The sequence below is a fragment of the Delphinapterus leucas genome, chromosome 1, assembly GCF_059928025.1.
Source record: "Delphinapterus leucas isolate spDelLeu-1000000601 "Yukka" chromosome 1, BTC_Dleu_Yukka2, whole genome shotgun sequence".
Lineage (NCBI taxonomy): Eukaryota > Metazoa > Chordata > Mammalia > Artiodactyla > Monodontidae > Delphinapterus > Delphinapterus leucas.
In genome coordinates, this window is record NC_143129.1 from 93,227,883 (window position 1) to 93,372,061 (window position 144,179).

Genomic DNA, 144,179 nt, shown 5'->3' on the forward strand with positions numbered 1-144,179 from the left:
AAATGTGTATTGTACTACTGTTGGATGGAATGTTAAGTGTCTGATATGACCATCTGATCTAATGTGTAGTGAAAATTGAATATTTCTGTATGGATTTTCTGTCAGGATGATCTATCCATTATTGAATTGTGGTATTTAAGTTCTCTACTATTATTGTATTGCTGTCAATTTCTCTCTTCAGATCTGTTAATATTTTCTTTATATATTTATGTGCTTCTATATTTGGTTCAGAAATATTTACTACTTTTATATACACTTTGGTGAATTGATCCCTTTTTCATTATAGAAAAACCTTCTGTGTCTCTTGTAACAGTCATTAGCTTAAAGTGTATTTTGTCTGATATAAGTATAGCTACCCCTGATTTCTTTTGATTTCTATTTGCATTGAATATCTTTGTTCCATCCCTTCACTTTCAGTTATGTGTGTCCTTAAAGCTGAGGTACATCTCTGGTACACAGCATATAGTTTGGTCTTGGTTTTTGTTTTCTGAGTTTTTTGAATCCATGTAGTCACTCTGTGTGTTTTGATTGGAAAATTTAGTCCATTTACATTTAAAGTAATTATTGATAGACGTGGACTTACTATTGCCATTTTTTTGTAGTGATATTGTTTGATTCCTTTCTCTTTATCTTTATCCTTATCTTTCTCTTTATCTTTATCTTTCTCTTTATCTTCTGTGTATCTACTATAAGTTTTAACTTTGTGGTTATTTTGAGACATATAAAATATATTTATAGCAGTCTCTTTTAAGCTGATCACTTGTCTTTGAATGCATACAAATGCTCTACATTTTTACACTCCCTCTCTCCACATTTGGTTTTGATATCACTAATTTATATCTTTTTACAATGTGTATCCATTAACAAATTGATGTAATTATAGCTGTTTTTTAATACTGTTGTTTTATACTTTCATATATTTTTCTGTTATTAATTAGAGCCCTTTTGTTTCAACTTGGAGATGTTCTTTAACATTTCTTGTTAGGTTATTCTATTGGTAATTAATTTCATAAGCTTTTGCTTGTCTGGAAAACTCTTTATCCTTCCTTCAGTTCTAAAGGCACACCTTGCCAGGTAGTGTATTCTTGGTTGGCAGATTTTTGTTCAACACTTTGAATACATCTTCCTGTCTGCAAAGTTTCTGCTTAAATATCTGCTGAAAGTTTATGGGAGTTCCCTTGTAAATTATAAGTTGCTTTCCTCTGGCTATTTAAGATTTTCTCCTTGTTTTTAACTTTTGGCAAGTTAATTATAATGTGTCTTGGTATGGTTCTTTGGGTTTATTTATTTGGGTCCCTCTCTGGGATTCCTGAACCTGGATATCTTTATCTTTCTCCAGATTAGGGCAGTTTTCAACCATTATTTTTTAAAAATAAGCTTTCTGCCCCCTTTCTCTCTCTTGTCTCCTTGTGGGACCTCTATAATGCATATATTGCTTGGCTTGATGATGTCTTCTATCATCATCAGGCTATATTCACTTTTTTCATTCTTTTTTATTTACTCATCTGATTGGATGAACTCCACTGCCTTGGAATTCTTTCTTCTACTTGGTCTAGTCTGCTATTGAACGCTTCTAGTGAAATTTTCAGTTTAGTTATATTTTTCATCTCTATGATTTCTTTTTGGTACTGTTTAATATTTTCTATCTCTTCATTAAAATTCTCCCTTTGTTCTTGCATTACCCTTCTGATATCAGTGAGCATCTTTATGACTATTATTTTGAACTCTCTATCAGGAAAGTCACTTATCTCCAATTCATTAAGATCTGTTTCTGGAGATTTATCTTGCTTTTTTGTTTGGTACTTACTCCTCTGTTTCTTCATCTTCTTTGACTGTGTTTGTTTCTGTGCATTAGATAAAACAGCCACCTCTGCCCATCTTGATAGAGTGGTCTTTTATAGGAGATTGAACCTCATTGATGGTTTGGCCTGAGCTCCTAGCTGTCTTTCAATCTTCTGTGACTGTCCAAGCCTCCTTCTTCATTTTCAGTGGCTCCCAGTAGTTTAGGGTATGTCAAGACATCTCAGTGTCCCAAAAGGGAAGATTTCAATCAGCACCTAGATGCAGGTTGATTAGAACCTGGATCCTCAGGTAGCAGCTGGGAAAGTATGCATTTAACCTCCTCCAAGGGAGAAACTGGGAGATGGCCATTTTCCCTGTTCCATCTGTACTGATCCTTGATGTACAGCCACAGAGAAGGGGATGCCCCTACACCTGTTAAGATAGTGTTTCTATATTTGTTACAGTCCTGTGGGACTCACGAATGCAAGCAACACTGGCTATAGAGCCAAGTGATCCCGAGACCCATCCCTCATATGGGACCTGCAAATCCTGGGGCACTATATGTGTGTACAAGCTCCTTTCAGGAAGACACTGTCAGCTTAATCTTGTTATTGGATCAGGGTGTACATAAGCTTTCTTGGCCTCTGGGGAAGATGGCAGCCAGTCCCTAGTGCCTGCTAAATTAGAAGTCTGACCTTCAGACAATAGCTTTTAAAGTATGCAAATAAACCTCTTTCAGGGAAAGATTTGGAGATGTATGATTTTGCCTGCTCCCTTTGCACTAAGCCTTGGAGGATAGCCTGTTAAGAATTGTTTCTTTATATGCTGTATGAGTCCTGTGGGACTTCTGAAGGAAGTCTCTTTGGTTATCAGAGCCACGCAATCTGGGGACATTCCCCTTTTGTGGAAGCTCTAAAAACTGGGTTGCACACATGTGTACAATCTCCTTCCAGTCAGATATTAATAATTTGGAACGGGCTGAAGGGAGAAGGTGGAATGGGTGTCTGCCATCTTCCCTGGTCTTTGGGGAGAATTGAAGCCAGTCCCTAGTACCTGCAAAACTGGAAGGCTGGCCCTCAGATAGTAGAGTTCAAAGTATTCTGATAAGCTTCTTTCAAGGAAATACTAGGAGATGCGTGATTTTACCTGCTTCATCTGTGCTGAGCCCTGGAGGGAGAGGCATGGTGAGTTCTCATGTGCCCATTAGGAATTGCTTTTTTGTGTTTTCCATTGTATTGTGGGTCTCTTGGACACAAGCCCCACTGGGTTTCAGAGCTAGGTGTTTTGGAAACCTGTCCCTCTGATGGGGTCTCAAAAGTTGGGGTCCAACCTTTTGTGGGGTCCAAACTCTTCACTTTTTGAGAAGAATCTGGGAGTTGGGTGTTCCCTCCCAACTGTATTGTACTGTGCTAAAGGTGGGGTTTATGGTGTAAGAGAGTGTCTCAGTCTTTCCTACCCATTTCAGTGTCAGTATTTTCTCATTAGTCTGTTGTGAGAAATCACTCAGCTAGTTTCTGGATCTCTTTCAGAGGGAATTTCTGTGTGTGTAACTGTACATTCATTGCATCCGTGGGAGGAGGGAAACTCAGGATCCTCCTATGTCACCATCTTGTTGACTCCCAATCTAGAATTTCTTTTAATGAGGTTTTTCTGGTGATAATTGCCTGTATTATTTTGGCCTCAAATTGTCTTTGCTTCACTTTCATTTTTTAGATCGCAAACTTTATTTTTTAGAGCAGTTTTAGATTCACAGAAAAATTTAGCAGAAAGTACAGAGTTTCCATATACCTCATGTCCCCATACATGCACATCCTCCCCCCACTGTTGGCATCCTTCTCCACAGTTGTACATTTGTTAAACTTGATGCACCTACATTGACAAATCATGATCATCCAAAGCCCATAATTTACATAAGTGTTCACTTTGGTGAACATTCTATGGGTTTTGGCAAATGTATAATGACATGTATCAACCATTATAGTATCGTACATAATGGTTTCACTGCCCTAAAAATACTATTTGCTCTGCCTATTCATCCTCCTTCCCCCCAAGCCCTGGTGATCACTAATCATTTTTACTGTCTCCATAGATTTTCCTTCTCCAGAATGTCATATAGTTGGAATCATACAATATGTAGCTTTCAGATTGGCTTCTTTCACTTTGTAATATGCATTTAAGATTCCCCCATGTCTTTTCATGACTTGATAGCTAATTTCTTTTTAGCACTGAATAATATTCTATTGCCTGGATGTACCACAGTGTGTTTATCCATTCACCTACTGAAGGACATCTTGCTTGCTTCCAAGCTTTTGCAATTATGAATAAAATTGCTATAAACCTGTGCACAGGTTTTTTTGTGGGCATAAATTTCAACTCCATTAGCTAGGGTGTCTGAGTGACTTCAGTGAGAAGTGGCCCTCTCCCAATAATAAATATGTAACACAAGCAAGAAATAAATCTGTGTTGTTTTCTGCTACTGTAGAATTATCTATCTTATTCTAATAGATGGTGCTCTTATTATCTATTTAATGTCATTGCAGCATCTGTAATGATGTCCCCTTTTCCATTCCTGTTATTTGCCTTTTCTCTCTGGCTTTCTCTCTCTCTCTCCCCATTTCTTTCTCCTTTCTCCCCACCCCACCCTAAGTCTCACCACCAGAAGTTTGTCTTTTCAAAGAGCATACTTTGGACTTTGTTTATGCTTGTTTTTTAACTCCTGTTAAAAACTTCTGTTCCTTTGTTTAATTTTCTTCCTTCTGCTTTAAAAAAATGTTTACGTTTAATTATTTTGCTTCTCTTTTTCTAATTTCTTGAGATGTTAGCTCATTAATTCTCTTTTCTTTTTTTCTAATATATGCATTTAAGGCTGTAAATTCTCTCCAAATTGCAGTGCCTTCCCATAGATCATGATATATAGTATTAGTGTTATCATTCAGTTCAAAATATATTCTAATTTATATTTTAAAATTTATATGTAATTTATATTTCTTCTCTGTTCCATGGGTTTCTAGGAAGTGTACTTCTTAAATTCTAAATGAATGGAAGTGCTTTTTTGTCTTTCTTTAGTAGATTTCCAGTCTAAATGGATTATGAGCAAAGGACATATCCTATATATTTTCATTCCTCTGAAATTTTAGATATTTCTCTTGTAAACAATATATAGTTTAACGTTAAAAGAATTCAGTATGATAATTTGTCCTTTGACTAGTTAATATTGTTCATTTACATTCAATTTAATTACTTATAAATTAGAGTTTCTTTCTACCCTCTTATTTTGTTCTTTACATTTATCATATATGTTCACTCTTTTTTTTTCTTGACTTTGCTTTAATTGACTAAATATTATTTTATCATTATTATATTCTCTTGGAAGTTTTAAAATGTTATTTCTCCTCTTATGGTGCCTACCCTAGAAATTATAACATGTACACTTTACTTTTCAAAGTCTGAATTTAAAAAATATTTATCTACCTCCTAGATATACAATGAACATTTTAACCCCATTTATCCTCTTCTTGACTTCTTGTTGTCTAGTGTTTTAAATCTACCTCTTTTTCCACTGCAACAATACATTATTATAATTATTTTATATAGAATCAATAGTCATTTACATTTACCCACATATTTACTACTACTTTTTTCTCCTTGATTCTATTTGTATTTCAGACCTTCCATCTAGGATCACTTTCTTTATGCCTGAAATTTATCCTTTATAATTTTCTTTAATGAACACCTGCTGATGACAAATTCTCTTGACTTATTTCTCTAAGAATATTCTTATTTCAAACTCAGCACTTTGAAGTCCACTGTCTTTGGAGAGATTTACTACTGATCAATGGTCAATCTGTCATTTCTTCAGAAATAATCTTTCTTTGGCTTCTGTCAAGATTTTTCTGTCTTTGGTTTTCTTCAGTTTTCATATGATAGTCATGACTGTGGATTTATTTTTACTTATCCTTGAAATTAAATGGACCTTTTCAATCTATACATTGGAGCCTTTCATCAATTCTTAGATATATTCTCTTCAAATATTTCCTTTGGCTCATTTCTCTCTATTCCTTCCAGGACTAAAATCAAATGAACTCAAACTGTATTTTATGTATCTCTTGTCCTCTGTACATTTTCTATATTTATGCTGCATTCTCAATATATTTTTCTCTTCTATCTTCCTGGTCACATATGTTGTCTTTTGTTTGTATTCAATCTGTTACCACATACATCTGTTGAGGTTTTTAATTTCAGTTATTGCTTTTTTCATTTCTAGATGTTATTTGGTTCTTTTTAAAGTCTGTTTTTTTTATAGTTTCCTATTTCTGGTAGAAATTTTGATATTTGTGACTTACTTTTATAACATGGTAAACACAATTGATTTAAAACATGTGTCTGAAAAGTTCAACATCTGAACTCTGTCCCTGCTGACTCTGGTTTATGTTGGTTCTTGCTCATGTTATATTGTTGCTTTCTTTTTTGGCTCAGAAACTTTGATTACTTGCTAGCCATTGTCCTTGAAAAATTATTTTGGGACACTTCCTGAGGCATAAGATGGATTTTCCCTCCTCAATATAGGTTTTTGATTTACCTCTCTTAGGTCTCTGAGCATGTTTATTTGGGACAACTTCAAACCAAATTTAAGTTCTATGAGTCATTAGTCCACCTAGACCTTGCTTACCTAGTGTGCAACAACATGGGAGACTTGGTCTGCTGTTATAACCACACAAGTATGTTTCTTTTTGCTTTTCCTGTTCTTTTTCCTTTCCTACTTGGTTCAAAACCACAGCAGTCCATTCCACAATTAATCAGAGTTTGAAGGAAATATAGTGGGTCAACCTCTCTTTTGTTATGACTGAGGGTGTGGTTCAATATAAAGGTCTCCCACAAGACTTTTTCCCCACCCCCAAAATATCAAAATGCAAGTACTTGTAGCATTAGTTCATGCCTTTGGGCATAGGCAACTTTGGTGTTCTAATATTATACTTCTGTTTGCCCATTACTAGAACCACAACTTCTATGGTTGTTTTAAAATTCTTTATTTTTACTGGGCGTCATCATGCTATGTCTAGGCGTGAGTTTCTGTTTTCCCTAATGAAAATAATTCATTGGACTTCTTATTTATTAATTGTATTTTCATCATTTCTGGAATACTCTCAGCTGTTATCACTTCAAGTATTGTGTCTACCATGCTTTGTATCTCCTCTCTCTGGAACTCCAGTTACATTTACATTAGACTCTCTAATTCAGTCCTCATCATTTCTTAACTTCACTTTAATATTTTTCACTCTTTCTGTGTGATACTGTGTTCATTTGCTAGAGCTGCTGGAACAAATTACCGTAAATTTGGTGCCTTCAAACCACAGAAATTTATTCTCTCATGGTTCTGAAGGCTAGAAGTCCAAAATCAAGGTGTCTTCAGGGTTTGCTCCTTCTGGATGCTCTGGGGAAGAATCTGTTCCATGTCACTCTCTTACTTCTTGTGGTTGTTGGCAATTCTTGGTGTTCCTTGGCTTGTAGACCCATCACTCCATTCCCTGCCTCTGACTTTACATGGTCTTTCCTTATGGGTCTTCTCATCTGTATCTGTGTTTCAAATCTTCCTCTCCTTTCTCTTATAGAGACAACAGACATTAGATTTAGAGCCCACCCTAAATTTAGGATGAACTCATCTCAAGATTATTAACTTAATCACATCTGCAAAAACCCTATTTCTCAATAAGTTCATATTCATAGGTGCCAAGGGTTTTTTAAAAGATTTATTTATTATTTATTTATTAATTTATTTATTTTTGGCTGCATTGGGTCTTAGTTGCAGTGCATGGGATCTTCACTGAGGCATGCAGGATCTTTCATTGCAGCACATTGGCTTCTCTCTAGTTGTGGCGTGTGGGTTTTCTCTTCTCTAGTTGTGGTGCGCAGGCTCCAGGGTGCGTTGGCTCTGTAGTGGTGCACGGGTTCCAGAGCATGCGGGCTCTGTAGTTTGTGGCACACAGGCTCTCTAGTTGAGGTGTGCAAGCTCAGAGGTCGTGGCACGTGGGCTTAGTTGCCTCATGGAATGTGCGATCTTAGTTCCCTGACCAGGGATTGAACCCATGTCCCCTGCATTTTAAGGCATATTCTTTACCACTGAGCCACCAGGGAAGTCCCAGTGCCAAGGATTTGAACATATCTTTTTTGGGGACACAATTTAACACACTGCAGCTACATTCTGATTAATCTACTTGTATAAATCTTCCTGTTTATTAATCTATCTTTAGTTGAATCAAATCTGCTGTTAAATGTATTCATTTATCTTTTTAAATTTTCAATTATTAAATTTTCATTATTCAAAATGCTTAGTCTTTTAGATTCTTCTCTGCACATTTTGAAAACCAGTCCTTAATTTTTGTAAATATATGAAAACATGACTATCTATATTTTGTGTCAAGTTACTGCAATATCTGGAGTTTCATGCATCCTTTCCTATTTTGTTGTTTCTCTTGGTTAAGAGTGCCTTGTTTTCTCATATGTTTAGTGAATTTTGTCTGAGTAGTTCAATTTCATTGAAAATTTGCTTTTAAAAGTTCATGGAGACCTGGTATTATGTGGGTTCCTTCAGAAAGTGTGTGCATTTTGTTTCTGCCAGAGCTAAGGATAACATTTTATTTGGAACTACATTAAAATTTTAGTTTGAGAGTTTAAGAATGATTCAGACACTATAAATTTGCACCTTAAGTGCACATTTAATCTCACACCTTAAGCCAGATTATGAATTCAGTTTTTTAAGGCTGTTGCTTTCCTCTGCTAAACTGCCAAGTTTCAGACAGATTTTCATGTAATCTTTGGTGAAAGTGAGCAGTATTTCTAGTTCTCTCTTACACTAAGGTGAAACACTTTGGGGTCTTTGACTTAAAGGGGGAAAAATCTCTTCTTATACTCCCCATTTTGAGCAGATCACAAAATTTTCCTCCTGTACTCCATGTGCCATGAGACTACGAAAACTGATACCCAAGTTTACCTAGTTTAGCAAAGGCCCTCAAATTCCTTTTACCTATCTGGTTCACACCATCACTATATCCCTGGATTGAGAATTTCTTACTTTCTTTGCTGCTCAAAAGTGCTTTTTTTTTTTTTTTTAATATGGAATGCTTCACAAATTTGTGTATTATCCTTGTGCAGGGGCCAGGCTAATCTTCTCTGTATCATTCCAATTTTAGCATGTGTGCTGCCAAAGCAAGCATTCAACAGTGCTCTTAATAAAACATTTTAAAGTTTTTATCTAGCATCTTAGTTATTTAAAATAAGAAGTTTAGTCTAGTAATATTGTCTGTTGTCTTATCAGAAACAGAAATCCTCTTTTTCTTTTTTAATCAATTTGGATGATTTCTATTATTTTGGAAAATTATCTCCACCACCTACATTTAAAAAATTGATTGGCCTAATTTTTTTTTACCATATTCTCTCAAGGGCTGTAAAATTTTAACTATATCTGTGGTTATGGACCAATTTTTATTTATAGTTAATTTTTACATTTCCCCTCTCTTTTTCTAATGTGATCAGGTCAATATAATTAATATAGACAAATAGTTGATAAAAAAATGTGATAAGAACTATGGAATTTCTATGAGTGTGTTATGGAGGTAAACACAAGAGACATTTTGTCAAGATTTAAATAGGAATATGTATGTAAAGTTCTTAGCACACTGTCTCATACTTGATAAAACCTCAATAGATATTGATGCTGAAAGCTCAGCCTCTGTGCACCAGTGCCAAATCGAATCTTGGAGACAGAGTTTTGGTTGAAGTAGAAAAGAATAGCTTTATTGCTTTGCCAGGCAAAAGTGGACACAGTGAGCTCCTGCCCCAACAAATATGTGTTCCAACAGGGGAGGATTTGATGAGGAGTTTTATAGCAATGGTTCAAGGGTGAGGTTGCTGATAAGATTAGTGTGTATGCAGGGCCTCTACTCCTCTAATCTGATCTCAGGTAATCTTCTTGATGAGTTTCTCTGGTTCCTTTAATGTAGCCTCAGGAGGTCTTTCTCTGGTATGAAGAATAATGGCATGTTAAAGAGCTTAAAGACATTGTTATGTGCATCCCTTGAGGTGGAACCAGGACCATGCCTTAAGGCTGCACTATTGTTCCCTGGCTGCCCCTCCCTTGTCTTTGCATCCCTTCCTTTCCCAGGTTAGCAACTGTTGGAATCTGCCCTTTGGAACTCACGGAAGGTCATGGAGGCAGAGTCAAGAAACAGGAGACAGAAAGGCTTTTGTGCCCAGGAACCCCTCAGGGTTCTGCTCAATTTCAATATTAAACTTTACAGTATTAAGGAAAGCTTTTTTAGAGAAAGCAGAGGGTAAGAATTGTCCAGACAAATGGTATCAGTGGATGAGTGGGAAAAGTTTAGTACTGATAAAGCTTAGAGCAACTAAATAAATTTTAACACAACTAAAGCATAGAATAAAAGAGTGGTAATGGCAGAGGTTGAGGTTGAAGACCTAAGAGTAAAGCATATCATGTACAGCCTGGTAGGCATAATAAGGAATCTGGACTTTATTCTAAGAGAAACATAGTTATTGAAGGGTTTCAAGCAGGAAAGTCTCCTGATTTTTTTTAAGTATTTTTTTAATTGTGGTAAAAGTCACATAATATAAAACACATGATTTTAACCATATTTAACTGTACTGTTCAGTGACACTAAGTACATTCACATTGTTGTGCAAATCTCACCATCATTCATCTCCAGAATTTTTCAACTTCCTAAACTGAAACTTTGTCCTCATTAAACACTAAATCCCCATTCCCCCTCCCCAACCCACCTCTCACCCCTTGGCCCCTGACATCTTTCAATGTACTTTCTGACTCTATGAATTTGACTATTATAGGTACCTCGTATAAGTGGAATCAAACAGTATTTGTCTACACCTAGTGTATATTAGAATGCATTTTTAAGGTTACCTTAAAATATGTCTAACAAACAGATTGTATCTTCTTTTTCTTTTCCCCTGTGCTATATGGGAGGTTCTCATTAGTTATCTATTTTATACATAGTAGTGTATACATATCAATCCCAATCTCCAAATTTATCCCACCCCCCCCCACCCTTTCCTCCCTTGGTGTCCATAGGTTTGTTCTTTATGTCTCTGTCTCTATTTCTGCTTTGCAAATAGGTTCATCTTTACTATTTTTCTAAATTCCACATATATGTGTTAATACGATATTTGTTTTTCTCTTGCTGACTTACTTCACCCTGTATGACAGTATCTAGGTCCATCCATGTCTCTGCATATGGCACAATTTTATTCCTTTTTATGGCTGAAAAATATTCCATTGTATATATGTACCACAACTTCTTTATCCATTCCACTGTTGATGGATATTTAGGTTGCTTCCATGTCCTGGCAATTGTAAATAGAGCTGCAATGAATATTGGGGTGCATGCATCTTTTGGAATTATGGTTTTCTCTGGGTATACACCCAGGAGTGGGATTGCTGGGTCATATGGCAGTTCTATTTTTAGATTTTTAAGGAACCTCCATACTGTTCTCCATAGTGGCTGTATCAGTTTGCATTCCCACCAACAGTGTAAGAGGCTTCCCTTTCTCCACACCCTCTCCAGCACTTATTGTTTGTAGAATTTTTGATGATGGCCATTTTGACCGGTGTGAGGTGATACTTCATTGTAGTTGTGATTTGCATTTCTCTAATAATTAGTGATGTTGAGAATCTTTTCATGTGCCTCTTGGCCATCTGTATGTCTTCTTTGGAGAAATGTCTGTTTAGCACTTCCACACAATTTTTGATTGGGTTGTTTGTTTATTTGATATTGAGCTGCATGTGTTATTTGTATATTTTGGACATTAATCCCTTCACAGCTGCTTCGTTTGCATATACTTTCTCTCATTCTGAGGGTTGTTTTTTCATCTCATTTATGGTTTCCTTTGCTGTGCAAAAGATTTTAAGTTTCATTAGGTCCCATTTGTTTATTATTGTTTTTATTTTCATTATTCTAGGAGGTGGTCAAAAAGATCTTGTAATTTATGTCAAAGAATGTTCTGCCTATGTTTTCCTCTAAGAGTTCTGTAGTGTCTGGTCTTACCTTTATGTCTTTAATCCATTTTGGGTTTATTTTTGTGTATGGTGTTAGAGAGTGTCCTAATTTCATTCTTTTACATGTAGCTGTCCAGTTTTCCCAGCACCACTTATTGTAGAGGCTGTCTTTTCTCCACTGTATATTCCTGCCTCCTTTGTCAAAGATAAGGTAACCATATGTGCGTTGGTTTCTCTCTGGGCTTTCTATCCTGTTCCATTGATCTATATTTCTGTTTTTGTGCCAGTACCATACTGTCTTGATTACTGTAGCTTTGTATTATTGTCTTAAGTCGAGGAGTCTGATTCCTTCACCGCCATGTTTGTTTGTTTGTTTTGTTCTGTTTTGTGTTTTTCTCAAGATTGCTTTGGCTATTTGGGGTCTTTTGTGTTTCCATACAAATTGTAAAATTTTTTGTTCTGGTTCTGTGAAAAATACCATTGGTAATTTGATAGGGATTGCATTGAATCTGTAGACTGCTTTGGGTAATATAATCATTTTGACAAACTTGTTTCTTCCAATCTAAGAACATCGTATATCTCTCCATCTGTTTGTGTCATTTTTGATTTCTTTCAGCAGTATCTTATAGTTTTCTGCATACAGGTCTTTTGCCTCCTTAGGTAATTTTATTCCTAGCTATTTTACTCTTTTTGTTGCAATGGTAAATGGGATTGTTTCCTTGATTTATATTTCTGCTAATTCATTGCTAGTGTATAGGAATGCAAGAGATTTCTGTGCATTAATTTTGTATCCTGCAACTTAACCAAATTCATTGACTAGCATCAGTAGTTTTCGGTGGCATCATTAGGATTTTCTATGTATAGTATCATGTCATCTGCAAACAGTGACATTTTACTTCTTTTCCAATTTGTATTCCTTTTATTTCTTTTTCTTCTCTGTTTGCCATGGCTAGGGTTTCCAAAACTATGTTGAATAACAGTGTCAAGAGTGGACATACTTGTCTTGTTCCTGACCTTAGAGGAAATGCTTTCAATTTTTCACCATTGAGAATGATGTTTGCTGTGGGTTTGTTGTATATGGCCTTTATTATGTTGAGGTAGGTTCCCACTATGCCCACTTTCTGGTGAGTTTTTATCATAAATGGGTGTTGAATTTTGTCAAAAGTTTTTCTGCATCTATTGAGATTATCATATGGTTTTTATCCTTCAATTTGTTAATATGGTGTATACATTGTTTGATTTGCATATAGTGAAGAATCCTTGCATTCCTGGGATAAACCCTACTTGATCATGGTGTATGATCCTTTTAATGTGCTGCTGGATTCTGTTTGCTAGTATTTTGTTGAGGATTTTTGCATCTATATTCATCAGTGATATTGGTCTGTAATTTTCTTTTTTTGTAGTATCTTTGTCTGGTTTTGGTATCAGGGTGACGGTGGCCTCATAGTTTGAGTTTGGGAGTGTTCCTCCCTCTGCTATATTTTGGAAGAGTTTGAGAAGGATAGGTGCTAGGTCTTCTCTAAATGTTTGATAGAATTCTCCTGTGAAGCCATCTGTTCCTGGGCTTTTGTTTGCTGGAAGATTTTTAATCACAGTCTCAATTTCAGTGCTTGTGATTGGTCTGTTTATATTTTCTATTTCTTCCTGGTTCAGTCTTGGAAGTTTGTGTTTTTCTGTGAATTTTTCCATTTCTTCCAGGTTGTCCATTTTATTGGCATATAGTTGCTTGTAGTAATCTCTCATGAGCCTTTGTATTTCTGCAGTGTCAATTGTTACTTCTTTTTCATTTCTAATTCTATTTTTCTGAGTCTTCTCCCTTTTTTTTCTTGATGAGTCTTGTTAAAGGTTTATAAATTTTGTTTATCTTCTCAAAGAACCAGCTTTTAGTTTCATTGATCTTTGCTATTGCTTCCTTTGTTTCTATTTCATTTATTGCTGTTGCGGCCTCTCCCGTTGCGGAGCACAGGCTCCGGACGCGCAGGCTCAGCGGCCATGGCTCACGGGCCCAGCCGCTCCGCGGCATGTGGGATCTTCCCGGACCGGGGCACGAACCCGCGTCCCCTGCATCGGCAGGTGGACTCTCAACCACTGCGCCACCAGGGAAGCCCCTCTCTCCTAATTTTTATGATTTCTTTCCTTCTACTAACTTTGGGTTTTGTTTTTTCTTCTTTCTCTAGTTCCTTTAGGTGTAAGGTTAGATTGTTTATTTGAGATTTTTCTCATATCTTGAGGTAGCATTGTATTGCTATAGACTTCCCTCTTAGGACTGCTTTTGCTGCATCCCAGAGGTTTTGGATGGTTGTGGTTTTTTTGTCATTTGTCTCTAGGTATTTTTTGTTTCCTCTTTGATTTCTTCAGTGATCTCTTGGTTAGTTAGTAACGTATTGTTTAGCCTCCAAGTGTTTGTGTTTTTTAAGCATTTTTTCCTCCCTGTAATTGATTTCTAATCTCATAGCATTGTGGTCAGTAAAGATGCTTGATAAGATTTCAATTTTCTTAAATTTACTGAGGCTGGATTTGTGACCCAAGGTGTGATCTATCCTGGAGAATGGTCTGTGTGCACTTGAGAAGAAAGTGTAATCTGCTGTTTTTGGATGGAATGGCCCATAAATATCAATTAAATCTATCTGGTCTATTGTGTCATTTAAAGCTTGTGTTTCCTTATTCATATTCTGTTCAGATGATCTGTCCATTGGTGTAAGTGAGGTGTTAAAGTCCCCCACTATTATTGTGTTACTGTCAATCTCCTCTTTTATAGCTGCTAGCAGTTGCCTTATGTATTGAGGTGCTCCTATGTTGGGAGCATATATATTTAAAATTGCTATATTTTCTTCTTGGATTGATCCCTTGATCATTATGTAGTGTCCTTCTTTGTCTCTTGTAATAGTCTTTATTTTAAAGCCTCTTTTGCCTGATATGAGTATTGTTACTCCAGCTTTCTTTTGATTTCTATTTGCATGGAATATCTTTTTCCATCCCTTCACTTTCAGTCTGTATGTGTCCTTAGGTCTGAAGTGGGACTCTTGTACACAGCATATATACAGGTCCTGTGTTTGTATCCATTCAGGGAGTCTGTGTCTTTTGGTTGGAGCATTTAATCCATTCACATTTAAGGTAATTATCAATATGTATGTTCCTAGTACAATTTTCCTAATTGTTTTGGGTTTGTTTTTGTAAGTCCTTTTCTTCTCTTGTGTTTCCCACTTAGAGAAGATCCTTTAGCATTTGTTGTATAGCTAGTTTTGTGGTGCTGAATTCTCTTAGCTTTTGCTTGTCTATAAAGCTTTTTATTTCTCTGTCGAATCTGAATGAGATCCTTGCTGGGTAGAGTAATCTTGGTTGTAGTTTCTTCCCTTTCATCACTTTAAATACATCCTGCCACTCTATTCTGGACTGAAGAATTTCTGCTGAAAAATCAGTTGATAACCTTATGGGGTTTCTCTTGTCTGTTATTTGTTGCTTTTCCCTTGCTGCTTTTAATATTTCTTTGAATTTAATTTTTGTTAGTTTGATTAATCGGTGTCTCGACATGTTTCTCCCTGGATTTATCCTGTGTGGGATTCTCTACCCTTCCTGGACTTGGGTGGCTATTTCCTTTCCTATGTTAAGGAAGTTTTCGAATATAATCTCTTCAAGTATTTTCTCAGGTCTTTTCTCTCTTTCTTCTTCTTCTGGGACCCCTATAATTTGAATGTTGGTGCATTTAATGTTGTTGCAGAAGTCTCTGTGACTGTCCTCATTTCTTTTCATTCTTTTTTCTTTTTTCTGCTCCTAGACAGTTATTTCCACCATTCTGTCTTCCAGCTCACTCATTCATTCTTCTCTCTCAATTATTCTGCTATTCATTCCCTCTAGTGTATTTTTCATTTCAATTATTGTGTTGTTCATCACTGATTGTTTGTTCTTTAGTTCTTCTAGGTCCTTGTTAAACATTTCTTGTATTTTCTAGACCCATGCCTCCATTCTATATCTGAGATTTTGGATCATGTTTACTATCATTACTCTGAATTCTTTTTCAAGTAAATTGCCTATTTCCTCTTCATTTATTTGGTCTTGCAGGCTTTTGCCTTGCTCCTCTATCTGTAACATATTTCTCTGTCATCTCATTTTTATTGTTGGGTGGGGTTATGTTCCTGTCTTGCTGCTTGTTTGGCTTGTGGCATCCAACACTGGAGTTTGCAGGCAGTTGGGTGGAGCTGGGTCTTGGTGCCAAGGTGAGGATCTCTGTGAGAGCTCACAGAGATTAATGTTCCCTGGTGTCTGAAGTTCTCTGTTAGTTCAATGCTGCCACCACAGGGGCTCAGGCTCAACCTCCAGCCTGGAAACTAAGATCCCACAAGCCATGAGGTGCAGCAAAAAGAAACAAAAAAAGACAACAAGCAAAAAAGAGCAGAACAATAACAAAGAATAAAAAATAAAATAAAATTAGAAAAATAAAAAATATATTAGGAAAAATAAAAATAAAAATGAAACAACAAAACACAGCAGCCAAAAAATTTTTTTTAACTTTAGGGTGATGGTGGTGGTGGTGGCGGTGGCAGCAGCAGTGGAGGCTGCGGGCGGTTGGGACTCTGGGCTGGAGCGGTGGCACCATCTTGTGCCCGGGGCTGGTGGGGAGGCCAGGGAGGGGGTCCCGGGGGGCACAGGGTACTACGGGAACGGCTTGAAGTCTGAGGAACTGGAGCCTGAGGATCTGCTGCTGGAGCCTGAGCCAGAGCCCAAGCCCGAAGAGGAGCCGCCCTGGCCCCATGCCCCCCTGGGAGCTCCGGGCCCTGGGCCTGGCTCGGGAGCCCCCAGCAGCCAGGAGGAGGAGAAGCCGGGACTGGTCGAGGGTGACTTGAGGGATGGCGCCATTGAGGACCCAGAGCTGGAAGTGATCAAGGCTTGAGTCAGGGAGATGGAGGAAGAAACTGAGAAGCTAAAGGAGCTACAGAACGAGGTAGAGAAGCAGATGAATATGAGTCTACCTGCAGACAATGCTGGCCCAGTGATCATGTCCACTGAGGAGAAGATGGAGGCTGATTCCCGTTCCATCTATGTTGGCAATGTGGACTATGGTGCAACAGCAGAAGAGCTGGAAGCACACTTTCATGGCTGTGGTTCAGTCAACTGTGTTACTATACTATGTGACAAATTTAGTGGCCATCCCAAAGGGTTTGCATATATAGAGTTCTCAGACAAAGAGTCAGTGAGGACTTCCTTGGCCTTAGATGAGTCCCTATTTAGAGGAAGACAAATCAAGGTGATCCCAAAACAAACCAACAGACCAGGCATCAGCACAACAGACCGGGGTTTCCCACGAGCCTGATACCGTGCCCGGACCACCAACTACAGCAGTTCCCGCTCTCGATTCTGCAGTGGTTTTAACAGCAGGCCCTGGGGTCATGTCTACAGGGGCAGGGCTAGAGTGACATCATGGTATTCCCCTTACTAAAAAAAGTGTGTATTAGGAGGAGAGAGAGGAAAAAAAGAGAAAAGAAGGGAAAAAAAAGAATTAAGAAAAAAAAGAAAAGCAGAAGATGACCTTGATAGAAAAAAAAATAAAAAAAAAAAAGATGGGGCTTCCCTGGTGGCACAGTGGTTGAGAGTCTGCCTGCTGATGCAGGGGACACAGGTTCGTGCCCTGGTCCGGGAGGATCCCACATGCCGTGGAGCGGCTGGGCCCGTGAGCCATGGCCGCTGAGCCTGCGCATCCGGAGCCTGTGCTCCACAATAGGAGAGGCCACAACAGTGAGAGGCCTGCGTACCGCAAAAAAAAAAAAAAAAATACTGTGGAAGGGGGGAGAATCCCATAACTCTAACTGCTGAGGAGGGACCTGCTTTGGGGAGTAAGGGAAGGCCCAGGGAGTGGGGCAGGGGGCTGCTCATTCACTCTGGGGATTCGCCATGGACACGTCTCAACCACACAAGCTGCTCCCCCTGTTTCCCTGTCCCCCTTTGCCCCCTTGCGGGCTGCTCAAGGGTAGGTGGGCATGGGTGGTAGGAGGTGTTTTTTTTACCCAGGGCTCTGGAAGGACACCAAACTCTTCTGCTTGTTACCTTCCCTCCATCTTCCCCCTAGCTTTCATAGTCCCCTCCTGCCTGTTCCTGTCCTGCCAGGTCTACCACCCACCTCACCCCTCTTTTCTGGCTCCCTGCCCCTCCAGATTGCCTGGTGATCTATTTTGTTTCCTTTTGTGTTTCTTTTTCTGTTTTGAGTGTCTGTCTTTCTTTGCAGGATTCTGTAGCCAGAGGATCTCCTATCCGCTCCCAGCGGCTCCAGTGTAATTTCCCCTTTCCCCTGGGGAAATGCACTACCTTGTTTTGGGGGGTTTTGGGGGTTTTTTTGTTTTGCTGTGTTTTCCTTTGCCTTTTTTTCCCTTTTGTTTGGAGGGAATGGGAGGAAGTGGGGACATGGAGGTGGGAGGTGGATTTTGGCTTTTTTTTAGCTCATTTCCAGGGGGTGGGAGTTTTTTTTAGTATGTGTCATGAATAAAGTTGGTTTTGAAAAAAAAGTTTTTTTTAATTAAAAAATTAAAATTCCCTGGTGCGTCTGCTATCAGTTTCATTGCCCCCACAGTGAGCTACATCCAACCCCCCTCCAACACCTTTAGGTAGCTATCTGTACCCTCTGTGTCAGCCCCACCTCTGCATGTGTTTCTTTCACCAGTGTCTGCTCCTGAAGCTGACCCAGAGCACATGTGCTCATGCAAGCCAGCTTGGGGGCAGGTTTCCATGGGTGTGTCCACAGGGGCCATCATGGCTTGAGGAGGCTTTGGAGAATGGTGGTGCTCGACCTGCCTGGACCCTCACAGCCCTAGGAGGGGCTTTGTCGGGGGCGGCACGTGGGCCACCAGGACCTGCGCAGCCTTTGTAGGCTTTGTGGGGGACAGTCCTCAGGTCCACCAGGACCCAAGAAGCCCCCAGAAGTCCTGGGGGGTGTTGTACTTGGGTCCATTGGGACCTGAGAAGCCAGAGGAGGCCTCAGCAGGGGCAGGGCTCAGGCATGGGACCTATATGGCCTGAAGAGATCTCCATGAGGTTAGGGCTCAGGCCCAGCACCCTAGCAGGCTTGCTGGGGCCTCAGTGGTGGGGGGAAACCCTGGTTTGAGGGGTGGTTGAGTCTGCTTAGGTGTGTGCCCCTGCCACTGCCCAAGGAGACCAGGCTGGTGGGCAGAGAAGTGTGTTGCAATGGTGGCCTTGCCCTCTGTGCATCACTCAACAATTGCGCTCCACTTTCCTGGTGGCCTGGGCCTCCTCCACCAACCTTCCTGGCTGTGGAACACTTCCCCCCTGCCACCCCAGGTCATCTCCCCACCTCCCACAGTGGTCCCCTCCCTGGGTCCACCCTCCAAACCCCACTGTCCAGCACCCAGCCCTTCTCCCCACCAGGGGACACACAACCCAGGCTGGGGTGTGTAGGGGCCTGGCACAGACCACACACACAGGCACCACCCCGTCCCTACCCCCACAGACCTTTGCAGGGCAGCCCTATGACCCCCCGCCCCTTGAAGGTCCCCCCTGTCCCTGCTGATCCCCCTGCCACTAGTGTGTCCCCCTGAGTGCTGAAACCTCTCTTCTCCCCCAGCCCCTCCCCTTAGGGGTGCCAGCCCTCTCCCGTCTCCATCACTCTTCCCTCCCTCCTTCCCTCTCTCCTTCCCTCCCATGTCCCACCCAGCTGCACAGGGACCCCCCCCCCATCCCCCAGGTGTCCAAGGTTCCCCATCAATGCCTAGAAGGTGCTCGGAGAGAACTGTTCTGATGCATCCCTGCTGTACCTGTGAGGAGATGCAAACTCCACTTTCTCCTACTCTGCCATCTTGACCCAGGGTTCGAAAGTCTCCTGATTATATTTATGTTTTAGAAATATTATTTTGGCTACTGTATGGAGAATAGCTTAGATGGGGTCAATAGTGGGTACTAGGAGAACAGATAGTAGACAACTGAAGGAATATAGGTAAGAAATGAAATGGGGAGAGTGGATGAATTAGGTATTTTGTAGCTGAATCCTTAGACCTTTATGACTGACTGGATGTTGGGAGTGAAGGGCAGGCTAGAGTTAGGACAAAGCCCAGGTTTCTGGCTATGGCAACCAGAAGGTGGTCTTATCACTCACTGATATGGGGGAACAAAGAAGAGAAACAGGCTTGGAAGATACAATAAGTTTTATTTTGTGCATGTTGAATGTGAGACATGTTTGATACTTGTGATAATCATGAGAATGTCTCCTCTGCTCCTTTGCCTCAGGAAAGTGCAAAAGATATACATTTCCCTATAAACTACTATGAATTTGACCAATTTTCCTAAAAGAAAGTTGGAGATCCTACACAAATCTTTGAGAATAGAAAGCAATTCTGTCACCCCTTTCTTTAACTTCTCTACATTTGACTCTGTATTAGATGTGCTCTGATCTTTTGCTTTCAAAGTATGGTTAACATATAGACAATTAAATTTAGCTTCTCCTGACCCAACAAACATTGTGTAGTTGACCACCTCTAAGATGGCCCCCAGTGATCTCCACCCCATAGTATCTACACACTTGTGTAATTTCCTCCCCTTGAGTGTGATCTTTTCAACTTACTTCTAAGGAATAGTATACAGCAGGACTGATGTGATGGCACTTCTGAGTTAGGTTATAAAAGGAGTGTATGGCTTGTTTTGGGTGCTGTATTTCATGCTGTCTCTTGAATACCTTGCTATGGGGAGAATCAGCTTCCATGTCATAAGGCAGTGCTATGGAAAGGTGCATGTGGCAAAGAATTGATGCCTATCAGGAGCCATATGAGAACTTGGAAGTGTATCCTCTTCTATTTGAGACTTGAGATGACTGCAGCTGACATCTTGATTGTAGTCATGTGAGCGATCACGAGCCATAATCACCCAATAAAGCCGCTCCCAGATTCATGATCAACAAAAACTGTCAGATAATAAATGTTCATTGTTCTCAGCAACAAGTTTTGGAGTAATTCATTATGCAGCAGTAGATAACTAATATCCCTAACTTGCTGGCAGGGCAATTAGGTTGAGTCATGGAAATTATATTTGAGACAAAGGAATGAGAATGTAGTGATTGACAGAGCATAAGCTATTTTATTTATTGAAGAATTAAAATAGTACATCAACAAAACCTTATCTGAAAGAGAAATAACACCAGAACTCTTTTGAATGTAATTATTACCTAAACAACCAGAAATACCTATCCTGCTGAATTCCTTCATAGTTATGTAAATCAAAGGCTAAGAGATTGTCTGAAATCAGGGTGTGAGTCATTGGATAGTTTATTTTGGAAAGACTTAGATGAATCAATAAGACCCTTTAATAAAGAAATTGAAATGAAACCTAACATTTGGAGAAAGGGTACTCTGTCATTCCTGTAGCCAAGGCCCCCAGTCAAAAGGAAACAGGATTGTGACAATGATCCAGTGAATCTGGACCCAGAGCTCCCTTAAGCTTATTTCTTGGTTGACTTTGGAGAGTGGACTGGGCATGATTTAGAGACCAGAGACTTGTTTGACAATGGGAAGATGCAAAAACTCAAGCTGCAGACCCATCCTTTGATCTTGAGCCATTAGTACCACAGGTTCTCTTGGACTTTCATGTCTGACAAATGCTCAGTTATTAATGAGTGACAAGGCTGCTGCCATGAATGATAAAGGATTGTCTTGCTATCTGAGATGGGAAGTGCCTGACCAACACCCTCTTCTCTGGTTGTATGAGACAGGGACTCAACAGGGAAGAGGTGGGAGGGGGACACAGACACCAGTTCAGGAGGTGGTCATTTAGAGCTTCATGTTACAAGTGGTTTTGGATTTCCAGTGATGAAACAAGTCTTTCCCACACAAGGCAGCCACAGGTCATAATCCTAGGACCTGGCTGGTTTTGTCAATCTGGCAGTTCAACGTCAGTGCAAAGGACATCCCCAATACCTGAGGAAACAGTTGGGAAAGTGTGAGGTCTTTACAGGTGGAAACATCTCACCCACAGTCCCTGGGATCAGTCTCAGAGAAAAAGAAATTGTCCATCACACTGAGACTACCCTTCCTACTCTCACTTCTAATTCTTTCTCAGGAGTTTTCTCCTTTAGCTTTAGAATGGCAGTGGGGAGACAAGTGGGGGTAATGATGGCAAGACAGTAGAGTATAAAGTGTTGGGACATCTTTTGTCTCCTTAATAAATCACAGAAGTCCTGCTGCCGGTATAATCAAGCTCTGCACAGGTCAATACTTTGTGCAGTGAGTGATCTCTACCCTTGCCTTAGGCCTCCTTGGTTTTCAAGTAGAGAAAAATCATTTCTCTCTGAGATTCCTGATTAGGTCTTAGCTAATCTGTGATATACTCAAGAAACTTGGGTATAAAAATGGTAGAAATATCACATAATAAAAAAACCCAAAAAACTATCACCCATTCACCCCTGACTTGTCAAACTAAGCAGAGAAGCAATGAGGAAATTGACTACAGTTTTCATCACCAACTCCTGCTTAGCACACAAGGCCGATTTTTCAAGCGGAATGCTTTATTCATCACAGGCTTTTCCAGACCAGCTCTGTGAGGGACCAAAGTAAGGTTCTGCTTGGTGGCTTTTAATTTGACAATGAAACACTCATTTCTCTTAGGGATAAATTGACCAGATAGATCTTACAGCATATTTTCTGTATGCCTTAAACTGGTAATAACATCATTTTCTACTTTACTGGGGGAGCTCATATTTTTGTACCTGGTACCATTCTAAAAATTACATGACATCTCATTTAATCCTCAAAGTAATCCTCTGGTTAAGCTCTTACCTGGATCACACATACACAGATAGTGATGATTCCGATATACAGGAAATTGGAGTGAAACCACAGTTTTGCTTTTACATAGCAACCCTAGAAAAAATTACAAGTACAAATGACGCTACTATATTACTCAACTTTATCAGGAGGCTTATTTGGGAAGATAGTTTGTATTTTGCCTTATGCCAAGAGACTTAGGCCAGGCATTATATTTTTATTATTTTTATATGGATGAAGAAATGGGCATAAAATAGAAAATATTAAACTAGAGACTTTTCTGGTATTATTATCATTACAGTGTCATCTAAAGTAGAAGTCTTAGATCTTTACACACTGAGTTAAACTAGATCCTAAGAGGCAGGTCAACAACATATGTCTTTGTGTTTTTTGAATATTCATTAGTGTCTTGGGATTGACAAATGGGAATATAGGCTATGCAATCCTAGGACTGGTTGCATTTCAGCTTCTGCTTCAAAAGCCAGTAAACATAATAGGCCTGCCAAGCTGCAGGGCAGTTGCTGGTTGGTAGGTGTCCCAGTCTTTCTTCACAGACCCTCCCAAATTCCAGAGATTTCCAAACAACCTCAAGTGAGTAACAGGACCTTAGGGACTTAGTCTATTTGAAAGTTGATTTGGGCTTCTTCTCTGGGTCTAGTCAGAAGTTCTGTCAACTCTCTCTTCCCCAACTCCTCACTCCTTCACTTATGATGCATTCTGCTAAAGGGTTGGATGCTGCCATCTCCAAGGAAGGAGACCAGGGAAACAGGTAGAGAGAAGCTTTTCTGCTTCAACCTTACAATTTCACCTTCAACCATAAGAAGACCTAATTCTTGCTCAAGAAAAATCTAGACATAGTCTTCTGCCACTATCACATAAATTTTCCCCTCTAATGTAATACTTTAGAGTAGCAAGATTCTTCATGGCATCTCTAATCTAGATGAACTTATTCTTTTTCTTGTTTGTTTTTCTTATTTGTCTAGTTATATGAGTTGTTTCCCTGGTCTCTCTTTTGTTTAAGGTTTCCTGTTTCTGGCTGGGAGGACTAGGTCCTGTATGACTGGAGTTTCTAAGGTAATTAAAAATTTAACCACAGTGGCCAATAGCAGAAAAGTTTCTAAAAATAAATTACCTTAACTTGTGGGTCTGAGGGGCAAGATGCTGGTGCGCTGCCCATCCAATCACTCGTGCCATTTACACCACAACATTGCAGCTGAAAGCCAAACCCCAAACAAGTGATGGTTAGTAATATAACAGAAAGAAAACCATGGGCCTTGGAGAAATGGTAGGCTCTTCAGATCTGACTCTGTAGCAGAAAATCCAGAATTGGCCTGACTACTATGGCTCCTTAGAACTAAGTACTTTCAAACCTGTGATACCATTTCCTTCACACAAAACTTCTTGAAGTAGAGAGGGCATATTTAATTTATTCACATTTTACAAATAAAAAATTAGGCACACAGGAGACTTTATAATGGAGGGATCAGGCTGACCACACCTAGACCCACTGTATGGCTGTTAGCATAGCTGATGCTATTTTGGGCCCTTACAGTTTCTCCTGTCATACCGCTGACCCTACCCAGGGTACGGTAAATCACTTCTACGTCATAAAGAGCTTTGTAATTAATAGATATTGTGGCCTCTATGCTCTGTTAGTCCCCAAACAATGATGATAACATTTGCTGATGTACTCCCAGTGCCCACAAGGCTAGTTACCATTCATTCTGACTTAGGAATGTATGTCCTGTTTCCAAGCATCTACCTCCATACCCTAAGTTAACTATAAAATTGTCCCAATGGCTCCTTGGCAGTGTGGAGTGTAGCTGCGAATGCTTCCTGATCGTTGTCCTCCAGATCCTAATACTACCCTGTGAGTAAGTTACCCTATAATAAACTGACCCAGTGATTATATGGAGCTGCCTGCCTTGTTTTTTGGTCTCAAGATGCCTACTCAGTTCACTGGGCACTTTTCGTTCCCTCCATCCTTGGACAATTGGCAAGCCAGGCAGGAGACTGAAAATAATACAGGAATGGGTGAAGGGGCCAAACAGGGAAAACTTGTTGTCTGTGGGGGAAATCCCAGGCTGGCCAGCCATTTCCATGTGGGGTGATCTGGCTATATTTATGGAACACTTCAGGTTGGTGCAAGAGTAGAGGGATACCCTGAAAACACCAAAGGGCATACTAGATGTATTAACTGAAGAGGTAGCAAAGCGAAAGTGGGGTGAAAAAAAAGTGAGCAAGCTATTGCAGCTGTTGCATGGCCTCTGTTATGTACTCTAAATATTAGCACAGAAAAGGAATTACAGTTCACCTGGGAACTAGAGAAGACTAAAGAGGCGCTGGCACTAGAGGGGACTGTCTGGATGGCATCTTCTGCAACTTAGGACGTTATGTCAAAGAAAATACAACAAGAGGAAGAACATATTGAAGTGATGGAACGTAAGATGGTTAATCTTGACTTAGGGATGCACGTCCTGTTTCCAAGTATCTACCCCCATACCCTAGGTTACCTATAAGACCATCCCAATGGCCCCTTGGCAGTGTGAAATGCATCTGCAAATGCCTCCAAATTATCTGCCCACTCCCAATCCCACTCTGTAAGTTACCCTGTAATAAGCTGATCCATTGATTATATGGAGCTGCATGCCTCGCTTTTTGGTCTCAAGATGCCTTCTCAGTTTGTTGGGCAGTTTTTGTTCCCTCTGTCCTCTGACACTCACCAACAAGTCTTAAGATCACAAAAAGTAGGACAATCAGATATTCTGTGCCTGCTTGTGTGATGCTGTAGGAAATATCTATGTTAGTCTCACCACAAATGGAACCTTTATCAAGCCTCCAGATTCACAAGTATGGGAGACAGAGACTCCCTGATGCTAAAATCCTTTGAGAAGCAAATAGCCAAATCCAGAAATTGGGGAATTCTATAGGAAAAACAACCTAATTTCTTTCCACAAGTAAATAGCATGAACACAGAGAGATACTGTCATAAATTAAAAGAGATTTAGAGACATATTATCCAAATATAATATGTGGACCTTGTTTGGATCTTGGTTGGAAGAAACCAATTAAAAATAATATTTTTTGATAAATGATTATAGACATTTATTAATGATATTAAAGAATTATTGTAAAATTTTAGGTGTATTAAATAGACCTTATTTTACAAGAAGATTAAGCAACACACTTCTAAATAACACACGATCAGAGAAGAAATCTCAAGAGAAATTTAAAAATATTGGAAAATGTATACAAAAATGAAAACACACGTGAAAACACAACTTATAAAAATATATGGGATGCAGCAAAAGCAGTGCTTAGAGGGAAATTGATACACTGAATAAAAATATTAGAAAAGAAGAAAGATCAAAAAATCAATAATCTCAGTGTATATCTTAGAAAACTAGAAAAAGAGCAAATTAAGTTCAAAGTAAGAAGAAAAATAAATGAGAATTAAAGCAGAAATCAATGAAATTGAAAATAAGAAATCAATAGAGAAAATCATCAAAATTAAAAGGTGGCCTGGAGAGATTGATCAAGATGGTGGAGTATGAGGACGTGAAGCTCACCTCCCCCTATGAACACATCAAAAATACATCTACATGTGGAAAAATTCTCACTGAGGGCTTCCCTGGTGGCGCAGTGGTTGAGAGTTCACCTGCTGATGCAGGGGACACGGGTTCGTGCCCCGGTCCGGGAAGATCCCACATGCCACAGAGTGGCTGGCCCGTGAGCCATGGCTGCTGAGCCTGCGTGTCCGGAGCCTGTGCTCCACAACGGGAGAGGCCACAACAGTGAGAGGCATGCGTACCGCAAAAAAAAAAAAAAAAATCTCACTGAAAACTAACTAAAAACTGGCTGAAGGAATCCTGTACAACCAAGGCTGAAAAAAAATACACATATAATTGGGTAGGAAGGGGAAAAAAGTGATTAGGTCAGGACCTGTGCCCCTGGGAGGGAACTCAGAGTAAAAGGGAGAATGCATGGGTGGGATACCGACGCTGGGGAGTGAGTGGTGAGAATCCCAAATTTGGAGCCCCAGTCGTGGGTTCCTATGCTTGGGAGAAAAGGTACCTTGTCTGACTGGAGTACTGGTTGGATCAACAGGAGGGCCGTGGAAGCCTGGACTCCACTTGTGAGGAGCGCATGCATGCTGGCTTGCCTCCAAGACAGGGTGGAGAGATGTTTGCTTTAACAGCTGCCAGATTTCTTGCAACCACCTACTCACATGCCCTAACCCAAGCCAAGCAAATGCTCTGGCCCCATGTCACAGTGCAGCACTTGATCTGGGGTGACCATGACCAAGGAGAAGATGGAAACCATGGAACACAGAGGTGACCCAGTATCGGGGCGGAGCCTGGGTGGAGCAGCAGCTGCCATTGTTGGTGTTTACTCAAGCAGTGCATCAGAAACATCCTAGATCTCTGATGGAGGCTGTTCCACCACCTTCCCCCCGCCCGCCATACACTGAGAGTTCATGCGGACCCCACCTGCCCTGAGGTGTGGCTCCACAACAGGGCAGGGGAAGCAGAGGCTGGGGGCAGTGATTGGCTGTGAGGGACAAGGGGATTTGCACCCAAGGCTGCTTCTGAGCAGAATGAGGGAAACAATTGCAGGTGTCTGTGAAGCAGCACATCAAAGACAGCTCAGATGTCTGTCTTCAGCTGACATGAGCCAAGAGCCCACAGGGGTCCCACTTGCTTCAGCACTTCCTCTTTCTGGGTCAAGGGCTCCAGTGCAGGCAGAGGGGAAAACACACACTTAAAGGGAACAGAGCCAGTTCAGGTCTGACTCTCAGGGCTTTGGCTCCAGCAACTTGGATTAGACCCTGCCACTGATAGGGCAGTGATGATCACTGAGCAGAGGGGAAGTTCCACCTTACATCTGGGTCTAGATCTAGTCCTTCCATCTCTAGCCCCACTCACCACCAAGGTGATAGCTGTCAGCACACACTAAGGAAAGATGTGACTTGCATCCACATCAAATCCAGCTCTCCCACCAAAGGCTTTGGGCATGCATAGTCTATACAGGGACACTCCCACATAACAACACCCCTTCAAGACTGCAATAGGTAACTCTTTCACCTAGATTAATAGAGGCAGAGAAAGTTAAGCAAAATGAAAAGGCAGAGGACCTGCTCTCAATTGAAAGAGCAAAAGAAAACCTCTGAATAAATAAATAATGCAATAGAAATAATTTACAGATAAAGGATTCAAAATATTGGTAATAAAAATGTTAACTGAATTAGGGAAAATAAGAGATGTACACAGTGAAAACTTTAGAGGGGAACACAAAAATATAAAAAAGAAAGAAAGAAAGAGTATACAGAGTGGGAAGGAAGACATAAAACTGTTTTTGTTCACAGGTGATATGATCATCTATGAAGAGAATCTGAAAGAATTGACATAAAAAAATCCTGGGACTAACAAGCAATTATAACAAGGTTGCAGAATATAAAGTTAATATACAAAAGTCAATTGATTTCCTATATTACAACAATGAATAAGTGGAATTTGAAATTAAAAACACAATACCATTTACACTAGCATCCCCCAAAATGAAATACTTAGGTATTCAATATAAATCTAACAAAATATGTACAAGATCTGTATGAGGAAAAAACTCATAAAACCCTGATGAACAAAATCGAAGAAGAACCAAGTAAATGGGGAGATATGCCATGTTCGTGGATAGGAAGACTCAATGTTAAGGTATCAGTTCTTCCCAACTTGATCTATAGATTCAGTGCTACCCCAATCAAAATCCCAGCCAGTTATTTTATGAATATGAACCAACTGATTCTAAAGTTTATATAGAGAGGCAAAAGACTGAGAATAGTCAATACAATATTGAAGAACATGAACAAAGTTGGAGGACTGATGCTACCCAGCTTCAAGGCTTACTATAAAGCTACAGTAATCAAGACAGTACGGTATTGGTGAAAGAATAGACAAATAGATTTAGAGAGCCCAGAAACAGGCCTGCAAAAATATAGTCAAATGATCTTTGACAAAAGAGCAAAGGTGATACAATGGAAAAAAGATAGTCTGTTTAACAAATGGTGCTGGAACAACTGGATATTCACATGCAAAAAAAAAAAAAAAAAAGAAAGAAAGAAAGAAAGAAAGAAAATATCTAGACTGAGACCTTACACCCTTCACAAAAATTAACTCCAAATAGATCATAGACCTAAAAGTAAAACACAAAACTATAAAAATCTTAGAAGATAATACAGGAGAAAACCTACATGACCTTGATTATGAAGATATATTTTTAGAAGAAACACCAAAGGTATGACCCATGAAAGAAATAATTGATAAGCTGGACTCAGTTAAAATTAAAAACTTATATTCTGCAAAAGACAATATCAGGAGAATAAGAAGACAAGCCACAGACTGGGAGAAAATATTTGCAAAAGACACATCTGATAAAGGATTTTTGCCTAAATATTTTAAAAAAAAAACCTCTTAAAACTCAACAATAAGAAAACAACCAACCTGATTAAAAAATGAACCAATGACCTTAACAGACACCTCACCACAGAAGATATACAGATGGCAAATAAACATATGAAAATCCGCATTATACGTCATCAAGGAAATGAAAATTAAAACAATGAGCTACCAGTACACACCTATGAAGGTGGTCAAAATCTGGAACACTGACACTAAATACTCATGAGATGTGGAGCAACAGGAACACCCATACATTGCTGGTGGGAATGAGAAATGGTACAGATGCTTTGGAAGACAATTTGGAGGCTTTATACAAATTATACATACTTTCACCAAATGAACCAGCAATCATGTTCCTCAGTATTTATCCAAAGGAGTTGAAAAGTTATGTCCACAGAAAAAAAACTGCTCATGGATGATTATAGCAGCTTTATTCATAATTGCCAAAACTTGGAAGCAACCAAGATGTCCTTCAATAGGTGAATAAATAAGTAAACTGTGGTATATCCAGAAAATGGAATATTAACATTAAAAGCAAATGAGCTATCAAGCCATGAAAAGACATGGAGGGATCTTAAAAGTATATTAGTAAGTGGAAGAAGCCAGCTTGAAATGATTATATACAGTATGACTTCAACTATACGACATTCTGGAAAAGGCAAAACTATGGAGACAATAAAAAGATCAGTGGTTGCCAAGGATGAGGGTAGGAGGAGGTATAAATAGGCAGAGCACAGAGGATTTTTAGGGCAGGGAAACTACTCTGTACGATATTATAATGATGCACATATGTCATTATAAGTTTGTTCAAATGCATAGAATGTGCAACACCAAGAGTGAACCCTAATGTTAACTATGGACTTTGGATGATAATTATGTGTCAATGTAGGCTCATCCTTCATCTAAAAAAATGTACCATTCTAGTGAGTGATGTTGATAATGGGGGAGGCTATGCATTTGTGGGAGTATATGAGAAATCTCTGTACCTCCCTCTCAGTTCTGTTGTAAACCTAAGACTGCTCTAAAAATATAAAGTGTTTGGGGCTCCCCTGGTGGATCGGTGGTTGAGAATCCGCCTGCCGATGCAGGGGACGCGGGTTCGTGTCCCAGTCCAGGAATATCCCACATGCCGCAGAGCGGCTGGGCCCGTGAGCCATGGCCGCTGAGTCTGCGCGTCCGGAGCCTGTGCTCCGCAGTGGGAGAGGCCGCAGCGGTGAGAGGCCCACGTACCACACACAAAAATAATAATAATAAACAAATAAATAAAGTGTTTGTTAAAAAGGAAGTTATTATCTTTATATTTAATTTTAAATGATATAATATCTATTATTTGCTTTAATAAATACTAGCAAAAAAAGTATAGAGGGTTAGCTAAAACAATATTGGCAAAATGTTGACTATTGAAGCTGGGTGATATGTACCCAGAGATACATTTTTCTATTATTCTCTTTTCTTTTGTATAAGTTTAGAAATTCTATAATAAGAAGGCTTCTAAACAGGATTTAAAAAAAAAAAAAAAAGAAAGAAAAAGAAAGAATTGGGGATCCAGAAAGGTTAAGTGACTTTTCCAAGACTACCCAATCCTGGTCTCTGGGCTTTAATTCCTGTGCTATTTCTTTTTCTTTTTTTTTTGCGGCACGCGGGCCTCTCACTGTTTTGGCCTCTCCCGTTGCGGAGCACAGGCTCCGGACGCGCAGGCTCAGCGGCCATGGCTCACGGGCCCAGCCGCTCTGCAACATGTGGGATCTTTCCAGACCGGGGCACGAACCCGTGTCCCCTGCATCGGCAGGCGGACTCTCAACCACTGCGCCACCAGGGAAGCCCTGTGCTATTTCTTTTACTCCACACTAAGCAGGCATAGCAGGGCCACAGGTGGCTCCATGTGGTCATAATGGTATTGTCTGAGACACAAGCTGTGCCAGTGTCATGCTGGCCCCTGACCCCAACCCACCAAGGCAGGAGTTAATATGTATGTTTGTTGGTGGGTTAGGGTATGAGGAATGGGGTGCTGGTGAGCTAGATAACAAGAATGATTTGGGCTACTCAGGACTTCAAAAGAGATTTCTTGCATTAAACAATTTCTGTTTTCAGAAAAATTTTGGAAAATACATAAACGAATCCAGTATAACATGTCTGGGTCTTTCTTACATCTTAGTAGGGCTTAAAAAATGAGCCCGAGTGGATGAAGGGTAAAAGAGAATGTAGACAACTTTGTACCAATCAAGCTGATTCCTGTGCTCTCCTGTTTGTGATAGCCAAACATTATTCTTAACCTAGGAGCTGTGGACCTTAGATTCTGAAACTTTCATGAAAGGAAGACCCGTCTAGTCCCCAGGGACTGAGGTTGGAAAATTATGTCTGGGCTGAGCTGAGGAGAATTCCACTTGTACTCACAAATGACTGGATGGAGTCCCATGCCGCCTTGGTGCTGTTGTCTGAGTAATATTGCTGGATGCTGTCAGTCAGACCCTCAGCCACATAGTCATTCAGCTGGGTGGGGCACATTCCAGCAGAGAAGACATTGTAAAAAGCAAGTGAGTTCAAGGAACAAGGAATTTCTAATGTAGGCTAATAAAATGGTTCCATCTGCTCCTCCCTTCCAAATGGTCTCCTCAGAACTAGGAAGTGAGGGGAGGGAGCTTATATATAGGAAGAAATGCTAAGGATGAGATGGCATTGAAGGAAGAAGTACACAGTGGTCTCTTGTCCTTCCAGAACTCTGGTTTTACAAAGGAGGAAAACGGACAATCAAAGCATGAGTTCTCTTAGGCACTGAGACAGATATTCTGTACTGCCAAACACATGGAGAAAAGTAAATAGGTAAATAGGAGGAAGATAAACTTGCTTTTTTACCGTTCTTCCTATTCATCCTTCAAAACACCACTCAAATGCAATCTCCTTCATGATTTTTTTTCTCTCCCCAATTGCAATTAATCCCTCTTTCCTTCGTCCTTCTACTTTGATTCTAACTCTATTATAGGACTTATTTTGTGCCAATTTCTTCTCCACTGCACACTACCCACTCTTAGCAATACAACAATGAGTCTGATTCTCTATAACTTACCTTCTGTTCATACACGAAGAGCAGGATGGCCAAGGTCACCTCAGCAAGGAGGATAATCAGCAGCAGGACAAAGAACTGGGGCAAAGAAGAGAGATGCTCACAGCACTGATCCTCATTCCTCCCCCACTTCTACTCCACCCTGGGAGCATCCAGGCATGTCTCTGCACATGTGCAGGAGGTTCTGCTCCTGCCTGTTTGAGCCTTCATAAGCTTTCTCTTGTTTTGTGAGGAATATTTGTTCTTTTCCTACAACTATATTCTAAGACTCTAGAGGGCAGATCAGCTGTCTTCTAACTTTGTTCTCTTCTTCCCATTGTGCTTCTACCCATTGTGCCCACTGAGCTCCATGTGCATAATGAATAGGCAACACCATTTGTTGAATCAATGAAGAAGTTTTAGCATCAGCCTATTGAAACAACTGAGCAAAAACTAGTAAACTGAACCATGTGTCTTTAGAATTTGGGGCCTGGTCCTTTCTGCAAGCAAAGGGCTATTTTAGGGTGGAGGAAGGTAATGGTAGAGGTTGAGAGGAGCCCTGTACAGATGGGGAGAAAAGGCGCTCTAATCATGATCTTAACTCATATTTATCTCCAACTCTAGGTGCTTATGCCAATCACAATTAACAGAAAACACATTTTCACTTATTCACTTTCCTTCATTTTTTACCCCAACACAAATTTTGACTACTTAAAACCTTTTTCCCAAGTCTATAATCTTCCATCTTTTGCCACTAGTCTGGGAACTATCTGAGAACAAGGACTTTCTTATTCTATCCCCCTTTTTTTTTCTTTTTTAATTAATTAATTTATTTTTGGCTGTGTTGGGTCTTCGTTGCTGTGCGCCGGCTTCTCATTGCGGTGGCTTCTCTTGTTGCAGAGCATGGGCTCTAGGCACATGGGCTTCAGTAGTCGTGGTTCGCAGGGCTCTACAGTGCAGGCTCAGTAGTTGTGGCACATGGGCTTAGTTGTTCTGCGACATGTGGGACCTTCCTGGAGCAGGGCTCGAAGCCATGTCGCCTGCATTGGCAGGTGGATTCTTAACCACTGTGTCACCAGGGAAGCCCTCTTATTCTATCTCTTGACTCCAGTTTAACAGTTCACCCATAATGGAAAGAAGATTAACCACATGACTTGAGGAAAAAGAAAGGTGATTGGGAACCCATATTTATGGATAGAGTGGCACTGTTATACCGAGCTCTGTTCTGAGCACACCAGAGGAATGAAGAGCTCTTCCTCCATAGATCTTAGAGGAAAAACCTAAGTCTAAAGGTGTTCCTTAGGATAGGTAACTGACAGGGAGCAAGTGAAAAGCTCTAGCATCTCTCATGTTAGACCTCAACAGCTGCAGCCTAGGCCTTCACCCATTTGGGTCACTCAAACTATGGTGTATCTAGTGCAGATATCAGATAGGTAAGCATCCTCTGCCATTTTAGGAGGGTTACAGCACTCAGAAGAATCTAGAGAATATATTTTCCATCAGTTAGTGACTCTGAGTCAGATCCTGGAAATATATACTAATGTGAGGAGGATTTAGGCAGATGGATGACAGTTGATTTCAACCAGATATAAATAAGAAATGGGGGGAGATAAATTGGGAAATTGGGATTGACATAGAAACCCTACTATATATAAAATAGATAACTAATAAGAACCTGCTGTATAGCACAGGGAACTCTACTCAATACTCTGTAATGGCCTACATGGGAAAAGAAGCTAAAAACAAAAAAAGAGTGGATATATGTTTATGTATAATAGATTCACTTTGCTGTACACTGGAAACCAACACAACACTGTTAATCAACTATACTCCAATGAAAATTTTAAAAATAAAATAAATGATGAAATCTATAGGAAAAAGAAAGAAGAAATAAAAGTTATGAAGGCAAATTATTATGATAAGGTCGTCATTAACAGTGTAAAATGGATGTCAAGGAGGATAGCGATGCCCTCTCTTATCTATCCCTAAGACCACAGTCAAGAACAAAATACTACTGGTTTAGACAGAGTGGACTTACCTGAGGTGCCAATTTTATGTTCCTATGATTTCCCTGCACTAATAGGTGAGTTGCCAGAAAATATCTTGCTTGTGGCTTAAGCCAAGGCATCATGTCGCCCCACTTAGGGCACCACATCAACTGTGAGAGTAACTCACCGACATAAGCAGGCACTTATTCTCCTTGATGGATCCCATGCAGCCCAGGAAGGCAACCACCATGATAATGGAACCCACGATGACAAGCACATTGCCCAGCGTGAGAGAGGGGAGGTTATGGAAGAGCACTCCAAAGTTGTTATGGATCAGGAGGTAGATCCCAAAGCCCAAAATGCAACAGCCACAGAGCTGAAAGGAAGAATCACATAACATTCTGAAATAAAATGTGGTCCTTGAATATCTCCTCATACTCACTTACATGAGATTATAATCACCTTTTTCTATTGGTTCTACACAACAAACTCTTTACCCAGATTTCCCCATGCCCTTAGAAAAAAAGTTATCATCTCCTGTGATGTCCCACTCATGCCTCATCCTACCCATATCAGATACCAGGGAAAGCTCATTCCTATGGGTAACACAGTATCTTCATGCTTCAGATTCCCACTCTTGCTTCCAGATCTTCATGATTCAGATCCCTACTCCTTGTTCCCTCAACTACTTATATATGGTCTTCCCTTTGGAAACCACAACCATGTAAAGGGAATACCCTGGTTGAGAAGTTCATCTTTCTTGGCAGAAAACTAGAGAAGCCAAACTCTTAAGAATCTTCTCATAGAAACATGAGTACCAACCTATCCTATGTCTGAAATTCAATTGCTTAATCTGGTATAGTGACACCTCGCCAGAAAAGGTGACTTCCTTTTCAATCATCTATTCTTTCCAAGGGGTTAGGTTTGGGCATCGGGGGAGCAAGAAGAAAAGAGCCATTAAATACAGGGAATGTAGAGTCTTAGGTTTCTGACCCATAGATGTCAGCAGTGAGCAGTAATAGCCTAAAGCTCCCAGAGAAACAGTATCCTCTACTGCACTGGTATCTTTCAATTTTGCAGGCTTATATTATGGCAGGATGGAAAGAGGGGAGAAAATTATCATCCCCTTCTTATTAGGCTGTGTATACTGCACCTGACCTGGGCATGTGTGGGCTCCACTCCACACCAGGCTCTTCAGGAGAGGAGAGAGAAGTAGAGTGTAGCTAGGAAGAGGTGAGTTCAACCATGCTCAGAAGAGACAGACTTACCCAGAAGATCAAATTGAAGAAAAACAGGACATACTTCAGCAATTTCAAGCTACTCATGCCCATGCTGAGATATTCTTGCCCTAAGATGTAGAAGGAAAAAAAGAGGACATAAGTGACCTGGCTCTGCAAAGTGGCACCAGAGATCAGAGGACACATATGTCCAGGGTTCAAGGATCTCCAGCATCACCTTGGGTTTGAGCTGTGAATCTTTTCTGGAAAGTTTCCCCAAACTTCTTGCTCTTTTAGTCTCTGAACTGAGGAACCAATTGGTTCATCTTGGACACCACGTTTGTTTCAATTCAGCAAGCTAAAGATGCTTAACATTAAATTAAGCACTCTAGAAGTAAGCAATAGAGCCATTCTTAGAGGAGGCTGAGTCAGTGACACATACCATGTCAGTGCTCAGGGACTGAAGGAAGCCCTGGGATCAGGGATAGGCTGGTCAATCAGCTGTGGAGAAGGTCAGTGACTTGATCCACCAGTTTCTTATATACTCTGAGATGCATATACACTATACATTTGGTCTATGAACTTCTCCACATGAAAATGTGGGGAACATATCTATGCCTCATTCATCCTTCTACTGAAGAAACATATATGGTGTTTTCTGTTCTAAGTGCTGTGGGAGATATAAACATGACTAAGCAATAGCAACCCTCCAGAAAATGTCAACCTTACAGCAGAGATAACATTGAGCAACAAATATCCAGTGAAGAAACAAAAAGAGATTACAATGAGAGCTTGAAATTTTTAAAAATATAATTTCATTTTTCAGTGAGGACATCCGTATCCACAGTCTGGTCCTCAATTCTAGAGATCCAGATACACAGTTTTGAATTTTCTCTCAGAAGTAATGAGTTTCTGTATAGTGACTCATATTTTAAAACTGCACATAAGACTGATATACAAAGCAATAAAGTCAATTTTTGTTTTTTCTCCCATTAGAACTATGCTTTTTCTAGTGCATAGATTGCTTTTATAATCCATCATACCCTCATTGCAGTGTCAAGATACCCAGAAATCAGATGGTCTTAAGTGATAGTTCATTCAGGCTATAAATAAGCCTGATGAGCTACTTATGTTACATAATAGAGTAATCTTCTCTGTTAAAAAGGTCAAATACTTATATCTATCTCATACCATTTTCCTATTTCTTTATTTTGTCCTTCTCTTTTCCCTTCCTTCTTATCTTGACCCTCAGAATTATTCTTAATTGTTAATAATTACTTTAACCAAGTTAAAATAAAGGTAGATTTTAATTTTATTTGGAAATGCTTAAGAGGTAAAAAAATAAAAGTATAATGATTTATTACGTAGGCTTTGAAGTCAAAGTTGAAGTCAAGTTTCACCTACGTCACTGAACAGGTGTGTGAGATTTGTAAACCTACTTAACATTTCCAGTTACAATTTATCCCTGTGTAAAATGAGGTAATACTTATACATTATAGGGTAGAAGTAAAGGTTAAATCATCTTACCAAAGAGACTGATGTATGACCTGTACTCAATAAATGGAACCCATGTTTATTTAGATGGATTTGAGTATTTCCCAGGCCTCATAGTCAAGAGTTAGCTGCTCAGAAAGACTACACTCATTTGAATGTGTTTATTTGAATGTCACCTCCTTCATCAATCCAGCTGAAAACCTTTGTATTTCCATGGCAGTTAGTACTGTTCTTTGGGACTTGACATATTCAAGTCTATTTCATTCTATTTCATTACCTGATATTGCCTGTGCAAAGGGCTATTGTAAGGAATCTCAAAAATTTGGAGATAAGGACTGGTAAATTTTACATCTTAAGAGTTAAATTAATTCAAATTCTAGTTAAACAATAATTTATCTATAGATATATCTTAGTCTGGGAGATACTTGGTCAATGTACAGAGAAAAAAGAACAAAGCTGGGATTATAACCCTCCCAGACTTCACACGTACTATTGCGTTGGCCAAAAAGTTCTTGCGGGCTTTTCTATAAGATTTTATCCATAAGATCAATACAAAGTTACAGTAATCAAAACAACATGGTATCAGCCCCAAAACAGATACATAGATCAATGGAACTGAATAGAGAGCCCAGAAATAAATCTATGCACCTATGATCAATTAATCTATGGCAAAAGAGGCAAGAATACACAATGGAGAAAAGACAGTCTCTTCAAAAAGTTGTGCTGGGAAAACTGGACAGCCACATGTAAAACAGAGAGGTTAGAACATTCTCTCACACCATATACAAAAATAAATGCAAAATGGTTTAAATACCTAAATGTAAGACCAGAAACTATAAAACTCCTAGAGGAGAACATAGGCTGAACACTCTCAACATAAATCATAGCAATATTTTCTTGCATCAGTCTCCTAAGGCAAAAGAAATAAAAGCAAAGATAAACAAATGAGACCTAATTAAAGTTAAAAGTTTTTGCACAGCAAAGGAAACCATCAACAAAATAAAAAAACAACCTATGGGATGGGAGAAAATATTTGCAAATTATGCAACCAACAAGGGGTTAGTATCCAAAATATATAAACAGCTCATACAACTCAATATCAAAAAACCAGATAATCCAATCAAAAACGGGCAGAAGACTTGAACAGACATTTTTCCAAAGAAGACATGCAGATAGATGGCTAACAGGCACATGAAAAGATACTCAGCATCATTAATTATTAGAGAAATGCAAATCAAAACCACAGTGAGGTATCACCTCACATCTGTCAGAATGGCTGTCATCAAAAAGTCTACAAATAACAAATGTTGGTGAGGATGTGGAGAAAAGGGAATCCTTGTACACTGTTGGTGGGAATGTAAATTGGTGCAACCACTAAGGAACTATGGAGTTTCCTCAAAAAACTAAAAATAGAACTACCATATTATCTAGCAGTTCTACTCATGATTATATACTGAGAAAAACCAAAAACTCTAATCCAAAAAGATAATTGCACCCTAAAGTTCATAGCCTATTGGCTATTGAAAATAGCCAAGACATGGAAGCAACCCAAGTGCCTATCAACAGACAATTGAATAAAGAAGATATTGAATTGAATAAAGAAATATATATATATAATATATATATTAGCCATAAAAAAGAATGAAATACTGCCATTTGCAACAATGTGCATGGACCTAGAGAATATTGTGCATAGTTAAATAAGTCAGAGAAAGTCAAATACTATATGATATCGCTTACATGTGGAATCTAAAATATAATAAAAATAAATGAATATGCAGAACAGAAATAGATTCATAGATATAGAAAATAAACTTGTGTTTACCAAATGGGAGAGGGAAGATGGAGGAACAAATTAAAGGTATGGGATAACAGATACAAATGACTATATATAAAATACATAAGCAGCAAGGATATACTGCATAGAACAGGGAATTATATGCATCATCTTGTAATAACCTATAATGAGTATAATCTGCAAAAATACTGAATCACTATGCTGTACACCTGAAATAACACAATATTATAAACCAACTATACTTAAATAAAGAAAGAAAATCCATAGTTCTTCTGCATATTAGCAACAAATATTCAGAACTCAATTTTTAAAAAATACATTTACAATAGCATCAAACTATGAAATATTTAAGAATTAATCTTACAAAAGATGTGAAACATCTACACACTGAAAACTAAAAACCAAACATAAATAAACAAAAAAATATTGCTGAGAGAAATTGAAAAAGATATAAATAAATGGAGAGATATACCATGTACATGGGCTAAGAGACAGTGCTGTTAAAATGTCAATTCTTCCCAAATTTATCAATAGATTCATTGTAATTGCAATCAATGTCACAGCAGATTTCTTTGTAGACATTTGAATATTGATTCTAAAATTCACTTGGGAATGCAAAGGTCTTAGAATAGCAAAAACAAATTTGATAAAGAACAAAGGTGGAGGACAAGCACTACCTGATTTTGCTACTTTCTATGAAGTTACAACAATAAAGAAGGCATAGTATTGGCATGAAAATAAACAAATAGATTAATGGAACAGAATAGAGAACTAGACATATGTGAACAATTGATTTGCAACAAAGATAAAAAGTTAATACAACAGAGAAAGGATATTTTTTTCAACATGATACTGGAAAAATTGGATATTGCAAATATGCAAAAAAATGAATTTGGATACATATATCTCAAAAATTAAGTAAAAAATAGGTCATAGACCTAAATATAAAACCTACAACTATAATACTCCAGAAGAAAATATAGGAGAAAATATTTGCAACCTCGATAGGCAAAGAATTCTCCAATAAGGCACCAAAAGCACAATCCATAAAAGAACTGATAAATTAGACTTCTATAAAATTTTTTTTAAATTCTGGTCTTCAAAAGATACTGTTAAGAGAAAGAAAAGACAAGCCACAGATGAGGAGAAAATATTTCCAAATCACATATGAGATAAAGGGTTTCTATCCAGATTCCAAAAAGAAGTTATGGGAACTTCTGACTTATAGGAAGTAGGTCAGAAGCACAGGTTACAACCTGGGCTTGGGACTGGTATCTTAAATGGAAGGAAGTCTTGTGGGACTGAGCCCTTTACTCATGGAATATGATTCTATCTCTGGGTAGACAGTGTCAGAATTGAGTTGAATTCTTGGACACTCTGCTTGTCTCCAAGAATTGCTTGTTAGTGTGGGGAAGCCGCCTCACACACATATGTTGGAATTAGGTCCAGGAAGCTAATTTACAACCTAGAGCTCTAACAACAGGTGAATGGATAAATAAACAGTGGTATAAATATATAATGGTATACTACTCAGGAATAAAAAGGAATGAACTGTTGGTACACTCTAGAGCATAGATGAATCTCCAAATGATTAAGGTGAGTGAAAGAAGTGAGACAAAACAGGAGTACCTAATGTGTGATTACAGTTATATAACATTTTAGAAAATGAAAACTATAGCAAAAGAAAGCAGATGGATGATTGCCTGGGGACTGGGGTAGAGGAGTATGGCATGGGGTAAATAGAGGGGGAGCAGGGAAGGACAAGAAGAGGAGATCACAAAAGACCATGAACAATATTTTGTGAGTGATGAATATGTTTGTTACTTTGACTGTAGTGACGGTTATTTTATTTTATTTTTTTAGGTAGCTACTGCGTGCGGTTGGTATTCTTTTCCTATTGCTGTCACAGCTTAGCATCTTTCTTTTAATTTTTATTTTATCTTTTTATACAGCAGGTTCTTATTAGTGATCAATTTTATACACATCAGTGTATACATGTCAATCCCAATTGCCCAATTCATCACACCACCACACCCACCCACCCGTGGCTTTCCCCCTTGGTGTCCATCTGTTTGTTCTCTATATCTGTGTCTCAATTTCTGCCCTGAAAACTGGTTCATCTGTACCATTTTTTCTAGGTTCCACATATATGCATTAATATACAATATTTGTTTTTCTCTTTCTGACTTACTTCACTCTGTATGACAGTCTCTAGATCCATCCATGTCTCAACAAATGACCCAATTTTGTTCATTTTTATGGCTGAGTAATATTCCATTGTATATATGTACCACATTTCTTTACCCATTCGTCTGTCGATGGGCATTTAGGTTGCTTCCATGACCTGGCTATTGTAACTAGTGCTGCAGTGAACATTGGGGTGCATGTGTCTTTTTGAATTGTGGTTTTCTCTGGGTATATGCCCAGTAGTGGGATTGCTATGGTAATTCTATTTTTAGTTGTTTAAGGAGCCTCCATACTGTTCTCCATAGTGGCTGTATCAATTCACATTCCCACCAACAGTGCAAGAGGGTTCCCTTTTCTCCACACCCTCTCCAGCATTTGTTGGTTGTAGATTTTCTGATGAAGCCAATTCTAACTGGTGTGAGGTGATACCTCATTGTAGTTTTGATTTGCATTTCTCTAATAATTAGTGATGTTGAGCAGATTTTCATGTGCTTCTTGGCCATCTGTATGTTTTCTTTGGAGAAATGTCTATTTAGTTCTTCTGCCCATTTTTGGATTGGGTTGTTTGTTTTTTTTAATACTGAGCTGCATGAGCTGGTTATATATTTTGGAAATTAATCCTTTGTCCATTGATTCATTTGCAAATATTTTCTCCCATTCTGACGGTTGTCTTCTCATCTTGTTTGTGGTTTCCTTTGCTGTGCGAAAGCTTTTAAGTTTCATTAGGTCCCATTTGTTTAGTTTTGTTTTTATTTCCATTACTGTAAGAGGTGGATCAAAAAAGATCTTCCTGTGATTTATGTCAGAGTGTTCTTCCTAAGTTTTCCTCTAAGGGTTTTATAGTGTCCGGTCTTACATTTAGGTTTCTAATCCATTTTGAGTTTATTTTTGTGTATGGTGTTAGGGAGTGTTCTAACTTCATTCTTTTAATGTAGCTGTCCAGTTTTCCCAGCACCTCTTGTTGAAGAGACTGTTTTTTCTCCATTGTCTATCCTTGCATCCTTTGTCATAGATTAGTTGACCATAGGTGCGTGGGTTTAAATCTAGGCTTTCTATCTTGTTCCATTGATCTATATTTCTGTTTTTGTGCCAGTACCCTATTGTATTGATTACTGTAGCTTTGTAGTATAGTCTGAAGTCAGGGAGTCTGATTCCTCCAGCTCCGTTTTTTTCCCTCAAGACTGCTTTGGCTATTCAGAGTCTTTTGTGTCTCCATACACATTTTAAGATTTTTTGTTCTAGTTCCTAAAAAATGCCATTGGTAATTTGATAGGGATTGCACTGAATCTGTAGATTGCTTTGGGTAGTATAGTCATTTTCACAATATTGATTCTTCCAATCCAAGGACATGGTATATCTCTCCATCTGTTGGTATCATCTTTAATTTCTTTCATCAGTGTCTTATAGTTTTCTGCATACAGGTCTTTTTTCTCCCTAGGAAGGTTTATTCCTAGATATTTTATTCTTTTTGTCACAATGGTAAATGGAAGTGTTTCCTTAATTTCCTTTTTAGATTTGTCAGCATTAGTGTATAGGAATGCAAGAGACTTCTGTGCATTAATTTTGTATCCTGGAACTTTACCAAATTCATTGATTACCTCTAGTAGTTTTCTGGTGGCATCTTTAGGATTCTATATGTATAGTATCATGTCATCTGCAAACAGTGACAGTTTTACTTCTTCTTTTCCAATTTGTATTCCTTTTATTTCTTTTTCTTCTCTGATTGCCATGGCTAGGACTTCCAAAACTATGTTGAATAATAGTGGTGAGAGTGGACATCCTTGTCTATTTCCTGATCTTAGAAGAAATGCTTTCAGTTTTTCACCATTCAGAATGATGTTTGCTGTGGGTTTGTCATATATGGCCTTTATTATGTTAAGGTAGGTTCCCTCTATGCCCACTTTCTGGAGAGTTTTTATCATAAATGGGTGTTGAATTTTGTCAAAAGATTTTTCTGCATCTATTGAGATGATCATATATTTTTATTCTTCAATTTGTTAATGTGGTGTATCACATTGACTGATTTGTGTATATTGAAGAATCCTTGCATCCCTGGGATAAATCCCACTTGATCATGGTGTATCATCCTTTTAATGTGTTGTTGGATTCTGCTTGCTATAATTTTGTTGAGGATTTTTGCATCTATATTCATCACTGATATTGGTCTGTAATTTTCTTTTTTGTAGTATCTTTGTCTGGTTTTGGTATCAGGGTGATGGTGGCCTCATAGAATGAGTTTGGGAGTGTGCCTTCCTCTGCAATTTTTTGGAAGAGTTTGAGAAGGATGGGTGTTAGCTCTTCTCTATATGTTTGATAGAATTCACCTGTGAAGCCATCTTGTCCTGGACTTTTGTTTGTTGGAAGATTTTTAATCACAGTTTCAATTTCATTACTTGTGATTGGTCTGTTCATATTTTCTCTTTCTTCCTGGTTCAGTCTTGGAAGGTTATAACTTTCTAAGAATTTGTCCATTTCTTCCAGGTTGTCCATTTTATTGGCATAGATTTGCTTGTAGTAGTCTCTTAGGATGCTTTGTATTTCTCCAGTGTTTGTTGTAACTTCTTTTTCATTTCTGATTTTATTGATTTGAGTCCTCTCCCTCTTTTTCTTGATGAGTCTTGCTAATGGTTTATCAATTTTGTTTATCTTTTCAAAGAACCACCTTTTAGTTTTATTGATCTTTGCTATTGTTTTCTTTGTTTCTATTTCATTTATTTCTGCTTTGATCTTTATGATTTCTTTCCTTCTGCTAACTTTGGGTTTTGTTTTTTCTTCTTTCTCTAGTTCCTTTAGGTGTAAGGTTGGACTGTTTGTTTGAGATTTTTCTTTTTCCTTGAACTGGTTTGTATAGCTATAAACTTCCCTCTTAGAACTGCTTTTGCTGCATCCCATAGGTTTTGGATTGTCATGTTTTCATTGTCAGTTGTCTCTAGGTATTTTTTGATTTCCTCTTTGATTTCTTCAGTGATATCCTTGTTATTTAGTAGCAGAGTTTTTAGCATCCATCTGTTTGTGTTTTTTATGTTTTATCCCCCTGTAATTCATTTTCAATTTCATAGCATTGTGGTCAGGAAAGATGCTTGATATGATTTCTATTTTCTTAAATTTACTGAGGCTGGATTTGTGACCCAAGATGTGATCTATCCTGGAGAATATTCTGTGCACACTTGAGAAGAAAGTGTAATCTGCTGTTTTTGGATGGAATGTCCTATAAATATCAATTAAATCTATCTGGTCTATTGTGTCATTTAAAGCTTCTGTTTCCTTATTTATTTTCATTTGGGGTGATCTGTCCATTGGTGTAAGTGAGGTGTTAAAGTGCCCCACTATTATTGTGTTACTGTCGATTTCCTCTAACAGTTGTTAGCAGTTGTCTTATGTATTAAGGTGCTCCTATGTTGGGTGCATATATATTTATAATTGTTATATCTTCTTCTTGGATTGATCCCTTGATCAATATGTAGTGTCCTTCCTTGTCTCTTGTAACATTCATTATTTTAAAGTCTATTTTATCTGATATGAGTATTGCTAATCCAGCTCTCTTTTGATTTCCGTTTGCATGGAATATCTTTTTTCCATCCCCTCACTTTCAGTCTGTATGTGTCCCTAGGTCTGAAGTGGGTCTCTTGTAGACAGCATATATATGGGTCTTGTTTTTGTATCCATTCAGCAAGCCTGTGTCTTTTGGTTGGAGCATTTAATCCATTCACGTTTAAGGTAATTATCAATATGTATGTTCCTATGACCATTTGCTTAATTGTTTTGGGTTTGTTTTTGTAGGTCTTTTTCTTCTCTTGTGTTTCCCACTTACAGAAGTTCCTTTAGCATTTGTTGTAGAGCTGGTTTGGTGGTGCTGAATTCTCTTAGCTGTTGCTTGTCTGTAAAGCTTTTGATTTCTCCATCGAATCTGAATGAGATCCTTGCCAGGTAGAGTAATCTTGGTTGTAGGCTTTTCCCTTTCATCATTAAGTATATCATGTCACCCCCTTCTGGCTTGTAGAGTTTCTGCTGAGAAATAAGCTGTTAACCTTATAGGAGTTCCCTTGTATGTTATTTGTCATTTATCTATTGCTGCTTTCAATCATTTTTCTTTGTTTTTAATTTTTGCCAAGTTGATTACTATGTGTGTCAGCGTGTTTCTCCTTGGGTTTATCCTGTATTGGACTTGCTGTGCCTCCTGGACTTGGGTGGCTATTTCCTTTCCTATGTTAGGGAAGTTTACGACTATAATCTCTGCAAATGTTTTCTCTGATCCTTTCTCTCTCTCTTCTCCTTCTGGGGCCCCTATAATGCAAATGTTGTTGCATTTAATGCTGTCCCAGAGGTCTCTTATGCTGTCTTCATTTCTTTTCATTCTTTTTTCTTTATTCTGTTTCTCAGCAGTGAATTCCACCATTCTATCTTCCAGGTCACTTATCCATTCTTCTGCCTCAGTTATTCTGCTATTGATTCCTTCTAGTGTAGTTTTCATTTCAGTTATTTTATTATTCATCTCTGTTTGTTTGTTCTTTAATTCTTCTAGGTCTTTGTTAAACATTTCTTGCATCTTCTCGATCTTTGCCTCCATTCTTTTTCCGAGGTCCTGGATCATCTTAACTATCATTATTCTGAATTCTTTTTCTGGAAGGTTGCCTATCTCTGCTTCATTTGGTTGTTTTTCTGGGGTTTTATCTTGTTCCTTCATCTGGTACATAGACCTGTGCCTTTTCATCTTGTCTATCTTTCTCTGAATGTGGTTTTTATTTCACAGGCTGCAGGATTGTAGTTATTCTTCCTTCTGCTTCTTCCCTCTGGTAGATGAGTCTATCTAAGAAGCTTGTGTAGGTTTCCTGATGGGAGGTACTGGTGGTGGGTAGAGCTGACTGTTCCTCTTCAGTTTTTTTTTTTAGAGGAAAATTTACAACTTTATTTATTTATTTATTGTATTAAAGTATTGTTAATTTACAGTGTTTGTAGTTATGGTTTTATGCATGTATACATATGTTAAAAGGTCCTTCCTAATTTGCTCCTGTCCATCTCTCCAAATTCATAGCAACGTTCTTGGTCTTATACTTTAAAATCCAGCAAGTAACATTGAATACTTTTCTCCATTCTTCCTTCCTTACCTTTGCTCAGCAGTCCTTTGCTGGAATTTGCCCCTTTCTTTCCCTGTGACCCCTTAATTAGGTTAGCTACTAATCATCCTGAGTCTCAGCTCACTAGACTGTCAGCTCCTTGAGGGATTCATCTTTGAATCCTCGAGGCCTAACACAGTACCTAATTACACTAAAAAAGTAAGATGGTTGAATGAACAAATGACTGGAAATTTGCTCATTAACTCTAAATTATCTTGTGTAGTGGGATGAACATGACACTGCAGAGTGAGGAGCTTTGGGCTTGAGATTTATTGTGCCATTAATCTAATCTTTTAGACATTGAAAATAACCGACCCAGAAGAAGACTGGGCCAGATGCCTCCTAGAGTCATCTCATGTCCAATATCTTCAGATCCTGTGACAGCTGCTTCAGTACCCTGTAATATAATTGTCCACAGAGCACCAACTAATGAGGTGCCCACAAACCTGCGGATATCCCCACTGATTCTTTCCTTCACAGACAGGAAAAAGAACCTCTTTCTCCTTCCTGATTTTCCACTTAGACTTGCACCAAACGGAAGGAGAAAAGCCGCCCATTTTGTGAAGATCATTACTACTTTTACCATATGCAACAATGAACCCAGTTTTTACATAAATCAAGAGAGAATTCCCCTTTCCTTTCTTCACTGTAGCTGGTCAGTTATTGAGTTTCCACCCCTTCCAACCCCACTGGAAAAACTGACACCCCTCTGCAGTCAAAATCTGTGACTAATGTGGCCCTGTGAAGAAAGCCCCTGACGTCAGTTTCCAGGAAACCTCCGTGACTGAACTGCAGTTAATTGCAGCACCTCCCACACCCAATGTGGAGGCCAGGGAGGAAGTTCACCCTTTACTAATCTTCCTCCAAGCAAAGAGCTCAGGCTGATAAGCTGTCTCATGGATTTCTAGTTCAATCTCTTTCTTTTCTTTAACCCATACTTGCAGGTCATCTAATACAGTCTTGAAGGTAATCAAGCTTAGAAGTGGCTAAAGTTGGACAGAACTTTCAAGAAACTATCAATTCTTGCTCTCCAGCCTTATCTGATCCAATTTTAGATTTGGAGCCATAGCAAGACAGCTTTGGTGTTACACGGACTATTAGATTTATGAGATGTTAATAAATATTCCTCAAACAAACAAACAAAAACAAACAAAACCATAGGGAATGAGAGGAATCCATAGTCAACAATTTTGGAAGTGAGATTAAATAAAAATAAAACATAAAATAATGAACAGTTTTTTTAATGAGTGACTTCTGTGAAAACTGATATGTACTAATGTACATTGTGGGTGTTTAAGAGAAAAGTCTACTTATATAACTACAAACCTATTCATATATTACAGGTTACTTATTAACAGCTCAGGGAACATAGTGTTCCACGGAACACAGTTTGACAAACACTAGTAATGGATGCGGGCAAGTTTAGTTTTGAATTCTAGCAGTGGTACATACCAGAAGTATGGCCCTAGGCAACTTCCTTAATCTCTCTAACTTTTCCAATTTCCTCATCTTTAAAATGGTGATACGTTAATACATACCTCATAGGTTGTTCTGAGAGTTAAATGAGATAATATTTCCTGGATGGTTCAGTATCAGAGTGCCTGGTTCAGTGAAAACTGAGGAAAAGATCAAGTTCAGAGCTTCCCTAACAGTCAATTCTTAAGGGTGACTCTGAAATTTCTGCTAGATTTTCAGGAATAAAATACATTAGGTGCCAGAACACCTTTTTAGTAATCCTTTGCTTGTTTCATTTTTTGTAAATATCTTTTTAAAAAAGTTTTGTGTGTTCTTGTGAAAAAATTTAAACCATAAAGAGAGTACAAAGAAGAAAGCATAAAATCTTCTGAAACTCCACATCCCAGAGATAACCACCATTAACATTTTTGGTGAACATCTTTCCAGACATTTCTTGATATACACATCTATTTGCTAATTTATATAGAAGAACATGTAATGTTCTTACATCCAGCAAGGTAAGTATTGGCTTCCCATTTATTCCTACACAGAGTCTGTGGAGGTCTTTAATTCATCACTGAACAATATTGGGGCCATTATTAACATAAGTTTTTTTCTAAATAGGAAAGGAAATCTGTTCTCCATGAGGGCTCCCAAATTATGGCCGTCTTGACAAAATAAATTTAGATAAATGATATAGTTCACTGAACTCTGCAAAATGCCAAGCTCTTCATAAATAAATTTTATTTATAATCCTCATATCAACCTCGTAACTTAGGTGTCAATAGCCCCACTTTTCAAACAGGAAGTCCAAGGCTCAGACAGCCTATGTAACTGGCACAAGATCACCCAGCTAATAATCAACAACGACAGGGCACAGGCCAAGGTCTTTCAGTCTCCCAAGCCTGCATTCCTTTCATTGTCCCAGGTTCTGAGTTCTTACCTCACACTTCCCAACTCAACTCCCCCCACTACAATGTGATGAGCCTCCAGGAGGACTCCTTCCATCTTTCAGTCTGAACCCCTGTGAGCAGTGGCTGAGGTAGGATGTGGGTTTTGCATTTCTGTCTATTCATGGAGTAATAAGTAGTTACAGGGGAAAGGGTGATACTAAAATTAAACCAAATCAAACCATCAACTTTCATGTATTAGTTTCCTCTCACCTCTCCATCACTTTGTCAAAGGAATGTGTCTGTCATCTTATTCTTCCCTGAAATTGTGTTCAGGTGAAAATTTCCTTTCAAGGCTGTCCTCAAGGGAGAGGAATTGGTGATTTATAAAAGAGAGAAAGAAGGAAGAAGCAAAGAGAAGAGAAGAAATGAGGAAAAACAAATCCAGATGATCTTGGGGGTCTCATTTTCCTCCATTTGGGAGCTTAGGAAGATCATCACTCAACAGAAAAATCATAGATGCTCCTAGCAGCTGAGCTGAGACAGGGACTTATATAACAAGGGCTCTCTGTAAATCATGAACAGTTACATAAAACAGTTACCATTGTTCCAGAGTCAGTGGACTAGTGGTTCTCTTTCCTTAGCATAAAATATGTAGAATTTTGCTGTTGAGGGTCCCTGTCCTAGAGACCTGTCCATGGTGTGTTCAGGCAAGCTATGCCCACGGTGGACAAGGCTCTCTGTGGGATAATGAAAGCCGTTTCTGTGATATTCCTAACAAAAGTTGGAATAGCCTGAATCTAGTCACAAGGAAACATCAGAAATACCAAAATGGAGAGACAGTCTAGAAAATACTTGCCTGTACTCTTCAAGAATATCAGCATCATGAAACACAAAGAAAGACTCAGGAACGGTTCCAGATAGGAGACTAGAGAGACGATGGTGTAAAACAATGTATGATCAGAGATTTCCCTAGGGTGTAAAATATATTAGTAGGCAATTGGTGGAATCTGAATAAAATCTATAGAGTGGTAATAGTATTGTATCAGTGTTAAAATCTTGATTTTGATCATTGTAAAGTGGATATATAAAAGGATGTTTTCGTTTGTAGAAAATACACACTAAAACACTTAAGGGGAAAAGATATCACGTCAGCAATTACTCTCAAATGAGAAAGCTGGAGAAGGATAAAGAAAACGTGATAAAATGTTAATATTTGAGAAATCCAAATGAAGGGGGTTCAGAAATTCTTGGTATTGTTTTTGTAACTTTTCTGTAAGTACAAATTTTTGTCAAAATAAAAAGTAAAAAAAAAAAAAGTTGAACATAAGTAAATGATCTGAAGGATACCTATCTTGAAATCATTACGATTTAAGTCCCTCATGGTATAAATACTGTGATTCTACAATAACTATGTTTAGAAGAATAAACCATGGGATAATTCTTTAAGGCCTCTATTTGTTCCTAATATAGAGTAAATATTAAGCCATGAGTTCAAATTTACTTGAACAAATTTTAAAAGATGTGAGTTATCAAAATCATTTCTCACCTTTATTCTTTAGTTCTCCTGAAATATAAAATGTCAAACAAAAGTTTGACAAATTAAATAAATACTAAATACTTGATTTGTTAGCATATTGATTTCAGATCATCTGGATTTATAGTTAAGTTGTATTTTCATGTCTACCTATGTTAAAAAGCACTGGAAACTTCTTTATGTGAACAAATAACACAGTTTAATGATGCCTACTTAAAAAGAAGTCTATAAGAAAAGGTGTATAGTGTAGTGTGGAGAAAAGAACATTTCACAGAGACTCAGGAAACATTCTAGATAACTAGTTAAGTAATTTTATGACTTTGGACAAGTCACCTGACCTAAAAATATACAGATTGGAATGTTATAATAGCAAAACAGGGCTCCCACTATGAGTTGGACAATTTATTTAAGCTTAAATCATCTCTAAGTTCCCTTTAAGTGTCAACATTCTAACACTTGGAATATAGTGCATTTATTTTAAATGTTTGTGGAAATGTATCCTTGTGGCTGAACAACTTTTGGCCATAGCTAGGATGTATTGTTGCTACTGCTTGGGTAGGAACTCTACTGTGAAATGGGAAATGAATAGAGGAATTGCCTCTATATCCCAACACAGAGATGGATGGCCTGAGGGCTCACCCACTGGCTCTGGAAAAATGTTATCTTCCTCTTTCAGAAGGCCTACTTCCAGACGGCCTTCCCAAACTGACCACCCAAGCACCAGTTGCAATCCTCTCCTCCTCTGTCCCAGCAGCCACCCTGGAGACCCACTCTGCAGAGCTGTCTAATGTCTCTGCATTAGACGTTCAGTGCTCTGCACCTGCAGTGGCAGCTGGGTCCTGGAGGTTCCTGAAGGCAAGTGTCCAGTCTCTAGGCCCATGGTGATCTGCACACATTGGATGCTCACTCGGTACAGGAAGTACTGTAGGCTGACTATTTCAGGAACATAAACCAAACCACCATGACTAAATCAACACAGCATTTCCGGAAACAGAAGCTGAGAGAAAGAGAATGTCTGTAACCTTGCAAAAAGCTCCACCTTTCACTTAAATCTAGGGGGAAAACCTAGGTTGAAGAAGAAGAAATCTGACTCTCACCCTCATTTCAAGCCACATTCCATCAAGCCTGTCAAGTGGAGTTTTCAGGCATAGCTCCATCCAGGGCTGGGCTTGGGACCCTCCTGGTTAGAGATCTTGCCTTCCACTTTCAGTGCAACCATGGTTTGTTATAGTCCAATCTCATTTTCTTACTCTCATTTCTAGCATGCCTGGGTGTTCACATTTCTTTGAGTTTGCATATACTGTGTCTTGTCTGAAATGCCATTACCCCCAGTCTCCATAGCAAACTCATCCTTCCCTGAAAATGAACCCAAGCAGTCACCTCTCCCAGGGAGTCTTTGGCACACTCCTGAACTCCTACATTTTGTGCACACACTTGCTCCATTATAGAAAAGTTCACATTGTGTCATATTTTTGTATTGCTGTGTCTGTCCTTCATGTTACTCTACAAATGCTTTGAAATTGATAACCACATCAGTTATCCTTGGGTCTCTGGTGTTTAGCATATGTCTAGCTGCTGGCATGTTGCAAAGTAGGAGTGAGGAAGTTTAAACAGACCTCAGGTCCTAGTCTGAAGCCCTCTGCACGGTCAGAAGTTAACCTGAGGACATAAGAAACTAAAGACCAACAGAGTTTGAGGTTTCCAGCGAGTGTCTCTTGTCAATTACCAAACGCAAGGTCACTTAGATAGTAGTAGATGTAAAAGGCTGGGCTTTGAATCATTCCTTGCTGGTATAAAGGTGTCCACTCCTTTCATTTAAAGGTTAAATACTCTAACTGGCCTACACAGGAAACATCACAGGAAATCATGTTTCAGTTCAGCCTTTGCTCTAATTCAACCACAATTTCAAAATAGTGCAGATTCTGGTAGAGATTGAGAAAGCAAAACTTCTTTGTTTAGCCAGCAGCTAAGATTCTGCTTTTGTTCAGTTCTCTTCCAAAGCCCTTGCATACATATCTGATATTTCTTATCTCCCAAGGGAGTTCCTTAAGGGCAAGATTGTTTTTTGGACAAATATCTTCCTTCTACTTTGCCCCTTCCTCCCAGGCACAGTGCCTGGCCCTAGGAGGTACTTAACATCTGATTATTTTTTAAATTCAAAGCGCAATAGTCCCTGAGGTGCTTTGGGAATCTAGAGCCCTTTTCCCCATTCCCATGCCTCATTGTTAGGTGGGTGAGTGTGGTTCTAGGGGACTTTACTCTCCATTCCCAGTAAGATCCTTGCAAATATTGGAAGGAGAAAGCTTTCATCTAGAGTTCCCTGTGGTAACCTTACCCCCAGTGACTATAGTGGTTACAGAAAGCCAGGACCAAAGCTTAGCTATCACTTTCTGAGTCCATAAGACCTCAGTTATTAGTTATGGGACCTGAATTAGAAATCATTGCAATATCAAGTTTGTTTTGCAAGTCATGCAGAGTTGGTGCACGTCATATTATATTTATCAATATTCTTGTTTTGAATACTAAGGATAATTTTATTTGGGGGAAACCTGAGGATCACAGTGGTCTTCCTGCCCTTTAAAAACAACAAATCTAAGCATCTCTTAGTGGTGTCTAGCTTTTACTTCTCGAAATACAGGTTCTGAGCATGTCCTGTGTCCTTGACTCTGAGTTGGGTATTGTGATTTATATCAGTCCTTCTGTTTAGTGTCTCTGAGGAATCACAGTGGGAGTCACTAACTTTACTTTTGAAAATTTCTCAGATGAAGAAGATCTGCGTCTCCCAGCTACCTTTTAAAATAACTATGACTGTTGGTTCTCTGCTCACTTTAAAATCACAAGACAAATCTTCTGAAGATCAGCACATGTAGGAAATCTCCCCAGCTTCATCTTGTACAGATGGCTCTGGTCAACAGAAATGACCAGACCCAAATTCAAGTTCTGAAGCAATTTAAGCAAATGCCCTGACCCAAAGAGATATCAGATAATGGGAATCCAGTTAATTGAAACTCCTTCCAGCCTGATTGCCTTTTGAGGGTCACTAGAATCTTGTTCATAATTTTACTACCTGCAGTAAATATTTGCAAGAGTTTCAGGAAATTGTAGTTACTAGAGAGGTATATAGAGACTCCTAAGAAGATACCCTAGCCCACATAATATGGTTCAGGTCTCTGCTCTCAAACAAGATTAAAATATCACCAATCTTACCTTTTGCAGGCTCTTTTCCTCAGTCCTTTAGGCAGAATTGGTGATTATCAATGAGGCGCCAAGACAAGGCTGGTAACACGGATGTTGGGGCTATTTGTGTAAAAGGAGAAGTGAAGGGGGAATAAATGTGATCACACTGTGATGACAGGAAGCCCAGATGAGGAGACAGAGGAAGTGGGGCTGGGCCCGCCCTCTTTAGCCTCAAAGATATAATCCTTCCCCCGAGGCTTTTTAGAAGCTTACTCCACAACCCACCCAAATGTCTAAACCAGTTTCTCTGCAACTCAGGAAAATCTCAACGACCAAGTTGGTTCAGGCAGGAATCTGTAAGAACTGGTGAGTTCTGGGGAGATTTTGATATTGTTTTTTGTCTAGAAAAGGGCAGTGCTTCTCAATCAAGGTGACATCTCAGAATTACCTGTGGAGCTGTTCAAGGATAAGTAGGCCTGACCCCACCATACTTCTCCAGTCCCATTCAGGTAGACAGACTGGAGTGGAACCCAAGAATCAATATTTTAAGAAGTTTTCTAGTACTGAGACTTAGGAATGTCTCTTAAGCCACTCCACCTTCTCTCCACCCTCCCTCCAACTATCTTCCAGAAGATCTGTAGTCTCCAGTTTGATTAGGTCACTATTTTCAGATTTCCATGTCTCAAAAGCTGGACTGTCCTTATGTAAGGGTACTGTCAGGAGCAAACTCCAAGGCACAATCCAGCGGGCACTAGTAGAAATGATTTGGTTAGTAGAGGGAGCTCCAGGTTTAGAGTCCCAACATCTGGGTTTCCGTCTCAGCTTTATTTCTGTTAGCTGTGAGATACTGAGAAACTCTCAACCTCTCAGCTTCAGTTTATTAATAGTAACATCCAATAATAATTCTATCTTCCTTTGCCCTGAGACATTAAGATTCTGGAATAACTTCTGGCCAGGGTTGGCTCATGGGGAAAGCTGAGTTAAACAAAGAAGAAAATGTTCTTTACTGCAGACTGTGCTGTGTCAGTCCTTAATATTCTCTTACATTCCCTAAATATGTAGCGTTTCCCAAACTTGTTAGATCATAGAACAATGTGTGTGTGTGTGTGTGTGTGTGTGTGTGTGTGTGTGTGTGAGGTATTTCTCAGGGAACAATTTTTCAGTGTAACTATACTTCAGGAAATGCTGTTATAAACTCTCCTCTCTTCAGCTGGCATCACATCTGAGAAATCATTGCCCCTCACCCGAGGCTGCTGTCACACTGACAGGCTGTTGAAGTGGAGTAATTGAGGAAAGACTTCTTGACGAGCTTGATTACTATCTCTCTGTGTCAAAGATTCACATCTCTATGCGCAACCTGATCTCTCACTTGAGCGCCACACAGGCACCTCAAGTACAGTATCCAAAATTCAGCTTAGTAAACTCAGCTTCCTCCCACTCAGCCTGATTTCCACCCCCTCACCCCCATTACCATCTCAGGGAAAGATTGACTAAACTCTCAGTTGCCCAAGTCAGATTCAAAGCATCCTTTTAGGCTACTCTATCTCTCACACTACCACATATTATTGCTAAAAAATGATTAAAGAAGACAATTTTGGTGACAGGAGCAAATTTTATTTAACACTTCTTGAAGTAGACAGTCTCCATTCAGAGAACTGCAAAGTGGGGCAGAAAGCAGGAAGCTTTTATAGAATAGAAAATAAAGAGCAAAGAAGAGAAAAAGAGAAAAATATCTGGTTGACTGGGGCCACATAGTCAAACTTGCTTGGGGTGAGAAGGAACAAGGAAATAAGTATAGAGCCTAGAGTTGATGTGTTGACCAGTCAAGCAAAGCATTTACAAGGACACAAAAGTTATAAAAAATTTCAGTTTGCTGACATGGCACCTGGGGCAGGAGCAGCTCCATCCTGGGCCTAAAGAATTATGTCAATGTTATCAACCAAAAAGTGTTTTAAATTATACCTTTGCCTAAATGTTTTTCAAATCAGGCTACTTCTTATCACTCCATGGCCATTACACTAATCCTTATCTCTCTCCTGGGTCACTGGATACCAGCCTCCTTCAAGATCAGCTTGGATGTTTTCTGCCTCAGTCCTGAAGAGCGCTTTTAAAAATGCATATTTAATCATGTCACTCCCCACTTTAAAACTCTTCAATGGGACAGACTCTGGGAGGGCTCACACCAAGGAGTACATCCCAGAACTTCTGCTGCCAGTGTCCTTGTCCCCACAGTGAAACAGAGCCACTCCCGGCCTCTGCAGGAGACCCTCCAACACTAGCAGCCATTTCAGGGGAAATGTAAGCAATCTGTCCTGTTCCTCTGATCTTAGCCTGGAGTTCTGGTGTCTGCAAGCACTTCTCATCTCTCAGAAAGCTGCCCCTCCAAGAGCAGAGGCAGCGAGAGGACGTGTGTGCACCAGTCCGCATGGGGAAGCAGTAGGGACAGAGCCTGGAACCACCTCCTGGTTCTCCCTCCAGAGAAACAAGGAAAAGAACTAGCAAGAGCTTGACAAACGCCTGGCTTTGAATTGGAGACCATTCACCTGCCTATTGCTTCATTCCTGGAAATTTCACTGCAACTAATTAAGGAAAAAAAAATACCTGAAAGAAAGAAAGCAAAGAAAAATATACCCAAGAAATCCTAAAGAACACAGTGTGGATGAAAGGCTCTTGGTGCTCCAGCCAGAAGTCAGTGCTGTGCCTCTGAGGTGGGAGAGCCAACTTCAGGACATCGGTCCACAAGAAACCTCCCAGCTCCACATAATATCAAATGGCTAAAATATCCCAGATATCTCCATTTCAACGCCAAGACCCAGCTTCACTCAATGACCAGCAAGCTACAGTGCTGGACACCCTATGCCAAACAACTAGCAAGACAGGAACACAGCCCCATCCATTAGCAGAGAGGCTGCCTAAAATCATAATAAGGCTACAGACACCCCAAAACACACCACCAGACGTGGACTGGCCCACCAGAAAGACAATATTCAGCCTCATCCATGAGAACACAGGCACTAGTCCCCTCCACCAGGAAACCTACACAACCAACTGAACCAACCTTAGCCACTTGGGACAGACACCAAAAACAAAGGGAACTAAGAAACTGCAACCTGAAAAAAGGAGACCCCAAACACATTAAGTTAAGCAAAATGAAAAGACAGAAAAACACACAGCTGATGAAGGAGTAAGTTAAAAACCCACCAGACCTAACAAATGAAGAGAAAATAGGCAGTCTACCTGAAAAATAATTCAGAATGATAGTGAAGATGACAAAATATTGGAAATAAAATAGAGAAAATGCAAGAAACATTTAACAAGGGCCTAGAAGAAATAAAGATGAAACAAGCAATGATGAACAACACAATAAATGAAATTAAAAATACTCTAAAAGGGATCAATAGCAGAATAACTGAGGCAGAAGAACGGATAAGTGACCTGGAAGATAAAATAGTGGAAATAACTACTGTAGAGCAGAATAAAGAGAAAAGAATGAAAAGAACTGAGGACAATCTCAGAGACTTCTGGGACAACATTAAACACACCAACATTCGAATTATAGGGGTCCCAGAAAAGAAGAGAAAAAGAAAGGGCCTGAGAAAATATTTGAAGAGATTATAGTTGAAAACTTCCCTAATATAGGAAAGGAAATAGTTAATCAAGTCCAGGAAGCACAGAGAGTCCCATACAGTATAAATCCGAGGAGAAACATGCCAAGACACATATTAATCAAACTATCAAAAATTAAATACAAAGAAAGCACATTAAAAGCAGCAAGGGAAAAACAACAAATAACACACAAGGGAATCCCCATAAGGTTAACAGCTGATCTCTCAGCAGAAACTCTGCAAGCCAGAAGGGATTGGCAGGACATATTTAAAGTGATGAAGCAGAAAAACCTACAACCAAGATTATTGTACCCAGCAAGGATCTCATTCAGATCTAATGGAGAAATTAAAACCTTTATCGTCAAGCAAAAGCTGAGAGAGTTCAGCACCACCAAACCAGCTTTAAAACAAATGCTAAAGGAACTTCACTAGGCAAGAAACACAAGAGAAGGAAAAGACCTTCAATAACAAACCCAAAACAATTAAGTAAATGGGAATAGGAACATACATATCAATAATTACCTTAAATGTAAATGGATTAAATGCTCCCACCAAAAAACACAGACTGGCTGAATGGATACAAAAACAAGACCCACATATATGCTGTCTACAAGAGACCCACTTCAGACCTAGGGACACATACAGACTGAAAGTGAGGGGATGGAAAAAGATATTCCATGTAAATGGAAACCAAAAGAAAGCTGGAGTAGCAATTCTCATATCAGACAAAATAGACTTTAAAATAAAGACTATGACAAGAGACAAAAAAGACACTACATAATGATCAAGAGATCGATCCAAGAAGAAGATATAACAATTGCAAATATTTATGCACCCAACATAGGAGCACCTCAAAACATAAGGCAAATACTAACAGCCATAAAAGGGGGAATCGACAGTAACACATTCATAGTAGGGGACTTTAACACCCCACTTTCACCAATGGACAGATCATCCAAAATGAAAATAAATAAGGAAACACAAGCTTTAAATGATACATTAAACAAGATGGACTTAATTGATATTTATAGGACATTCCATCCAAAAACAACAGAATACATATTTTTCTCAAGTGCTCCTGGAACAGTCTCTAGGATAGATCATATCTTAGGTCACAAATCTAGCCTTGGTAAATTTAAGAAAATTGAAATCATATCAAGTATCTGTCCGACAAAAACACTATGAGACTAGATATCAATTACAGGAAAAGATCTGTAAAAAATACAAACACATGGAGAGTAAACAATACACTACTTAATAACAAAGTGACCACTGAAGAAATCAAAGAGGAAATAAAAAAATACCTAGAAACAAATGACAATGGAGACACGATGACCCAAAACCTATGGGATGCAGCAAAAGCAGTTCTAAGAGGGAAGTTTATAGCAATACAAGCCCACCTTAAGAAACAGGAAACATGAATAAACAACCTAACCTTGCACCTAAAGAAATTAGAGAAAGAAGCACAAAAAACCCCCAAAGTTAGCAGAAGGAAAGAAATCATAAAAATCAGATCAGAAATAAATGAAAAAGAAATGAAGGAAACGACAGCAAAGATCAATGAAACTGAAAGCTGGTTCTTTGGGAAGATAAACAAAATAGATAAACCATTAGCCAGGCTCATGAAGAAAAAAAGGGAGAGGCCTCAAATCAATAGAATTGAGCTATTTGTAATGAGGTGGATAGACCTAGAGTCTGTCATACAGAGTGAAGTAATTCACAAAGAGAAAGACAAATACTGTATGCTAACACATATATATGGAGTTTAAGAAAAAAAATGTCATGAAGAACATAGGGGTAAGACAGGAATAAAGACACAGACCCACTAGAGAATGGACTTGAGGATATGGAGAGGGGGAAGGGCAAGCTGTGACAAAGCGAGAGAGAGGCATGGACATATATACACTACCAAACGTAACGTAGATAGCTAGTGGGAAGCAACTGCATTTCACAGGATGATCAGCTCGGTGCTTTGTGAGCCTGGAGGGGTGGGATAGGGAGGGTGGGAGGGAGGGAGACACAAGAGGGAAGAGATATGGGAACATATGTATATGTGTGATTCACTTTGTTATAAAGCAGAAACTAACACACCATTGTAAAGGAATTATACTCCAATAAAGATGTAAAAATAAATAAATAAATAAATACTTAAAAAAAAAAAAAAGCTCCCAAATACCCTCAGATGACCACACTCAGGAGAAACAAGCTCCACCATTACACCATCATCAAGGTCACTCTGACCACTGAGTCAGCTATAAAGAAGATAGAAGATAACACACACTTGTGTTCATTGTGGATGTCAAGGTCAACAAGCACCAGATCAAACAGGCTGTGAAGAAGCTCTGTGACACTGATGTGGCCAAGGTCAACACTCTCATCAGGCCTAAAAGAAAGAAGAAGGCATAGGTTCCACTGGCTCCTGACTATGGTGCCTTGAATATTGCCAACAAAATTGGGATCATCTAAACTGAGTCCAGATGACTAATTCTAAATATATATTTTCACCCATATTTTAAAAATAAAGAATAAAAAACATAAAAACAAACAGAAAAAGAATGCTCAACATCATTAATCATTAGAGAAAGGCAAATCAAAACTACAATGAGATATCACCTCACACTGGTCAGAATGGCCATCATCAAAAAATCTACAAACAATAAATGCTGGAGAGGGTGTGAAGAAAAGGGAACACTCTTGCACTGTTGCTGGGAATGTAAATTGATACAGCCACTATGGAGAACTGTATGGAGGTTCCTTAAAAAACTACAAATAGAACTACCATACGACCCAGCAATCTCACTACTGGGCATATACCCTGAGAAAACCATAGTTCAAAAAGAGTCAGGTACCAAAATGTTCATTGCAGCTCTGTTTACAATAGCCAGGACATGGAAGCAACCTAAGTGTCCATCAACAGATGAATGGATAAAGAAGATGTGGCACATATATACAATGGAATATTATTCAGCCATAAAAAGAAACGAAATTGAGTTATTTGTAGTGAGGTGGATGGACCTGGAGTCTGTCATACAGAGTGAAGTAAGTCAGAAGGAGAAACACAAATACCGTATGCTAACACATATATATGGAATCTAAGAAAAAAAGATGCTCATGAAGAACCTAGGGGCAAGATGGGAATAAAGACACAGACCTACTAGAGCATGGACTTGAGGATATGGGGAGGGGGAAGGGTAAGCTGTGACAAAGTGAGAGAGTGGCATGCACATATATACACTACCAAACATAGGGAGGATAGCTAGTGGGAAGCAGCTGCATGGCACAGGGAGATCAGCTACATTGTTTGTGACCATCTAGAGGGGTGGGATAGGGAGGGTGGGAAGGAGGGAGACGCAAGAGGGAAGAGATATGGGAACATATGTATATGTATAACTGATTCACTTTGTTGTAAATCAGAAACTAACACACAATTGTAAAGCAATTATACTCCAATAAAGATGTTAAAAAAAAAATCAAACTCTTCAATGGCTTCCCATAGGTTTTAAGCAGGTCCTATTAACTCCTCACACTCAGCTGGCCAGTCCTTCCCCACACCCACCCCCACTGTACTGCCATACTGGTTATTGAATTCCTTTTAATTGCTTGAACAAATCACTCTAGTTCTCTCTCTTTCTCTCTCTCTCTCTCTCACTCTCCCTCCTTCCCTCCCCTCTTGTCTTTGGAATATTCTCTCACCTGTAGACTCAAAGCTCTGTAAACCTCTGTGTTGCTATGTGTATGTTGAACAATTGTGTCTGGAACATAAGAGGTGCTCTATAAATGTTTGAATAACTTCAGGCCTGAAACTTAGGAGAACTGGAGATTTGGGAAGGGAGGAGAAAATAAGAGAAGGATAGAGAGATAAGTAGAGTGAACATCTGTGGAGAGAGAAGTGGTTATTAGAGAGAGGATTTTAGGAATATCAGGAAGAATATCTCAAGACAAGAGCTCCTCATAGCAGAAGTGAATGATCATTTTGATGGAGAAAATGTTTTATTTAATGTACTCCTCTCCTTCATCCCAAGTGCTGATCCAAGTGCTTGACAACCAGAGGCAGCTGTGTCCTGGGAGTCAGGGAAGGGTAGAGAACTCTATACCCACTCAGACCCAAACCTACAAGATTTCATTGAGAACTTAATGTTGTTTCTGACCATTAGATATTTACAATCCATTTGGAGGAACAAGAAAAAAAATGGAGAATAAGACAATGTCAGGGCAGCCCGTGTTGTTGAATAATCCAGAAGAAAGCTCAAAAACTATGAGAAAAACTAAATTAGAAAAAGGATATAGCAGAAGGTCAGACCCATGGTTTGGTTTTCTCAGTGCATGTTATTGATCAAGCATGGTAGGTGATAACAGAATCTGGGTGTTTAGGAGACCTGAAGTTGGCCAGATAAGGAATGGGAACACAAAATATTGATGCTGCATTATCATGCAGTAGTACCTGCCAAAATGTCTCCTGAATGGACAAAACCTCACATAGACATGGAGAAATCACTGGGTTCCCATTTAGGCCTTCTTTTTTTTTTTTTTTTTTAAGATGAGTGAGTCTGTTTTTATTATTGGAAAATATTGAAATATGAGAAGAATACAAATAAAATTCCAAGCTGAGGGTAGAGAGCATTTTTTTTTAAATTCCAGCTATAATAACCAACAATGATACTCCCTTGCTTTTAAGGCATAATCCAATGTGACATTGGGATTGGAAAACCTGCATCCAAAGCAGCTCCCTACTGGCATCATTGTCCCAGATGCCATACTGCCAAAAATTTAGGCACTTTTTTTTTTTTGGCTGCGTTGATTCTTCGTTGCTGCATGCGGGCTTTCTCTAGTTGTGGCGAGCGGAGATTACTCTTCATTGCAGTGCACAGGCTGCTCATTGTGGTGGCTTCTCTTGTTGCAGAGCATGGGCTTTAGGCACGTGGGCTTCAGTGGTTGTGGCATGCAGGCTCAGTAGCTGTGGCTTGTGGGCTCTAGAGCGCAGGCTCAGTTACCCACGGGCTTAGTTGCCCCACGGCATATGGGATCTTCACAGACCCAGGCTCAAACCCGTGTCCCCTGTGTTGGCAGGAGGATTTTTAACCACTGTGCCACCAGGGAAGTGCCTGGCACTTTTTAACATAATGTCTATGATATATTATGCCTACCTGATTTAGGGCCTAGGAGTGATACGGGCTGTAGAAGTAGAAATACAGTGCTGTACACTGAAACTTATAGTGTTATAAACCAATGTTATCTCAATAAAAAATAAATTTAAAAAAATTAAAAAGTACTGTCTTAGTATGTTCAGTCTGCTATGACAAAAATACCATAGATTAGGTAGATTATAAACAACAGAAATTAATTTCTTGTGGTTCTGGAGACTGGGAAGTCTGAGATCAAGGTGCCAGCAGGTTTGGTGTCTGGTGACAGCTTGCTTCCTGGTTGATAGAAGGTCGTTTTCTTGCTGTGTCCTCACAAGGCACAGAGGAGAGATGGAGAGCTCTGGGGTCTCTTTTATAAGGGCACTGATTCCATTCATGAGTGCTCCACCCTTATGACCTAATTATTTCCCAAAGGCCCCACCTACTAATACCATCACATTGAGGATTAGGTTTCAACATATAAATTTGGGGAACACTTTCAGTTTATAGCACATACCCAGAAGAGAAGAACTGAATTACGGAACTCAGAGCTAGGAGTACACTGTAAACGAAATAACAGAGGGTTGGAAACCAAAAGGCATTCAGAGAGATACTTTAAGGAAGTCATTTAACATCTTTGAATCTTAGTTTCTTCATCTGTGCTGTGGGGATCGTTTCTACTTTATAGCTAAATGAGGACCAAATGAGAAACTGTGTGAAAGAGCTTTATAAAATTTAAAGTATGATATGAATGTTACTTGTTATCCTCAGCATATTCCTTAGAAAACATTTAGCCAATCTTCCCAATTTTTCAGATTCAGAGCCTAAAACCTAAAGTGCTGAAGAGACTTGCCTCAGGTCCCTCAGCTAAGAAAGAACTAAGCAGATACCACAACCCTATACTCTTTCAGTGGTTAGGGGTGTGGTCAGACCCCAGGAGCATGCACAAGGAGTGGACCCCTTGTGCTGAAGACTCTTGATTTCTGCCTGAAATTTGTGACTCTCTCTTACTAAGGTCCCAAATTCTTTGAGCTTGAGCAGGTGTGGACCAGTGAGAAACCACCAAGATTGTATGTGGGCTTTCTTGCCCTCCTGCCTGAGATCAGAGAGAGCAGGGTGGCAGGTCTCTGTGGAAACACAGCTACTCCTTATGATGGCAGGAGTGGCTATGACCTTCTCTTCTGACTCCATCTAGTTGGTTGTACATCTATATCCCTCTCACCTACCAGTAAAGGCCTGCACAGCCCTGGGACAAGAATCAGAAATTTACAGGTCATCGTGTAACCTTCCTTTCACTTCTCCTCAGAAGGAATCTAAGTCTGTGAGTGACAAAAGGCTTCTTTTGCAGACCAACCCACTCCTGAGCCTAAAGGCACAAATATGTCAGGGTGTGGTCATGCTACCTGGAGGTGTCCAGTGTCCCCCAAGGACAGGCATCCCTGATAAACCTGGGAAAGTCACTGACAAGTGTTGCTTCAACCTGGTAGAAGTCAGTTACAGAGATTCAGAGGCTTAAAAAATACAGTGCAGGTAACTGACATACAAAATTTCCTGCAGAAATCATCATCCTAGAAGCTGTGGTCTTCTCTAAATACTTTCTCTGTCTTGTCCTCTTAGTCAGGGTACACCAACTGTCCTTGACTTTATGGGACATAAACTAATCCAAACATGACCTTCATGTTTTTGTATGTTTTCAGCAGGGAAAATAAGGGAAGCTATAATGGAAGGAAAGGTCTAGTAAAAAATAAAAATGTGTGTGTTTGTGTGTGTGTGTGTGTGTACACATATTTAGCAGCAAAAGTCTTTATTCAAATGAAGTTTTAAATGGAATAAATAAGATACATCAAAACAGAATTGCTCAATGAGTGCAGGGATGGGGCTCAGAGACTGCTCAACCTCTTCCTCACCTTTGGTGGCTTCTCAAGCACATTTGCCCAACTCTAAGGTCAGAAAACCACTGGTTTGGGTGAGATGAGACTCCTGGGTTCTTTGGCAGTATTGGGGCTTATTTTCAGTTGTGGGAGCAGGGCTGTGGCTGCTCCATTACTGCAGCCCTCACTAACTTGGAAGAGACTCCCCAGGCTTCATGTTTCATTACCATGTCTCAGTGGAAATAGGAAGCCAGTTCTAACCGCAACATGTCCCCTTCCCCATTTGAGAGGTTGAGAGCTGTGGCTTTCTGCAGAAGGAGTAGTGGAGAAGTTTCTCCCAGTTGATGGCAATTGTGCTGGCCACAAACATTCTGAGGCTTTGTTACCTGAGTGGAGCTGCAGGCTTGTAGGAGATGGAATGTAAGACTTGGGGCTGGAGGGAGAGTTCCATGGCTCTGGCATGTGCTGTGATACACTACACTCTCTCCTAGCCAAGTATAACCAAACAGTGATGCAGGCATATACAGGAATGTTCCTTATGTGTCCCTAGGCAAGGAGAAAACTTACTGAGTTGGTAGGTGGTGTGGTATAGGGGAGAGAGGACAGGACTCATATATAGCATTTCTGGATTCTAGTCTGTGTTACCTGGGGAAAGTCCACTTAATCCCTTAGGGGATCACTTCTTGTAAAGAAGATGTTGTATAATCCATACATTCTCTCTGGGCCTTAAACATTCTGAATATTTATTACTTTGTAATGTCAAAATGAAATTTGACTACATATAGTTTTAGCTGGGATTTGGTACAGAAGGTGGAACCTAGAAGAAGAGGTACAAGAGCTACCATTTACTGAACACTTGCTATGGGCCAGACAGACAGTGCATGTTCTCACTTAGGGACAGTGTGAGATGGGCATGGCATGTCCTCCTTTACAGATGAGAAAGACTAAAATCGGTGAGTTTAGGTAACTTTCCCAAAGCATATTACAAGAAAGTGGCAGAGCTAAAATTAAAAACTTTCCCATGACACAAAAGCCTGCTCTCCTATCCAATTTCCTGCAGAGCTAGTCTGACATTAACCCTGGCTCCCAATGAGCCACCCGTGGATAAATGAAAGCTGACAAGTTTTACTTTTACTGGGAGTACCCTAAGATGATCACACAATATTTTCCTAGTTTACAAGAGGAGCAAGAAGAGGGCAATTCTCTCTTCATAAAGCAAGGTCTAAGAATGTTTTCAGATACCCAGCATAGTCTCGTATGTGCTGTTTCCAATCCAAGGTTCTGAGTAACCCCCACGCATGGTGAACATAATCTCTTTGCTTAACTAAAAAAAAGAAGAATGTTTCAGAAGAAAGTTTAGGCAAGAGATAATCCTAACCTCAGCACTAGGGGCTCATAATTTGTAGGAGCCAGAAAAGAAGTCAGGCAGCATCTGAGTGTGCAATGCTGACCTCAGCTTTTCTACTCAGAAGTCAACTCAGCTCTTTAGAGTTGCAAAGAGCAAAAAACACATGCCCACCACACCCTATGCTCTAACTTACTAAGAACATGTGCCAGTAGGAGAGGGAGCAAGTGCAGGCAAGAGCCTGGTAGAGGGCCTGGCAGGAAGAAGTGGAACTCAATAAATACGATGTCCCAGCTTCCAACTGAGCCTGCTACCATAATAGCAGGGGAGATAGAGCATCATAGATTCATCATGGGTCCTCTGCCTAGCCCTCATTTCCCCAAATCTTTGTTTCCCACTTCTAAGTCTTGAGTGCAAGACTGGCAACCACTGATCTTTTTACTGACTCCAAAGTTTTGCCTTTTCCAGAACATCATATAATTGGGATAAAACACTATATATCATTTTCAGATTGACTTCTTTCACTTAGTAATATGCATGTAAGTTTCCTCCATGTATTTTTATGGCTTGATAGCTCATTTCTTTTTAATGTTGAAAAACATCCCATTGTCTGTGTATCACATTTTATTTTTCCATTCATCAGCTGAAGGGCATCTTGGTTGCTTCCAAGTTTTGGCAATTATAAATACAATTGCTATAAATAGGTGCAGTTTTTTGTGTGAACATACGTTCTCAACTCATTTGGGTAAATACTAAGGGGTGTGATTGCTCAAACATATGGTAAAAGTATGTTCAATTTTGTAAGAAATGCCCAAAATGTCTTCTAAAGCATTTGTACTGTTTTGCATTCCCACTAGCAATGAATGAGTTTCTGTTGCTCCGTATCCTCACCAGCATTTGGTGTTGTCAGTATTCTGGACTTTGGCCATTCTAATAGGTGTGTAGTAGTCATCTTATTATTTTTAATTTTGGATCACAAGTGTAATTTTATATGTGTAGTTTTACACTAGTTATTTGATTAACGTTTGTCTTCCCCCATGACTGTGAATTTAGTGAGAGCAGGGACTTCCTCTGTTTTTGTTTATTTTTCACTTATATTTTGTACAATGCCTTGGACATAGTAGACCCTCAATGAGTATTAGAGCAAATGAGTGGCCAGCATTACCAGTTCATTTTGGAGATGAGCTTCTACACAAGGATCCTGGAGCAGAATGGAGCAGAATCTGACCTGCTTAGACCATTCCTGGGACACCAATTCACTGTCAGAATTCAGCAGTGTCCGCAGCCATACTCATAGGCATCTGGTCATCAGTCTTTGGTAGCTAATAGTTTAGGTAATTGCCTTTTATGTTGACTCTAAATTACTCAATCCAGTTTATGAACCATTGAACAAATATAGTTTTTTTCCTTTTTGCATCATCTAAGGAAACCTGGCTTCTTACTCAAACACTTCTTCAGGGCTTCATGGATGTCTCTGTTTCTCGGCTATAGATGATGGGGTTGAACATGGGTGCTAGGATGGTATAAAGTAGAGAAAATCCTTTGTGCAAGAGTTGGGAAGAGTTGGCTGAGGGCATGAGGTATGTGGCAATCAGTGTCCCATAGAACACCATGATCATGGTGAGGTGAGAGGAGCAGGTGGAGAAGGCCTTTTGCCAGCCTGTGCCAGATGGAATTCTTAGGACAGCAGCAAGAATGAAGGAGTAGGAGGTTGTGATGAGAGGAAATGGGATCAGAGTCACTGCAGAAGAGGTGGCATAGGCCATGGTCTCGGTCAGTGAAGTGTCCATGCAGGAGAGATGGACCAGAGGGGTGAAGTCACAAAAGAAGTGATCAATTTCATTGGGTTCACAGAAGGTTAGTCTAGACAGTAGGACCATCGTGATTGCTGTGAGAAGGAAGCAGCAGAGAAATGTGGCCATTTCTTTTGCCACATCCTGCAGTGTGTGAGCATGTAATTGTGTGAGTAGTTAAGCTCGTCCTGCTATCTCTTATCATATAAAAGCCTTCAATACATTAATCCCATTTTAAAATTGACCCAGTGTCCTAGGTACCATTTTGTGGAGATCTGGTTCCAGCTTTTCAAAGGGGCTCACAGAACTAACCTGGAATCTGTGCTGACCAAAATTCCTGGTGCCCAGAAGATGTCCAGCAACTGACGATTCAGACTGAGCCCATTCAGTGGAGCATGGAGAAGGCACAAAGAGAGAACTTCTCTCAATCCCCTGCAGAGTGCAAATAACAACCTGAGATCTCAGAGAGAAGGCTTCGGTCTGACAGAATACAGCCAAACTCCAGGATGTTACTGCTTGTTGCTGCTAATGATGATGATAGGACTTGATCCCAGGTACGGTCCTAAGTGCTGAAAATACGTAACCCACTTAATCGTCACAACAACCCTATGTAGTGAGTACTCTTATTATCTTTACTTTCCAGATGGAGTCACAGAGAGGCTGAATAACTTAACCATGGTCATCAGCTAGAAAGTGGAAGAGGTGAGATTCAGACTTGCTCTGGATCCCTCACTCCTAACCATGAACACTGCCTCTCACGGGACTTGGGTACATGGCTAGTTTGCATTATCTCACAGAAGTGGGAAGGGGAACGGTTCCACAAGGAAGCCTCTCATCCAAGTTTTAACTTCAGGGAAGGTGAGACTTGCTTTGTCAGTTGGTGAAGGAACAATTCCATAAAGGGTTACAAACTCTGACATCCTTCTCTACCTGTCTCCTGTACTTGCTTTCACACTACTACTTTTATGTCCTTTCTTTATTACCTTAAAAATAAATCTAACATTGTTTGGATATGTGCATGGGAAATTACTACTTTCCCTCTACCAGGCAATTATAGGGCTGCTGCCCTATCTTGATGCAGTACAGGAAGGCATGATAGAGAGTAGAAAGCAGGTGAAAGGTATGAGATAACTGACTAGAAAGGCAGTGGAGCCTGGTTAAGAGCACAGCCTCTAAAATTAAACTGGCCTAGATTCAAATTCCTGCTCAACCACGAATATATGTGAGCGAAACCATTTTATAACCTTTAAGGGAAGAGCAACTCTGCTGCCTCTAGGTCTGAGAAGATGAAGCTTTTAAGGGCAGCAGAGAGGTTGATGATACTAATCCCCCACCTCTGACCCTAATATACAACTACTATCTCTCCCTCTATCTCCCTCACAGAAGCGAGGAAATCACAAAAGGATATTATTAAAAAAGGTAGAGATGTGGACTCTGCTAACACTGCTGGACTCTAGAGCCACAACCCCAAATCACATGATATGTCTGTGATTCATGTCTGCACAGAGCTGGGTCCAGAATAAGGGCTCAATAAATTGTAGCGCATTCCACCCCTCCTCTCTTCTTCATCTCTTTCTCTTCCACTCCCTCCTTCCTCCCAAGTATGCCAGCCCATTTAGTGCTATCTATAAGTAGATGAGATCTTATGCTAAAAGAAAAGCATCTCTTCCCTTCATTGGAGATATTGAGAGGACAAATTATAAAGACAAAGAGACTAAAGCACTGGAGAGTTATTTGGATTTGATGATTTTTAACATCCCTTCCAAACTTGAATGTTTTTCCTAATTGGGACACATTCCATTCCCTCAGGACACACACATAAAGCAAGCTTGTGGGAAAGAGAAGAGACTTATCACAAAGCAAAGTAAAAACACAAATACTCAGTAAATAATCAGAGGTTTTATATCTTCCATTAACAAAAATCAAGGAAAGACATGAAATGACTCAGGTGCTCTCTGAAAAGGAGCCATTCTCTTAGCTGAATTCAGTGGTCAATAAATTAACCAATCAAGTCAGCCAACATTTGGCTTATTGATAAGGGCTGTTGTCTCTTGCCAGCTGCTGGTTAATTCAGCTGAACAGTTGGTCTACCAGACAGACAAATAATTTGATTTTTCTCACTAAACTGATAACTGATTTAGTATGCCAGGGAATTGTATCTCTGACCTCATCTCGTAAAGGACAGATTTAAAACAGGGAAAACTGAAGTATACACCAGCAGAATAGATAAGCTCTACCTGTCAGTGCCTCAGAGGGGTCCACATCAAATCTGGGGAGTCAGGCCACAGAGACAATGCATGTAAATCTCCCCTTGATTCATAGAACTGGGCTAGACAGCTGGAATCCTGCTTTTATCCAAAAATACACCTCCCTGTGCAATTGACAAAAACAAAGTTGGAGATGTCTTTCCACATGAACCTTAGGAGGCCAGTTGGCTTTTGGCCCCATCTTTCAACCTCCTTCCTCTGTGTAAACTTACGTCCCTCTGTGGGCAAAGCCATAACCTCCTCTGATATTGGTGCTCATGGGCATTTCCCAAGTGACATTTGTGGGGAATTGTTGTTATTTTGGAAATAATATGAAACCAAGTTACCTTAGAGGAAATATATTTTTCCCCTTGCTTTGTGTTAAGCTTCTACTTTAATAATGACTCTGTATTTATATGACCTTTGTAAAGAGCTTTAATTTGTAAAGAGCTATTGAAAATGTATCATTATGTTATGTTTTGGTAGAATGGATTAAAGTAACATTTTGAAGGAAATATTCAATTTTTTTCTATCCTCAGGAAGAAAAATTACTGTGTACATCTTTATTGTGTAGATTTGGTGGAAACTGAAGCAAGTATCTGTGATAGTAAACATTTATCACCAAAGCCATTAATTAGGATTCTAAAGAACTTGTGTCGTCTTGGATTCTTGTTATTGATTAAAAATAGTAAGCAAGGCTAGTCCTGTTCTGGGAAGTGTACATTTGTGAGTGGAAACCTTATGGAATTAAAGTTATCATTTACTGATAGACATTAACAAACTGGAGAGCTATTAGCTCAAACTAACATATTAATACCACTATCCAATAAGTGTAACAAATGAAACAGTAATAAAATAATCAATGAATTGAAACTACCTCATTTGTTCTTTAGAACTGAAATATTTTCCTCTAATGAACTATCTGAAAACTATCTGAAAACATGAGGCCTCTGGGTAGGATGTCCTTATTGAAATCTACTAAGTAACCACCATATGCCAGACATTGTGCTAAGCCTACGCTATTATCTATATTCCTCACAACCCTTCTTACATATTGCTTATTTTACTCATGAGGCTTTTAGAGGTGATATGACTTGTTCAGAATTACCCAGCCAGAAGAATGTGAGGGAGCTGGAAATGGACTAAAAGCTCCATGAAGACAGAGCATGTCTATTTCAGCCATTACTCTATCTACCTCAGAGCCTGGCACATAGTAAGATTTCTAATAATATTTATAAATCAATGAATGAATAAATATGTGAGCAAATATCTGACTTCATATAAAGTGTTCTTGCTGTTTTATCAAGCCCTTTCCTCCAACCTTCACAAAATGATACTGTAGCCCTGTTAAGTTAAAGGAAGGGCTCTAAAACCTGAATTGAGGCTGACTAGGTAATGGAAGCAGTTACTGATGCTAAAAAATTTTTAATGGCAAATTATACCTAAAAAAAAAAGCAAAGATTATTTTATTTAGAGCAAAGTCATTTAGGAGAAGCCTGATTCAGTAATTAAGCCAATTAGTTATTTTTCAGAAAGGCTACTTCTCAATTTCTAAGAGGTTGTGAAACCATTTTCTACTCTTAAAAAGAAAAGATATTTATTTTTTGGAAACCAAGTCACTGATGCAAATTTATTTAAGAATACAAGCTTCAGATATGTTCTGCAGCTGGTACATAGTCCAGCTAAACACTTTGGACTCTCAAGCCATATACCACAGTGCAACAAGCAATTATAACTCTGTTCCTTTGGCTTCAAGAAGAATTTAAATTATAATGTCTACATACTGTAAGTCTAAAAAATATGAAAATTTCTAAAAAGAAAATAAAAAGTGTTAAAATAATAGCATGTTTGAGCCTAATGTGTTAAGTTCAGTTATTCAAGACGATTGGGAAGGTGACTTTGTGGATATAATGGAAAGTTCACTGTATGTTTGCCTATTACATCTTCTCTTTTACTCCCTTGTCCCCAGCCCTTAAGAACCTCAAGCCGCCTTCTATCTCAGAGACTTTGTAATTGTTGCCTCTGTCTAGACTATGCCCTGTTTTTATTTCTTTGTGTCAGGTATCACTATTTTATTTCATTTTACTTGTTTACTTGGTTGTTGACCATCTCCCCCTTAAGACTATAATCCTACAAGAGCAGGGATGTTTCTGTCTTGTCTGCTACTATATCCAGTGCAGATACTCTGTGTGTCTCTACACAGTAGATAATAACTGGCACATAGTAGATAATAACTATTTGCAGGAAATAATGAAAACAAAAATCTATAGTGTTACCATGAAGTTTACAGTTATTCTAAGTGATTGGATTTTCAGCCCCTTTAGGGACTGGTTATTTTCTTTAGGGACTTTGCCCTCAGGGGAAAAATGGTATTTGTGTGACTATTGTGACTTTGTTAAGTGAGCATTTGTTAAGTAGAGCCCTGGGTATCTGGTTGCTGAGCCATAGTTCAAGAAAAGGAATTGAAATAGAGAAGTTTATTACTCACAGGTCCTGGAGGAGGTGCACTGCATGCCTCATGGGGCCATGAGAGGAGGTCAAGGCAGGGTACAGGCAGAGAGAGCATGGCAGGACCTGGGGCATATGCCTTTATTAGGGTCTACAGGTGGAATACGTTGGTGTTCCCTGGCTAAGTCCAGATTGGTTAATTCAAACCAAAAAGAGTGGGATTTTGGTGAGCTTTGTGGGGCATCTTATTTAAGGGGTGTGCAAGGAGAAGGCCTTGGCAGGCAGGGGAGAGTAATTATCCAAAGGTGGCTGGGGTAGTCATATCAGGATCTTACATTTACTTATGACTGTAATGGTGTTATCTAGGGCATGCACTCACAGGACGGGGGCCAGTCCGTTCAAGCCCCCTGCAGGCTGCTTGGCCACACAAAATGGATGCTGGGGCAGCAATATTATCGAGTAGTCTAGCAAAACTCTCAACAATGACTAACCAGTCAAGATTCTTCACATGCAGACCACAGACAGAGGAAATGTCGACCACACAATCCTACTCCTTAGCCATATTTTAAAATAGACACGTGAATAGTAAAGAAATAAATTACTTGCATTGAATAAAATTTAAGTGAAGATAAAGATTTTAAAAATATATATAAACTCCAGCTCCAGTTCCTCATAGGTTATTTTATTTATTGTCTGAGCCTCATATCAAGGTGAATTTTTGCTTAAGGCCAGAAGCACTGTGGGGAATGTGGACTGCTCCAGAACCTGGGCTTCAGGGTCTGTTGATAGGTGGCTCTAGACCAGTCTTACTTCCCTGTTCATAACCTGTGAGAAGAGAAGATATTAATTTACCTTCTTAGGACTTTTAAGTGACTTGTGAACAATAGTTAAAAGATGGGAGGGGCATCGCTTTTTGCTTTATAAGGTTTTATTTCAAAGTTCCTCTTCATCTTTATTTCCTACTATTTTTCTTATAAAATGGAAGAAGAAACAGAACTATTTCTCAGAGTGACTCCTTGAGCCTACATAAATTGTTTGGTGGTTCCCTTCCAATCATAAAAGGCTTTCTTGGCAACCATGGCTCTAATTCACTCATTCCAAATTTGTGTTGCTCAAACTGTTTTCCAGATATCATGCCTGAAGGTTCAGAAGGAAGGGACCTATTTACCTACATAATTACTAGGCTTCCTGATTCCATTTGGTTTATGTCTTTGTTCATTTATTGACTATGTATTCTGTGCTAATTTGGTAATGCAGACTGGAAATTATGAAGGTACACTCCTTGCCTTCATGTTATTTAGAGTCCAATTAGGGAGGTTGAGTACAAACAGATAATGTCAATAAAATGAGATATAAGTAAAACTACTTTAAAAGAAGACTGAGGGAAAGAGGGGTCAGCCGAGATGATGACAAAGGAGGCTCCTAATCCCACTTCTCCCATGGACACAATGAATGTTCTGCTACTACACAGAGAGCAACTACCTCTGAAAGAAATCCAGAAGCAAGCTGTGTGACTCCTACATATTGGGTGAATAAGAAAATACCCATAGCAAAACAGGTAGGAAAGCAGAGTGAGACATGTTTGTCATAAGCCCCATGCTCAACACAGTGTCATACAATTGGGAGGAAATGCCCAATTCCAAACTTCTACCTGAGGAATTAAAGTTTGGACCCCATATTTAGGGCCCCAACTTTTAAGACTCCAACTTGAATGACAGGCTCCCAAAACACCTAGCTCTGAAAGCCAACAAGGTTTGCATCTGCAAGACCCACAAAACTATAGCAAAGAAAGAGTTGTTAGCAGGTGCAGGCACACATCATGGCTGCCTCCCCAGGGTTCAACAGAGAGGAAGCAGGCAAAATTGCTTCTAGTCTTTCCCTGAGAAAGTTCTATCTGAATACTTTTCCCAGGCGGCTGCCGAAGATGGTGGAGGGGCAGGTCCTGGTTCTCGATGGCCGAGGCCATCTCCTGGGCCGCCTGGCGGCCATCGTGGCTAAGCAGGTGCTACTGGGTCGAAAGGTGGTGGTTGTGCGCTGTGAGGGCATCAACATTTCTGGCAATTTCTATAGAAACAAGTTGAAGTACCTGGCATTCCTCTGCAGGCGGATGAACACCAACCCCTCCCGTGGCCCCTACCACTTCCGAGCCCCCAGCCGCATCTTCTGGCGGACAGTACGAGGCATGCTGCCCCACAAGACCAAGCGAGGTCAGGCCGCTCTGGACTGCCTCAAAGTGTTTGATGGGATCCCGCCACCCTATGACAAGAAAAAGTGGATGGTGGTTCCTGCCGCCCTCAAGGTTGTGCGTCTGAAGGCTACACAGAAGTTTGCCTACCTAGGGTGCCTGGCTCATGAGGTTGGCTGGAAGTACCAGGCAGTAACGGCTACACTGGAGGAGAAGAGAAAGGAGAAGGCCAAGATCCACTACCGGAAAAAGAAGCAGCTCATGAGGCTACGGGTCAGGCTTCTAATATAGCATGCATCTGGGAGCTGGCTATGGTCCTCTCCAGTTTCTGTGGAAGATGCTGGACACTTTTCCCTCCATCCCACTCCAAAGTCACAAGTATCTCCCTGGAAAGAGCTTGTACACATATCTGGCACCTCAAATCTTGTGGCTGCTGCCTGAGGGATGAGCCTCTGGATTGCCTGGCTCTCATAGCCAATGGGGTTTGAATTCACAAGTCCCATAGTACTATAGCAAAGAAGCAGTTCTTAACAGGTGCAGGAGAACCCCTCTGCAGCTATACACTTGGACCCAGCACAGAGAAAACAGACAAAATCAACTATCTCCCAATTTCTTCTTCCTTGGAAGGAGCTTAACTATATACTTTCTCAGTTGCTGTCAGAGGATGTGATTTCCAATCAGCCTGCGTCTAGGTGTTGAATGTAATCTTTCCTTTGGGATGCTAATGGGTCTTGGTACACCCTCAGGTATGGGGAGGTACTAAGAATAAGCTTGGACAATCAAAGATTTGAGAGGTAATCAGGAGATTTGGCTGGACTGATAGACAAAGTTCATCTCCTACACAGGACCACTCTGTCGATATGGGGAGAGGTGGCGTTTTTATCTGATGTATAGAAACCAACACAGAGAGTTGAGGAAAATGAAGGAAAAAAAGAAATATATCCCAAATAAAAGAACAAGATAAATCTACAAAAATATATCTTAATGAAACAGAGATAAGCAATTTACCTGATAGAGAGTTCAAAATAATAGTTGTAAAGTTGCTCACTTAGGTCAGGAGAGTAATACATGAACAAAGTGAGAATTTTGATGAAGAGATAGAAAATATTTAAAAGTACCAAAACAGAAATCACAGAACTGAAATATATGATAACTGAATTGAAAATTTAAATAGAGGAGTTCAATAGAAGACTAGATCTAGAAGACTAGATCAAGCAGAAGAAAGGATCAGTAAACTCGAAGACAGGACAGTTGAATTATCCAATCAGAGGAGAAAAAAGAAAAAAGAATTTTAAAAAGTGAAGGTAGCTATCAACAATAGAGACAGAAAAATCAATTTTTCCAGACAGAAAAATCAATAAGGAAACATTGAGTTTAAACTACATTTTAGGGACTTCCCTCGTGGCACAGTGGTTAAGAATCCACCTGCCAATGCAGGGAACACGGGTTCAAGCCCTGGTCTGGGAAGATCCCACATGCCATGGAGCAACTAAGCCCATGCACCACAACTACTGAGCCTGTGCTCTAGATCCCCTGAGCCACAACTACTGAAGCCCATGCACCTAGAGCCCATGCCCCACAACAAGATAAGCCACTGCAGTGAGAAGCATGCACACCGCAACAAAGAGTAGCCCCTGCTCACTGCAACTAGAGAAAGTCCGTGTGAAGCAATGAAGACTCAACACAGCCAAAAATAAATAAATAAATAAATTTATTTAAAATAAGTAAACTACACTTTAGATCAGATGGACCAAAAGATATTTACAGACCATCATATCTAACAGCAACAGAATATACATTCTTCACAAGCACACAAGGAATATTTTCCAGGATAGATTATATTTTAGGCCACAAAATAAATCTTAATAAATTTAAGATTGATGTCTTATCCAGCACCTTTTCTGACCAAAACAGTATGCAACTAGAAATCAATTACAAGAGGAAAACTGTAAAATTCACAAATATGCAGAGATTAAACAACATGCTCCTGAATAACCAATGAGTCAAAGAAGAAATAAAAGAGAAGCTAAAACTATCTTGAGGCATATGAAAATGAAAATACAGCATACCAAAACTTTAGGATGCAATGAAAGAAGTTCTAAGAGGGAAGTTTATAGCAATAAATGCCTACATTAAGAAAAAAAACCTAAATAAACAAACTACCATTCTACCTCAAGGAACTAGAAAAAGAACAAACTAAACCCAAAGTTAGTAGTAGCAGGAGGGAAATAACAAAGATCAAAGTGGAAATAGAGACTAAACAGATAATAGAAAAGATCAAGGAAACTAAGTGTTATTTTTTAAAAAAGATTAAAAATGTAGACAAACTTTTGATAGATTTACCAAGAAAAAGAAGAAAAACTCAAATAAATAAAATTATAAATGAAAATTAATATAATTGATCCCCACAAGTTTGAAGATTATAGAGATTACTCTGAACAATCATATACAAACAAATTGAACAGCCTAGAAGAAATTAACAAATTCCTAGAGACGTACAACATATCAAGATTAAACCATAAAGAAGTAGAAAATCTAAAAGTCCAATTACTAATAAGGAGATTGAGTTAGTAATCAAAACCTCTCAGAAAATAGAAGTCCATGACCAGATGACTTCACTGGTGAATTCTACCAAACATTTAAAGAACAATTAATATTAATCATTTTCAAACCCTTCCAAAAAAAATGAAGACCAGGAAACACTTCCAATCTCATTTTACAAGGCCAGTATTACTTGATAACAAAGCCAGACAAGGACGGTACAAGAAAATTTAATTACAGGCCAATATCTCTGATCAACCTAGATGCAAAAATTTATTAAAATATTAACAAACTAAACTAAACAATACTTAAAAGAACCATATAACATGATCAAGTGGGATTTATTCCAGAGATGCAAGGATGGTTCAACATCCACAAATCAATTAACGTGGTATACCACATTAACAAAATGAAAGATAAAATTTATATGGTTGTCTTAATAGATGCAGAAAAAGCATTTGTCAAAATTCAACATCCACTCCTGATTAAAAAAAAAAACTCCCAAAAAACTGGGTATAGAGGGAATGTAACTAAGCATATTAAGGCCATATATGAGAAGCCCACAGCTAATACCATGCTCAGTAGTGAAAACCTAAAAGTTTTTCCTCTAAGATAAGGAACCTGGCAAGGATACCCATTCTTGCCTCTTTTATTAAACATAGTACTGGAAGTCCTAGACTGAGCAATTAGGCAAAAAGGGGAAAAAAAAAAGACATCCAAATTTGAAAGGAAGAAGTAAAACTGTCCCTGTTTGCAGATGACATGATATTATAGGTAGAAAACGTTAAAGACACTACACTACACAAAACAAAACAAAACAAAAAACCTGTTAGAACTAATAAATAAATTCAGTAAAATTGAAGGATATGAAATCAATTTACAAAAAAAAGTTGCTTGTCTATACACTAAAAAGAACTATTGCAAAGAGGAAATAAGAAAACAATCCCATTTATACTTGCATCAAAGGAATAAAATACCTAGGAACAAATTTAACCAAATAAGTGAAAGACCTCTACACTGAAGATATGGAAGAAGATACAAATTGATAAAAGAAATGGAAGAAATAAATACAAATAAATGGAAAGATATTCCATGCTTTTCTGATATACTACAAAGCTAAAGTAATCAAAGCATTATGGTATTGGCACAAAAACAGACACATAGATCAATGGAAAAGAACAGAGACCCAAGAAATAAACCCACACACTTATGGTCAATTAATCTACAACACAGGAAGCAAGAATATACAGTGGAGAAAAGACAGTCTCTTCAATAAGTGGTGCTGGGAAAACTGGACAGCTACATGTAAAAGAATGAAATCAGAACATTCTCTAACAAACACCATGTACAAAAATAAACACAAAATGGATTAAAAACTTAAATGTAAAACCAGAAACTGTAAAACTCCTGGAAGAAAACATAGGCAGAACACTCTCTGACATAAACTGTAGCAATATTTCTTTGGATCTGTCTCCTAAAGTGAAGGAAATAAAAGCAAAAATAAACAAATGGGACTTAATCAAACTAAAAAGCTTCTGTACAACAAAGGAAGCAATCATCAAAACAAAAAGCAATCTACTGAATGGGACAAGATATTTGCAAACATTATATCTGATAAGGGGTTAATATCCAAAATATATAAGCAGTTCATACAACTCAAATGAAAACAAAAACAAAAACATCCTGATTAAAAAATGGACAGAAGACCTGAATAGACATTTTTCCAAAGAAGACATACAGATGGCCAAAAGGCACATGAAAAGATGCTCAACATCATTAATCATCAGATAAATGCAAATTAAAACCACAAAAATATATCACCTCACATCTGTCAGAATGGCTATCATCAAAAAGATCACAAATAACAAATATTGATGAGGATGTGGAGGAAAAGGAAACTGCACACTGTTGGTGGGAAATATAAATTTGTAGAGTCATTATGGAAAGCAGTATGGAGGTTTCTCAAAAAACTAAAAGTAGAACTACCATATGATCCAGCAATTCCAATGCTGGGTATGTATCCAAAAAGAAACCAAAAACACTAATTCAAAAAGATACATACATCCTGATGTTCACAGTAGCATTACTTACAATTGCCAAGATATGGAAGCAACCTAAGTGTCCATCAACAGATGAATGGGTGAAGAAGATGTGGATTCCACATACAATGGAATATTACTCAGCCATAAAAAAGAATGAAATTTTGCCATTTGCAACAACATGGATGGACTTGGAGGGCATTATGTTAAGTGAAACAAACCAGATGTCAAATACCTCTCTGATGCTCCTTCCTGTCTCCTCCTTATAAGGAAATTGTGATTACATTGGATCCACCTGGATAATTGAGGATTTTTCCACCTCAAGATCCTTAACTTAACCACATCGGCAGAGTCTCTTTTGCCATTTAAGGTAACATATTCACAGGTTTCAGGGATTAGGACATGGCTATCTTGGGGGTTTGGGGGAGACATTATTCTACCTACCACATGACTGATGAAAGGCTGTGGTTAGGAATTTTAGATTACTCTACTTTCCACTCAGATAGTCTTTGCTATCTCTTTTTGACAGAATTACCTATTTTCTAATCCACTCTTTCACTGAACATATAGGACATGTAGGGTCTCGGCTTTAAACTGAGGCTTAAATTCAACTATACTGCATTTGAGCCCAAAGCTTTATTCCCTGGTCTCATGTAGCCATTTAGAAACAAGAGTTGGGCTTCCCTGGTGGCGCAGTGGTTGGGAGTCCGCCTGCCGATGTAGGGGACACGGGTTTGTGCCCTGGTCCAGGAGGATCCCATGTGCCGCGGAGCGGCTGGGCCCGTGGGCCATGGCTGCTGGGCCTGCATGTCCGGAGCCTGTGCTCCGCGGCGGGAGAGGCCACAGCAGTGAGAGGCCCGCGTACCGCAAAAAAACACAAAAAAAACCAAACAAAAAAACAAGTGTCTTGTTTTCTGAGATTGGTAAATGCCCCAAAGGTGACTGTGACTTCAGCATTCACTCACTCCCCTAGTTTTTGCCTTCTCTGCTTTTTTCCTCTTCCTCTCTTTGAGCTCAGTCACGCATCTGAAAGATGTTGTTTTAATCTAGAATTTAGGCATTTCTAGACGTTTTTAGGTAGAAGATCTTTCAGATTATCTACTCACTATATTTCCACTTCTTTAATGTGTTATTAGTTAAGATATTGGAAGTGGAATTTCTGATAATTGCAATCAAATGTGTCTTAACTTAATCGCCATGTCCTAAGGTGATCATATCTATCTTTGTAGATGTTTGATCTCAGCTGTTTTAGAATTTCTGGCAGTTAGTAACTTCAGGGGGGATAGTAGTACCTATCCCTAACTTCCCCAAAATAACCAGTGTAGAGATAACCTGAGTTACTACCTTCTTTCCTAAGTGAACAAATTCTTTATCCTAACATAGTGCTGTAATTTGTGTCCTGGCTATTCTTTTTTTATTTTGGCTGCACCACATGGCATGCGGGATCTTAGTTTCCCGACCAGGGGATTGAACCTGCATCGCCTGCAGTGAAAGCATGGAATCTTAACCACCAGACCACCAGGGAAGTCCGTGGCTATTCTATTTTAGTCCTTGAATCTGCGTCTGGCCACTTGATTTGCTTAGGCTCATGAGTTGTTAGCAAATAGAGACTTTAAAAGTGCTTGAGCACTTGAGTTTACCCTTGCTCTTGTATCTCTGCAACTAACATGAGAACATTCCAGCGCTATTGTGTTGGAGGATGGTAAACAGGTAGAGACTCACCGAAGCCAACCCATATGAGGCATCCTAGATCAGCCAAGAAACAGCCCATTCTTGGATATGTGAGCAAGCCCAACCAAGATTAGCAGAGCCACCTGGCCAACTTCCAGTAGGCTCCAGATTCATAAGCAATAAATGTTTCCTATTTAATGTCACTGAGGCTTTATTGTCGTTTGTTATACAGCATGTTTATAATACCAATAGATAAATAATAGGTAGCAAAATCTGTTTCTGCTGAAGGAAGTTTATCTTGTCTCTTTTTCCTCAGTGAGAGTTACCTTCTCTTTGCTCTTTCATGAATCAGTTAGGAATAGTGTTTAGCTATGAGTAACAGAAAATTTATCTATATAATGGTTAAACACATTTTGGATGGTAATTTTCTCATGTAACAAGAAGTGTTAGTTAAGCAGATACTGACATAGGTTTGATGGCCCAGAATCTTAGGACTGAGGTTTCTGTGATGAGCTTGACTTTTCCCTCATTATTCCAAGGTGGATATGTAGCCCAAATCCTCACATTCATAGTCTTGAAAAAAGGAAATAGGAAAGAAGAGGGAGAAGGAGAAGGTAATATCAGGAAAAGGAGAAAGTGAAAGCAAGCAATTTCCTTTTAATAATTTGACAAGGAAATTAAACACATTACTGCACTTACATCTTTGGAAATGTCAACTCTAACTTGATAGTCGTTTGCCCTGCTGAAATTTTTTTGGCAGGAGAGAAAGTTCTGTAATTATTAGGAAAAAAGAGAGAATGGCTACTAGGAGACCTATATTTGACACAGCAACACTACTAGTTGAGCTGTTTAATTTCATCTTTTAATTCTGAGCATCCAACAAAGTAGATCCAACTGCTATTTTATCTTCTTTATTGTGAATTTTTCTTGTTTCCATCCTTTCCAATAGAATTTTTTTTAACATTGGGAGGTAATCTTGAGAAGCTAATCATTAAAAGACTGGTGAGAAAGAACATTTTTCAAGAACAGAGGTGAAAACACTACACAAAAGACATTGTGGATAAGATGTTAAAGTGAAGCATAATAAGTTGAGCAACAAGATAACAATTGAAATCAAGGCTGTCATCATTTCAAACAGCAGTCAATATCATTATATTCAAAATCACTACCAGTAATCAAGAGCATCAAACTACAACATCCAAAACCAAGCATTATTGAGTGTTTACTATGTATCTGGTTCAAAAGAAAATTTTAAAAATTTATAAATAAAAAATTAAAATTTTATGCCCCCAATAGAAAACTATCGACTAAAGGAAAGCATTAAGATATATTTAACTGCCTATAGAAACTATAACTCTGAACACCAATGTTGTGTGAAGAGTTAAGCTCTAAATATTGTTGGAAGTTTTTTACAGCGTAAATTTTGTTAAGTCATTAAAGTTTTTCCTTTGTTTTCCCAATGGAAAAATGAAACAATACAGGAGAAGAGCTTTGTAAACTATAAAGCAATGCAAATTATGATGATAATGATGGTGAGGATATGCAGAAATCAGGTGACTGTAGAAAGTCTGAAAGTCAGAACTGAAGCTAGGGGGATTCAGAACTTAGCATTGGCTTGACCTGTGTAACACAAAGTTTCACCCCATCGTTATGCAAAATAAAAAATAAATTGTGAAGTCAAAGATGGACTGAAAACAGACTGTTTTTAAAAAGTTTATTTTTAAGAAGAAAATAAAATTACTACATCCCATCACCTAAAAATAACTGCCATTAATATTTTGATGTATATCTTATATTTTTTTTCTCTTTCTCTCTCTTCTCCCTCTCTTAGCTCACACACACTCACATAAACACCTCACATTCTTTTTTTTTTTTAAACATTTTTATTGGGGTATAATTGCTTTACAATTGTGTGTTAGTTTCTGATTTATAACAAAGTGAATCAGTTATACGTATACATATGTTCCCATATCTCTTCCCTCTTGCATCTCCCTCCCTCCCACCCTCCCTATCCCACCCCTCCAGGCGGTCACAAAGCACCAAGCTGATCTCCCTGTGCTATGCAGCTGCTTCCCTCTAGCTGTCTACTTTACGTTTGGTAGTGTATATATGTCCATGCCTCTCTCTCGCTTTGTCACAGCTCACCCTTCCCCCTCCCCATATCCTCAAGTCCATGCTCTAGTAGGTCTGTGTCTTTATTCCTGTCTTACCCCTAGGTTCTTCATGACATTTTTTTTTCTTAAATTCCATATATATGTGTTAGCATACAGTATTTGTCTTTCTCTTTCTCACGTACTTCACTCTGTATGACAGACTCTAGGTCTATCCACCTCATTACAAATAGCTCAATTTCATTTCTTTTTATGGCTGAGTAATATTCCATTGTATATATGTGCCACATCTTCTTTATCCATTCATCTGATGATGGACACTTAGGTTGTTTCCATCTCCAGGCTATTATAAAGAGAGCTACAATGAACATTTTGGTACATGACTCTTTGAATTATGGTTTTCTCAGGGTATGTGCCCAGTAGTGGGATTGCTGGGTCATATGGGAGTTCTATTTGTAGTTTTTTAAGGAACCTCCATACTGTTCTCCATAGCGGCTATACCAATTCACATTCACACCAGCAGTACAAGAGTGTGCCCTTTTCTCCACACCCTCTCCAACATTTATTGTTTCTAGATTTTTTGATGATGGCCATTCTGACTGGTGTGAGATGATATCTCATTGTAGTTTTGATTTGCATTTCTCTAATGATTAATGATGTTGAGCATTCTTTCATGTTTTTTTTAGCAGTCTGTATATCTTCTTTGGAGAAATGGCTATTTAGGTCTTCTGCCCATTTTTGGATTGGGTTGTTTGTTTTTTTGTTATTGAGCTGCATGAGCTGCTTGTAAATTTTGGAAATTAATCCTTTGTCAGTTGCTTCATTTGCAAATATTTTCTCCCATTCTGAGGGTTGTCTTTTGGTCTTGTTTATGGTTTCCTTTGTTATGCAAAAGCTTTGAAGTTTCATTAAGTCCCATTTGTTTATTTTTGTTTTTATTTCCATTTCTCTAAGAGGTGGGTCAAAAAGGATCTTGCTGTGATTTATGTCACAGAGTGTTCTGCCTATGTTTTCCTCTAAGAGTTTGATAGTTTCTGGCCTTACATTTAGGTCTTTAATCCATTTTGAGCTTATTATTGTGTACTGAGTTAGGGAGTGATCTAATCTCATACTTTTACATGTACCTGTCCAGTTTTCCCAGCACCACTTATTGAAGAGACTGTCCTTTCTCCACTGTACATTCCTGCCTCCTTTATCAAAGATAAGGTGACCATATGTGCATGGGTTTATCTCTGGGCTTTCTATCCTGTTCCATTGATCTATATTTCTGTTTTTGTGCCAGTACCATACTGTCTTGATTACTGTAGCTTTGTAGTATAGTCTGAAGTCAGGGAGCCTGATTCCTCCAGCTCCGTTTTTCATTCTCAAGATTGCTTTGGCTATTCAGGGTCTTTTGTGTTTCCATATAAATTGTGAAATTTTTTGTTCTATTTCTGTGAAAAATGCCAGTGGTAGTTTGATAGGGATTGCATTGAATCTGTAGATTGCTTTGGGTAGTAGAGCCATTTTCACAATGTTGATTCTTCCAATCCAAGAACATGGTATATCTCTCCATCTATTTGTATAATCTTTAATTTCTTTCATCAGTGTCTTATAATTTTCTGCATACAGGTCTTTTGTCTCCTTACATTGGTTTATTCCTAGATATTTTATTCTTTTTGTTGCAATGATAAATGGTAGTGTTTTCTTGATTTCATTTTGATATTTTTCATCATTAGTGTATAGGAATGCCAGAGATTTCTGTGCATTAATTTTGTATCGTGCTATTTTACCAAATTCACTGATTAGCTCTAGTAGTTTTATGGTAGCATCTCTAGAATTCTCTATGTATAATATCATGTCATCTGCAAACAGTGATAGTTTTATTTCTTCTTTTCTGATTTGGATTCCTTTTATTTCTTTTTCTTCTCTGATTGCTATGGCTAAAACTTCCAAAATAATAGTGGTGAGAGTGGGCAACCTTTTCTTTTTCCTGATCTTAGTGGAAATGGTTTCGTTTTTCACCATTGAGAATGATGTTGGCTGTGAGTTTCTCATATATGGCCTTTATTATGTTGAGGTAGTTCCCTCAACATAATAGGTAGGTAGTGCCTACTTTCTGGGGTTTTTTTTAATCATAAATGGATGTTGAATTTTGTTGAAAGCTTTCCCTATATCTACTGAAATGATCATATGGTTTTTCTCCTACAATTGTTAATATGGTGTATCACATTGATTGATTTGTGTATATTGAAGAATCCTTGCTTTCCTGTGATAAACCCCACTTGATCATGGTGTATGATCCTTGTAATGTGCTGTTGGATTCTGTTTGGTAGTATTTTGTTGAGGATTTTGCATGTATGTTCATCAGTGATATTGGCCTCCAGTTTTCTTTTCTTGTGACATCTTTGTCTGGTTTTGGTATCAGGGTGATGTTGGTCTCGTAGTTTGAGTTTGGGAGTGTTCCTCCCTCAGCTATACTTTGAAAGAGTTTGAGAAGAATAGGTGTTAGCTCTTCTCCAAATGTTTGATAGAATTCTCCTGCGAAGACCTCTGGTCCTGAGCTTTTGTTTATTGGAAGATTTTTAAACACAGTTTCAGTTTCAGTGCTTGTGTTTGGGCTGTTTGTGTTTTCTATTTCTTCCTGGTTCAGTCTTGGAAGGTTGTGCTTTTCTAAGTATTTGTCCATTTCTTCCAGGTTGTCCATTTTATTGGCATATAGTTGCTTGTAGTAACCTCTCATAATCCTTTGTATTTCTGTGGTGTCCATTGTTTCTTCTCCTTTTTCATTTCTAATTCCGTTGATCTACATCTTCTCCCTCTTTTTCTTGATGAGTCTGGCTAATGGTTTATTAATTTTTTTTATCTTCTCAAAGAACCAGCTTTTAGTTTTATTCATCTTGGCTATTGTTTCCTTCATTTCTTTTTCATTTATTTCTGATCTTTATGATTTCTTTCCTTCTGCTAACTTTGGGGTTTTTTCATTCCTCTTTCTCTGTTTGCTTTAGGTGTAAGGTTAGGTTATTTATTTCAGATTTTTCTTGTTTCTTGAGGTAAGATTGTATTACTATAAACTTCCCTCGTAGAACTGCTTTCGCTGCATCCCATAAGTTTTACGTCATCATGTTTTCATTGTCATTTGTTTCTAGGCATTGTTTGATTTCCTCTTTAATTTCTTCAGTGATCTCTTGGTTATTTAATGGTGTATTGTTTAGCCTCCATGTGTTTGTAGTTTTTACATTTTTTTTCCTGTAATTGATATCTAGTCTTATAGCATTGTGGTCGCAAAAGGTAGTTGATATGTTTTCAATTTTCTTAAATTTTCCAAGGCTTGATTTATGACCCAAGACATGATCTACCCTGGAGAATGTTCCACGAACACTTGAGAAGAAAGTGTATTCTGTTATTTTTGGATGGAATGTCCTATAAATATCAATTAAGTCCATCTTGTTTGATGTGTCATTTAAAGCTTGTGTTTCCTTATTTATTTTCATTTTGGATGATCTGTCCATTGGAGAAAGTGGAGTGTTAAAGTCCCCTACTATGATTGTGTTACTGTCGATTTTCCCCTTTATGGCTGTTAGAATTTGCCTTATGTATTGAGGTGCTCCTATGTTGGGCTCATAAACATTTACAGTTGTTATATCTTCTTGGATTGATCCCTTGATCATTATGTAGTTTCCTTCTTTGTCTCTTGTCATAGTCTTTATTTTAAAGTCTATTTTGTCTGATATGACAATTGTTACTCCAGCTTTCTTTTGATTTCCATTTGCATGGAATATCTTTTTCCATCCCCTCACTTTCAGTCTGTATGTGTCTCTAGGTCTGATGTGGGTATCTTGTAGACAACATATATACAGGTCTTGTTTTTTATCAATTCAGCCAGTCTATGTCTTTTGGTTGGAGCATTTAATCCATTTACCTTTAAGGTCCTTATTGATATGTATGTTCCTATTACCATTTTCTTAATTGTTTTGGGTTTGTTTTTATAGGTCCTTTCCTTCTCTTGTGTTTCCTGCCTAGAGAAGTTCCTTTGTCTTAGAAGTTCCTTTTTGTAAAGCTAGTTTGGTGGTGCTGAATTCTCTTAACTTTTGCTCTCTGTAAACGTTTGAATTTGTCCCTCGAATCTGAATGAGATCCTAGCTGGGTAGAGTACTCTTGGTTGTAGGTTTTCCCCTTTCATCACTTTAAATATGTCCTGCCACCCCCTTCTGCCTTGCAGAGGTTCTGCTGAAAGGTCAGCTGTTAACCCTAAGGGGTTTCCCTTGTATGTTATTTGTTGCTTTTCCCTTGCTGCTTTTAATATGCTTTCTTTGTATTTCATTTTTGTTAGTTTGATTAATATGTGTCTTGGCATGTTTCTCCTTGGATTTACCCTGTATGGGACTCTCTGTGCTTCCTGGACTTGAATGAATATTTCCTTGCCCATGTTAGGGAAGTTTTCAACTATAATGTCTTCAAATATTTTCTCAGACACTATCTTTTTCTCTTCTTCTTCTGGGACCTCTATAATTGTAATATTGGTGCATTTAATGTTGTCCCAGAGGTCTCTGAGGCTGTCTTCATTCTTTGCATTCTTTTTTCTTTATTCTGCTCTGCAGTAGTTATTTCCACTATTTTATCCTCCAGGTTACTTATTTGTTCTTCTGCCTCAGTTATTCTGCTATTGATTCCTTCTAGAGAATTTTACATTTCATTTATTGTGTTTTTCATCACTGTTTGCTCTTCAGTTCTTCTAGGTCCTTGTTAAACGTTTCTTGTATTTTCTCCATTCTGTTTCCAAGATTTTGGATCATCTTTACTATCATTACTCTGAATTCTTTTTCAGGTAGACTGCCTATTTCCTCTTCATTTGTTTTGTCTGGTGGGTTTTTACCTCGCTCCTTCATCTTCTGCATATTTCTCTGTCATCTCATTTTTTTAACTTACTGTGTTTGGGGTCTCCTTTTCAGAGGCTGCAGGTTCATAGTTCCCATTGTTTTTGGTGTGTGACCCCAGTGGGTGAGGTTGGTTCAGTGGCTTGTGTAGGCTTCCTGGTGTAGGGGGCTGGTGCCTGTGTTCTGGTGGGTGGGCCTGGATCTTGTTTTTCTGGTGGGCAGGGCTGTGTCCGGTGGTGTGTTTTGGGGTGTGTGTCAAATTTTTATGATTTTAGGCAGCCTCTCTGCTAATGGGTGGGTTTGTGTTCCTGTCTTGATAGTTCTTTGGCATGGGGCATACAGCACTGGAGCCTGCTGGTCATTGAGTGGAGCTGGTCTTAGCATTGAGATAGGGATCTCGGGGAGAGCTCTTGCCAATTGATATTACATGGGGCTGGGAGGTTCCTGGTGGTCCAATATCCAGAACTCAGCTCTCCCACCTTGTAGGCTCAGGCATGACACCAGGCCAGAGCACCAAGACCTTGTCAGCCACACGGCTCAGAAGAAAAGGGAGAAAAAAGATAGAAAAGAAAATTTTTAATAAAATTTTAAAAATTATTAAAATAATAAAAATAAAAGAAGGGAGCAACCAATCAATAAAGAAATCCACCAATGATAACAAGTGCTAAAAACTAAACTAATATAAACATAAAAATCAGAAAAAAATCAGTCACAGACAGCAAACCCCAAGTTTACAGTTGCTCCCAAAGTCCACTGCCTCAATTTTGGGATGATTCATTGTCTATTCAGGTATTCCACAGATGCAAGGTACAACAAGGTGAATGTGGGGATTTAATCTGCTGCTCCTGTGGCTGCATGGAGAAATTTTCCTTTCTTTTCTTTGTTCTCACAGCTCCAGGGGTTCAGCTTTGGTTTTCGCCCCACCTCTGCATGTAGTTCACCCTCAGGCATCTGTTCCCCTCCCAGACAGGAGAGGTTTAAAGCAGCAGCTGATTAGGGCACTCTTGCTCACTCAGGCTGTGGGGAGGGAGAAGTATGGTAAGCATTACTGGAATGTGAGGCAAGCCTGCAGCGGCCCAGGCCAACATCACGTTGCAACAACCTGAGGCATGCCATGTGTTGCCCCCAGGAAGTTGTCCCTGGATCATGGGACCCTGGCAGTGGTGGGCTGCACAGGATCCTTGGGGGGGGGTGTTGATAGTGACCTGTGCTTGCACACAGGATTCTTTGTGGCAGCAGAAGCAGCATTTGCATTTCATGCCCATCTCTGGGGTTCAAGCTGATAGTCGTGGCTCACGCCTGTCTCTAGAGCTCACTTAGGCAGTGCTCTGCCTTCTGTGGGCACATGGGGAAGGAATCCCCTCTCCTCACACACACTGAAACAATGGTCTCTCGCATCTTTGACAGGTCCAGACTTTTTCTCGGACTCCCTCCCAATTATCTGTGGTGCACTAGCCCCCTCAGGCTGTCTTTACAGAGCCAACCCCTATCCTCTCCCTGGGGCCTGACCTCCAAGGTCCGAGCCTCAGCTCCCAGCCCCCACTCTCCCCAGCGGGTGAGCAGACAAGCATCTCAGGCTGGTGAGTGCTGGTCAGCATCAATCCTCTGTGCAGGAATCTCTCCGCTTTTCCCTCTACACCCCTGTTGCTGTGCTCTCCTCCATGGCTCTGAAGCTTCCCCCACAGCCACTCCTCATCTCCACCAGTAAGGGGCTTCCTAGTGTGTGGAAACTTTTCTCCTTCACAGCTCCCTCCCAGAGGTGCAGGTCCCATCCTATTCTTTTGTCTCTGCTTTTTCTTTTTTCTTTTGCCCTACCCAGGTACATGGGGATTTTCTTGCCTTTTGGGAAGTCTGAGGTCTTCTGCTAGCGTTCAGTAGGTGTTCTGTAGGAGTTGTTCCACATGTAGATATATTTTTGATGTATTTGTGGGGAGGAAGGTGATCTCCATGTCTTACTCCTCTGTCATCTTGAAGGCCCCCCCCCCATGCCTTGTTTTATTGTATGCCTTGTTATCTTTTACTGTGTGCTGGTCATTGTTATTGAATAAATATTTGTAAAAATAATTTTACGTATAGGATAAAGTTGCCTTCCTCCAGAGAGAATTTGCATTTGTTTCTGCCTAGTGCCTGGGTGTATTACCAGTATGGGGACTACCTTGAACCAATTTCACATATTTATATTTTCCTGACCAACTGAAGTGATGTGAAGCCAGCTGAAAAAAAAAATCTGTGTAAGGGCAAATATTCTTCTGGTTTGGTCTTTCCCAGAGAATTGTAACTTTTGAAATCTTGACTCATTGAAGAGAGGGTATTTGTAAGACTTCTTATTGGTCTAATCCTGGAAATGGATTTCTGTATCCTCTTGCCTCACAAGACTCCTAAATTTAAAGTTTAAATTTGCCAGGGTTGGCAAGTACTTTCAGGGTAAAAGAGGATTTAATGTTCTGCTTAATTCTATGAGTTCCCTTTTTCCCTTCACTTTTGGCTCTTCAGTGCTTTTCTTAAATTAAAAAATATTATTCTGCATTTTTAGTTATTTTCATGAGGGAGTTTGATCCAAATAACCTAAACCACCACAATGAGAAACTATTAGTCTTTTTCATATGTCATTGTGCATTTCGCCTGATTACTTGGTTTGAATATGTTCCTAATACTAAAATTTCTGGATGAAAGGGAAAACATATTGTTAAGGTTTCTGATACACATAGATACAAAATAAAATGAAAACATCTTTCCTTGTCTTATAACTCTTAGTATTTACTTGCTTAGCAACTTTCATATATAACATATAGCAGTGTTAATTATATTAATTAGGTTGTACATTACATGCCTAGTACTTATTTATCTTATAACTGGAAGTTTGTTCCTTTTGATCATCTTCATCCAATTCCTCCTCCCCCCACTCCCCACCTCTGTAACCACAAATCTGATCTTTTATTCTATGAGTTCATTTGTTTATTTGTTTTTGAAGTATAATTAACCTAAGCCACTATGTTAGTTTCTGGTACACAGCATAGTGATTTGATATTTTTATACATTATAAAATGATCACCTCTGTTTGTTTTTTTTTAATGTTTTCTATCTCTTTGTTGAACTTCTCATTTTGCTCTTGTATTGTTTTCCTGATATTATTAAATTGTTTATCTATGTTCTCTTGTAGCTCTCTGTATCTTTAGAGAAATTATTTTGAATTCTTTGTATGGAAATTCTTGGATCTCCATTTCTTTGGGACCAATTATTGGAGGTTTGCTATATTCCTTTGGTGGAGTCATATTTCTATGATTCTTCATGATCCCTATAATCTTGTGTAGGTGTTTGTGCATTTGAAAAAGCACTTCTCCCAGACTTTATGGACTGACTTTAAAGGAAGACTTTCACCTGTGGTTGGGGGCATGCTGGGTCAAGAGTCTAGTGGTACAGGGTACCAAATGTGGAGTTTTTTGGTGGCCCTTTGTCCTGGCGGCATGATATCTCTTTAGCTCAAGTCACTGGAGTCCACAGCATCAACAACTGTGTGGTCCTTGGTAAGCACTGCAAAGTGTCCACAGTGGCTGCAAGGACTGTTGGGGTCCTCAGTAGCACCTCCTGGTCCAGTAGCTAGGGACCTGGGTAGGTAGCAGTGGTGGCCAGCAGTATGCACATACTTGGCTGTGGGGGCCAGATGCAGATTCCTAGTAGTTGCACAGGCCATTTGCTGACACACACACAATGGGGGCCAGGGCAGGTGGTAAGGGCCAGGACCAACAGTGGCAGCTGCAGAGGCCCTGGTTATAGGCATACTCTTCCTGTGGCTGCACACTCTCCCCCTGAGTGTATACAACACAGTGAAAACTAGTGATAAGGGTCAGGATGGGGGCATGAGGTGCACAGCTGGTGAGACTTGCTACAGGTGGGCACAATGGTACCAGCCAATGACAGAAAACAGGAACTGATCTGGGACCACAAGCAGCTGTGGGCACCCTGGCTGCTGGTGTGTTAACCTGTGAATACACACTCTCTTCCTGGGCATGCATGCTGCAGTGGAGGCTAGTGACAAGCCAGTGGGTGCAGGTGTCCAGCTGGAGGGGCTATCCAAGAGCGTGACCATGAGCACAAAGGTGATGGTCAGCTTGGGGAATCCTGGCTGGAGTCTTACATTCATGCAGTCACAGAGGCCTTGGATGGCTGCTGGTGTGGTTCCTAAGGTCCAGCAAAGGCAAGGAGGGGAGAAAGCGAGGAGGGACTCAGGCAGCTGGCATCAGCAAGTGTGAATACCTGTGGGGCAAAAGCTGGTGAAATCTGCAGGGGATCTGTGGTGGCTGTGTTGGCCATTGCCTTGTCAGTGGCAAAATGTTCCGAGTTTGTCTGCAGAGCAGGTCTTTCTGAACTGCAATCACTCCCACTGTGTGTCTGCTAATAATAGCCTCTGCTTTTCTTCCTTATTCCTAGCCAGCTTTGTATGTCTTAGCTTTGACAGTCTGGGTTGGGTGAAACCAAAGCGGGATTTTTACATAGTGCCCTGAGAGGCTGGAGAAGCTGGTCACTATTCCACTCTTCCTTTCCTTGTGAGAGAAATTCTTTCTAGCTGGGAAATTAGCTCTTGGTGCTGAACAATACTGACTTGTGGAAAGGGGTGATCAAGACAAAATGAAGCTGTCTTCCTTCTCTTCTTGTGTAATTATTCTGAGGTCTTTTTGTTCCACTTTGTTGCTAAAACTTCTTAAGTGGACTCTGGAGATCTTCCAGAGCTGTTTTATTTGTGGATAGTTGTCCAATTGTTCATCTTTGTCAAGGAAGGGGAAGCTAGGTTCTTCTACATCACATTTTCCCTGCCTCCACAATCTTCATCTTAATTCAAGTTTCAAAATATGTCTCTGTGTGTGTGTGTTTCTGAATTCTTTCTCTTGTTCTGTTAGTCTATTTCTCTATCTATGAGCCAATATCAGGGCCTTATTGACAGTAGATTTATGATAAATCTTGACATCCAATGGAGCAAATTCTTCCACCTTATTTCTATTCTTTAATAGTGTCCCAGCTATTGTTGGCCATTTGCATTTTTGTTGAAAAATACGTACATAATTATATTATCTATGAACAATGACAGATTTTTCCTTTATTTTTATATACACTTCAATATTCTCCCTCTCTCTGTCTCTCCCTTCCTCTCTCTCTCTTTACCTTTTTGTAATGGCTTGGATTTCTGGTACAATATAGAAAATACTGATGTTAGCAGGAACCTATTTTGCTCCAAATCTCAAATGGAAAAATATTAATATTTTTCCATTAAGGATGATTACCGTAGATTTTTGAGGCTATCTTTTTCAGAGTAAGGAAATTCCTTTCTTTTTTGAATTTACTTAAAGTTGTTATAAATGTTAGTTGAATTTTGTCAAATGTTTTTTCTGCATCTATTGAGATATTCATATAATTTTCCTCTTTTTAACTATTAAATCAGCCTTCCATTATTGAAATAAACTCAACTTGATTGTTATCTAATATAATCCCTTATATTGCTGTATTTGGTTTACCAATATTTGTAAAAGATGTTTGCATCCATATTCATAAGCAAGATTGTCCTTTCATTTTCCTTTCTTATATTTTCTGAAGGAGAAATGTTAATAAAAACTAGTCTAAAGTCTGTAAGTTCTCTAGATATTCCACACTCTACCCTGGATTGAACCATACCAGCAAAGCATGGTTTATCTGACCCTCCTTCAAAACTTTGACTTTGCATTTTGGTGTGTTGTCATTGATCTCTCATAAATAACAAACCTTCATTGTGTTTATTATAAAGATGGTGTTAAGGACATGGTTCATCATGTTGGTTTTAGTCTCCTTTTGAGGACCCTCAGGAGAAATTTCTCTCATACCTTAACATTAGAATGGTATTGCTTTTCCTGAACTATTTGTTTTTTGTCAAGGGTCACAGTTTTCCAGGACTATGCATTTTTATCAGGTTTAAAATTGTTATTTCTCTTAGCAAGTGACTGCATAGAATGCATTTTCAGTTCTCTATCCTAAGGAAACTATACTAAATATTGGATATTGAAAAAATATTTAGTACAAATCTATTTATTATACAGTAGTCTCCCTTTGCTCATAGGGGATATGTTCCAAGACACCCAGTGGATTCCTGAAACTGTGGATAGTAGTGAATCTTATATATAGTATGCTTTTTCCTATACATACATACCTATGATAAAGTTTATAATTTATAAGTTAGGTATAGTAAGAGATTAACAACAATAACTAATAAAATGGAACAATTATGGCAATAAGCTGTAACAAAGGTTATGTGAGTGTTGTGTGTGTGTGCCTCTTTCTCTCTCAAAATGTCTTATTGTAGAAATGTAATGTCTTTTCCATCTTAAATAAGCACTTACCACACACTATGACTGTAACTTTTTCAGTTTGAGGTGCAACAGCAAAACTAGCATGAATTCCTTTTTCCTTATTCAAAATTTCATGAAGATTTGTTCCTACCATAGATCTTAGCAACGTCAGCATACAATTTTTTTTCTTTCCTTTTTAAGTCGAGAACTTTTACCTTTTCACTTAAAGAAAGCACTTTATGGTTTCTCTTTGGCATATACCAAATTGCCAGCATCATTTCTCTTGTGCTTTGTGGTCACTATTAAGTAAAATACATGTTAATTAAACACAAGCACTCTGACACTGCAACAGTCGATCTGATAACCCAGATAGCTACTAAGTGAGTCATGGATGGAGTACTCTGGACAAAGGAATGATTCATGTCCCAGGCAGGACAAGTCCGGACAATGAGGATTTCACCATGCTACCCAGAACAGTGTGCAACTTAAAACTTATGAATTGTTCATTTCTGGAATTTTCCATTTAATATTTTCAGACCATGGTTGATTGCAGGTAACTGAAACCGTGGAAAGTGAAACCACAGATAAAGGGGAGGTCTACTGTAGTTCTATAAATAATACTTAAGATAAAAAATAATATCCAGTTACACCAGGATGAGTTGGTCAATTATGGAACAGAACATGATGAAATGTTACACATCTACCTAAAAAGATGAATTCAAAGAGTTTAAAATAACAAGAAATACATGTGCCACTATAAAAAAAAAAGCAATGTGAAGACGTGCATTGTATATTCAGAATAGCCTTAAATATGTAAAGCTACATATTCTACATATGAATGTAGAAAACTGCAAATACGTAAAACCAGATATTATTCATAACTGGAGGTAATGGATTTATGGGTGATGTTTTCCTTTTTTAATCTTATAATCAGAAGACAAACTTTACCTTAAATTTTTTTTTTAAATTCAATACTGTATCTTAGTGTAACTAGAACAAGCACAAAGATGGAAGATTCTGCTATACTGTATCATAGAGAATTAAGGGAAGAAGAATTTCAGTACCCTGGACAGCTCACTGGAAGTGTGGCTGTTCTGGCTGCGTAGAAAACAGCCTTCATTCTAAGAATGTGAAATATATGTAGTTGGCTATATCTAAGTAAAACTTTATTTTGAGCATTCTTGCCTAATTTTTGCCAGCTTTTGCCCCTTGGAGCTATGGAATCAACTTCATATTTTCAAGCTTTGCTTGGAAGCCGGGGCCAATTTTGTAGACAATAAACGTCAGAGGCAAGGACATTAAACAAAAGGAAGATGTTGGAAAATATCAGCTATCATCTTGGAGAGTAGGGTAACTTTGCAGGAATTTATCTCACTTGCCTTAGCACAAACACACAGTTCAGATTTGTTGTTTTTAATCAGAAACTATTCTAGATGTCATAAGCTAGTTTAACCTTGGATATTTATGATCTTAGAATGTTATTCAGACTTCAAAAGCAATTTTAATTAAGATTTACTTTCTTTTGTTTCATAATAAATACTATTTATTAAAGACATACAAGTGAAAATACAAGTTACAGATCAGAAGAGAATTTTTGTAACTAATTGTACTCAAAGTATATTAAAAAAAACTTTTAGAACTTAGTAAGAAAAAACCCCACAAAGTAGAAAAATGGGCAAGAGACTTAACAAGCAATTCACAGAAGAAACCAAATTGGGAAACACAAGATATTCAACATCATTAATAATTGGGGAAATGCAAATAAAGACCACAGTACCTTTTTATACCCCCTAAATTGGTAGAAATTTAAATGTCAGATACTACCAAATACTAATAAGAATATGAAGCAGTGATAACATTCATACTTTGCTATAGGAGTGTAAATTGCTGCAACCACTTTGGAAAATAATCTGGTATCTTATGAAGTTGAAGTGTATACACCCCATGACCCTACTCCTAGGTCTTGTTGCATGTGTGTACCCCCAACTGCAGCCATAGGCAATCACTAATCTACATTCTGTTTCTATAGTTTTGCCTACTCTGGACATTTCATATAAATAGAATCATACGGTATGTGATCTTCTGTGACTGGCTTCTTCACTTAGCATCATGTTTTCAAGGTTCGTCCATGTTATCGTGTGTATCAGTACAGTTGACACTTGATCAACGTGGGTTAGGGGTGCTGACCCTCCGTGCAGTCAGATCTGCCTATAAATTTACAGTCAGTCCTCCACATCCTTGGATACACCATGTATCGTGTAGTACTGTGAATATTTTAATGGAAAAATAAATCCATGTATAAGTGGACCCATGCAGTTCAAACCCACGTTATTCAAGGGTCAACTATACTTCATTCATTTTTTCATTATTATTTTTTTTACATCTTTATGGAGTATAATTGCTTTACAATGGTGTGTTAGTTTCTACTTTATAACAAAGTGAATCAGTTATACATATACATATGTTCCCACATCACCTCCCTCCTGCAACTCCCTCCCTCCCACCCTCCCTTTCCCACCCCTCCAGGTGGTCACAAAGCACTGATCTGACCTCCCTGTGCTATGAGGCTGCCTCCCACTAGCTATCTATCTTACGCTTGGTAGTGTATATATGTCCATGCCACTCTCTCGCCTTGTCACAGCTTACCCTTCCCCCTCCACATATCCTCAAGTCCATTCTCTAGTAGGTCTGTGTCTTTATTCCTGTCTTACCCCTAGGTTCTTCATGACATTTTTTTCCCTTAAATTCCATATATATGTGTTAGCATATGGTACCTGTCTCTCTCTTTCTGACTTACTTCACTCTGTATGACAGACTCCAGGTCCATCCACCTCATTACAAATAGCTCAATTTTGTTCCTTTTTATGGCAGAGTAATATTCCATTGTATACATGTGCCACATCTTCTTTATCCACTCATCTGATGATGGACACTTAGGTTGTTTCCATCTCTGGGCTATTGTAAATAGAGCTGCAATGAACATTTTGGTACATGACTCTTTTTGAATTATGGTTTTCTCAGGGTATATACCCAGTAGTGGGATTGCTGGGTCATATGGTAGTTCTATTTTTAGTTTTTTAAGGAACCTCCATACTGTTCTCCATAGTGGCTGTACCAATTCACATTCCCACAAGCAGTGCAAGAGTGTCCCCTTTTCTCCACACCCTCTCCAGCATTTATTGTTTCTAGATTTTTTGATGATGGCCATTCTGACTGGTGTGAGATGATATCTCATTGTAGTTTTGATTTGCATTTCTCTAATGATTAATGATGTTGAGCATTCTTTCATGTGTTTGTTGGCAGTCTGTATATCTTCTTTGGAGAAATGGCTATTTAGGTCTTCTGCCCATTTTTGGACTGGGTTTTTTGTTTCATTGTTATTGAGCTGCGTGGGCTGCTTATAAATTTTGGAGATTAATCCTTTGTCAGTTGTTTCATTTGCAAATATTTTCTCCCATTCTGAGGGTTGTCTTTTGGTCTTGTTTATGGTTTCCTTTGCTGTGCAAAAGCTTTGAAGTTTCATTAGGTCCCATTTGTTTATTTTTGTTTTTATTTCCATTTCTCTAGGAGGCGGGTCAAAAAGGATCTTGCTGTGATTTATGTCACAGAGTGTTCTGCCTATGTTTTCTTCTAAGAGTTTGATAGTTTCTGGCCTTACATTTAGGTCTTTAATCCATTTTGAGCTTATTTTTGTGTGTGGTGTTAGGGAGTGATCTAATCTCATACTTTTACATGTACTTGTCCAGTTTTCCCAGCACCACTTATTGAAGAGGCTGTCCTTTCTCCACTGTACATTCCTGCCTCCTTTATCAAAGATAAGGTGACCATATGTGCGTGGGTTTATCTCTGGGCTTTCTATCCTGTTCCATTGATCTATATTTCTGTTTTTGTGCCAGTACCATACTGTCTTGATTACTGTAGCTTTGTAGTATAGTCTGAAATCAGGGAGCCTGATTCCTCCAGCTCCATTTTTCATTCTCAAGATTGCTTTGGCTATTCGGGGTCATTTGTGTTTCCATACAAATTGTGCAATTTTTTGTTCTAGTTCTGTGAAAAATGCCAGTGGTAGTTTGATAGGGATTGTATTGAATCTGTAGATTGCTTTGGGTAGTAGAGTCATTTTCAAAATGTTGATTCTTCCAATCCAAGAACATGGTATATCTCTCCATCTATTTGTATCATCTTTAATTTCTTTCATCAGTATCTTATAATTTTCTGCATACAGGTCTTTTTTCTCCTTTGGTAGGTTTATTCCTAGATATTTTGTTCTTTTTGTTGCAGTGGTAAATGGGGGTGATTTCTTGATATCACTTTCAGGTTTTTCATCATTAGTGTATAGGAATGCCAGAGATTTCTGTGCATTAATTTTGTATCCTGCTACTTTACCAAATTCATTGACTAGCTCTAGTAGCTTTCTGGTAGCATCTTTAGGATTCTCTATGCAACAGTGACAGCTTTACTTCTTCTTTTCCGATTTGGATTCCTTTTATTTCCTTTTCTTCTCTGACTGCTGTGGCTAAAACTTCCAAAACTATGTTGAATAAGAGTGGTGAGAGTGGGCAACCTTGTCTTGTTCCTGATGTTAGTGGAAATGCTTTCAGTTTTTCACCATTGAGGATGATGTTGGCTGTGGGTTTGTCATATATGGCCTTTATTATGTTGGGGAAAGTTCCCTCTATGCCTACTTTCTGCAGGGTTTTTATCATAAATGCGTGTTGAATTTTGTCGAAGCTTTCCCTGCATCTATTGAGATGATCATATGGTTTTTCTCCTTCAATTGGTTAATATGGTGTACCACGTTGATTGATTTGCGTACACTGGAGAATCCTTGCATTCCTGGAATAAACCCTACTTGATCATGGTGTATGATCCTTTTAATGTGCTGTTGGATTCTGTTTGCTAGTATTTTGTTGAGGATTTTTGCATCTATGTTAATCAGTGATATTGGCCTGTAGTTTTCTTTCTTTGTGACATTCTTGTCTGGTTTTGGTATCAAGGTAATAGTGGCCTCACAGAATTAATTTGGGAGTGTTCCTCCCTCTGCTATATTTTGGAAGAGTTTGAGAAGGATAGGTGTTAGCTCTTCTCTAAATGTTTGATAGAATTCGCCTGTGAAGCCATCTGGTCCTGGGCTTTTGTTTGTTGGAAGATTTTTAATCACTCTTTCAATTTCAGTGCTTGTGATTGGTCTGTTCATATTTTCTATTTCTTCCTGATTGAGTCTTGGCAGGTTGTGCATTGCTAAGAATTTGTCCATTTCTTCCAGGTTGTCCATTTTATTGGCATAGAGTTGCTTGTAGTAATCTCTCATAATCTTTTGTATTTCTGCAGTGTCAGTTGTTACTTCTCCTTTTTTTCATTTCTAATTCTATTGATTTGAGTCTTCTACCTTTTTTTCTTGGTGAGTCTGGCTAATGGTTTATCTATTTTGTTTATCTTCTCAAACAACCAGCTTTAAATTTTATTGGTCTTTGCTATCATTTCCTTCATTTCTTTTTCATTTATTTCTGATCTGATTTTTATGATTTCTTTCCTTCTGCTAACTTTGGGGGTTTTTGTTCTACTTTCTCTAATTGCTTTAGGTGCAAGGTTAGGTTGTTTATTCGAGATGTTTCCTATTTCTTAAGGTAGGATTGTATTGCTATAGACATCCCTCTTAGAACTGCTTTTGCTTCATCCTATACATTTTGGGTCATCGTGCCTCCATTGTCATTTGTTTCTAGGTATTTTTAAATTTCCCCTTTGATTTCTTCAGTGGTCACTTCGTTATTAAGTAGTGTATTGTTTAGCCTCCATGTGTTTGTATTTTTTACAGATCTTTTCCTGTAATTGATATCTAGTCTCATAGCGTTGTGGTCGGAAAAGACACTTGATACCATTTCAATTTTCTTAAATTTACCAAGGCTTGATTTGTGACCCAAGATATGATCTATCCTGGAGAATGTTCCATGAGCACTTGAGAAAAATGTGTATTCTGTTGTTTTTGGATGGAATGTCCTATAAATATCAATTAAGTCCATCTTGTTTAATGTATCATTTAAAGCTTGTTTTCCCTTGTTTATTTTCATTTTGGATGATCTGTCCATTGGTGAAAGTGGGGTGTTAAAGTCCCCTACTGTGAATGTGTTACTGTCGATTTCCCCTTTTATGGCTGTTAGTATTTGCCTTATGTATTGAGGTGGTCCTATGTTGGGTGCATAAATATTTACAATTGTTATATCTTCTTCTTGGATCGATCCCTTGATCATTATGTAGTGTCCTTCTTTGTCTCTTGTAATAGTCTTTATTTTAAAGTCTATTTGGTCTGATATGAGAATTGCTACTCCAGCTTTCTTTTTGCTTCCATTTACATGGAATATCTTTTTCCATCCCCTTACTTTCAGTCTGTATGTGTCTCTAGGTCTGAAGTGAGTCTCTTGTAGATAGCATATATATGGGTCTTGTTTTTGTATCCATTCAGCCAATCTGTGTCTTTTGGTGGGAGCATTTAGTCCATTTACATTTAAGGTAATTGTCTATATGTATGTTCCTATTCTCATTTTCTTAATTGTTTTGGGTTCGTTATTGTAGATCTTTTCCTTCTCTTGTGTTTCTTGCCTAGAGAAGTTCCTTTAGCATTTCTTGTAAAGCTGGTTTGGTGGTGGTGAACTCTCTCAGCCTTTGCTTGTCTGTAAAGGTTTTAATTTCTCCATCAAATCTGAATGAGATCCTTGCTGGGTAGAGTAATCTTGGTTGCAGGTTTTTCTCCTTCATCACTTTAAATATGTCCTGCCAATCCCTTCTAGCTTGCAGAGTTTCTGCTGAAAGATCAGCTGTTAACCTTATGGGGATTCCCTTGTGTGTTATTTGTTAATATGATTTCTTTGTATTTAATTTTTGACAGTTTGATTAATATGTGTCTTGGCATATTTCTCCTTGTATTTCTCCTGTATGGGACTCTCTGTGCTTCCTGGACTTGATTAACTATTTCCTTTCCCATATTAGGGAAGTTTTCAACTATAATCTCTTCAAATATTTTCAGTCCCTTTCTTTTTCTCTTCTTCTTCTGGAACCCAAATAATTCAAATGTTGGTGAGTTTAATGTTGTCCCAGAGGCCTTTGAGCCTGTCCTCAGTTCCTTTCATTCTTTATTCTGCTCTGCAGTAGTTATTTCTACTATTTTATCTTCCAGGTCACTTATCCGTTCTTCTGCCTCAGTTATTCTGCTATTGATCCCATCTAGAGTATTTTTAATTTCATTTATTGTGTTGTTCATCGTTACTTGTTTAATCTTTATTTCTTCTAGGTCCTTGTTAAATGTTTCTTGCATTTTGTCTATTCTATTTCCAAGATTTTGGATCATCTTTAGTATCATTATTCTGAATTCTTTTTCAGGTAGACTGCCTATTTGCCCTTCATTTGTTAGGTCTGGTGGGTTTTTATCTTGCTCCTTCATCTGCGGTGTGTTTTTCTGTCTTCTCATTTCATTTATCTTACTGTGTTTAGGGTCTCCTTTTTGCAGGCTGCAGGTTCGTAATTCCTGTTGTTTTTGGTGTCTGTCCCCAGTGGCTCAGGTTGGTTCAGTGGGTTGTGTAGGCTTCCTGGTGGAGTGTACTAGTGCCTGTGTTCTGGTGGATGATGCTGGATCTTGTCTTTCTGGTGGGCTGGTCCATGTCTGGTGGTGTGTTTTGGGGTGTCTGTGGACTTATGATTTTAGGCAGCCTCTCTGCTAATGGGTGGGGTTGTGTTCCTCTCTTGCTAGTTGTTTGGCATAGGATGTCCAGCACTGTAGCTTGCTGGTCGGTGAGTGAAGCTGGGTGCTAGTGTTGAGATGGAGATCTCCGGGAGATTTTCTCCATTTGATATTATGTGGACCTGGGAGGTCTCTTGTGGACCAGTGTCCTGAAGTTGGCTCTCCCACCTCAGAGGCACAGCACTGACTCCTGGCTGCAGCACCAAGAGCCTTTCATCCACATGACTCAGAATAAAAGGGAGAAAAAGTAGAAAGAAAGGAGAAAGAAAGAAAGAAAGAAAGGGGGAGGGAGGAAGGAAGGAAAGAAGGAAAGAATGAAAGAAAGAAAGAAGATAAAATAAAGTAAGATAAAATAAAATAAAGTTATTAAAATAAAAAATAATTATTAAGAAAAATAAAATTTTTTAAGAAAAAGAAAAAAAAAAACTGGCTGATAGATCCCAAGGACAAATGGTGAAAGCAAAGCTATACAGACAAAATCTCACACAGAAGCATAATCATACACACTGACACAAAGAGGAAAAGGGGAAAAAATCATAAATCTTGCTCTCCAAGTCCACCTCCTCAATTTGGGATGATTCGTTGTCTATTCATGTATTCCACAAATGCAGGGTACATCAAGTTGATTGTGGAGCTTTAATCCGCTGCTCCTGAGGCTGCTGGGAGAGATTTCCCTTTCTCTTCTTTGTTCTCACAGCTCCCAGGGGCTCAGCTTTGGATTTGGCCCCGCCTCTGCGTGTAGGTCGCCGGAGGGCGTCTGTTCTTCGCTCAGACAGGACGGGGTTAAAGGAGCAGCTGCTTCGGGGACTCTGGCTCACTCAGGCCAGGGGGAGGGAGGGGTACAGAGTGCGGGGCGATCCTGCGGCGGCAGAGGCCAGCGTGACTTTGCACCAGCCTGAGGCACGCCATGCGGTCTCCCAGGGAAGTTGTCCCTGGATCCCGGGACCCTGGCAGCGGCGAGCTGCACAGCCCCCCCGGAAGGGGGGTGTGGGTAGTGACCTGTGCTTGCACACAGGCTTCTTGGTGGCGGTAGCAGCAGCCTTAGCGTCTCATGCCCGTCTCTGGGGTCTGCGCTTTTAGCCGCGGCTCGCGCCTGTCTCTGGAGCTCCTTTAAGCGGCGCTCTTAATCCCCTCTCCTCGCGCACCAGGAAACAAAGAGGGAAGAAAAAGTCTCTTGCCTCTTAGGCAGGTCCAGACTTTTCCCGGACTCCCTCCCGGCTAGCCGTGGTGCACTAACCCCCTGCAGGCTGTGTTCACGCCGCCAACCCCAGTCCTCTCCCTGCGCTCTGACCAAAGCCCGAGCCTCAGGTCGCAGCCCCGCGCGCCCCAGCGGTGAGCAGACAAGCCTCTCGGGCTGGTGAGTGCCGGTCAGCACCGATCCTTTGTGCGGGAATCTCCTCGCTTTTCCCTCCGCACCCCTGTGGCTGCGCTCTCCTCCGCGGCTCCGAAGCTTTCTCCCTCCGCCACCCGCAGTCTCCGCCCGAGAAGGGGCTTCCTAGTGTGTGGAGACCTTTCCTCCTTCACAGCTCCCTCCCCCTGGTGCAGGTCCTGTCCCTATCCTTTTGTCTCTGTTTATTCTTTTTTCTTTTGCCCTACCCAGGTACGTGGGGAGTTTCTTGCCTTTTGGGAGGTCTGAGGTCTTCTGCCAGCGTTCAGTAGGTGTTCTGTAAGAGTTGTTCCACGTGTAGATGTATTTCTGGTGTATCTGTGGGGAGGAAGGTGATCTCCACGTCTTACTCTTCCGCCATCTTCCCCTCCTAAAAGTCTATTTTATGGTTTTTGGTCCCTAACTTTATCTTAAAATATTTTCTTAAATGGCTTTATTGTTTATAATTCCACTTTATTTCACATCTGCATCAACAGTTCTTTCTTCCCTCTTGTCTTTTCAGAATTTCCTTCACAAGGAGCTGCTAATTAGATGCACCATATTCTCAAAAGTACACCCAGGAATTTCACTTGTTAGCACTAAATGAAAGGGAGAAAGTTTAAGGAAAACTAAACACTTAAAAATAAAAAGAAGAAAATAAGGTTTAGAATGTGGGGCAAATAATATTCTACCTCATCAGTAGGGTCAGGTCTGGGAGCAATGAAAAAGAAACGAGATTCAAGGAGAGGGTGGAAGAAGGAGCAAGTTTGGGGAAGATGAAGGACAGAGAACATTTTACAAGATGGGTCTAGGATGATAGCTACACCACCCTGAAATATTTGGGGAATGAGACAGAGCATATATAATAGTTGAACTTTACATTTGCTTTTCCTCTTGAGAATCTACAATTCCATGAGATATTACATTCTGACTGTGAGATCAGCCAGGCATTAGGAGTCCTAGGTCATGCTCAGACAGGAAAGGGCAGAAAATGGTCAGGAGGATGCCCAAACAACAACAATCTGTCCTTTCCCTGCCACAGGTGAACTTTTTATGGAAGAGAATAATTAACCATTGGATCAAACTCGTTAGTTTGTACTCCTTGGGTTTTCTTCTCTTCTATGAGTATACATATATTATATATATATATATAATGTATATATATATATATACACATATATACTCATTCATTCCTTTCCTTTATCTCCATGACCCACTCCATTCTCCTCCTCTCATAGGCAACTACTCTAACATATTTAATGAGTATCTTTTGCTTTTATGACCTAATGCCAAATGTTTTAACTTACCTAAATGATGCTGCTGTATTATATAAAACACATGCATAGGTACTATTATGTATATTATATATAATACATACTATATATATTTATAGACATATAATACATACTACATATATATTTAAATATAAAATATTTCTATAATATTTTGTACTTATTTCACTCAAGATTACGTTTTTAAGATTCATACTTTTTACATATGTAGAAGCAGTTGCTTCTAACTGCTGCTGAGTACTCTATCCCTTGGGTATTTAAAGAAGTGTCTGGTGCAGACATTCCTCATGGTATGCTGTAGTCATTTTCCCAAAGACTCTTTTCTGGAGCACCTTCATCATTCCACGCATCTGCTAGGAAGACAGGCCCTGAGAACTCCTTCTCCAGGACCTGTCCTCCCTAGAACTCAGCCTCACTATCCCTAGATGCTGAGATCCAGACTCCTTTCACAGTTGATGCCATGCAATGGTAGAACCTCTTCTCCCTGGGTACAGTGAAGCCTTACTTCTTGGTAACTTTCAGGGGTTCCCTTTGAAAACTCAAAAATTATGAGCTTCTCCACATATAAGTGCCCATTTGTACACACACACACACACAAAATTTTGTACTTAACTTCAGAAGTTTCACTGACTTCTTGAATCCTATTCATGTACCTCTAAAGGTTTGATAATCAGTTCTAGGGTTGTTTGCAAGTGTTCAACAGGTGAATATACAAATTAACTTGAAGATAAAGTTGTTAAGAAAGATCAGGGATAATTTCATCAGTTCTTTTAAGGAGTACCATATATAATATGCCATTATGAAGCAGTCAAGTTTAGTTGTTTCTTAAAGATATTTTAAAGCCATATATATTGAGATATAACTTACATACTTTAGGAAAAATCACCGTTATAAGTTAGCATATTGACAAGTTTTGACAAATACAGTCATGTAACCACAACCACAATAAAAACAGGGAAAAATTGTTCTATCCTCTAAAACACGTTCCTTTGAACTTTTTGTAGTGAATTTAATCCTGCCCACATACACACACTCAACTTTGGCAACCACTGATCTCGTGTCTGTATCTATAGTTTTGGGTTTTTACAGAATATCATATAAATGGAATCATGCCATTGGTAGCCTATTGTGTCTGGCTTCTTTCATTTAGCATTATGCTTTTGAATTCATCCATGTTTTTGCAAGTCATCAGTAATTAGTTTCTTTTTATTTCTGAGCTGTATTCCATTTTGTGACGATACCACAATTTATTTATCAATTTATAAGTTTATGGAAGTTTGGGTTGCTTCCAGTTTTCGCTACTATGAATAAAGCTGCTATAAATATTTGTGTACAGGTCTTTGTGTGGACATAGGTTTTTATTTCTCATGTGTAAATGCTTCGGAGTGGGATTGCTGGGCCTTATGGTAAATATATGTCTAACTTAGAAAGAAACTGTCTTAAAAATATTTTAACAGGAAACTCTCTGAAAATTTCTGACCACATGTCTTAGAAATTGAGCCAGATACGTAAGATCTCCGAGCTTCAGTTTTCTCATCTGTAATGTGTTGATAATATCTCCCTTATATGGTGGATAATATAATTAATTAAATAGCTAAATAAATATTAGTGAGCTAACATAAGTAAAGGATTAATAAGTTAACCCTATGTTCAATAAATAACATAACACTCAAAAATTGCTACATACACAAAATGAAATTTTGACTCTCTCTATCTCCATCTGGTGGCAGTATATAACATTTTCGGAAGTAGGTTCTAGGGACTTCCCTGGTGGCGCAGTGGTTAAGAATCCGCTTGCTTCTAATGCAGGGGACACGGGTTCGAGCACTGGTCCCGGAAGATCCCACATCCCACGTGCCACAAAGTGACTAAGCCCATTCGCCACAACTACTGAGCCTGCACTCTAGAGCTTGTGGGCCACGACTCCTGAGTCCACACACCACAACTACTGAAGCCCACGCTCCACAACTACTGAAGCCCACACGCCTAGAGCCCGTGCTCTGCAACAAGAGAAGCCACTGCAATGAGAAGCCCGCACATCACAACAAAGAGTATCCCCCACTCGCCACAACTAGAGAAAGCCCATGCACAGCAACGAAGACCCAAGGCAGCCAAATAAAAATAAATGAATAAATAAATAAATAAATAGAAGACCTGAACTTAAAAAAAAAAAAAAAAAGTAGGTTCTGTTAAAAGAGATACAACACTTTTAAGGATGAAATCTCACAAATCTCCAAGACTGTTGAACAATTATTGTTGGAAGTCCAAAGTGCTATGTGTAAGAAGCCTTCACCAATATCTGAGCCACCTTACGTCTGGAAAAGAGAAAAAGTACCTCACATAACACATGGGCACAGCCAGCAGGGGAATAATGGCCCTTCCTGATGCCTTCCAGGATCTGCACTATATTCTCTACATGCCCTTTCTAAGAAGTCTGAGTGTAGGGCCATCCACAGCATCTCAACAGATTAAGAATATCATGTGGGGGCCACTCTGTGCTTTCATACTTTCATAACTACCCCAGCTAAGTGAGCTTGAAGAAGGAGAACGAGTAGGTGATTAGAGAGTGAATTTGAGTATGGGAATGTGATTTTGAGAGACAAACTCCCTAAAGGTGAAGGAGAGAGGATAAACTGCAATATGACCACCACTCTGAATAGTATGGGTTTAGGGGCAGAAAGCCAAGAATTATTATTATCATTATTATTATTATTATTATTTTGGCCACACCGCAGCCTGCAGGATCTTAGTTCCCTGACCAGGGATCAAACCCGTGCCCCCTGCAGTGGAAGCACGGAATCCTAACCACTGTACCACCAGGAATTCCAGAATACCAAGAATTATTGACAGCCCAGAGTGAGAGTGTGGTATAGTCCAAGATCCATTGTTTATTCACTGGACAATTATTTATTGAATACCTACTATGTATATCAGAAACTTGCTGGATGAATGGGCAACTGAATACACATTGGGCCTGAAAGCAGATACTCGACATTCTGGTTTCATGAGCATGATTTACATGTGAAGCCTAGGGAGAGATGACCTCAGAATTCCATGGGTGACATCCTTATGCTGACCAGGCCAATCCCCAGGCAGCCAATGCTCTGCTACTCTCCCTCTGCTGAGCTTATCTATTGCATTGCATTAAAATCAGGTTTCCCACTGGCTTGGTGGTGTCAACTCCTACTAATCAATGAGGATTTTAGGAAGGCTAGGGAGCTGAAGTCTGCTTTGAGGATACCTTGAAGCAGTTTGAAGAGTGGATGTAGCTTAGACCATCAAGAACTGTGGGCTGTGAGTCAACCACCAGCCTTTGCCCAAATCCTGTAACACTTCCTTTAACCCAACAGAGTCAGTCTTTTGTGCAGGAGATAGACTCCATCACCACCACCAAAAACACACTTACTTGGGCCCTATTTCTAGATTTTAGGAAAGACAAGAATCACAGGGAATATAGCTACTTATGTAGGCAGTGTAACCTGTTACCTAAATGTCTGCAACTATCGCAAATTGTGAAATTTCTAGAATTTAACTTTGTATCTTTTTCAATTTACTGACTCTTTCCCCACAATGTCTGTCTCTTGCCTTTTGGAGTTTACTCTTCCTCTTTGAGCTCACCTAATTTAAAGACTTTCTCAGCTTGTCCTACTAACTGTAGTTCTTTGTGTTTGCTCTTTACAACCCCCTCTCAAAGCAGTTTGTTTCCTTTGTGCCTTGTCACTTTTTTATATCATAAGCTCATCTTTAAAGAGAGTTGTTTTCCATGGGAGTCCTTCAGGTCCTAGAACTTAGGAACAATCTTGGGAGGAAGTTTCAAATTTCCTTATTGTGTTCCTGTAGGTTTCATTGGTTCCAGAGGAATTTTATAATATATCTTGACTTTGAATTTCCATACTCCTGGGGTGTGCAATTATGGAGATCATTTATGCTGATCTAGCTGGAGGGGTTAACTTTCCTCCATTAACTTTCTAGCCATATTTCCATGAGGCTATCAAGCTTCCTTGTGGTGTCTCTGGGCTATAGAACAAAGAAATTCTACCTCTTCTTTCACAGATGAGTGACTCCCAGTTTTATGTGGGTGATTTATTTCCAGTTGTCTGACATGCTGAGGCCTTGATCTCATCAGCCATTCCTCTGCCACCATTAAAGTCCCGTTACCCTGACATTTATCTGGCTCTGATACCCCTAAATACACTCAACTTTCACTTCCTGCTTTCTTCTCAAGTTTTGTGGTCCCTCTTCATTTCCAGCACCTGGGAACTTTGCTTTCTTGTTTTACACAAGACTCCTATTATAAGTGAAATTTTATCTATAATGTCTTATCTGTTTGGGGGGAAAGGAATTACACAGCCAGTTCGCATTGTCCACAAGTTCCAGAAAGATCTTTCTAAGAGGCAAAACATTATGTTCTCCTACTTAAAGTTCTTCAATGTTGTTTCATTGATAAAGTCCAAAGCCCCTTACTTGGGAAATTGAGCAGAACAGCTTAGAGCCTGACCTCAGGAGTTCAAATGATTTGAGCCTCTGTCCAAATACGGTTTCTTAACTATGTGACTTTGAGCAAGTTAATTTCTTAGCCACAGTTTCATCATCTAGGGATAATTCCAGCACCTACTTCGTAGGCTTGCTGTGAACTTTAAATGAGACAATGTTGTGATCACCTGCAGAAGTGGGATGAAACCTCACTCAAAATTTGAGATTGATGATGTTACCAATTCCCCAGGAGATGTTGAGATTGATGATGCTGCACACACACCAAATATTATGAAAATGTTCATTACTTAATGAGGCTTTCTGGAGAGAAACACAATAAAACAAACAAAAAACTCTCTACTCTAGGCTCTGAATCTCCCATACAGTATGTTTCCTCTCCTCCATATCACCTAGAAGACTAAAAGGTGGCAAGGAGGGGCTTCCCTGGTGGCGCAGTGGTTGAGAGTCCGCCTGCCGATGTAGGGGACACAAGCTCGTGCCCCGGTCCAGAAAGATCCCACATGCCGCCGGAGCGGCTGGGCCCGTGAGCCATGGCCACTGAGCCTGCGCTCCGCAGCGGGAGAGGCCACAACAGTGAGAGGCCCGCGTACCACAATAATAATAATAATAATAAATAAATAAAAGGTAGCAAGGAAAGGAGATACGAAAGTAATAATGAAAATGAGCTTTTAACCAATGCAGTTTTTTTGTTGCAGAATTGTGCTCACTGTGTGTCCAGCTGGATAATTTATGTCCAGGAACTCATTTTGAAGGCACTTCCCTAGCTGGAGGAGGAAGATACAAATGCTATTAGCCACTGGGATCCCAGCTCTTTGTCTTTCACTTTCAGGTTGAAGTTGGTCTGTGATGGTCAAAGGGGAAAAGCAACTGAACTGCTCACTGTGCACCACTTGTGGGTCAAAGGAGGTGAATCAGACTAAGATGAAGCAAAGAGAAGAAGGAGGTAGAGATGACGGTGAACGCTGCTTTGGGCCGGTTGTTCTACAGTCTCGCTCAGATTGCTCTGTTTTTTCCTTTGTCCTCCAGAATCTCAGCAATGTGTTCTCCACACTGACTCTGGGCTAGAAATACACCTTTCCACTTTGAGATTTTCCCATTACTCTAGTTGCTTATAGGAAAACCTAAGTTTTTGTATGGTGAAAGAAGGACAAGTGGCCTAACTTCCCTCCAAAATTTTCTAGAGTAATAGGTCTAGATATCTCCTTTTTAACTCAACAGAGTCTCTGGGCAGTATAACATGGCAGTCACAATCCCAGAGTCAAGAGCCAGACCACCTGGATTCAAATTCCAGTTCTACTGCTTACTGGCTAGTTGACCTTGGGCAAGCTACTTAACCTCTCTATGCCTCAGTTTTCTCTGCAAAATGCCAATGATAGTAGTACTTACCTCATAGGGGAGCTCTGAGGTTTAAAATAACTCAGTTCAACAGTTGGCAAGCACATGAATATTATCTGCTATCATTATGTCTTTCTCCCCAGAAAATGTACTCCGAATCCCTGAATCCCATCAATAGTCCTCTAAGGAAGAATTACTGGTCCAGAGTGGGCATCCTGAGGACTTTTTAATCGCTAGTATCTTACTCCTTCTGACCCAGAAAGACAGCAAGCATGGTAGTTAGGGGACCAGACACTGGAGACACATTACCTGAGTTAAAATCCTCACTCTATTCTCTATGTGACCATAGGAAATTATTCAACCTTTAGTGCCCCTCTTTCCTTCTCTATGAAATGAGAATGGTAGTGAAAACAAGATACATCATAGGGATGTTGTGAATGTTACATGACATAATCTATGTAAAGTTCTTAGAAGACTGCCTGGCATATTATAATTGCTCATTAAATGTTAGTTATTATTGTTATCCATTCTACATCCTGCAAACATTTACTATCCAACTAACAAGTGCAAAGCACTACTAAACATTGGTCATTATTAAAGCAACGACTGTTCTCAAGGAGCTTAAGACTTTCCAAGTTAAAATTTGTCAATCCTTTTTTTAAATTTTTAAAAAGCAATATTTTATTTAATAGACTAAATGAATACAATAATGTACTACTGAAACTCATGCATTTATTTTGCTTTTCTTTTCAAAGAAAGAGCTGGAAACATTTTTTCCTGGAACAGTTCTTGCATGTCTGACAAAATAGACATATATGTATGCATAACTGAATCACTTTGCTGTACACCTGAAACAAAAACAACCACACTTCAATTTAAAAAAAAAAATTAAGTTGTAGATACAAGCTAGTATATGGCTGAGCTTGGATCAATATCCAGACAGTGGATCCTGGAGTCTATACACAACCACCATGCTAGTTGCCCCCATAGGCTATTATCAGGCTAAAATGATATGATATTTGAAACTCCTTAGAACAATGCCTGACCCATAGAGTCATTTAATAAACATGAGCAATTATTTAGTATTATTACTACTATCGTGCTTGTTATGTGTGCAACAGCTAACCTTATGAAGCTCAGAGTAACTTGAAAAACACGTTCAAGAAAGATGTTCCCTGAGGTAGTGACTTTTAGTGAAAGAAAAGAGGGTGTGATCTTCTAGGGATAAGGGTGCGATTTTTTTCTTCATCTTCAATTCAACCATTTCAAACAATTCTGGAAAAGGATGTATATAATTTCATTCTCAGCCCTTAAGCAGAAGGGAGTGAGGGAGGCAGCTGTGGTTCTAAAAAAAAAAATAGAAATCTGACTACTTAATCACAGATAATCCCGACAAAAATAAAATGGATCAGTGTTTAAAGCAACAAGGAAGCTGCATAGGCAGGTCTCTAATAAGCTCAGATATTTATAATAGTTTTTCCCCTTAAAAATGTTTTAAATCAAATTATTCTTTATATCTGCTTACAAAGTCAAAGAATACAAGAGTTTATGATAAAAAGCAACAATCCCCAGACCCCATCTACACTCCCAGCTCAATCTCCCAAGGAAATCACTTTTTTTCTATTATTAAATCTTTGAAATACTATGGTCTTCTAATCTTATTTCTCATTTTTCCAACATCAGACATTATCTACTGATTTCCTACTGTGATAAAACAGTTTCATTCACCTACTTTACTTTCTACCAAGTTTTCCATTGAATCAGTTAATTTCATTGTTAATTTTAAATGACTACTATAGCTCATCTATTGGTTACCCGTGTATGTCAATGATCTATTAATCCTCTATTTCTATTGCATAAATAGGGTGGTATAATAAGAATATCTCCTTCCCTGCCACCCCTCTCCCAACCCTTCCCCATCTCACCTCCAGTTTTTCGTCAGTTGTATCATCACTCTTATCTTGTCTGGGAGGATCCCACTGACCTTCTTCTTCATCGCTTTAATCATCTCTTCCATGTTTTCTCTTTGGTTGAATTTATAAGTGAAAACCCAGCACATCACTCTGCTATTATTGTAAAACATCTTAAATACATCCTTCTGGAGGCCCTCTGAGTCTCTCAAGTATGTGGCCAAATGGGCTGCAGAAAGCCCTCATCCTAGTTTTCCTTTCCTTCCAATGGCCCTTGGATTGGATCCTTTTATTCTCCCCACATTATCCTCTTTGGTATCTTCAAGAAGCTCTCTCAAATGGGGGATATAGAAAGTAAAATGTTAAGTTCTTTAAAGTTAAAACAAGCACACAAAAAAATTATACCTTCACACTTGATTGATAGTTTGACCAAGTGTAAAATTCAGGGTATGAAACCATTTCTCTAAAAAACCTTGGAAGATGTCATTTCACTGTCCTCCATCATCTATTTGTGATCATCAAAGAATGATGCTATTGGGCTTCCCTGGTGGCGCAGTAGTTGAGAGTCCGCCTGCCGATGCGGGGGACACAGGTTCGTGCCCCGGTCCGGGAGAATCCCACGTGCCGCGGAGCGGCTGGGCCCGTGAGCCATGGCCGGTGAGCCTGTGCGTCCGGAGCCTGTGCTCCGCAACGGGAGAGGCCACAACAGTGAGAGGCCTGCATACTGAAGGATGAGGCTATTTAAATCTTATTTTTTGGTAGGTAATACATTGTGTATTTTTTCCCTTTGTTATATTTTAAACTCTTCTTTTTGTCATTGGGATTGTGAAATATACAAATAAAGATAGGTGGACTTTGGGCTGATTAAATTTCCTTAACCAAAGAATCATGATTAAAAGAACAATATAACTGAGGAAGAGGACTATCTACCCTGTTCCATTCTATATTATCACCTACACTGGAAGTCTTAATTAAAGACATGAAAATATGAAAACTAAATTTCAGACAGTGTAAAGAATCTGACAGATAATATCAATATTCAAAGTGTCTAAACAGATTTAATATATTCAGTTATCTCCAACAAGTGGCAGCAGTGTAAGAGGAAATAGATCATTCATGAGACTTGCAAAGCAATTGCATATGTGATTTCAAATTTTTCAAGATCCCAACACCCTTCATACTCTCTAAACATTCATATTCTCTCATTCTAACTTCAATGAAAATATTCAAGTATGGAGAGGGAGTGTCTTCTCCCTCTTTGGGCCCTTGAAACATTTTCTCTCTTCTCTCTGACACTTGTCTTTTTCTCTCTTTCATGATTAACAGATTTTGTTTCCCTGGGGAATAGCCAGGACCTCTTGCTTTTCCTCTCTCCTTCCTCCCACAAATATACTTGAATGATAAACACTGTGGATGTCGGGTGAGCACAATCCAGACTTTCCTGGAAGTTAGTGTTTAACAGGGAATATAAGCATGAGACACATAATTTTATGGAGAAATACAGGATACTATGAGGATATATAATAGGGTTGCCTAGTGTATGTTTGGTGGGTGTGTGAGCTAGTCCAGAAAGGTTCCTACAAGTCAGTGATCTCAAATGGAGGCTGGAACAGCAAGTTAGTTTTACATATTTTCTAAGAAATTCTCCCTGTGACATTCTTTCCTGTTTAATCTTGTGACTTCAAAGCTACTATTTCACCATGAAAAATCTGGATTCTCAGAAAAAGTTTTATCTTATCAGCATCAAAAAACCCAGTAACTAGCCCAGAGGCTATCACATAGTAGGTACCCAGGAAATTGTGGTTAATTCTTAAATAAAGGTGGCACAAGTAATTAACACTTAACCCTTAGAACACATCTAGTCCTATATCCACGTCCCTAAATATCCATTTTATAGGAGGCTTAGAGTAGTTAAATGACTTACATAAGATTACTTAACAGTCATTAACATTAACTCATTACTTAACTTTGTCAGTTCCTTTTATTTTTGTTTAATTAACATCGTTATTGGAGAATAATTGCTTTACAATGGTGTGATAGTTTCTGCTGTACAACAAAGTGAATCAGCTATACATATACACACATCCCCATATCTCCTCCCTCTTGTGTCTCCCTCCCACCCTTGCTATCCCAACCCTCTAGGTGGACACAAAGCACCAAGCTGATATCCCTGTGCTATGTATCTGCTTCCTACTAGCTACCTTTTTATATTTGGTAGTTAACATATGTCCATCCGACTCTCTCACTTCATCCCAGCTTCCCTCCCTGTGTCCTCAAGTCTATTCTCTACGTCTGTGTCTCTATTCCTGTCCTGGCCCTAGGTTCTTCAAAACCATTTTTTTCTTTTTTTAGATTCCATATATATGTGTTAGCATATGGTATTTGTTTTTCTCTTTCTGACTTACTTCACTCTGTATGGCAGACTCTAGGTCCATCCACGTCTCTACAAATAACTCAATTCTGTTCCTTCTTATGGCTGAGAAATAGTCCATTGTATATATGTGCCACATCTTCTTTATCCATGCATTTTTCAATGGACATTTAGGTTGCTTCCAATCCTGGCTATTGTAAATAGAGCTGCAATGAACATTTTGGTACATGACTCTTTTTAAATTATGGCTTTTTTAGGGTATATGCCCAGGTGTGGGATTGATGAGTTATATGGTAGTTCTATTTTTAGTTATTTAAGGAACCTCCATACTGTTCTCCATAATATCAATTTACATTCCCACCAACAGTGAAAGAGGATTCCCTTTTCTCCACACCCTCTCCAGCATTTATTTTTTATAGAATTTTGATGATGGCCATTTGACCAGTGTGAGGGGATACCTCATTGTAGTTTTGATTTAAATTTCTCTAATGATTAGTGATGTTGAGGATCCTTTCATGTGTTTGTGGGCAATCTGTATATCTTCTTTGAAGAAATGTCTATCTAGGCCTTCTGCCCATTTTTGGATTGGATTGTTTGTTTTTCTGATATTGATCCTCATGTGCTGCTTGTATATTTTGGATATTAATCTTTTGTCAGTTGCTTCATTTGCAAATATTTTCTCCCATTCTGAAGGTTGTCTTTTTGTCTTGGTTATGGTTTCCTTTGCTATGCAAAAGCTTTTAATTTTCATTAGGTCCCATTTGTTTATTTTTGTTTTATTTCCCTTTCCCTAGGAGGTGGGTCAAAAGGATCTTGCTGTGATTTATGTCAGAGTGTTCTGAGTATGTTTTCCTCTAAGAGTTTTATAGTGTCTGGCCTTACACTTAGGTCTTTAATCCATTTTGAGTTTACTTTTGTGTATGGTGTTAGGGAGTGTTCTAATTTCATTCCTTTACATGTAGCTGTCCAGTTTTCCCAGCACCACTTATTGAAGAGGCTGTCTTTTCTCCATTATATATTCTTGCCTCCTTTATCAAATATAAGGTCACCACATGAGCATGGGTTTATCTCTGGGTTTTCTATCCTGTTCTATTGATCTATATTTCTATTTTTGTGCCAGTACCATACTGTCTTGATTACTGTAGCTTTGTAGTATAGTCTGAAGTCAGGGAGCCTGATTCCCCCAACTCCGTTTTTCATTCTCAAGATTGCTTTGGCTATTTGGGGACTTTTGTGTTTCCATGCAAATTGTGAAATTTTTTGTTCTACTTCTGTGAAAAATGCCATTGGTAGTTTGATAGAGATTGCATCGAATCTGTAGGTTGTTTTGGGTAGTAGAGTCATTTTCACGATGTCGATTCTTCCAATCCAAGAACATGGTGTATCTCTCCATCTGTTTGTATCATCTTTAATATCTTTCATCAGTGTCTTATAGTTTTCTGGGTACAGGTCTTTTGTCTCCTAGGTAGGTTTATTCCTAGGTATTTTATTCTTTTTATTGCACTGGTAAATGGGAGTGTTTCCTTAATTTCTCTTTCAGATTTTTCGTCATTAGTGTATAGGAATGCAAGAGGTTTCTGTGCATTAATTTTGTACCCTGCTACTTCACGAAATTCATTGATAGCTCTAGTATTTTTCTGGTAGCATCTTTAGGATTCTCTATGTATAGTGTCATGTCATCTGCAAACAGTGACAGCTTTACTTCTTTTCTGATTTAGATTCCTTTTCTTTCTTTTACTTCTCTGATTGCTGTGGCTAAAACTTCCAAAACTATGTTGAATAATTGTGGCGAGAGTGGACAACCTTGTCGTGTTCCTGCTCTTAGTGGAAATGGTTTCAGTTTTTCACCATTAGGAACGATGTTGGCTGTGGGTTTGTCATATAGGGCCTTTATTATGTTGAAGTAAGTTTCCTCTATGCCTACTTTCTGGAGGGTTTTTATCATAAATTGGTGTTGAATTTTGTTGAAAGCTTTTTCTGCATCTATTGAGATGATCATATGGTTTTTATCCTTCAATTTGTTAACACGGTGTGTACATTGTTTGATTTGCAGATATTGAAGAATCCTTGTATTCCTGGGATAAAACCCACTTGATCATGGTGTATGATCCTTTTAATGTGCTGTTGGATTCTGTTTGATAGTGTTTTGTTGAGGATTTTTGCATCTATGTTCATCAGTGATATTGGCCTGTAGTTTTCTTTCTTTGTGACATCTTTGTCTGCTTTTGGTATCAGGGTGATGGTTGCGTCATAGAATGTGTTTGGGAGTGTTTCTCCCTCTGCTATATTTTGGAAGAGTTTGAGAAGGATAGGTGTTAGCTCTTCTCTAAATGTTTGATAGAATTCTGTTCCTGGGCTTTTGTCTGTTGGAAGATTTTTAATCACAGTTTCAATTTCAGTGCTTGTGATTGGTCTGTTTGTTTTTTCTATTTCTTCCTGGTTCAGTCTTGGAAGGTTGTGCTTTTCTAAGAATTTGTCCATTTCTTCCAGGTTGTCCAATTTATTGGCATATAGTTGCTTGTAGTAATCTCTCATGATCCTTTGTATTTCTGCAGTGTCAGTTGTTACTTCTCCTTTTTCATTTCTAAATCTATTGATCTGAGTCTTCTCCCTTTTTTCTTGATGAATCTGGCTAATGGTTTATCAATTTTATTTATCTTCTCAAAGAACCAGCTTTTAGTTTTATTGATTTTGTTATAGTTTCCTTCATTTCCTTTTCATTTATTTCTGATCTTAACTTTATAATTTCTTTCCCTCTGCTAACTTTGGGGATTTTTTGTCTTCTTTCTCTAATTGCTTTAGGTGTAAGTTTAGGTTATTTATTTGAGATGTTTCTTATTTCTTGAGGTAGGATTGTATTGCTATAAACTTCCCTCTTAGAACTGCTTTTGCTGCATCACATAGGTTTTGAGTCATCATGTTTTCATTGTCATTTGTTTCTAGGTATTTTTTGATTTCCTCTTTAACTTCCTCATTGAATTCTTGGTTATTTAGTAGTGTATTGTTTAGCATCCATGCGTTTGTATTTTTTACAGATATTTTTACTGTAATTGATATCTAGTCTGATAACATTGTAGTTGGAAAAGATATGATCAATCTTGATACGATTTCAATTTTCTTAAATTTACCAAGGCTTGATTTGTGACCCAAGATTTGATCTGTCCTGGAGAATGTTCCGTGAGCACTTGAGAAGTGTATTCTGTTGTTTTTGGATGGAATGTCCTATAAATATCAATTAAGTCCACCTTGTTTAATGTGTCATTTAAAGTTTGTGTTTTTTATTTATTTTCATTTTGGATGATGCCCATTAGTGGAACTGGGGTGTTAAAGTTCCCTACTATGATTGTGTTACTGTCAATTTCCCCTTTTATGGCTGTTAGCATTTGCCTTATGTATTGAGGTGCTCCTATGTTGGGCTCATAAATATTTACAGTTTTTATATCTTCTTCAATTGATCCCTTGATCATTATGTAGTGTCCTTCTTTGTCTCTTGTAATAGTCTTTATTTCAAAGTCTATTTTGTCTGATATGAGTATTGCTACTCCAGCTTTCCTTTGATTTCCATTTGCATGGAATATCTTTTTCCATTTCTTAATTTTAGTCTGTATGTGTCCCTAAGTCTGAATTGGGTCTCTTGTAGACAGGATATATACAGGTCTGGTTTTTGTATCCATTCAGCCAGTCCATGTCTTTTGGTTGGAGCATTTAATCCATTTACATTTAAGGTAATTATTGATATGTATGTTCCTATTACCATTTTCTTAATTGTTTTGGGTTTTTTTTTATAGGTCTTTTCCTTCTCTTGTGTTTCCTGCCTAGAGAAGTTCCTTTTGCTTAGAAGTTCCTTTTTGTAAAGTTGGTTTGGTGGTGCTGTGTTGTCTTAGCTTTTGCTTGTCTGTATAGGTTTTAATTTCTCCATCAAATCTGAATGAGATCCTTGCTGGGTAGAGTAATCTTGGTTGTAGGTTTTTCCATTTCATCACTTTAAATATGTCCTGTCACTCCCTTCTGGCTTGCAGAGTTTCTGCTGAGAGATCAGCTGTTAACCTTATGGGGATTCCCTTGTATGTTATTTGTTGCTTTTCCCTTGCTGCTTTTAATACTTTTTCTTTGTATTTAGTTTTTGACAGTTTGATTAATATGTGTCTTGATGTGTTTCTCCTTGGATTTATCATGTATGGGACTCTGCATTTCCTGGATTTGAGTGACTATTTCCTTTCCCATATTCGGGAAGTTTTCAACTGTAATCTCTTCAAATATTTTCTCAGACCCTTTCTTTTTCTCTTCTTCTTCTGGTACCCCAATAATTCAAACGTTGGTGTGTTTAATGTTGTCCCAGAGGTCTCTGAGACTGTCCTCAAGTCTTTTCATTCTTTTTTCTTTATTCTGCTCTACAGTAGTTATTTTCACTGTTTTATCTTCCAGGTCACTTATCTGTTCTTCTGCCGCAGTTATTCTTCTATTGATTCCTTCTAGGGAATTTTTAATTTCATTTATTTTGTTGTTCATCATTGTTTGTTTGCTCTTTAGTTCTTCTAGGTCCTTGTTAAACGTTTCTTGTATTTTCTCCATTCTGTTTCCAAGATTTTAGATATCATTACTACCATTACTCTGAATTATTTTTCAGGTAGACTGCCTATTTCCTCTTCATTTGTTTGGTCTGGTGAGTTTATTTTAGCTCCTTCATCCGCTGCATATTTGTCTGTCTTCTCATTTTGCTTAACTTACTGTGTTTGGGGTCTCCTTTTCACAGGCTGCAGGTTCATAGTGTCCATTGTTTTTGGTGTCTGCCTCTCATGGGTAATGTTGGTTCAGTGGGTTGTGTAGGCTTCCTGGTGGAGGGGACTGATGCCTGTGTTCTGGTGCATGAGGCTGGACCTTGTCTTTCTGGTAAGCAGGACCACGTCTGGTGGTGTGTTTTTGGGTGTCTGTGAACTTATTATGATTTTAGGCAGCCTCTCTGCTAATGGGTTGTGTTGTGTTCCTGTCTTGCTAGTTGCTTGGTAATGGGTGTCCAGCACTGGAACTTGCTCGTCATTGAGTGGAGCTGGGTCTTAGTGTTGAGACGGAGATCTCTGGGAGAGCTCTTGCCGATTGATATTACATGGGGCCCAGAGGTCTCTGGTGGACCAATGTCCTGAACTCGGCTCTCCTACCTCAAAGGCTCAGGCCTGACACCTGGCCGGAGCACCAAGTCCCTGTCAGCCACACGGCCAAGTACGTGGGTAGTTTCTTGCCTTTTTGGAAGTCTGAGGTCTTCTGCCAGCATTCAGTAGGTGTTTTGTAGGAGTTGTTCCACATGTAGATGTATTTTTATTTATTTGTGGGGAGGAAGGTCATCTCCACATCTTACACCTGCGCCATCTTGAAGGTTCTCCCCTAATTTTTTTTTTAAAGATTTAATTTAATTTTAATTTTTTTGGCTGCGTTGGGTCTTTGTTTCTGCACACAGGCTTTCTCTAGTTGTGGCAGCGGGGGCTACTCTTCATTATGGTGTGTGGTTTTCTTATTGCAGTTGCTTCCCTTGTTGCAGAGCACAGGATTTAGGCACGTAGGCTTCAGTAGTTGTAGCACACGGGCTTAGTTGCTCCATGGTATGTGGGATCTTCCTGGACCAGGGATCAGACCCGTGTCCCCTGCATTGGCAGGTGGATTCTTATCCTCTGGGCCACCAGGGAAGTCCCTAAATTTGTCAATCCTTGATTCACCTTATGGAAGCCATTGTTATTACGATCCTATTTGGAGACTGGCCCTCGTGGGGTCCATCTCAGATGACACTTCCCTTGCAGAATCTGTTTCAGAGGGACCACCCAGCCTTTGGCTTTTTCCCTTTGTGGGATCCCTCAGGTAATTCTAGTCTCTAACCCTAATCACTTCTCTGTGTACAGGCTGTCTGCCTCCACTGACCTACTATTTTGAGTCAGGAGAAGTAAGACAAGCAGGATAGTAGAGTAGCTTAGAGAAGTTCTAAGCTCAACCTCCAGTTCTGCTACTTCTACTTGACAAGTTATTTAACCTCTCTGAGTCTGTTTCCTCACCCATAGAATGGGGGTAAAGCAGTTTTTATACCTCTTAAAGCTGTTGTGAGTATTAAATGAGTAAACACATGACAATAGACTAGAATATTGCCTGGCACAGAGTAAGCACTATAGAAGAATTTGTTGTTATGATTATTTTTAACTTTAAAGAGGGTTAACATAGCATGGAATCTACCTGATAAACCTGGAGCATTCTTCCTACAAGTGCAGCTAATGAGTGTGTTCTGCAATCCACAAAAATCTCTCTCTGGCAGAGCCTTGACAAGTCCTGGTCCTAGGAGACAGAGGAAGAGAGACTTAGAGGACTGAGGGGATGGGGGAGGTAGAAAAAAAACGCCATATTAACACTATTGTCTAGGACCAGTCCTTCCTGCTGTGTCACCACAGGAGTTACGGGAGACCATTCCTTTAGATAAAGCCTGCTGTTGTTTAAACAACGTCCGGGTAGCCAGTTCAGCATTCTTTCCTAACCATCCCCGCTCATGCTCCTTCTCTGTCTCCTCCAGGTAGCTGGTGGGAACAGGGCCCTTGCTGGTGACTTTTAAGAAAACCCAGCTCAGGTTTGCTGCTCAAGTCACAGATGATCTTGGAATCAGGCCACCAAGGGGATGTGATAATTTCTACAGATTTACCACCAGAGGGCAGAGCGTCACCGCAGGAAATCTTGAGTCAGCAGCTGTTAAGCCCACCGATCAGCGTGCTGGGGAGAATCCTCCAGAACGCCGGGTTGCAGCTCTTCCCAATTCAGTTTCCCTGGTGCTGGGCCCAGGATCTTGGAGATCATGATGATTACAGACATTCCTGCTGCTCAGGACCCTTGCCGCAGGCTATGTCCACGCAGGTGTCTAGACATTTCTGTCCGGGGCATGATTTGTCTGCTGAGGAGAAAAGGGGGTGAAGGAAAGGGTGTGGGAGAGGGGTTGGGACAGAGGGACAATGGTATTAGCCAAGCATCATCCCAGGCTGGGAAATGTCACTCCATACTGAGGCCCATGGATATAGAGCATGTTCATTTGATGCAAAGGAAGGGAAAGGAAGGCAAATCAAGATGAGTTTAAAGATGATACAAATAGATGGAGAGATATACCACGTTCTTGGATTGGAAGAATCAACATTGTGAAAATGACTCTACTACCCAAGGCAATCTACAGGTTCAATGCAATCTCTATCAAACTACCACTGGCATTTTTCACAGAACTAGAACAAAGAATTCACAATTTGTATGGAAACACAAAAGACCCTGAATAGCAAAAGCAATCTTGAGAACGAAAAATGGAGCTGGAGGAATCAGGCTCCATGATTTCAGACTATACTACAGAGCTACAGTAATCAAGACAGTATGGTACTGGCACAAAAACAGAAATATAGATCAATGGAACAGGATAGAAAGCCCAGAGATAAACCCACACACATATGGTCACCTTATCTTTGATAAAGGAGGCAAGAATATACAGTGGAGAAAAGACAGCCTCTTCAATAAATGGTGCTGGGAAAACTGGACAGGTACGTGTAAAATATGAAATTAGAACACTCCCTAACAGCATACATAAAAATAAGCTCAAAATGGATTAAAGACCTAAATGTAAGGCCAGAAACTATAAACTCTTAGAAGAAAACATAGGCAGAACACTCTATGACATAAATCACAGCAAGATCCTTTTTTTTTTTTTTTTTTTGCAGTACACGGGCCACTCACTGCTGTGGCCTTGCCTGTTGCACAGCACAGGCTCTGGACGTGCAGGCTTAGCGGCCATGGCTCACGGGCCTAGCCGCTCCACGGCATGTATGATCTTCCCTGACCGGGGCATGAACCAGTGTCCCCTGCATCGGCAGGTGGACTCTCAACCACTGTGCCACCAGGGAAGCCCACACAGCAAGATCCTTTTTGACCCACCTCCTAGAGAAATGGAAATAAAAACAAAAATAAACAAATGGGACGTAATGAAACTTAAAAGCTTTTGCACAGCAAAGGAAACCATAAACAAGACCAAAAGACAACCCTCAGAATGGGAGAAAATATTTGCAAATGAAGCAACTGACAAAGGATTAATTTCCAAAATTTACAAGCAGCTCATGCAGCTCAATAACAAAAAAACAAACAGCCCAATCCAAAAATGGGCAGAAGACCTAAATAGACATTTCTCCAAAGGAGATATACAGACTGCCAACAAACACATGGAAGAATGCTCAACATCATTAATCATTAAAGAAATGCAAATCAAAACTACAATGAGATATCATCTCACACCGGTCAGAATGGCCATCATCAAAAAATCTAGAAACAATAAATGCTGGAGAGGGTGTGGAGGAAAGGGAACCCTCTTGCACTGTTTGTGGGAATGTAAATTCATACAGCCACTATGGAGAACAGTATGGAGGCTACTTAAAAAGCTAAAACTAGAACTACCATATGACCCAGCAATCCCACTACTGGGCATATACCCTGAGAAAACCATAATTCAAAAAGAGTCATGTACCACAATGTTCATTGCAGCTCTATTTACAATAGCCAGGACATGGAAGCAACCTAAGTGTCCATCATCGGATGAATGGATAAAGAAGATGTGGCACATATATACAATGGAATATTACTCAGCCATAAAAAGAAACGAAATTGAGTTATTTGTGGTGAGGTGGATGGACCTAGAGTCTGTCATACAGAGCAAAGTAAGTCAGAAAGAGAAAAACAAATACCATATGCTAACACATATATATGGAATCTAAGAAAAAAATAAAAAGGTTATGAAGAACCTAAGGGTAAGATGGGAATAAAGACCCAGACCTACTAGAGTATGGACTTGAGGATATGGGGAGGGGTAGGGGTAGGCTGTGATGAGGTGAGAGAGTGGCATGGGCATATATACACTACCAAACGTAAAATAGATAGCTAGTGGGAAGCAGCCGCATAGTACAGGGATATCGGCTTGGTGCTTTGTGACCGCCTGGAGGGGTGGGATAGGGAGGGTGGGAGGGAGGGAGATGCAAGAGGGAAGAAATATGGGAACATACGTATATGTATAACTGATTCACTTTGTTATAAAGCAGAAACTAACACACCATTGTAGAGCAATTATACTCCAATAAAGATGTTAAAAAAAAAATAGATGAGGGGTTGGTTTGCTCTTCTGTGTTGCTGCTACGCTTTCACATCTTAGACCCCTGAAAGCTTTGGCTCTAATTGAGCGCCCCCATCAGGGCAGATTTAGTTGTCGGGCATGTGGACGGTTCTTCATTAGGTGGCATAAAGAGGCGTAATTCTTAAATTAGCATTCCCATGTCCTAGATCCTCCTCGCTTATTTTACCTTTTAAACCGTGTGGATCGTGAAAACAAAGGTCAGAGTGGGGTTTGGGGTGGATGGCAACGGAACTCTTGTACTCCAGTGCCTCTGCAGGGATTTAATAGGTGGGGTTATCTACGGCCATGCAGAGAAGGCCCAGAGTGGTTCCACACATATGACATAACTTTCTGGCTTCCCTATCACCTCTAACACAGGCAGGATAAAACAGCGCCTTCACCCCAGGCAGGCATAGGGCAAAGTGTTTTGGACCAGGAAACACGGAGCCAGGTTCTAGCTCCTTTCGCCCTTGGCTTACTGGTATCTTCTGGGGGAAATTACTAAGCTGGTCTGAGCTTTCATTTCTTGCATTTGAAAATGTTAGTTCCTATTGAAGGGCAGTACTGCTGGGGAGGGGAGTTTTTTTTTAATCTGGGACTTGCCTATCCCATTCCGAAATGATTACTGCTCAAGCCTCAGGAAGGCATCTGCATGAAGAATGAGGAACCAAGATTGACTGAATAGAAGTTAGCAGCCAAGGTCACGGAAAGAGTGTGAAATGTCAGATTAGCCTGATTTCACTCCGTGTTCTCACACACACACTTCTTGTCCCCAGAGTTTAATTAGTCTCTCCTGGAAGAGGAAATGTGGCACATCAGGAAATACCTCACGTTTAGTGTATTATTAACCTGCTATGAAACGCCTCTTGTGAGGCAACATGGGAAAATCTCTGGCAGGCAGTCTTGGGAGCAGTGTTGTAGCTATATCCATGCCCACCTCATCCCCAACACACTTTGGGGTCTTTTTTTCCCCAGTACGATCTTGGGCAAATCACTTACCCTCTCTGGTTGTCATGATGGTTACAGCATTTTTAAATTGGAAGTCAGAAGAAAATTCTATTCTGCTCCCTTCCTTCTTCTCTCGGTGCCACTTCTGATTTCCCCCAATGCTCCATATACCCCAGAGCAGATTCTACACTCCAGCCACTTCTTGCACTGGATACATGCAATACTCTTGGCTTTGAATTCTCTTTCCTGCTAACTCCCACCGATCCTTTGGGACCCAGCTTTGCCATCATCTTCTCCAGGAAGACACTTCCCTGCTCTCTCCCTGCCACCACTTTGCCTGGGTTTGATGTCCCTGTTCTATGCACCCATAGCACCTACACACCCTCCACCATAGACTGCCATTGTCTAACCAATTTGCCTTCCCTTCTGGACCATCAGCTTACCTTTGTGCATCCAACATCAAGCTCTGGTCCTCATACTGTCTTTCCTGCTGCGTGAAGTTTTTAGTACAGATTTACATGCTCCTCACCCAGACCCTGCTTTGGATGCCAAGTAGAAAGTCCTGGCTATGCTCTTGGATCCTCTTGCCACTGTGGCACAACTGTACCCCCAAGAAGCCAAAGCTTTTAGTCTCCATCCCAAAGGTTGGGGGGTATTTGTGAATAGTTTCAGTTGAGGACTGAAAACTTCCCAAGAAGAGGAAAAAACACATACATCTCATGAAGTTGACAACGGGCAGTTTTCATGTGCCCTTTAATGCTCCAGAATAACCTCAGATACAATTATCTTCTTTGAGAGAGAAGGAAACTGAGGCCCTGAGAGGGACTGACTCAGGGTTCCAGAGACAGGAAGTAGTGAAGCTGTGACTAGAAGTCAAATGGCATCTGTCCCTGGACTCCAAGCCAGAGAAAACAGTGCTTCCTCATGCTTCCCCCCACCTCCCATCCTTCTCAGACAGTGTTGTCAGCATTGATCATGCCTGCAGAAACCCCAGGAAGTCACAAAGGCTGGCGATGCAAGGAGACAGCTCTGCAAGGGCCTTCCCTCTGTGGTCTCAGAGAACATCGTGTACTCTTCCCCTCCCCACCTCAACAGTGCATTGATCCCACATTTGGAAAAATCGATGTTGGCGAAGACAGGAGAAAGCTTTGCTCCGACACTTTTGTCATTTGAGGCGTCTTCAAACATGCACACAGCAGTAGCCCTCAGCCTCTTTTCCCCCATCACAGCCTCTTACTCAGACCAGACTACCTGCTGCGGGCAGAGATGAGTGTGGGGAATTGGGGCCGTGGAAGGTCAAGGTCAGAGGGATCTCAGAGGCCCCCCGGCCCAACTCCCTACTGCACAGTTGAGGAATCTGAGACCAGAGATTCAGAAGCTTACCCAGAGTTACACACCTAGGAAGTGGCAGCAGTGGGCCTTGGACTCTGGAGACCAGGCTTTAACGACTGTGCTGTCACGCTGCACACTAAACACCCATCTCCTACACACCCACCCCACCCAATCTGGCAGGCACCGCACCTGCCTGCAGATGACAACACACCTAGGCCAGGTATACTCAGCTGCACGCTGGGCTATTGGTCTGTTCATCCCACGGTTGGCCAATAGGAACAGAGAAAAGGAAAGCCATTAGTCAATTTGGCTTCTTTGGGGTTCCACAGGCTGTGTTGCTGTGTTCCTCCATAAGTGTACATTTCCAAGGCATTCTTTTATCACCAGAGCCTGGTTTTGCTTTGGGTGGACTTATTTCTGAAGCTGAAGGGTGTAGTGGCTTTTGGGCATATCAGGAAAGAACTGATAAACAGATGGCTGCTTTTGACCCAACAGAGTCCCACAGTAATTTGTTTCCACAGTGAGGACGGCCTAGGCTGGATACTCTCAAACCTCTCTCCGCTCAGCATATTAACTATTCATCATGTCCTTAAATACTCTTCTGTGACGAAATGCTAAGTGACTCATTAAATATTCATCATGATGCACCTAGCACAAGGTCAAGGGTAGAATTAAGCATAAAAAATGTAATTTCTGATTATACCTCTTTAATTCTAGGCACTGAACACCCCAGGCATCTAGGACTCCATCTCATTCTGAAAAGAAGCCAGGAAAGTAGTTTCCACAACATCCCTTTATGTGCTGCCAAACTGTCTTTAGAATCTTGGCAAGAAGTTCTTTCCTTTCTCTTTCTTTCTTTTTGAACTTTTAAAAACTGAAGTATTAGTTACATGCATATATATATATATATATATATATACACCCACAGAACCACCACCTGGATCAAGATATAGAATATTCTAACAGCCCTGAAGTTTTCTTCATGCTTCTTCCCAGTCAATACCACCACCCCCATAAACACACACACAAGAAATCACTATTTTGACAAGAAATTGTGTTTTTTTTAACACTAACTTTGATTCTTCCTTCTGGCATTTTTTTTGTTTTTTGTTTTCTTTTTTGCGGTACGCGGGCCTCTCACTGTTGTGGCCTCTCCCGTTGCGGAGCACAGGCTCCGGACGCGCAGGCTCAGCGGCCATGGCTCACGGGCCCAGCCGCTCCACGGCATGTGGGATCTTCCTGGACCGGGGCACGAACCCGTGTCCCCTGCATCGGCAGGCGGACTCTCAACCACTGCGCCACCAGGGAAGCCTCTTCTGGCATTTTTGTTCGCTCCCTCTCGTTTTTAATTTGAAGACAATGGCCCAGCAGATACCTACCGTCCTTTGATTTGAAGTTCATTAGAGTGGACGCAGAGGAAACAAGAGGCTTTTAGGACAGTCTGGGGATAGATGGTGCTGGCTTGGTCGGGAGCAAGAGGCGGAAAGGTGGAAAGGAGGAGAGACTTGTGGGATGCCTTTGGGAGGAAGAAGTGACAGGATCGAATGTACAGTGAGGGGAAGAGTAGAATCAGGCATGATCTATAGGTTTTGACTTGACTTTCCCATAGGAGGGAGGGTGATTCCATTTGTTGAAGTAGGGAAGGCAGCAAAGGAGCACGTTTGGGGGCAGGGCGAGATCAAGAGCTCTGTTTGGACTTGATATCTTGAGATACCTGGCATCCAGGTGTAAAGACCAAGTCATCTAGAGCTCAGGGAAGATGTCAGGCCTGGAGAAAGATATGTATTGGGACATCATCAGTCTATGGATGGATATCAAAGCCTGGGATGGCGTGGGATTACCCAGGTGAACAGAGCAGAGAATAGGACCCAAGGCAGAGCCCTATAATTGTTCTTGGTGATGCTGATACTTGCCTTTAATGAGCTCTAACTAACATTAGAAAAGGGAAAATAAGCATTATCTATATATAATTCAGCCTCAAGATTTAACTAATTGATTTTCAACTTGGAAAAAATGTTTTTAAATGTCTGGCAGCCTCTTGTGATAATGATACAAGGGAGTTCTGATAATTAATTTTGGTCAGATCAGCCATCCCCATAGGGTCCCAGTAGTCCCTGACCCAGTGAACACACACCTCTAGATGATCTCACAAGGGCTTTTCATGATTTCAGAACAATTGATTGAAACTGTGTGTTTACCCACCGTAAAGATGTATAAGCTAACTGCAATATCAGGTTTTTCTGCTCTGAAAAGAATTATATCTACTGGCAACACTGGATATCTTGTGATGATCAGCTTGGTTTGACAGTGACATGTCTTCAGTTATTTGTTTAAATGAGCAAATGTAGGACTTCCCTGGCAGTCCAGTGGTTAAGCTCTGCACTTCCACTGCAGGGGGTGCGGCTTCCACCCCTGGTCGGGGAACTAGGTTCCCATATGCCACGTGGTGCAGCCAAAAAAATAAAATAGAATAAAAATAATAAATGAGTAAATGTACAAGTGCCTAATCAATGCACTTTTTAAGGCAGACAATTATTTCAAAGAGTCAGTTTATTAATCTGTAAAAATGAGAAAACTAATCATTCTTACCTCTTTGGGTTATTCTGCAAGATTGAATGAGATAATGTATGTGAATTATCCGATGCACGGCAGTGGTGATTGTTACTTTTGTAAATATTCTTGATACAACACAGACTCCAAAGGGAACAAATAATAAAAGCTCCTCTTTGTGTGGAAGGTGTGGAGACCACACTAGCCTTCTGTTCTTTGAAACGTCCTTCGGTGCTAGTCATAATAAACCATTGCATGGAGTTAGGGGGTACTTGCTACCAGTTCAGACATTTCTGTTTACGTCAGATGGCATGACCCAATCCCTACTCAAAGAATCTTCAAGAAAAATGGAAAACTAGCTTTACCCCCTCTCAGCTGGGCCCCCATCTATAAGAACAATCTAGCATCTGTAATGAAGAAGAAAATCCAGACTTTCCTGAGCTGGCTCAGATGATCAGTCAGGGACAGAGGTAGGCTGAAGTAATCTGGCCCTTGGAAGTAATTTCACCTTATTTGTTATTTTGTTTGCCAGCAATGTTGCTTTTGATACTCAAAAATAACAGCAATAATAATACAAAACAGGACAATTTGTACTTCTACTGTCAAGAGCCATGCCCCCCACTCCCAGCACAGGTGGAAATGGCACACACAAAGTCTGAGCAACGGTGTGGGAGGGTTTAATTATGAAGCAGCAAGGAGGGAGGCAGGTATGTCCAGCCCCAAGGGGAAAGGAATGGCATTTTAACAAGAATATCTGATTAATGCTTTAAAGTCTTCAAAGCACTCTCACATAAATCATCCCATTTGACCTTCAAAAGGGCCTTGCCAGATCGGTAGTATTATATTCATTTCAGAGATGAGGGTTCTGATGCTCAGAGAAATTAAGAAACTTATCCAAATGCTGGATACAGAACTCAAACCCTGGGTTCCCAGCCACTGTCCTCCATGGAAAACCTCAACGGCCCTGCAGCCTATGGATCTGTCTGGCTCCATCAGGGATGGGTCTGTATGGTCGGAGTCTATCTTAGCCAAAGGGGTGATTCTGCAATTAAAATGAGTGCACAGACCTCAGGGGCCCAGGGTAATCGTTTAAGCCATGTTTTCAAGGTTTGTAACAACTTGTTTTATGAATAAAAACATTCAGTCTGGGTATCTGAATATTTTACTCTAGCTGGAGTCAACTACATGGATACTTTAATATACATACATCTCTATTTTTGTTCTGTTTTCTTCCAAATGTTTTGGTCTTTACAACTAGAATAATTCTCAGTCTCATTTTTATTTTGGCAGAAACATAAGACACTGGAAAATTATGGTTGTTCACAGTGTTCTATTTGAACTATAAAATGGCTATGTGTTCCAGGTCAATTCACTTAATTCTCTAGACCCTTATGGTTCAATGAAACCTTTGGAAATGTTCTAGATCTGACTGTCCAACATGATAGCCATTAGTCATCAGGTTATTGACATATTGAAATGTAACTAATGTGACTCAGAAACTGACTTATTAATCTTAATTTAAATTTAAATAGCTATATATGGCTAGTGGCTTTCATATTGGATAAAGCAATTCTGGGCCTGTATCCCTACCTATAAAATGAAGTATTTATGCTAGAATCAACCTCTCTAAGATTCCAACCACAATTTCTAACACAATGGCACATATTAGACACTCAATAAATATTTGTTGAATAGATATTTATAGAATAAAATGATAGCTAAATGAATAAAGAAATGAACAAATAAATTACTGAATCTTAAGGAAACATTACAAATGGAATTAATTTAGGATGTCTTCCTGGAAAATCTAGAGTTTTAAGGAATGAAGAGAAACACTGGTGTTGGCTGCAGCTGGGTGGGAATGCTTGGCAGCCGTTCACAGTTCACATGGGAAGAGAACCAGGTAAAATTCAGGTCAAATTTGCCTTTCCACTTCCTCCAGACCCGGAAAAGCAGCTTCCTCCTCGGAGGTTTCTTCATCACCCAAGTGTCCCTGTGAGAAAGAGTCTCAATGCTAGAACTATGGGCTGGGATGAATGTCAGGAAAGAGGGGACAATTGTCAGGAAGGCAGAGGGATAGCTGCCAAGACTTCCATTCCAACCCATGGGAAAGAGTTCCTTCAGACACAGCTTAAAATAGCACTGCCCTCAAATGTGTTGGTTAAAATAGTTGAGTGAGTCAGGAGCTTCCATCTTGGCTTTGAGGCTCCCCTCTCCATTTCTGTGCTGAGGAGTCTCTCCCCCCAGGTGAGACCTGCTCAGAAACACTTCCTCTTCTCAACATGGATTATGGAAGGTGCCTGAGAAGTTTCAGGGGGAGTCTGACCCAGAATGCATGTTCCCTGTTGCTAGAAGACCCAGCTGAAAAATGTGCCTTTGGCAGGAACATGAGCGTGGCGTGCTGTGAGATCAGGGGCACCGTGTTGCTCCCACCTCCTCCGTGAACGAGCACTGCCCCCCATCACTCCACCGGGCTCTGCTCAGAGCCAAAGCTTGTCAGCTTGGCCAGGTTTATCCTCTCTCTCTTCCTTTTAATTAACTATATGTTTCTCTAATCTGTGAACTTTTTGCTTTGATTTTTTAACTTTGGGGGAGACTTTTTTATTGTGGTAAACATAATGTAAGATTTAATATTTTAATAATTTTAAGTCGTATAATTCAGTGGTATTAAGTACAACATTCACATTGGGCAACCATCACCATTATCCATCCCCAAAACTTTTCATCATTCCTAACTGAAACTCTGTACCGTTGAATAACAACACCCCATTCCCCCACTCCCTTCGGCTCTTGGTAACAATCATTCTGTTTTCTCTCTGTGAATTTAACAACTCTAGGCACCTCATATAAGTGGAATCATCCATTCTTTGTCTTTTTGTGACTGGCTTATTTCACTTAGCAGAATGTCTTCAAGACTCATCCATGTAGTAAGGCTGAATAATATTCCATTGTATGTGTATACCACATTTTCTTTATCCACAGTTGGATTGTTTCCACTTTGAGGCTATTGTGAATAATGCTACTATGAACATGGGTGTACAAGTATCTGCTTGAGGCCCTACTTTCAAAATTTTGGGGTCTATGCCTAGAAGTGATTGTCTGATCACATGGTAATTCTCTGTTTCACCTTTTGAGGAATTGCTTTTATTTTTTAAATCATTCCTAAATTCTTTTTCTTTTTCCTTTTAGTTCTTGAATTTTATTCCTAATCCTCAAATCCTATACATTTTCACTTTTTCATATCCTGGGTTTTAGCTTTTCATTTGAAATCTTAATCTCATTTCTTTTTACTTTCTAAACATCTTGACTTCTAGCATTTTATCTTTTTATTTTGAACTTTGTCTAGTTTATCTAATCTAATGTGTTTCTTTAATCTATAAGCATTTGATTTAGTTTATTTTTAAACCATCTCCAAATAATCCTTTTTATTTCTATAGTTTAATTTGTTTTACCTAGGAATTTATATAGCTGACTTCATGTGTCTATAATGTACGCCCCACAAATTTACCATATTTCTGATAACTTTAAAAGTTTCTCTTCTGGGATGCTGTAAAGATGTGGGGGGAGGGGGGATAAGGGAGATTGAAGTATGTCGTGGGTCAGGTTCCCTGGGAAACAGACTGAAGCAGAAACTCGCATTCAGGAGGTTTGTGGGGGAGGACACTCAGAAACAGCACTTGTAAGAAAGTGAGAGAAGCAGGACAGATAGAGGGAGAAGTTGAACTAGGATGCAGTTGTAACCGAGGTCTTCGTCCCATGGGGAGCTCTGAAACGGTGATGGGCCCTCAGAGATACAGCAGTTTGAGGTTGAGGACTGAGCCTTTATTCACTAGAACACTGAACGTACCAGGAGGTGTCATCTTGGGTATGAAGTTCCTTCCCTTGAGGGCAATGCTGGTGGGGAGGGGACTTGGTGGGTGTGTGCTATCAGCAGGTAATACTCCTGGGGGGAGGAAGAGAGAAACTGAGTGATGCACCACAGCTTCCACTGCAGGTGGAAGAGAAAACAGACTATGTTCTAGGGAAGTAGAGCCCCATAATCCAGCCTAATGGTGGTCAGCCAATTTGGAGGAGTGTGTTAAAATTACCTGGGGAAAAAACTTGATGAGACTCTTCCCCACCAAGTACATGTATCTTGAGAAAGAAAATCTGATCATTCTCATATACCTCCAGCACATCTTGAAGTGGAGAACTGCTGGCCAAGGCCAAAAAGAAAATTCCCCCACTTCTTTTTTTTTTTTTTTTTTGCAGTACGCGGGCCTCTCACTGTTTGACCTCTCCCGTTGCGGAGCACAGGCTCCGGACACGCAGGCTCAGCGGCCATGGCTCACGGGCCTAGCCGCTTCGCGGCATGTAGGATCTTCCCGGACTGGGGCAGGAACCCGTGTTCCTTGCATCGGCAGGCAGACTCTCAACCACTGAGCCACCAGGGAAGCCTCCCTCCCACCCCCGACTTCTAATCAATGGCTTCCATGAAAGTTACGTTCAGTCCATTTATAGGACCCTACAAAATATGTGCTTTCTCTCCATGACAAGTACTATGTAGGGATGGATTCAGATTTTGTGGGGTCCAAAGATTATATAATTTGGGAGACCTCTTAAAGAAAAATAATATAAAATTATGAAGATTAAATTGGCAGGCATTGCCCAGGGCCTTGGAGCAAGCCCATGCAAATTAAGGGCCCTGGAGCTAAGTTTTGCTAGCTTTGCTGTAAATCCTTCTCTGGTCCAAGGCCATTACTGCACAGCCTGGCTGAAGAGCCTCCCTCACGATCTCAGGGAGGGTCACTTCTCCTGGAGGGCTACACTGATAAGCTCTTGAGCTACCTTCTCACTTTAGAGAGCCCTGAGGAATTCTTCCTTGACTGAGTCCCAACTAAGTCTCTCCTCAAGGCAAGTGATCTCACCTGGACACCCTGAAGATACTCCATTTCCAGGAACTGGTTGGACTACCTTAGACCAGAAGAATGAGGCCAGGCAGATGTGGGCCATTTACTGGGAGCAAGGGATAAATTATCTAATGATAAAATTAGTAATAATAGGTAACAATTGTTAAATATGTGGCATATGCCAGCCCTAGTTCTAAGCACTGTATATGAATGCTCGCCTTTAATCTTCATAGGCACACTAGTCGGTATATATTATTTCTATTGCCATTTTACAGATGAGGGAATCGAGGTATAGAGATTTTACATAATATGCCCAGAGACTCACAACTAGGAAGCAGTACAGCCAGGATGAAAACTCAGGCTCTTACACTAGAGTGTCGGCCCTGTGATGATCCCCACCCGCTGCCCCGTGCTATGCTGCTCTATGAGAAGGCCAGGGGTGGCATGTGTGTGTGTTTCCTGCTCCTTGTTAACTAAAGATCCTCACTTCAAACATGACCAATTGAGATCCTATGGTAAAGACTCTGGTGTGTTAGGTTTTCTGAGAGTTTTAAGGTCCTTTGCTGCAGAGTTTTAGGTGTTCAAGTCAAGTAAAGCACTCAAGGGATGCTTAAAAGGGCAGATGCTGTACTTTGTGTATGGACCCTTCAGATGGGAGCCAGAATAGAGTCTAAAGCATGGTTTCAAAGGCCAGATCTTCGTTCCCCTCAAACTAACATGCTTAAAGTCACCTTTCATTTTAGGACATTCTTTTTTCATGGCGGGGTGGGGGGTGCTATTTATTTCTGTGACTGGCAAGAGGAAAAAACAGGAATTTTGATAGCAGTTGTGGTGAATGGGCCACCCTTATCTCATTCAACCTTTGCTCCACAGCGTGCTTGAACAGAATTCCTTTCTCCTGGCTTTGATTCATTTTCCTGATAAGGTGAAGATTCTCCGCCTTACCACACACTGCCCAGTCTGCTCAGACAAACAGTCTCCTTTTAAGGATAATCTGTGTTTATTCTCCAGGCTCAATAACATCTCTGGAGATCTAAACACCAGGACTGGCAGTGATTCCAATGAGCCCTTGTTTCAAGTTTTTATGGAATGAGTAGATTCCCATAGACAATTCTTTCACAGATTGATTTATTAATCTAAAATTTTAAAAAATCCTTGCCAAATGTACTTTCTTCAAAAAACAGTGGTACAGAATGGTAGTACATAGAATGAATCTCAGGGAACTTACATTTCTATCTATATTGTACATTTTATGTTGTGGCCAGCCCTTTTTTTTTGCTGTGGTCTGAGTAAAAAGTATGCATTTTCCCCCTCACTTATTTTTGCATAGCTTCCCTGGAGCCTATCTGTACTTATGATTGTGCTGGGGAGGTCAGGGGAGAGGCAATAAATGCACCAGGTTTCTCTTGCTCTATTTGAGCTGTTACCATCAAAGAATCTTTTAAACCTTAGATGCCTCAAAGGAGAGATTTCTCCTCTCATCTCCTCTGAATGGATTGCCATTACCTTAAAATGATTTTATTCACACTCTGCTCCAGCAAATATAGCACTTACCCTCCTGGTGCCTTGCTTGACAGGGAAGAAACATGTAAAGCAGAAATCAGAGGAGGCCATCCAGGAATTTTTCAAACGACTTTATCATAGACTTCTTATTGCCTAAGAAAGCTCAAAGCCATAGGAAAGCACCTAAGAGTGCCTGTTATAGACTCTATGGACAGGAAGTGCTTATGAGAAAAGCTACATGATCTTAATATTGATCCCAATTCCTAATGCTTGTGCAGAACATGTCTTTCACTGTCTAAGAGTTGGAGAAGTTGGAATGTGATTCTGTTGTCTAATGGACATCATTCAAATGGAATGAGATAAACAGGGATGTGTCCTGGACTTTTAAAAGATTGTATGCAAAAGACTTGATAACACTGGTGTGATACCCACACATTCCCACTACACCAAAAAGAATACAAAGATAACATTCTCTTATATTAAAATGGCAAAAATATGCTCAATAACACTAATCATTAGGTAAATGCAAATCAAAACCACAGTGAGATGCTACATCACGCCCATTAAGATGGCTGCTATCAAAACCCCCAGAAAATAACAAGTGTTGGGAAGGAAAGAAATCATAGAAGAAATGGAAACCCTTGTGCTCTGTTGGTATGAATGTAAAATGGTACAGGTGTTATGGAAAACAATATGGTGGCTCCTCAGAAAAATAAAAATAGAATTACTATATAATCTAGAAATTCCACTTCTGGATGAATACCCAGAAGACTTAAAAGCAAAGGTCTCAAAGAGACACTTGTACAGTCATGTTCATCGCAGCATTATTCACATAGCTAAATCATGAAAGCAACCCAAGTATCCATCAATCGATGATAGATAAACAAAATGTGGTATATACATACAATGGAATATTATTCAACCTTAAAAAGGAAGCAAATTCTGACAAATGTTACAACACAGATGAACCTTGAAGATATTATGCTAAGTGAAATAAACCAGTTACAAAAGGACAAATATTCTATGATTCCACTCATATGAGAGATCTAGAATAGTTCATAGAGACAAAAAGTAGAATGGTGGTTTCCAGGGTCTGGGAAGAGGGGGAGTGGAGAATACTGATTAATGGGTACAGAGTTTCAGTTTTCCAAGATAGAAAGAATTCTGGAGAGATGGATGGTAGTGATGTTTGCACAACAATGTGAATGTACTTAATACTACTAGACAGTACCCTTAAAAATGGTTACAGTGCATCTTAAAGGACATATCAAGAAGGGTTCACTGTTCAAGGTTAAATGTTCTATGAATGTCCTACTGAGAATTGTTATGGCTAGGTTGGTGTTTCACCTGCTTTATTTTTTTTCCTCTGCTAAATTTATTATGGCATTGTGATCACCTAGTTGGTGGTTGAATCGGACTCCAAGTTCCTATGAATAACAAAAACCTGAAAAATAAAAGTGTAAATGAGGCAGAAGTCCAAAGGCAGGTGATTCAGGGCTGACATGGCCATTGCATGGTAGCAGAGACCCAGGATTTTTCAGGATCTCTGCTGCATCATCCTTGATGTGTGGCCCCCAACTTTGTGGTGCAAGATAGTTGCTGGGGTTCTAGCTATCACACCAACACTCCAAAGAGCAGAATGGAGAAAGGAGGAAGAAGGGCTAACTACATTCAATGTAAGAAAATTTTCAGAAATCTCACATAACATTTTCACCTATATATCATTTTTAAATTTTAGTCATATGATCAAACAGTCTCTTAGATTGTCAGTGATGTGTCCATACAAAAGTCAGTGTTCTGGGTTCGTGCCCCAGTCCGGGAAGATCCCGCATGCCGCGGAGCGGCTGGGCCCGTGAGCCATGGCCGCTGAGCCTGCGCGTCCGGAGCCTGTGCTCCGCAACGGGAGAGGCCACAACGGTGAGAGGCCCGCGTACCGCAAAAAAAAAAGTCACTGTTCTGTTATTTCTAGATAGAGGGAAAGTTGATATCCAGAAGACAGTTAGCAATCTCTGCCACAGCTGGAAAGAGACTAGACAGATAGAAATGAATTTTATTTCAAATCCCATCTAATTTCTATCACTCCATTGCTCTTCACTTCAGGATAAAGAAATAGCATTAGCCAAAGCACAGAGCCTTTAATATTTGGCATGTCTCTAATATTAGGCAAGTTGTTTAATTTCTTTGTGCCTCAGTTTCCTCACCTGTACAAAAGTTAATCTAAGTAAAGTGCTGAAGACAGTGCCTGGCATATAGTATGCTCTATAAAACTGTTAATGTTGTTGTCGTTGTTATTATTTTCCATGCAGCCAGAAAGCGTGAAGCAGGAGGCGTTCTCTTGGTGCTGAGAGACACTAAGGGCTTCCTCCACAGCCTCGCCTGGTTTTACAGGGGTTGGTCAATGCAAGAAGGACTCCTTCCTGAAGCGAGAAGAGGATATGGATTTTGGTGAATTTGGAACAGCACTCCACTCCAGATTTTTCTTCCTTCCAGATATTCCTTGCTCTTTCATGGGCTCAAGCTTTAGGCTAGATGCCTCCAGCCTCAAGATTCAATTTGTCTTTCCTGAAAGCCAGACCTGGATTCAGTTGAGACAGCATCACTTTAATGGCCCTGTTCTGTGTCTACTCCCAGAGGAAGGGAAGCTCATATTGCAGCTAGAATCCTGCAGCAGGAAAGAGCTTATTCTCCCTATCCAGCAGGAGGCCGATAGTCCCCTACAGCTACTCTTCAGGGCCAGAGAATTTCCATGGGGGTCTCCAAAAGCCTCAGAAACCCCAGCTGCAGCTCTCCGCTTCAAAGAAGTAGAGCTTAACCCCAGTCTAATTTAAAAGAAAAACATCTTCCCAAGGGCCTTGGGAATAATTAATATAACTCTGAAAATAAAATCATTTCTAATAGCATAGCGCTTTCCCCAGGTAATACTTAGATTAGTTTGAGGAGAGTGTTGCCAAGATATAAAATCGGATGCTGAAAATGATTTCTTACTCCAGCAAGATTGCCACTCTATATTTCATGAGAGCAACAGCAAAGTGGTGTTGTGAGGTTGGTATCATCATCACTATTTTTCTCACTACTGGGCATATACCCTGAGAAAAACATAATTCAAAAAGAGTCATGTACCAAAATGTTCATTGCAGCTCTATTTACAATAGCCAGGACATGGAAGCAACCTAAGTGTCCATCATCGGATGAATGGATAAAGAAGATGTGGCACATATATACAATGGAATATTACTCAGCCATAAAAAGAAACGAAATTGAGCTATTTGTAGTGAGGTGGATGGACCTAGAGTCTGTCATACAGAGTGAAGTAAGTCAGAAAGAGAAAGACAAATACCGAATGCTAACACATATATATGGAATCTAAGAAAAAAAATGTCATGAAGAACCTAGGGGTAAGATGGGAATAAAGACACAGACCTACTAGAGAATGGACTTGAGGATATGGGGAGGGGGAAGGGTAAGCTGTGACAAAGTGAGAGAGTGGCATGGACATATATACACTACCAAACGTAAAATAGATAGCTAGTGGGAAGCAGCTGCATAGCACAGGGAGATCAGCTCGGTGGTTTGTGACCACCTAGAGGGGTGGGATAGGGAGGGTGGGAGGGAGACTCAAGAGGGAAGAGATATGGGAACATGTATATGTATAACTGATTCACTTTGTTATAAAGCAGAAACGAACACACCATTGTAAAGCAATTATGCTCCAATAAAGATGTAAAAAACAAGGAAAAAAAGATGAGGGAACAGTGGATGGGAGAGTGACGGAGCTGAGTGAGGCTCAGTCCCAGGACTTCTTATACCAAAACATGTATAATTTCCTGATGACCAGCATGTGGCGCTGTTGTCCACTGTCTCTTTCTGGTAACTCTCTCCTTCTGACTTCTATGATCCTAACTTCCTCTCCATTTTCTCCCTATGTAACTGATTATTCTCCCCTCTTTACTGTCTTCTTTTCATCACCTATTCCTCAGAGACTGACAAATCCCAATAAGCTGTTTCAGAAATATATCTCAAATCCATCCTCTCCTTTCTTTTCTATTTTAGATTTTTAAAAATCTAAATAAATTTAAAAGGCAAATAGTGCTAAAATGTATATAACTGAATAGAGCAATCCCATTCTCTCATCAACCTGCCCCCTACTGGTCCTGCTTCCAAAAGGCAGAACGTCTGCATAAAGCTGTGTAGGTTGTGCAAAACTGAATTTGGGGGGCACCATTTAAATACTTTGCAATGGGAATGGCACCCTCCAGACTTGTGTAATGCATAACCTTCACCATCATATATAGTAGCCTAGCCAAGCTGTAGCCACTTTCAATTCTTTTAGCTATTTCCTCCAGTATGTACCTTTATATTCTAGATAATAAGCCTGTATGGCTTTTTCTTGATTCTCCAGTATCCATTATTATGTACAGAATTTCTCTGATAACGAATGATTACTTCCCTTTCTCAAACTCACCCCATGATATCTCCTCTTTTATCTTTTTATCTGAATAGTTACATCACAATTTCATTTCAATCATTATTCAATATTCAACCTAATTGGGACCACATAAGTACTGTTTACTGCTATATCAAGTAGTGTACTATTATTGTGGTTCCTTCCTTGTTCAACTGTAGTTTTTTTGCAGGGTTAATATGTGCCTTTTTCCCCCCATTTTCTTAGTATTCTATGTACCAATGACTATGTATTCAATCCTCCCATTTCCTCCAATGACTTCCCAAATGCAGTTTGCTATCATACCATATATATATATGCATATATATATGGTATGATAATATATATGTATATATTATTTTTGCCTAGAGAATTATCTCCTGAGCCTTTAATCTTCCTGTTCTATGGACTGGTTCCTCTCTAGTCAGCTACATGGCTCTTGTCCTGAGACTTTCCTTCACCATTAGCCTGGAAATTTTCTTCACCTTTCTCCCATCCTTCTCAGATCTCATGCTTCCTCTTGCCTTGAGTGGAGCATATCGCCTAGTAGCTTCTTCAGACATGATACATTAGAGGTAGGTTTGTTGAGGTTTTTGTATGTCTAAAATATCTTTATTCTGTCATCACAAATCTTGATAGTTTGGCTAATTATACATTCCTAGAGTGGAAATAATTTTTCTTCATAATACTGAATGTAGTTCTTCACTGTCTTCTAGCTTCCAGGGTAGCTGCTAGTTACTAAACCTTTATATGTAACCTGTTTTTCTTTCTGGAATATTTTTCTATCAATTCTTTAGCCCTGGCGTACTGAAATTTTATGATGTGTCCTGGTGCAGCCTTTTAAAAACTTTATTTTGGAAGGAACACTTTTTAGTCTTTTTTTTTTTTTGCGGTACACAGGCCTCTTTTTTTATTTTGCGGTACGCAGGCCTCTCACTGTTGTGGCCTCTCCTGTTGCGGAGCACAGGCTCCAGACGTGCAGGCTCAGCGGCCATGTCTCACGGGCCCAGCCGCTCCGTGGCATGTGGGATCCTCCCGGACCGGGGCACAAACCCGTGTCCCCTCCATCGGCAGGTGGACTCTCAACCACTGCGCCACCAGGGAAGTCCACTTTTTAGTCTTTTAATACCTTGGTATTTTGGTTTTCCAAAATGTCCTCAAATTATTTCCTTGATAATTTTGTTTCATCCATTTTCTCTGTTCAATCTTTCTATAACCTCTATTAGTTTGATATTAGAGGTTGAATCCTCCAATTTCCTTATCTTTTTCTCTCTTATTGTTTATATCTTTGTCCCTGTGTTCTACTTTGAATGAGATTTCTTCAACTTAATCTTCCAATTTTTCTTTTGAATTTAATTATATTGCTAATTTACAAAAGCTTTTTCTTATTCTCTTATTGTTCCTTTTTCATAGCATCTGAGGATGCTAATTACTGTTTTCCTTAAAGTAAGTTTTCTTCTGCTCCTTGTTTTCTTGGAGTTCTTTTTTCTCTCTCTGCTTTTTATGTTGTCAGCCTTTCTAGACCCTGTACTTTCTGTTTATTTTTAAAAGTGAGACACTAAAAGACTGATTAGAAGTCCTCTGTGATTGGGCAAGGCTTGATGACTGCTGGAGTTCAAATTACGGACTGGATGTTTTCCTTGGGGAAGCACACGTGTGTGTGTGTGTGTGTGTGTGTGTGTGTGTGTGTGTGTGCATGCGTGCCCTTCCCTCCTCCTTTGCCAGAGCCATTGGGGTTCTACAGAGAAGGATGCTTCAGTCTCCTCTCATGATGGTGTAAAGGCAGCTTGTCTTCTACAGGGTAGGGGAAGGGGACTTAGTACCTCACCATTCAAGATGCAGCCCTTCATGTAATTCCTCTCTTTTCAGTTGGCCACGTCATCCAAGCTCTCTGCCATGCCTGGTGTCTCTGAATTCAGAGGCCTTCTGGTTCAATTGCTTTAGAAAATAAATCCCTTCTCTCCCATCAAACTGAGAGAGGGATAATCACCTGGAGGTACAGGGTGGGGTCCTTGAGGCCTAACCAATCCTTTTACACACTTTCAATGAATTCCTCTTTTTTTCAACTGTATACACCTCCACCTTCCATAGCACTTAGTACCTCTAGGCTTTTGTTCTCTTTTGGGTTCTTCAGAATGAACAGCATTGCTTCTCACTGATATACCCATCCATAGTCCTCTAACTTTAATCTTTTAAGCTTTCTCTGCTCTGCCAAGTCAATTCCCAAGCTTCCAAATAGTTTTTGTCTTTATATATGGTGGTTTGGGGTTCCAGTGATGGAACACATATTTTATTCTAGTCCTTCTTATTGCTTTGGTGATTTTTAAAAGAGAAGTAAGAGAAATGTAAACTTAAAACCAGAAGACACTCATCCCTTCCTTCCTCTTCCACTGCTTAATTCACATCTTCATTGACTCTCACCTGTACCTTTGAAGTATCATCTAGCTGTTCCCCTGGTCCAATTATTTTCCTCTCCAGTTCATCCTTCACAGATGCCCTGATCTGATTGCATCCCTCTCCAGCTCAAGAACTTTCAATGGCTACCCTTTGGTTTCAACCAAACGTTCCAGTTTTATTTACCTCCATATTTGTAAACTTTATTTTCCAGCAAGCGTCTCTTGAGAAGTTGCCATATGCCAAGGCCATACTAAGCATTGTAAATACAAAGATGGAAATACAGCTCATGTATTCAGAAACCACAGAGTCAGAGACAAGTAAAGAAATATTCGTTCTACCTGGCATCTGCTTCTCATCCCATATCTGTCTGTCAAAATTCTATCCATTAAAAGGCAGTCTTAAGCAACAAACCTCCTTTATCTCCATGTTGGAATTAATCTCTTCCACGCTGCCCTCACACTCCCCTGAGCTCTTTCTGTGTACTGCCGTTAGAACATTGAATCCAGATTGCCTTGAATATGCCTGTAGATATGTCTGTCTCCCTCACCTGATGGAGACGTCCTTGGCGGTAAGGAACACAAAGATCTCTATTATATCAGGAAAGTGTTTTGAAAAAAGCATAAACTCAATAAAAATGTACTGTAAATAATCAAGTTTTCCTGTTACTGAATTTAAGGAAAAGTGTTCAATTGGCGTTTATATAAGGGACACTGAATTGCTTTATTTATCTTTTGACGTTTAAACATTTATTAGCCCTTTGTGGACCAGACTCTGTGCCATTCACTGTGGCTACAAAGATGAAAAAGACAGTCATATTGTAAAGTGGCTCACAGTCCAGCAAGGAGAAGATAGTGCAAACAACTGCAAAAACATGCGATAGGTGCTGTAAGAGAGGAAGGAGCAAGGCGGAAAGAGTTTAGGACTCTGCCTGGGGAGGGGGAGGGCACCAGAAAGAAGGTGCTGTGCAGCTAAGATGTGAAGGATGAAGAGCAGTTCCCTAGAGAGAGAAGAAATAAAAAGGGAATTCTAATGGATGTTATTTTCACTTATGGCTGTATTGAGGGGGAAAAAAACCACAATTCTTGTTCAAACAGATTTACCCTTTTGATATTCAAATACTTAGTAAGGACCTACTATGGACCAGGTCCCATGCTAAGCAGATACTTTTTAATATAAATTATTATCTCTAAGAAGTAGATAAAGAAGCAGCACATTTTAATTCAACAAAGGACTTTATAGAGAATTGCAATAAAGTAGACCAGGTAAAGTGTTCTGATGACAATTCAAAGAAAAAGCTTAGAAGAATTCATGTCGGTGACATATCCCTTAGGCAGTTTCTCTCAAATATCAACTGTCCCAGCAAGCATTTGGCAAGAGATACATTGCAATCAATCCCTGGTTGAATTCTCTGATGAGGGTCAGAAATGCCATCACTCTGAGCTGTTGATTAAAGAGGGATTCACAGGCTTTACATGCCAGATGTGCAGGAGGTAGGGCTGATGGCCTGTGCTAGATTAGGGGCCTGATTTATATTCTCTCTCAGAGACAGGGGCAGCGTACTTCTCAAAGTGGTGGAGGAACGAAGTGTGTGTGGGTCTGTGCGTCTGTGTCTGTGTGTCTGTGTCCATGTCTGTGTTTAATACTGACCTCATGCCAAGCACCATGCTATGCACGTTACATTATCTTATTTAATATTCACTGAGATAATCTTGGGATAGCTGGGTTCTAGAGATGCCTGCTGACACAGAAAGTATTTATTTTCTTTTATCTATTATTGTTATTATATATTTTAAATTTTAGCAGGGAAACTGCCAGCCAATCCTCAGTGTATGTAAATACAGATAGTCACTTTGGGACGTATCGTTCTGTCTAGTGAAGAGTCACTTGAGTAGCCTCTCTTGCTTATGTAAACATAAGACAAATGGATAATCCATGCCCCAGAGAAGGTTATAATAACATCTGTTTTGTGATCAACTATGCTTTTCCCTCCTAATTCCTCTGAATATATGGAGCTCATAGGTAGGAAGGGACAGTGCACATTTGCATAGGGCCAAGAAGCTCCAGGAAGCTATGGCATGAAAGCCTTTCCTTTTGAGGTTCAACATTATTAGAACCTCTTTGAATAAGCGCTCCCCCAACTTAGATATCAGCTCCACAAGATCAGGGTTCACCTCTGTATCCACAGGACTTACATGGTGGCTAGCACATAGTAGGTGCTCAGTAAATGTTCTTGAATGATTTTCATCCCCCAATTCTTTGCCCCACACCCCTGCTCCCAAGTTTTCCAGACTAAATATTTACTCTTCCTTTAACTTTTTATTCCTGAAATAACTAACCAAAAGTTTCAGCACTTCTAAAGTCTTTTTATATTTTCACACTCAATTGAAAATTATAAAATCATGTCTTCAAGTAGAAGAGAATGTTTGCCTTCTTGTTACTGTAATAATTCTCTGGTTGCAGAGAATGTGCAACCAGATTATCTAGTACTTGTGCCTAGTTGTTTAACTAGATAAGCTAAAAAGAGGTAGCTAGGTAGGTAGGTAGGTAGGTAGGTAAAAAGCTAAAAAGAGGTAGGTAGGTAGGTAATAAGGGGGTATTATAAAGTATTTAGTATTGAAACTGTATCCACTATTAGGCAGACCCTACTTCTTTGTGATTTTAGCAGTAAGATTTCTTCACTGGAAACTATGATAAATTTATTGTTTTGAGATGGCATGTTGTTCGTAAAAAGATTTCTTTTAATTTTTATTTTATGTTGGAGTATAGTTGATTTACAGTGTTGTGTTAGTTTCAGGTGTACAGCAAAGTGATTCAGTTATACATACATACATATATATATATATATATATATCTCCATTCTTTTTCAGATTCTTTTTCCATATAGGTTATTACAGAATATTGAGTAGAGGTCCCTGTTCTATACAGCAGGTCCTTGTTGATTATTTATTTTATATACAGTTGTGTGTATATTTTAATCCCTAACTCCTAATTTATCCCTCCCCCCACTTTTCCCGTTTGGTAACCGTAAGTTTGTTTTCGAAGTCTGTGAGTCTGCTTCTGTTTTGTAAATAAGTTCATTTGTATCACTTTTTTTAGATTTCACATATAAGCGATACCATATGATATTTGTCTGCCTGACTTACTTCACTTACTATAATCTCTAGGCCCATCTATGTTGCTTCAAATGGCATTATTTTATTGTTTTTTATGTCTGAGTAATATTCCATTGTACATATGTACCACATCTTCTTTATCCATTTCTCTGTCAGTGGACATTTAGGTTTCCTCCATGTCTTGGCTATTGTAAATAGTGCTGCAATGAACACTGGGGTGTATGTGTATTTTCCAATTGTGGTTTTATCTGGATATATGCCCAGGAGTGAGATTGCTGGATCATACGGTAGTTCTATTTATAGT

At 39.5% G+C, this 144,179-nt stretch overlaps 2 protein-coding genes, 1 non-coding gene and 2 pseudogenes across 4 annotated transcripts; 2 read left to right on the plus strand and 3 right to left on the minus strand.

Annotated features, from left to right (window-relative positions):
- Positions 1–8,886: 8,886 nt before the first annotated feature.
- LOC115801890 (U6 spliceosomal RNA) lies at positions 8,887–8,993 on the minus strand. The gene has a single exon (XR_004022248.2). It is a non-coding gene; the product is annotated as a U6 spliceosomal RNA (small nuclear RNA).
- A 7,181-nt stretch (positions 8,994–16,174) lies between these two features.
- On the plus strand, positions 16,175–18,648 carry LOC111179888 (polyadenylate-binding protein 2 pseudogene; annotated as a pseudogene).
- Positions 18,649–20,852: 2,204 nt separating this feature from the next.
- CD53 (CD53 molecule) lies at positions 20,853–53,061 on the minus strand. 2 transcript variants are annotated; one of them, XM_022584101.3, is made up of 8 exons: positions 52,937–53,060; positions 35,306–35,385; positions 34,225–34,413; positions 32,074–32,148; positions 31,404–31,499; positions 23,687–23,767; positions 22,567–22,650; positions 20,853–21,708 (listed from the first exon to the last, which is right to left on the minus strand). In XM_022584101.3, exons 2-8 carry the CDS (start codon positions 35,366–35,368, stop codon positions 21,637–21,639), a joined length of 660 nt encoding a protein of 219 aa, XP_022439809.1. In that variant the 5' UTR covers positions 35,369–35,385; positions 52,937–53,060; the 3' UTR covers positions 20,853–21,636. The 2 variants fall into 2 exon arrangements, with proteins under 2 accessions (XP_022439809.1, XP_022439810.1); XM_022584102.3 differs by lacking the exon at positions 31,404–31,499 and having other exon boundaries at positions 52,937–53,061.
- Positions 53,062–66,263: 13,202 nt separating this feature from the next.
- Positions 66,264–66,885, minus strand: LOC149750686 (olfactory receptor 11A1-like). The gene is given in 2 exon segments (XM_089908789.1): positions 66,264–66,331; positions 66,334–66,885. Coding segments are annotated over 2 exon segments (504 nt in total). The 5' UTR covers positions 66,770–66,885.
- Positions 66,886–73,221: 6,336 nt separating this feature from the next.
- LOC111179889 (large ribosomal subunit protein uL13 pseudogene) lies at positions 73,222–73,825 on the plus strand (annotated as a pseudogene).
- Positions 73,826–144,179: the final 70,354 nt, after the last annotated feature.

Coding starts and splice junctions, on each gene's coding strand:
- CD53 (XM_022584101.3), bottom strand. CDS start 35,368: ATGGGCATGAGTAGCTTGAAATTGCTGAAGTATGTCCTGTTTTTCTTC. Junction 34,414..35,305: donor TCTTCAATTTGATCTTCTGG/GTAAGTCTGTCT, acceptor TCTTCCTTTCAG/CTCTGTGGCTGTTGCATTTT. Junction 32,149..34,224: donor ATAAGTGCCTGCTTATGTCG/GTGAGTTACTCT, acceptor TCTTTGCCCCAG/TTCTTTGTCCTGCTGCTGAT.